The sequence below is a fragment of the Prunus mume genome, linkage group LG8 (assembly GCF_029339155.1).
Source record: "Prunus mume cultivar Tortuosa linkage group LG8, ASM2933915v1, whole genome shotgun sequence".
In the NCBI taxonomy this organism is placed as follows: Eukaryota; Viridiplantae; Streptophyta; class Magnoliopsida; order Rosales; family Rosaceae; genus Prunus; species Prunus mume.
The window spans coordinates 12,895,731-13,037,610 of record NC_142705.1 but is presented as its reverse complement, the minus strand read 5'-3'; the positions used below and the strand labels follow the sequence as shown (position 1 = coordinate 13,037,610).

Sequence of the window (141,880 nt, the reverse complement as noted above, 5' to 3'; positions counted from 1 at the left end):
CGGTTTTTGAAAAAACCGTTGTCTATTACATATAATAGACGACGGTTTTCCTGAAGAACCGTCTTCTATTAACTCTAAAAACGACAGTTTGTTAAGAAATCGTCTTCTATTAATTCTAAAGAGGATCGTATTGTTGAAAAAACCACCGTTTATCAATTGTAAAACTGGACGTAGTGATTTGACATTTTAGCTTCTTCTTTTTTTGTTTTCAATGGTTCTCAACAACGATTTTAACTAAAAAAAACAATCATAATGCTTTGTGAATAATAAATTTGGGTCCAAATTTGCTATTAACCACACCATACATGTATATATACTCAAAAATTGTTTATTTCATAAAACTTGAAGATTTAATAGTAATTACATAGTTTGCCAATCTTGATTCCTACTATATCCATACAAAATACCATATCCATAGTGTTTGTACAAATTTCCTCACGAGGATATTCGTCTAAGATTCCTTCGTCTTCTCCACTTCTCTTTCTCCCTGCAAAACAGATCGGGTAAAGGACCACACCCGGGGGGTGTTGGCCAAAGGCCCTCCGATGCCTAAGTTAGGTAGGGTATTTCAAGGAAAACCGGGTGGCCGGAGGCCGTGTGTGGTGGCCGGAGGGCTTGTGAGAGAGAAAGAAAGTGGTGGCTAGGGTTTGTGAGAAATAATTTCTGCAGAGTTTGGTAGGAATTTAGACGTACCTTGACCTTTGTGCGTAGCCAAGTATTTATAATGGTCTCGGAGATTAGGGTTTCAGAGGAATAATTCCATAGATGGAAGGGAATTATTCCTCCCCTATTTGGAATTGATTTGATTAATTAGGGATTTGATTTATTAGGGTAAATCAAATCCCTAATCGTGGTAGGTATCAGATCAAATCCTAATTTAATTAGATAACTCGTCATTTAATTGGGAATTGGGGTAGGAATCAAATCAATTCCCAACTTAATTAGGTAATTCTCAATTTAATTGGGTAACTCCCAATTAAATTGAGTAACTCCCAATTAGGTTGAGTAATTCCCAATTAGGTCAAATAATCCCCAAATGGAAGGAATTATTTGACTTATGGTATGATTTAATTCGGTTCCCACAAATGCCCCCTTAACCACATGCATGGCTACATGTAGGAGATGTGAATTATCTGTTGGGCTTGTCCATGGTATGGGCTTCCTTCTTTGATTTGGGCTCCTACGTGGAGGAGGCTTTTGACTTGGGGTCTTTGACTTGGGCTGTCCACCTATAATCGGTGGAGGCAAGCAGTGGCGTTTAGGGTCGGCTTATTTGTGGTTGATCCAAACTACTTCAATTCCTTCTTCTTTTTGTGTCACGAACTAGGAACAATATGAGTCAAGGCGATCATGTGTGGAGCACGGACATGTTAGAAGTCAACGGCAGATAGGTAGGGGAGGTTGGTGACGGTCCGCTCATTCCTCTCACCTACTGTGATGGTAAGTTGCATCCCTTTGATCACAGCTGCCATGGAATTCTTTGCTATGTGTTTGACTGACTTCTGTCTCATGCTTGTAGAAAATGACATCCACAAGAAGCTCGATCTTGGCCTAGACACGTCCAATGTTCATCAAGCTTTGAACGTCGTTGCTGGTTACGTGGATTGCGTTGGTTCTTGAGTGAACATCAAGGAGGCGATGGTCTGCGCTGACCAAGATATTGAAAGATGGGAGGTGTATGGCTCGGACCTAGATGATGGCTTGAGCAAAAGAAGTCCTCGACCAAGCTTCCTCATTCTTCCACGAGCAAGTGTTCCGTAAGTCTCGTTCTGGGAATGTCCCTATGGGAGTTGCTTCTTCATCTGCCAGGATCAAGCGCCTCGTCAAAGAAGAAGATCAATGGCATGCAGGAGGTCAGGGACATTCCCGCTCGTGTATCCGCCGAGCCTAAAACCCATGATCTACTCGTGAGGAGGCTGTTGAGAAACAGGGTTTGAGTACTTGTGCGATCTTGGGATCAAACCGAGAGGATTTGTACATCTGTCTAGCAATCACGACTCGTCTGCAAAGCCACGAACAGTCAAGCACGGAGTGACTCAATGTTGCGAAGTTTCGGCCAAGAGAGCTAAAGAGTCGCTCGCCGAGCAAAGAGTACTGCTCGAGCAAAGAGTCCTTAAGTTGCGCGAACTGCCGATCCAGAAGTTGGTGATAGCTCCACTGGTCAAGTTCGACACTCATGTTGAAGCCACGGAGGCATCCAAGCATGAGATCGTTGCTAATGCGTACAAGCTGGGATACTTGGATTGCAGGAATAGTGCTTCTCCTTGTTGCCCTCTCGAATATGAAGACGGTAAGTAGCTTTATCTTGACCTGCCCCTACTCAAAGTGAGCAGAGCAATGTTGTGGATGAAGAAGCAGTTGAAGAGCAGATAGCAGATGAAGCTGCAAATGGAGGAAGACAACTCTCAAGGTGGCGTAGCTGATAAGGCTAGACCATATGCGAATGAGTAGGCAGGTGAGGCCGTTGAGTAGATGGTGCTAGTTGGCTGCTTTGTTATGGAATTTTCAGTTGCCTTTCAAACTTCAATTCTCATCGTATCTTGTAAGTGTACGTCCGGAGACATAACACTTGAAAGAGATTCCATTGAGTTTGTACTCGTGAAGTAGCTTGCCCACAATGGAGGTAAGGCTCGTTGTATCGCGTATGTCAGGACATGAAAAGACTCCATGAAGTTTGTACTCGAGGAGTAGCTTGTCTTCAGTGGAGGTGAGGCTTGTCGCCTGCGAGTATATGTTGGGGACATAATACTCTAAAAAGACTCCATTGAGTTCGTGCTTCGTGGAGCAGCATGCAATGGAGATGAGGCTTGTCGCCTGCGAGCGTATGTCAAGGACACAATGCTCGAAAAAGACTCCATTGAGTTCGTGCTAGTGGAGCGGCTTGTCTGCAATGGAGATGAGGCTTGTCGCCTACGGCGTATGTCGGGACACAATACTCGAAAAAGACTCCATTGAGTTTGTGCTTAGGCGTGAAGCGCATGCAATGGAGATGAGGCTTGTCGCTGTATGTCAAGGACACAACGCTCGAAAAATACTCCATTGAGTTTGTGCTTCGTGGAGCGCTTATGCAATGGAGATTAGGCTTGTCGCTGAGCGTATGTCGGGACAAAATGCTCGAAAAGACTCCATTGAGTTTGTGCTTCGTGAAGCGGCTTATGCAATGGAGATGAGGCTTGTCGCCTGCGGCGTATGTCAGGACACAATGCTCGAAAAAGACTCCATTGAGTTTGTGCTTCGTGAAGCAGCTTGTCTGCAATGGAGATGAGGCTTGTCGCCTGTGAGCGTATGTCGGGACACAATGCTCGAAAAAGACTCCATTGAGTTTGTGCTTCGTGAAGCCCTGTCTGCAATGGAGATGGGGCTTGCTGCCGCCATGTGTATGTTCGTAAGACATAATGCTCAGAAAAGTACTTCATTGAAAAGCTTGCTCTTGTATTGATGTTGGTGTGAATACATCGCTTTATTGAATATAGGAAATTAACAACAAAGGTAACATCAAGAGTAGTTTGACTTTAATGGAAGTACAGGAGGCTCGTCGCCTGCTAGCAGCCAAGTTGGTAAGCGAAGAGTTTCATGGATAGTATCTTCGAAGGTGGTGGGCATTCCATTGTCTTGGAATTTCTTTTCCTTCTAGAGTATCAAGGGTGTAACTTCCTCTGCCCCCAGATCGGCTGATCACGTAGGGGCCTTCCCAGTTTGGCTTCATTTTCTTTGACCCTTGCCTTGGTGCTGTGATGAAAGTTTTTCTAAGCACAAGGTCTCCAAGAAAACTGTCTTATCTTAGCCTTCTTATTGTAGTAGGACGTCAACTGCTGCTGGTAGGCGGCAACTCGAACAATAGCCTTTTCTCGTTCTTCTTCAAGCAGATCAAGGTTGACTTTCATCCGCTTGCGCTTTTGGTCAAGGCTGCCCACCTCAATGCTCATGGAAGGGACTGTGATGTGTGGGAATAATTGCTTCATCCCATAGGCGGGAAAATGGTGTCTCTCCGGTCGATCTCCTTTTGGTCGTGCGATAAGCCCATAGGACTCCTGGCAGCTCGTCGACCCATTTTCCTTCTGCGCCTTCCAGTCTTTTCTTTAGGCAGTCAGCACTATCTTGTTGGATGCCTCTGCTTGGCCATTGCCTTGCGGGTATCGGGTGTTGACAGTGTTGTTTGATGCCATACTTCGCAAAGAATGCGGTGACTGCCTGTACCATTGTCGGTGACTATCGATTGCGGGCAACCGAATCTGCAAATAATGTTCTTCCAGATGAACCGTTCAACATCGGCCTCCTTGGTAGAAGATAAAGCCTCGGCCTCGATCCATTTGGTGAAGTAATCAGTGGCAACGATCATCATCTCTTTGTTGGCGGTGCCGTCGGCATAGGTCCCACCAAGTCAATGGCCCATCGCATGAATGGCCACGGACTGCTCGCGGATGGTATTCCTCGCCGGCGTGCCGGGACCGCTTGTAGCGTTGGCATCGATCACATCTTCGAGCATACTCCGTGGAGTCTTGGCGCATGGTAGGCCAAAATAGCGCTGAGAGCCTTCGAGCGCGATCCGCGTGATTTCCACATTCGCCGTCGTGTATCTTGCAGAGAACCTCGAGCGTTTGTGGGTACTTGATGCAAGTGAGATGAGGCCCGTAGTATGATCTGCGGATAAGCATGTCGCCTTTCATGTAGTATCTTGCAGCCTTCTGCTTGATTTTTACGGCCTCGGACTTGTCCTTGGGCAGGTTTTCATTCACTAGGTAGTCAATAATTGGGTCTTGCCAGCTCGGATCCTCATCGATCTGCATCGGTCCGGCTGCTCTGCCTCCTCTATGCTAGGGGTCAAGGTGCTCGACCGGGATGGAACGTCTGAACTGGGTATCCGATCCTAAGCTTGCTAATGCATCTGCGTCGCGCATTCTGCCTGGGAACTTCTTTGGATGGTGAAGGTGGGAAACGCCTTCAACAACTCTTGAACTTTGTCGGTACAATATCATCCTTGGGTGCTTCGCCATGTATTCTCTAGAGGCTTGACTTGTGATCAGCTGGGAATCGGTAGATGGCGCTTTTTGATTGATAGCTCCTTTGCCAAGCGCCGAGCAACGCCTCGACTCGTTTGAAGCCGAAGCCAAGCGTGATAGCTTGCTAACAGGTTCCATGGGTGATGATGACGACGCCTGCTCCTCCTTTGGTTCGACGCCCGTCACGTGCAATCGCCAGGGTTGGTCGTTAGAGAGTCTTGTCCGCTCTCGAACTTTCCTTCTTTCGACTTCTCTTCTTGGTGATGGTGTGAATTGCAACAAAGTCCTGCTAAGGCTTGAGCTTTTATTGCAGTCTTCGGCCGGTAGAGGAGGTCGTATTGGCTTAGCTCTATAGCCCACTTCATGAGTCGGAGAAGCATCAGGGCTGTGGAGGATTGATCTCAAAGGAAAGTCGGTCATGACGATGACTCGGTGAGCTTAGTAATAAGGTCGCAGCTTTCTCGCGAAACCACAAGGGCCAAAATGAGCTTCTCCAATTTCGGGTAACGAGTCTCTGCATCGAGGAGAGCTTTTGACGTGTAGAATATCGGATGTTGGGCCCCAAGTTCTTCTCGAATGAGAGGTGAGGTGACGGCCGAGTTGGACACTGCCAAGTACACGAACAAGTCTTCACCAGGAACTGGCTTTGAGAGCAAGGGAGGTGAAGTAAGGTAGGTCTTTAGATTCTGGAAAGCTACTTCGCACTCTTCGTCCCATTTGTCTTTTTGTCCTTTCTTCAAAGCTTTGAAGAATGGTCTGCACTTGTCGGTAGACTTTGAGAGGATCTGTTAAGGGCCGCTCTGCTCTGGCTTTGTATCTCCTTCACTGTAAGGCGACTTCATCTCGAGAATGGCTTTGATTTGGCGCGGGTGTGCCTCGATACCTCGTTGCGTCACCAAGTACCCTAGGAACCGGCCAGACGATACACCGAACGTGCATTTACTTGGATTCATGCGATATTGGCGGAGTAAACGCCTCGGTGAGGTTTTTGAGGTGGTCTGCCCATTTAACGATATCGTCCACGTACACCTCCATGGTTCTCGATATGCTCCTTGAAAATTTTATTCACGAGCCTTTGGTAGGTTGCTCGGCGCGCTCTTTAAAGGCATGACCTTGTAAAGAAGAGGTCCTCTTTCGATGATGAAAGAGGTCTTGCTTGTCATCATCGTACATCATAATTTGATTATAGAGTAAGCATCCATGAAGTGAGCTGGTTGGGAAGTTGAATCCAGCTGGTCGATTCTCGGGGGAAGTTGTCTTTAGGGCACGCTTTGTTGAGTCGGTGTAATCAACGCATACTCTCCATTTTCCCTTTTCTTGTTTTGCCGAACAACGTTAGCCCGACCATCTTAGAGTGAAGAGAACCTCTTCATAAACCTGAGCAGCAGCTAGGAGGCTTGTCGATCGCACATGACAATGATTGCCGGAACGCGTCGGGAGCAAATTCGTTCGCCTCTCTTCCGCATCACGGGCTTGCCAGCGGCGGTTGACATGGCGATGGCGATGGCGTATGATGATATTTGGGTCACGAGCGTATGTCGGATGGTGACCACGCGCCAATACATGTCTTTGTTGTTCGAAGAGGGAAGATGGTCAGCCATCTTCTTGAGGCTTAGGCGCGAGGCGAGACCGATCCGCTTTCTTTCTTGTCTGCCGTCGAGAGAGATCGGAGGTACTAACTTCGTTCTTCCTCGAGCCCAACCTTCTTCAAGGGAGCTTAGCGATTCCCTCATCTCGATCCTTCTTGGTTGGTGCGGGCAGAAGCGGTCTGCTCCTGGTGATCAGATCGGGGTACTAACTCAACGTCTTCCTCGGGCTTCCAACATTCTTCAAGGAGCCTTCCGGGCGGATTCCCTCGTCTCGATCCTTCTTGTTCGGATTCGGCACGAGCCGATCTGCGCCTCTTTGTCCGGCTGGTGGATCGGTACTAACTCAACGTCTTCCTCAGGCTTCAACCTTCTTCAAGGCCTTCCGCGGATTCCTCGTCGATCCGGTTCCCGCCCCGCTATTGTGAGGCAACTTCCTTCCCGGTTTGCTTGCGCTAAGGCGCTGCCTCTGTTGGCGGGTTGCATTACTAGTGTGAACTACTGGTGCGGTTGCTCTTCTTGAACCCTTGGGCGTGCATCTCCTTGCCATGGCTTGGTCATCGCGATCCGCCGAGGATGGGATAGCGGATCTTCGATGTAAGCGGATGACGGCCTCGATCTTGCCGATCCACGGTCGGCCCAAGATTTCGTTGGGAAACCTCGTCGATGACCATGAAGGTCCGTGAGCAGACGGGGTGAATGGACATCCAAGTCGATCGTTCCAATAGTGATTGATGTGGCCCCATTGAAGCCGGTGAGCGATCTGGCAAGTTTGCTAATCTTGGGCTCAACCCCATCTGTTGGATAACAGATAGTTGCAGGATGTTGGTCTGCGCTGCCCTCATCTACATGAACTCGCTCGATCACACCGACTTGTTCAATTTGGATGCAGATGACTAGGGCGTCATTATGTGGCAAGTCAAGCCCGATCAAGTCCTTCAGAAGCCGATGATAGGTGTATCCCAAATTGTACTCCGTTGTGACTTGGGAGACATAAGTTGCCTGCGCGATCTTTCTCTTGCGCTCCTTGGTGGTCGGACTCTTGGGAGTCGGCTAGAATGGTGTTGATTCGAATGACCTTTTGGGGAGGTTCCTTGGCAGCTACATCACGATCCTCGATCTGCTGGATAGCCTTCTTTGCAACGAACTCTGTGCAATGGCCCTCTCTGACCAGCTCCTCAAGGTGCCTTTTCCAAGCGTTAGTTGTTGGTGTAATGACCGTGCTCCCCGTGGAATGCGCAGTATTTGCTGGTGTCTCTTTTAGAGGGGTCTCCTTTCATGGGTGGTGGTCTCCTCACCCACGGCTTGTCCTTCACGAGCTAGGATCTGGTTGATTGGGATAGCGAATTGTGAAGGTCCTGTTTACGAGCTTTCCTCTTGGGGTCGCGATCTGCGCTTATCTCGGGCTTTTTGCTCGAACTTGTTGCTCTTTTGGCTTGCCTGCTTCGTCGGGTGGTCAACTTGCTTGCTAGCTTTCTTTGCGGCGATACGATCATCGTCCCAAAGCGCGTAGCGCTCTGCCGTCGCGAACACTTCGCCAAGGTTTGACTTGGAGTTATGGCCGACTCCAGGTATAGCTCGTGCTCGGTTGGCAAGCCCTTGAAAGCCGAGGATGCAACTTGGTCGTTGCATCCTATGATGTTGGCCTTCTCGGCCTAAACCGTCTTAGTCTCGTAGAGACTCGTCTAGCTTCTTGCGCAGGTTGATGTGCATGCACCGCTCTTGTAGGAGGTGTACTCCTTTGTGAAAATGATGGCGAACTCCTTGAAGTTGCCTATTGACGCGGACGGTAGAGTGTGGAACCAATCCCGAAATGAGCCCTCTCGCAAAGTCATCGCGAACACTTTGCACATCAGGGCGTCGCCGCTATGTACAGGATCATGGCGCTCTTGAAGTGCCTCAAATGGCTCTCGGGTCGAGTCCCCTGAATAGAGTGATGGATGGCGTTGTAAACCGCTTCGGGCGGAGCTCGTTCCACCTCGTAGGTAAAGGGCGAGCAGTCAACTCGATCAATTTCCTTGCATAGGGCCTCCTCCGCGCTTCCTTTGAGTCGGAGACCTCGGAGTTGGTCATTTACTAGCTTTGCGACATCCTCTGCTCGCAGGGTTGGAGTCTCGGGCCGACGTCTTCGGTGCCTCGAGCGCGACTAACTTCTTCCTCGGTTCCCAAGGGTCGATCCTGGGTGCTCTGCCGTGAGGCGATTAGGAGATTGAGTTTGTGAGGATTCCTCTGCGCTTGTCGCCGCGTTGGTCCTCGCGCGGGCTGGTGGCGTCGATCGTCACCCTCGCTCGCAAGGAAGGTCGTTGGTCGACGTCTTGGTGCCTCGGCGTGGTGGCTAACCTCTTCTCCAACTCCCAAGGGTCGATCCCCTTGGTTGCCACCGGTGGGGCGGGGAGAGAAGGTTGAGTTTAGGAGGACCCCTCCACCTTGTCGCCGCATGCCGGACCTCGAGCGGGCTAGTGAGCGTTGATCGTCATCCTCGCTTGCAAGGAAGGTCGTTCAGGTCGACGTCTTGGTGCCTCGAGCGTGATTGGCTAACTTCTTCTCCGGCTCCCAAGGGTCGATCCCCTTGGTTGCCCTGCCAATGGGGTGAGAAGGTTGAGTTTGGGAGGATCCTCCACAGCTTGTCGCCGCGACCGCTCACGAACTCGAGCTCCTTGTGGACCTAAGCGAGCACGAACATTGGATTGTGGGCCTAGCCTCTCGAGCACATTGGTCCTGGGTCCTAGCCTCGAACGGCTCAGAGTACGGCTCGCAGGTGTCTGTCTGCGTCTCGCACGATCTCGCTCTCTTCTGCTGGTTTGCCCTTGTCTGACTAGCCTGGGACCTCTCGAACTGCTCGCCAACATGCTCGTGTGCCCTCCTCTCCTCGTCATGGGGTCCAAGGTTGGGGCCTTGATTCAAGTTGATCTGCCTGAGTAGCTTGCCAATCAGGTTGTTTTGATCATCGACCTTCTGTGTGAGTTGATCAACCCGCGAGTTAAGGTCCACCGATTGCTCGGGTCAAGTAGAGTGGTGTGCATCGGGCCCAACGGCATGTGGGCTAGGGCTCCATTAGAAGCGTACACAGGTGCATATGTCAAGTGTGATCGCAGAGGAGGGAGAGAATGGATCTGCTCCAAGACCGGGGCGATGTCGAGTAGCCATGGGGCATGCGGCAAGTCCGTAGTTAAGTGGTGTGGCCGCGGCCGTGCTCGGACGGCAGGGGCGCGAGCGCTCCGTGTCGGCGGCAAGGCGTGGAGGTCGAGTCATGTGGCGGCCGCAATTCCAGCAATTGAAGGCGGCAAAGCACTAGAAACAATGCGGGGCGTTGGGCATGATTCCGCTGTTGCATGGACGCCACCACGAAACCATGAGATGGGCCCGTCGTGGTGGCGTTACTCTTCGTACGTCTTGTATCAACCATGGTTGTTTGAAAAAATGTGTGAAAGATGGATTTTGAGCACGCTCTTGAATATATCTCGTGCTCTCAACGAAAGCACCAATTTGTTTGTACAAATTTCCTCACGAGGATATTCGTCTAAGATTCCTTCGTCTTCTCCACTTCTCTTTCTCCCTGCAAAACAGATCGGGTAAAGGACCACACAGGTGTTGGCCAAAGGCCCTCCGATGCCTAAGTTAGGTAGGGTATTTCAAGGAAAACCGGGTGGCCGGAGCCATGTGTGGTGGCCGGAGCCTTGTGTCAGAGAGAGAAAGAAAGTGGTGGCTAGGGTTTGTGAGAAATAATTTCTGCAGAGTTGGTAGGAATTTAGACGTACCTTGACCTTTGTGCGTAGCCAAGTATTTATAATGGTTTCGGAGATTAGGGTTTCAGATGAATAATTCCATAGATGGAAGGGAATTATTCCTCCCCTATGTGGAATTGATTTGATTAATTAGGGATTTGATTTATTAGGGTAAATCAAATCCCTAATCGTGGTAGGTATCAGATCAAATCCTAATTTAATTAGATAACTCGTCATTTAATTGGGAATTGGGGTAGGAATCAAATCAATTCCCAACTTAATTAGGTAATTCTCAATTTAATTGGGTAACTCCCAATTAAATTGAGTAACTCCCAATTAGGTTGAGTAATTCCCAATTAGGTCAAATAATCCCCAAATGGAAGGAATTATTTGACCTATGGTATGATTTAATTCGGTTCCCACACATAGCATTAAACTATAATTAGAAATAGATGAGCTACATTTGATTGGTCGTAAACGCTGCCCATTCGATCCGAATTTCATCAATTTGTTCGTGTATGAGTTACTCTACTTTCTTGTACTGCAAAACCAAGATTTAAAAAAATAAGTTTTAGTAACAGATTATAGAACAGTAGACCAATTCTCTGCCCCTATACATTAAAGAACAGTAGACCAAGTTAAGAACCTGAGTTTCCATGTTGCTAGCACAAAACTTGCTTCAGAATTGATACCCTTTTTCATCTTCTCCTTCATTTTAATCTCCTCTTCACGTCCAAAGTCATGCATCAAAATGCGTCAGAGAAAAGAAACCATTAGCTGAATATTTTTAACACCCACTGCATCTAATTCTTCTTTATAAAAAAATAAAAAAACAAAAAAAAAACCATGGAACAGGACTGTGAACTATTAAGTTTCTGGAACTAAAATGCTCACCTTGTACAAATTACATAAAGTTGAGCACATAAAAAAGCAAACACCCCATGAGATCCTAAAAGGCCGCTTAACACACATGAGCTTTTCACTGAATATTCACCATTTATTCAAAGAAGATAGAGAGAGAGAGAGAGAGAACCTGCAAGTGCAATTTGCAAAGAAGATTGTACAGAATTTGCAAATGAAACCTCACCTTGCAAGTACAAAAGGCATAGAAGGGCAGACCTCAACCAATAGCCAAACAACAAACATCTCTTGAAGGGATTAACATAAATGTTCAAGCCCAAACACAAACACAAACACAAAGAAATTATAAGACCAAAATTCATGAAACCTAAACAACTGCTTGTTGGAATATTGATTTAAACTAAGCACTCAAATGAACAAGCACAAAATAAATATTGAAGGGAAACTAAGAAACAAAAAACAGAGGAGGGAGAGGTAGTTCTCGGCTATTCATCCTCCTCAAATCTCTCTTTTATTCTATTCTCCTGTTTCCTCCTCTCTCTTACATTACATTTCTAGGAGGTAGCTAACGAGTTAACATGAACATGCTAACGAGTTAAATTTGAGGTAGCTAACGTGGTTTAAGGATATTGTAGTAGTGTCAACTGACCTCAACCTCAATAATAGGAGCAACAATAGGATAAAAGAACTCAATAATAGGAAGAAAAAGAGGGAAGTCAGCCTCAACCTCGGAGAGAAGAGAAAACCTGAAAAAATGAAACAAAAAATTAGTGATTTTACAGCAAGAAAATAGTTAGGTCCTCGCTCTAAGTGAAAGCCAATAAAAGCAAAACATTAACCAATAACTAAACGAGGGCCTGTATAGCATAAAACATGTTTAAAATAAACAAGGCCAATCTTTAAAAACCTACAAGCCTCCTCGGCATCAAAATCACCATCCAATGATGTGTCCACCAGCCCAACAAGCTCCTTCCACTCGTAGACTTGCCATGTCTGCAACACAAGAATGCACTAGTCATTAATAGTGCCTACGCCTAAGGTAATAGATTGGTTATCATTGTAGAATATATAAACACACAAATCAAACACATTTTTGCGCGAAGTTTATATCGATATGATACTGAATCAATGACTCAAACAACTAGTTACTACAAGCATTTCAATAAAAATTCAGCCTTTTCCCTCATCACCATGCCTTGCACCTGCACTTTGGTAACACAAGCCAACATGGCTATGAAGGAAGTTGCTATAACACACAACTCACACACACACACACAAAAAATTTGTAAAAACATATGTACAAAATTGTCCAGCAACAAACGAATTGATGGGAAACAAGGTTGCAAACTTCAGAAGGCTTATCAATTTATGTGCACTATGTCAAAGACCAAATTTTTTTTTCTTTTAAATACCAACAGGAGTTTAGCGCAGTACCCAAATTACTGTGATCAGGAAATATGAAAGCAAAACTGCATCTACCAAAATCACATAACACATGCAATTGCCATCTTATAAGACATGAAGGTGATCAAAATTTATTTTGGGGTACTTCTTATAAACCTCTTGCACTTGTTAATTTCTTTTTCTTTTTCTTTTTTAAAAGATCCAAAAGACACCTTGTTTTGGCTCTAATCCAACCATCTCCTCTTTCTGATCTAGGTCCACTGACATCAGACTTACTTACATTATCAAAACAAACACATAAGGTATTTCTTACTTATAATTTGGGTGGGCATGGTTTAACCCTCTACTCATAATCAGCTATCTTCTACGTGACTATATGTCGTAAATTTCGAAATGGCAACCTAATTATGTACATAAATCGGTTTATTCCTCTATATATAGTGCTAACATTGTCTGTTGGTGTATGAATATTGGAAGTTCAAACCATAACACACAGCACGATGGAGAAAGGTCAGCAGGCATTTCCTGAAGGCTGAACCAAAGAGTATATAGGGGTCCTTCTTTCAAATCTCTTCCACTTGTTACTTCATTTTAAATAGTTTTCTCTTGGTTTCATTGCATTTGAGGACTTGGAACACAGCAGTAAAACAAAAATGGCTCTTGAGTTAACACCTCAAAGGTCACTGAATAAACTAGTACTGTAGGGATTTGAACACTATCATAATAAAAGTAGTTTTATTTTATTAGGAAGTTTTACTCTTTACTGGTACCTTACATATACAAATAGATTTTCCGCCCAATTAATGAGAGGAAGAAAGAAATGCAGAATAAAGTAGGTGAAGATGTTACAGTGGAGCAACTCCCAGAGGAAACTGAAGACGGTTCAAGAAAACTCCCCTTCCCCTGACCAGGCTCTTTTCCTTTCCGCAGTTATATAAAAAATTCAGGAGCGAAAGGGGATTTGAAGGGCTAATTTTTGTGTTCAAAACTCAACTAGATGCCAATGATCAACAACAACTGATTGGACAAGTGCTGGATCATTTTACAGTGGACAATATCCAGAATACCCCTGAGGAAACAGGAGATTTCATAATCTGAAGAACACTCACAGAGCTGGCTAGGGACCATGCTGACCATATTTATACACATCCAGCTTGGGAAGATATTAAAAGACGCAAAAAATACATACAAGGTGCAAAAAAAGTGTCAAACATCCTAACATTATTGCTACTCTAGCGCTTCCCTCAAGCCCCAGATGGACTGGCTTATTGCTAGTACGTACTCTAGTCCTTCTTCCCAGGTTTCGGCGGATGGGCATATCCATAAACTGCAAAGAACGCCTGAATTGCAGTGAGTAGTAGGAGTATAACAGCAGCTACAGCAGACAAGAAAGACCATGGAGTACCAAAATACTTGGATCTTAAACCTTCCCATCGCACATGCCACGTATTTCTATGGTACTCATTCACCTCTTTGAACGAATTCCGTAGATAACTCTTCTTAATATCAAACACCACACCTTTGCCAAGGTTTTTGAAGAAATGAACAACCTCCTCATCAGTTCCAAGATAATTCTCGACAATTTTCTTGTTACAGAGAAATGATACGTCTTCAGGCGTGCGGATCAGACAACTCATGAATGCAGCGTAACTAGTTACATGCTTTGAGCAATGAGAGTAGCATTGTTCAAATCCTACAAAATTCATCAATAAATCAGTCCGTAGATCGTCGATTACTATGTGTGGAATTTCCAGCACTCCATTGTAAAATCTTATGTCTAAGAAGCTCACTGCCTCCCTTGTCTTGAACTTAATTCCAGCTTGACGAAGCTTTTTGGCTGACTGGATAAATTCAATGGACGAAGGAGGATCTTCTTGAGGTGAATGATCATAGGGTTCAGGGATAAAACTCCGGCGGAGTAAATCCAGTAAATGTTTTCCTTCAACAGTAGTGAAGTCCTGATTTAACACTTGCTCAGGGATTTCTACTGCACAAGTAAAGAACTTTAAAGCAAGTTTGGCTAAGGATGAGTCACTATCTTCTCTTGAAGGTTTTGATTCATCAAATAGTTTTTGAAGAAGGAAGAAAGGAATTTGATTCTCGAAAGGAAGAAGATCTCGAAAGATATTAGCGAATACGCATGCCAAGTTAAAGATGGGATCGTCTGGATCACTTGGTGACAATCCTCCAACTTTGCCAAAGAGTTCAATAGTGAAGAGACCATCCAACACCATCATCTCAATTAGATCATGACTGCATAAACTGATGGTCTCCGAGTAGCACCGTCTTATATCTTCTTCCATTGCTGCTACCACCTGGCGATAGCGATCAAGTGTTGGGCCGGTTGAAGCTGTTCGAGCAAGTAGATCGTGAAGAAATCTCCGTTTGTGTTGCTGCATCATCTCCAAACGTTTATCTCCATAGTGATATGGACCGCTGGAGACAATATGGGGCTGGTAAGTCTTGTTGTTTATTTCCACAAGGCATTGACGTACCTTGAAAATGCAACAAGACTCGTTTCCTGCTGATGGATGCAGAAGCCATCTTGTTTCCGGGATTCTTTGGTCCAAATCCAATGGTGTCGTCTCGATATTGTCTGTCGCTACAATTGTGATGACAGCATCATATCTGGCTCCATTAGCTATTGGCGAGCTGGATTGTGAGTTCATTAGTATATATACTCTGTTGTAAATTGGCTCAATTTTTGGTTTGGATTAATTGTGTTTTGATTTGTGAGGGTGGGTTGAGTGGAAAGGGAAGAGAGAGAGAGAGAGAAGGTGAACAAATTTTCTGTCTTTCTACTATTGTAAGAGCATGTTCAGTTGCATGCTACAAAACGCGTGACAGGGGGCACACAACCCATTGCTTTTCTCTCCGCCGAGGATTAAAATAAAAATAAAATATTTCCATGTGCATGTGTATTGGATACAGTGGAGATAATTAATTGAGCAAACAACGGCCATATTTGAGAAGATTTCAAACCATGGTTCGAATTGAATGGTTCAGATTAGAGTGGAAGGGAGAGGGAGGGAGACTGACAAACAAACCATGGTTCCTTGCAATTTCGGAGAAGACTGAAGGAAGACTGACAAACCATGGTTCCTTGCAATTTCAAAGAAGACTGAAGGAAAACTGACAAACCATGGTTCCTTGCAATTTCGGAGAAGACTGAAGGAAGACTGACAAACCATGGTTCCTTGCAATTTCAAAGAAGACTGAAGGAAAACTGACAAACCATGGTTCCTTGCAATTTCGGAGAAGACTGAAGGAAGACTGACAAACCATGGTTCCTTGCAATTTAAGATTCCTTGCCATTTCAAAGAAGACTGAAGGAAAACTGACAAACCATGGTTCCTTGCAATTTCAGAGAAGATTGAAGGAAGGTGCTGAATTTGACGGACCGTCGTTATGATTAACCTGGGCTATACCCTAGGCAAATTTTTTTTTTTTTTTTCTAGTCTAAAATAGAAAACCCAACACACCTCCCCCAAGTTCCAATCTACCCATGTAAATGGATCCCAACTGCCGTGCATTGACTTGGTGGAGTTGCGTGTGAGGCACCTCCCCTTTTTAGTTCACCCCATGCTCCACCACACTTTCCTAATTTTATTAACATATTACACTTCACATAAATAAAACACTTTCCTAATTTTATTAACATATTACACTTCACATAAATAAAAACAAACAAAAAATCTTCACATACAGAAACAATTAACATTAAAAACTACACTTCCCCGTTAAATTTCTATTTAAATTAAAATCACACCCCATTTCTCAGCTTTAAAATTGTAATAATTTTTTGTTTAATATTGTAAAATTAACATCAACAAGAATTTTGAAAAATTATTTGAGTATGAGATATACATGAATTGTTCTATTTTAGAGGGGAAAATTCTGGGTTTAAGTTATCTAGCATTAGATATGGACAAACCATGGTTCTATGCATTTTCAGAGAAGACTGAAGGAAGGCGCTGAATTTTGTTGTGTGCCTCCAATCCTTCAACTCTTTCTATAAATTAAATAGATTACAGCTAGTCTACAGTACACACAATACATGAGAAAAGTATAACCTCTCTTATTCTACTCAACCTAACCTCCTCAAAACTCTAACCCCCCTTACCTCCTACGTCGCCATCGGAGTGTCGCCGCCATCCACCACCTAGTGCTCAGAACTTTTACACCACGATTACTTGAGGTAATAATCCTGGATCTGCCAGCACTAAAATTACACACCCATTTGTTTAGAGCATCATGCTAGATTCATGATTATGTATCTTTTTAACATACTGAAGATTATAGCTATTTGAGTTGCTAATTAATGACTCTCATCTGAGTTGTAGGCTACTCTATTTTAATAACGTTCAAAAACCTTTATCTGCGTCGATTAGCAATGCCCCAGCTCCGAATACCATCCCATGAGGCCAGCACCCGTTCTACTGATTTTGCCAGTCCTGCCGAATTACTCTCGAAGCTCTCGATTTTCTGGTTCAGCTTACTATCCCCCAAGGACCAGCAAGACAAGATTGACCAAATCTCCAACAAACTTGCTGCGGAAGATGTTAATGTCGGAAGCCCTGCAGCAGCAGCAGCAGGGGAAACCAAGGAAGATGTGAGAAGGAAGGCATTCGAGATGCTGTTTAATGAAGCTTCCGTCGTTACACGAGTCGATTTATTCAAGGAGATTACAAAAAAATTCTTCGATGAAAGACGCTTGTGTGAGGGGATTCCTTTGTCCAGGCAACTGGGTTCCAATGAGCAACAAGAAGAGATAGATGAAATCAAGCAGTCCCGCTATGCTGAATTTTACTTGGGGCTGTCAATCATTTGGTTCAAAGCACGATGTGCCAGTGATCCCAGAAACCTCATTCAAGTAGTTGTTGGTAAAGCCGGAGTAGATGATCATATATTTGAGAAACTCGTTAATGAGACTGAGGAGGATTTCAAGCTCAGGAGATTTACAGAGTCGTTTAAACAGCTTCAATTCAGTTCCCAGGAGGATATTGTGGAATTTATTCAAGATGCAGTATTTCGTGATCTAGTCGATGATGTGTCTGATACTTCCGAAACGAGGAAAGATGAGTCTGATACTTCCGAAACGAGGAAAGATGTGTCTAATACTTCTGAAATGAGCGATGTTGATGTGCCAGATGTGTCTAATAAATTTTTTTATCAAAGACATTCTTATAATAGTCGTCCCTTTTCGGAACCTTTGCCAGAATTCATTAAGATGAGTTTTCCAGGTCCAAGACGTCCAAGAGGAGCAACAGCCACTCAAGGAGGGGGACAGGCAGCAATTACACAAGGAGGGCAGGGGACGAGTGAGCAGTAGGATGATTTGTAGTCATGCACTGAGGAAATAAGCCTTCAATGCAGAAGATACGGTCAATTCATACATTTAGCAACACTACTCTTCTTTATGAGTTTGACCTGTCTTGTGCCAGTATGAGTTTGACCTAATGTTCTTTGGCTTCTTAATAAAGGGATTAATTTATACCTGAAGTTGTTCTTTTGCTTTTAAGTTTGGCTTAGGTTAGAGATTGTACTAATGTTTGGCTTGAGTTGAGGGGCCTTACTAGCTTCATCCTTGTTCTTTTTTTTTTCTTTTTTCTTTTTTTCTGAGAGAAGCTTCATCCTTGTTCTTAAAAAGGGATATGAGGTACTATTAGGCCCAAAAGCCATAGCATAAAAATTATACAAAACCTGCTAATTAAAGTAAATATATGACACCTAATACCAAATACAAGTAATATAATTGTTCCAATTGGATCTCTCTATCTATTTCCACTGGCCTGCAATCAAAGCTCATAGCTTAGTCATGAGTGGCACTCTAAGATCCAAATTGGATAGGCCTGCAATCTATTGAAGAAAATAATGTCCACAGTCCACACCATGCAGAACAATTACCTGCACATTTAATTTGATCAAATTTGATCAATGTTCTTTCTTCTAAAAGTAGGTGGAGACATATTTCTTCTAAAATAGTATGGCAGGGCAGCATTACTGGTTTTTTTTAAAATATTTAAATTGTCTTTAATAAATAGTATAGACGAACGTCTAGTCTTTTACATATAGATGCATATATATGCGTATTTTTCAACAATACATTCGTGTTTTATACATGTCTCACGTTTTCTTTAAAAAGCAAACATACAATAGTCGTATTGTACATGTACGTACATATTTCTAATCTTTCTTACACGTATTTTCTATAAAATTTTCAGTAAGACACACAAAATTCACCTATTATACAAATAATTCTCACATATTATTGAATAAGAATAACATATGTTATAAAAATTACATTAAAATATCATATAGTGGAAGATTAATATCTACTTCGGATATGTTGCAAGTTAATTCTATAAGGTACAAACTAATGCAACTAGGAGGGTCCTTTTTTATTATTAATCTTTTAATTAAATATTATAGCCGGGCGGCTATACGTATTTGGACACGTGGTTTTTATTGATACAAGTTCTTTATTAAAACAGGCATACAGCCGCACGGCTATACTCCATGTTTTTAATTTTTTTTAACAAGACATGTGTTGACACTTGGAGTCTAATGGCTGGGGCCCTCTTTATTGTATTTAAAAATAGTATAGCCCAACGGCTATACTATTTTCATACAGTGGGCTGCTCTGTTTTTCTTTAGAAAATGTTATAGCCGTGCGGCTATACTTGATTTTTTTCTAATTAAAAAAAAAGTATAGCAGAGCAGCGTTACTGAGTTTTTGTTTTTTTATTTTATAAATTGTCTTTAATAAATAGTATAGATGAGTGGCTTTAGTCTTTTACATATGTATGCATATATATATATGGATTTTTCAACCATACATTCTTATTCTATACACGTCTTACGTTTTCTTTAAAAAGCAAACATACAATAGTCTTATTGTACATATACGTATGTATTTCTAATGTATCATACACTTATTTTCTATAAAATTTTCAGCAAGAGACACAAAATTCACGTATTATACAAATAATTCTCACATATTATTGAAGAAGAATAACATATGTTCAAAATTATATTAAAATATCATATAGTGGAAGATTAATATCTACTTTGGATATGTTGCAAATTAATATCTATAAGGTACAAACTAATGCAACTAGGAGGGTTCCTTTTTGTTATTAATTTTTTAATTAAATAGCATACCCGAGCGGCTATACTTATTTTTGACACGTGGCTTTAATCGATAGAGGTTCTTCTTTATTAAAAAATAATAATAATAATAATAAAAAAGGAGTGCAGCCTCACGGCTATACTCCATGTTTTTAAATGTTTTTTACAAAATACATGTGTTAACACGTGGCGCCTAATGGTTGGGTGTCCTCTTTTTTATATTAAAAAATAGTATAGCCAGATGGCTATACTCAGTTTTTAAAAATTTTTAAAAAGGTATCGCTACCCGGCTATACTATTTTTGACACGTGACTTTGATCGGTAGAGGTTCTTCTTTATAATTTAAAAAAAAACAAAGGAGCACAGCCGGACGGCTATACTCCATGTTTTTAATTTTTTTAAAAATGTGTTGACATGTGGCTGCCTAATTGTTTGAGGTCAGTGGGGTCCTCTTTTATATTAAAAATAGTACGCGCTTAGCAGGACGGCTATACTCAATTTTAAATTTTAAAAAAACATATATCTAACCGGCCGGCTTTATACTATATTTAATTTAAAAAGAGATAGTATAGCGAGATAGTGGTCTTGATTTAATTGTCTTTAATAAATAGTATAGACAGTGGCTATGTGGCTATTTCTTTTATTATATATATATGTGTAGGTACGTATTTTTCAACAATGCATTTGTGTTCTATACATGTCTCACGTTTTCTTTTTAAAAAGCTTAGCATACAATATTTGTATTGTACATGTATGTATGTCTGTTGTGGCCCGACCATATAGGAGGCCCAAGAGGCAGGTGCACCTCCCATTGCCTGAAAATACCATAGAAAGTCTGTCATCTTGTGCTCTTGGGCAGCGGTGGGTGGCTGCGCTTAAGAATGCCACAACCTATTTTTGGAAAGGCTAGAGTGAAGAGCAACAACTGTAACTAACTGTAGTAAGAGCGCGCGATCTATTTTTCTTTTTAATGACCTGGCTGGCCAAAACGAATCATTTTGGACCAGATCAATTACTATGTTTTAAAATCTCTGTGTGCATTACAAGTGTTTAATTTTTGTTCTATTCAAGACCACATCATGCTGCAGCATTTACTAGCTTCATCCTAGTTCTTTTTCCTTTTTCTCTTTTAGAGAGAAGCTTCATCCTTGTTCTTAAAAAGGGATATGAGGTACTATTAGGCCCAAAATCCATAGCATAAAAATTATACAAAACCTAATACCAAATACAAGTAATATAATTGTTCCAATTGGATCTCTCTATCTATTTCCACTGGCCTGCAATCAAAGCTCATAGCTTAGTCATGAGTGGCACTCTAAGATCCAAATTGGATAGGCCTGCAATCTATTGAAGAAAATAATGTCCACAGTCCACACCATGCATAATAACAATTACCAGCACATTTAATTTGATCAAATTTTATCAGTGTTCTTTCTTCTAAAAGTAGGTGGAGACATATTCTTGTTCCATAATGCTATTCCAGTTCAATCTATTTTAGAGATGATCATCTGCATAGTTTTCCCGTGCGACCTACTTGTGAAACAACAAAGACTTATTATATGAGAATTGAACGTATATCAGCCTCGTACTCACAATATCTATCGAGACTCATCACATACGAAACTTCATCGATGTGAGACAAAATTGGTGTAACAATTAACGCACATAAAACCTTATTTGGGCTGCTCCGTTTTTTCTTTATAAAATAGTATAGCCGGGCAGCTATACTCAATTTTCTTCTAATTTTTTAAAAAATAGTATAGCAGGGCAGGGCAGCAGACATTACTGGTTTTTTTTTTTATTTATAATATTTAAATTGTCTTTAATAAATAGTATAGACGAACATGTAGTCTTTTACATATGGATGCATATATATACGTATTTTTCAACAATACATTCGTGTTCTATACATGTCTCACGTTTTCTTTAAAAAGCAAACATACAATAGTCGTATTGTACATGTACGTACATATTTCTAATCTTTCATACACGTATATTCCTATAAAATTTTTAGTAAGACACACAAACTTCACCTATTATACAAATAATTCTCACATATTATTGAATAAGAATAATATATGTTATAAAAATTATATTAAAATATCATATAGTGGAAGATTAATATCTACTTTGGATATGTTGCAAATTAAGATTTGTAAGGTAGAAACTAATGCCACTAGTAGGGTCCTTTTTTATTATTAATTTTTTTATTAAATAGTATAGCCGTGTGGCGGCTATATTTCTTTTGACACGTGGCTTTAATCGATAGATCTTCATTTAAAAGAAACAAAGGAGTCAAGCCGGTCGTCGGCTATACCCCATGTTTTAATAATTTTTTTTTTAAACGACATGTGTTGACACATGGCTGTTAATTAATGGGGGATCCTCTTTTTTTATATTAAAAAATATTATAGCCTTATTTTTGACATGTGGTTTTAATCGATAGAGGTTCTCCTTTATTAGTAAAGAAAAAACAGTAGTACAGCCGCAGGGCTATACCCCATGTTTTTTATTTTGTTCCCAAAAAGGAGTACCCGCACACTCTGACATGTGGTGGTTAATATAATAAAAAAAAAAGAATAGCCGTAGCCGCACGGCCATATCCCATGTTTTTAATGAGTACAGCCGCACGGCTATATGGGGGCGTGGCTATACTCTGTAAATAGACATTTTAAGACTAGCTAGTTATCAATGTACATCCATAGAATGAAATATATTAAGCAAAGAAAATCTGAGAATAGATGGCAAAGAAGATGGTTCCATGAAATTTGAAAGAAGGTTCAGGCCCCAAAAGGGTCACATTATATTATTTTTTGTTTCATTCTACTCTATCATTTGAATCTGCTGCTAATAATTAAGGTTGGTCCTTGTCTTCTTCTTGATAGTTAATTCTTATGTGGCAACATATTTTTGGCATTCAAATTTACTTCAGTATAAAGTAGAATGATTACCAAATCCTCTGCTCTTTAATTTATAGCTACAATGAACTCGCAATCAAGCTCACCAATGGAGGAAGAGATGCTTTCATTACAATTGCAGCGACAAACAATATTCAGACCACAATATCTTTGGAGCGAATAATCCAGGAAACGAAATGGCTGCTGCACCCCTCAGCTGGAAACAACTCTTGTTGCATCTTCAGAGTTCCCCAATACCTCTTGGAAATAAACAAGAAGGCCTACCAGCCTCATATAGTTTCCATCGTTCTTATCACTACGGTGACACACATTTGGACATGATGCAGCAGGACAAATGGAGATTTCTTCGCGATATGCTTGTTCGAACACCATCCCCTGGCCCGAATCTTGATGACTATCAGCGGGTTGTGGCATCAGTGGAAGAAGATATAAGACGGTGCTACTCAGAGACAATCAATTTATGCGGTCAAGATCTAGTTGAGGTGATGGTGCTGGATGGTCTTTTCACTATTGAACTATTCTGCAAAGTTGGAAGGCTGTCACCAAGTGATCCAGATGACCCCATCTTCAACTTGGTATGGATATTCCCTAACCTCATACGAGATCTTCTTCGGTTGGAGAATCAAATTCCTTTCGTTGTCCTTCAAACATTATTTGATAAATCAAAAGCTTCAAGAGAAGATAGTAACTCATCCCTTGCACAAATTTTCGGAATTCTTTAGTTTCGCGTGGTAGAAAGACCAGATGAAGTCTTAAAGCAACATTTTGAAGCAAAACATCTACTTAATTTACTTCACTTGGCTTGAGTTTTAGTTTTATTCCTGAACCACATCACCGCTCACCTCAAAATCAAAACCCAAAAGTCATTCTTCCAGTAGGTGGAGACATATTCTTGAATCTTGTTCCATAATGCTATTCCAGTTCAATCCATTTTAGAGATGGTCAGCTGCGTAGTTTTCCCGTGCGACCTACTTGTGAAACAACAAAGACTTATTCTATGAGAATTGAACGTATACAGCCTCGTACTCACAATATCTATCGAGACTCATCACATACGACTTACTGATGAGACAAAATTGGTGTAACAATTAACGCACATAAAACCTTATTTGGGCTGCTCTGTTTTTTCTTCAGAAAATAGTATAGCCGAGCAGCTATACTCGATTTTCTTCTAATTTTTTTAAAAATAGTATGGCAGGGCAGCATTACTGTTTTTTTTTTAAATATTTAAATTGTCTTTAATAAATAGTATAGACGAACATGTAGTCTTTTACATATGGATGCATATATATACGTATTTTTCAACAATACATTCGTGTTTTATACACATCTCACGTTTTCTTTAAAAAGCAAACATACAATAGTCGTATTGTACATGTACGTACATATTTCTAATCTTTCATACACGTATTTTCTATAAAATTTTCAGTAAGACACACAAAATTCACCTATTATACAAATAATTCTCACATATTATTGAATAAGAATAACATATGTTATAAAAATTATATTAAAATATCATATAGTGGAAGATTAATATCTACTTCGGATATGTTGCAACTTAATTCTATAAGGTACAAACTAATGCAACTAGGAGGGTCCTTTTTTATTACTAATTTTTTTAATTAAATAGTATAGCCCAACGGCTATACTATTTTCACACAATGGGCTCCTCTGTTTTGATGTTATAGCCGTGCGGCTATACTTGATTTTTTTTCTAATTAAAAAAAAAATATAGCAAGGCAGCGTCACTGAGTTTTTGTTTTTTTATAAATTGTCTTTAATAAATAGTATAGATGAGTGGCTTTAGTCTTTTACATATGTATGCATATATATATATATATGGATTTTTCAACAATACATTCTTATTCTATACACGTCTCACGTTTTCTTTAAAAAGCAAACATACAATAGTCTTATTGTACATATACGTACGTATTTCTAATGTTTCATACACTTATTTTCTATAAAATTTTCAGCAAGAGACACAAAATTCACGTATTATACAAATAATTCTCACATATTATTGAAGAAGAATAACATACGTTCAAAATTAAATTAAAATATCATATAGTGGAAGATTAATATCTACTTTGGATATGTTGCAAATTAATATCTATAAGGTACAAACTAATGCAACTAGGAGGTTTCCTTTTTGTTATTAATTTTTTAATTAAATAGCATACCCGAGCGGCTATACTTATTTTTGACACGTGGCTTTAATCGATAGAGGTTCTTCTTTATTTATAAATTTTTTTTAAAAAAAAAGGAGTGCAGTGAGAAAGGATGACGTACACTGGAAAACCAAACGGCTCTCTTCTTCCTCCAATGCTTGGAGACCTTTCACGCAGACCAAACGACCCAACGTGAAGAAGAAGACTCATAATCGTCAACTGAAGAAGAAGACCCACCATCGTCAGTTGAAGAAGAAGACCCACTATCTATGCGACAAATGTATGCTATCATTGGTTCTGATTCTTTCAATATCTGAGCCATGGTTCTTAGATTTGTAGTTCTGGGATGAGTTCTAATATGGTTTTAATGGGTTTGAAGATCACTCATCTAGATTTTTAATGGTTTTTTAAAATTTTGGAATATCATGTGTATGAAGTACAAAAAAACACAAATAAACGGGTATCCTGAGTTTTGATATGAAATTTAAGAACTCATCAACAATTCTACAACTTTTTTGTATTGAGTACTGTAGTTTTGTAGTTTTCCATCAAACTTGTGCTTTCAATGCTCCATTCAACGTGGTTTGTGTTTCTTGTGATTCTTGGCTACTTATTTTTGTCTTTTTATTTATTTATAAATATTTATTAATCTAGTCTTTTGGATTAAGGAAAATAGATTTGCTCACCTATTGTTCAATGGTTAAACAGATTTGCTCATTGGTTAATCTACTCTTGTGCATGTTCTATGGTTAAACAGATTTGCTCACCTGTTGTTCAACTATGGAAGCTAGTAATGGCATATTAGTTCACATGGAAACTGATTCGGAAACAAATCCTTCCGTATCAATTTTCTATCCTAAAGTAATTGGTGAGATCACTCCCTTCCAAGGTCAACAATTTGAAACATTAGAAGAAGTGTATGACTTTTACAATCAATATGCAAGGGAAGCTGGGTTTAGTGTTCGATCATACTCTAGTAAGAAGAGTAAAGACGAAGAGGTCATACGAAAAGAGGACGTTTGGCAGAAAGGAGTTGGCGAGATCATGTTAAAGCAAAAGGAAGTGGGAAAAGACTTAAGGGCATAAAGGAGTTGGCGAGAGAAAAATACAAAGGTCAGCATTGTAATGGGAGTGGAAAATATGGACAAACACACGACAAAAGGAACTGTCCTATGCTTCAAAAATCGTAAGAATGCAAACTTATTTGTAATTTTCCTTTTTTATTATTATGTATTAACGTCCTGTGTAACTTTGTGATGTTATCTTTGACCATGATAGATCTTCAAATGTTGACAAAGATGCTTCTAATGGCAAAGATAATAGTTCTTCATCACAGGTAATTATAGTTATACACAGAACTTATATGGAGAATTTTGTTGATGATATGGATAATAATTCTTCCACCTATATAACTTGCTTATTATTGAGAACGATGAATTTTTATTTCTTTTTTTATTTACTTTGTCTTGTCAGGATGATGAGTTTTTTAGATGATGTTTCGAACTCCAGTGATTCCACCTATTTCTTGGGTTGTAGAGTTGCACTTGAAGAAAGACTATGTTTGCCCAGTTAAGCTTCCTGCAGCTAGCCTCCTAATGAAAATATTGTGTTTGTATTTTTTGTTTTCATTAGAATGCCTTTTGATGCGCAGTGTATTGAACAAAGAAAACCATTCAAAAATCATTTCAATTAAAAGGAAACAAATTTGTTTTGCTACTATTATCTAATATCATAGTTAAGTTTTGGTGTTATATGAACGAATGTCTTGGATGAGTTTGCTAGTACTGAAAAAGTGAAACAAACTATCATATGCCATTAAAGTTCAGAACAGTGAAAGAGAAAACACGGAAAAACTGCCACACTATGAACTGAATAAAGTTTTCATTACTAAGATAAAATAAACTTGATAACATCGAGTATTCATTACAGAAGGGAAAAACAATTATGTACAACATCCATTATAGAAAGTGAGCTCACATCCCTATACAAATTACCAACCCGCATAAAAAAAAAACCATTCTTATTACAGAGAAGAGCTACAAAATCCTTATTGAGTTTAAACAAACAACAGCAAAGATTAGATCCAGAGTACATCAGATGTTGGACTTCAAGAGTGAACGAACAAGATTACTCCAGTACAAACCTGCAATGCAAGAAAAGTAAGACCACACTACAGTTATTAACAATAATATTGAGTTTGGGACAAAGAGGTTAGCCTTGTATTCACAAAGCCCTTCAACATAGAATTGCTTGAAAGCAAGGTGGTCCTTAAATTGATTATTAACTTCAATAAATTTCACAAGTTGGCATTCAGCAAGTATTCATCTAAACAGAAAGTAGTACAATCATTATCACTTTGAATGTTTCACATTAATAGAAAGCCACGAACATTATTATTGGGGTAGCACATTAGCAAAATGTTGTTCTTTTTTTCTTTTTTCTCCTGAAAGCAGCAAAATGTCTGATATAGTTCTATACATATCAAAACTATCTGTCAAGGACAAAAGTGTATGAAACATCTACATTTCATTTTCTTTTTACCTTCTACTCTATCTAATGTTCAGAAAACAGAGCCCTATGAGATTTAACTAAGATACTGAACTAGTATAGCAAAATCAACAATCATCTTTTACCAGTTTGTAACTGAGAAGTACTGTTGTGAATTACCGGACCCTCATCATGAATTGGGTTGACATCTTGTTCTAGCAGTACTTCATCCTTGAATAAATAAATTGGGGTTATCATTAAAAAAACTAACAATAATTAGCAAGAACCCCCAAATTAAGAATTACTCAATAGAACCCAAATCGAAACTCATCACACAGAAACCCAAAATCGAAATTCCATTAATTAAATTGTTGTTTTTTTTATACTTCATACACATGATATTCCAAAATTTTGGAGGAGTGATCTTCAAACCCATTAAAACCATATCAGAACTCATCCCAGAACTCCAAATCGAAGAACCATGGCTAAGATATTGAAAGAATCAGAACCAATGACAGCATACCTTTGTTGCATAGATGGTGGGTCTTCGTCTTCAACTGACGATGGTGGGTCTTCTTCTTCACGTGGGGTCGTTTGGTCTGCATGAAAGGTCTCCAAGCGTTGGAGGAAGAAGAGAGACGTTTGGTTTTCCAGCGTACATCGTTACCAAGCATAAGTGGAATTTGTGGTGGGTCAGGAGTGTGAAAACGGGTTAAAAGATGTAATTCAATCTCAACCACACAAGGTCATTAAAACAGATCCAACGGTTGAGCGCCCTATCCCTCAAATAATACTATTTGAGGAATCCATCAACTGAAAGAGACTATATGTATGTATGTATATATATATATATATATATACTTTCTATTGAGGATCCTCAAATAAGCTTATTTGAGGGACACCCTTTGTAAGGCCCACTCCAAATTATATTTCACTAATCCAAACGGTCTATTTTGTAGATACACATTCAAAGATCATCTCTACAAAAAAATCACTTGAATCTGATATTATTTGACCATTTAATTGAGTTATTGAAATTTTAGTACTCTCTTGAAGCACCGTGTTCATTGATTTGTAAGACACAATTGGATATCGAAACGGTTTCCGATTTGTCTAATTTTTTGTAAGGATGATCTATGAATGAAGACCTAAAAAATAGATTGTTTGGATCATTGGAAAAAAAATTATAGGGTACCCTAAAGGGCATCCCTCAAATAAAATTATTTGAGAGATCCTCAATAGAATGAGACTGTATATATATCTATTGAGGATCCTCAAATAATTTTACTCCAGATTTATGTTCTTTGCTAGTGGTGGAAAATGATATTTTTTATTTTTTGAAAAAAAGAGACTAACTAGTGGCGAACCACGGCAATCCACCCTTTCTAGGCAGTGAGAATCGAACCCCAGACGAGCCGGGAGCATAGCGGGCCTGAGGAACGCCTCAACCACCGGGCCAACATGATATTTAATTTTAGTTATTTTGTCTTGTGCTGTGTCATAGGTACGTTAGCATTTATACCTTTTGGGCTTTTATATACTTGTGGCACAGTTATGTAATATTTATTCTTTTGAATTTTTAACATATTTATGGTATAGGTACATAATGATATTAATAATATGTTATACGTTTTTCTACCTTTTGGTTAGATGTATTTGTACCTTTTGATTAATTGAGTTTATTTGTATATTAATTATGTGGTTTGAAGTTGCTAATTAATGACTCTCATCTGAGTTGTAGGCTACTCTATTTTAATAACGTTCAAAAACCTTTATCTGCGTCGATTAGCAATGCCCCAGCTCCGAATACCATCCCATGAGGCCAGCACCCGTTCTACTGATTTTGCCAGTCCTGCCGAATTACTCTCGAAGCTCTCGATTTTCTGGTTCAGCTTACTATCCCCCAAGGACCAGCAAGACAAGATTGAGCAAATCTCCAACAAACTTGCTGCGGAAGATGTTAATGTCGGAAGCGCTGCAGCAGCAGCAGCAGGGGAAACCAAGGAAGATGTGAGAAGGAAGGCATTCGAGATGCTGTTTAATGAAGTTCCCGTCGTTACACGAGTCGATTTATTCAAGGAGATTACAAAAATATTCTTCGATGAAAGACGCTTGTGTGAGGGGATTCCTTTGTCCAGGCAACTGGGTTCCAATGAGCAACAAGAAGAGATAGATGAAATCAAGCAGTCCCGCTATGCTGAATTTTACTTGGGGCTGTCAATCATTTGGTTCAAAGCACGATGCGCCAGTGATCCCAGAAACCTCATTCAAGTAGTTGTTGGTAAAGCCGGAGTAGAAGATGATATATTTGAGAAACTCGTTAACGAGACTGAGGAGGATTTCAAGCTCAGGAAATTTACAGAGTCGTTTAAACAACTTCAATTCAGTTCCCAGGAGGAAATTGTGGAATTTATTCAAGATGCAGTATTTCGTGATCTAGTCGATGATGTGTCTAATACTTTTGAAGGTGAGAACTCCAAATCTAAGAGGTGCAGGAGGAGCAACAGCAACTCAAGGAGGGAGGGGGGGACAGGGAGCAATTACACAAGGAGGGCAGGGGACGAGCCAGCAGTAGGATGATTTGCAGTCATGCACTGAGGAAATAAGCCTTCAATGCAGAAGATAAAGGTCAATTCATACATTTAGCAGCACTACTCTTGTTTATGAGTTTGACCTGTCTTGTGCCAGTATGTGCGTTTTATTTGTATGCAATATAGCATTACTCTTCTTGTTTTCTACTTATCATAATTACCTAATGTTGTTTGGCTTCTTAATCAAGGGATTAATTTATACCTGAAGTTGTTCTTTTGCTTTTAAGTTTGGCTTGTATTTGGTCTTAGGTTAGAGATTGTACTAATGTTTGGCTTGAGTTCAGGGGCCTTACTAGCTTCATCCTTGGTTCTTTTTCTTTTTTTGAAAGAAGCTTCATCCTTGGTCATCTGCATAGTTTTCCCGTGCGACCTACTTGTGAAACAACAAAAACTTATTATATGAGAATTGAACATATACAGCCTCGTACTCACAATATCTATCGAGACTCATCACATACGACTTACTGATGAGACAAAATTGGTGTAACAATTAACGCACATAAAACCTTATTTGTGCTGCTCCGTTTTTATTTAGAAAATAGTATCGCCAGGCAGCTATACTCGATTTTCTTCTAATTTTTTTTAAAATAGTATAGTAGGGCAGCATTACTGGTTTTTTTTAAAAAAAATATTTAAATTGTCTTTAATCAATAGTATAGACGAATGTCTAGTCTTTTACATATGGATGCATATATATATATATATATATATGTATTTTTCAACAATACATTTGTATTCTATACACGTCTCACGTTTTCTTTAAAAAGCAAACATACAATAGTCTTATTGTACATGTACGTACATATTTATAATGTTTCATACATCTATTTTCTATAAAATTTTCAGCAAGACACAAAATTCAAGTATTATACAAATAATTCTCACATATTATTGAAGAAGAATAACATATGTTATAAAAATTATATTAAAATATCATATAGTGGAAGATTAATATCTACTTTGGATATGTTGCAAATTAATATCTATTAGGTACAAACTAATGCAACTAGGAGGGTCCTTTTTTATTATTAATTTGTTAATTAAATAGTATCGCCGGGTGACTATGCTATGATTTTTTTATATATAAAATAGTATAGCCATGCGGCTATACTTATTTTTGACACGTGGCTATAATTGATAGAGGTCCTTCTTTATTTAAAAAAGAAGAAGAAAAAAAAAAAAGTATAGCTGCAAGACTATACTCCATGTTTTTAATGTTTTAAAAAAAGACATGTGTTGACACGAGGCTGGTTGGGGGTCCTCTTTTTTATATTATACCAAACATAGAATAAGTGTTATCCAACTTAGACCAAGCCAAGCCAAGTCCAAACAGTCCTTAAGAATTTTATGTAAAAGACTCTCTAGTCCTGGTCCAAGCATATACCAAACATATGATAAGTGTTATCCAACTTAGACCAAGCCAAGCCAAGTCTAGACCGTCCTTGAGAATTGTTCATGCCAAGACAGTCATGTGTAACAAACGTGACCTAAATATTTTAAAGTCCTTATCATTAAACTCATGGATCACACTAAGTGATTTAAATGTTTGAGGACTCAAACGATAACTTTTGAAAAATTAAGAGACCATTTATGATAAAAATACCAAAAAAAAGGTTATTGAGTCATTTGACACGAATTTGACATTACTATGCTGTGAAAATAATTGCTGTGAGAGAAAGCAATTTGATGTTTAGTAAATTTTTTGTTCAAAGTGTTGTTGGTATTGATTTCTACATAATCAGAAAATGATTGCTGCATAATCATTAAACTCATTACTCTTGATTCTTTCATGCAATCGAAAATGAAAGCACCTCATTAATTTTCTCTTATAGCTTTCTCTCACAATAGGTTTTACAATAAATGATTTTCTCACAGTTTACCAATGGGCTTTCCAAAATTTAAAAAAAAATCACTTATCACCCCAAATAAGCAATGTCAACCGGACACTAAATAGGTCGCGATTTTTTTTTAATAAATTGGTACACGTGTCACATTTAGGCTAAGCCCAACTTTTGTATGAGCATGGGTCCATCCCAGCCCAATCTCAGCCCGAACTCTGAGACAATCCGAGTCAGATAATGAAATGGCAACACCGCAATTACGCGGTCCTCCAAGGGCGGTTATCGCAGCACCACCGACTCAGTGGAGAGCGTTCGTTGGCAAAGAGGAAAGCTAAAGTTTTAAATACCAACGGAGGGACCCCACGAGCCTCCAAAACCAAGACCCAAAGACCAACCTCCCTTTATCTTCTTCTCTTTCCTTTTATTTTTTATGTATTTAAATTTTTTATTTTTTTCTGTACAATTATCTCGCAATAATCTCCTCGATTAGGGTATCCAAATAATCCCCTCTCTGCGTATTTGATTTTTGTTGTTCCTGTATATTTATTTGATTTTGCTTTCTGTAGAGGTTTTTAATTTATTGGTTTTTGAATTTTTGAATTTTTTTTTTCCACGAGAAACAGGAATCGCCTGGTTCGATTGTGTGACTCGAGATCGGCCAAACCAAGCAGGTGTGGAATTTATGTTCTGTATGAAATTTATTAATTATTTATTCGTTTTTGGGGGTTAATTTTTTGCACTTGAATAAGAAGCTGGTGAGTTGCATAAATTTGTTTTCATTTGTGTTGGTTGATTACGTGTATAGGGTTTCAATCATCGTGTTTGATAAAATTATGTAAGCGTTCCTCTGCTGTTGAAAACGTTTCCGGTTGAAAGTTCTGATTTTTCGTTGCATGACTGAGCTTGTTCAGATTTTATGGGATTTTTTTTCAAGATTTCGGTATTTATAGAGCAAACTTTGGAAGTTTTGTGTGTTACCTGCATTTGATAGAACTGAGCTTGTTCAGATTTTGTCCCATTTTTTTGAAGATTGCAGCCTTATAGGGAAAACTTTAGAAGTTTTGTGGGTTTTCTGCATTTGTTAGAGTTATGTGGTTGAAATCGTAATCTTTGGCCTGAATTAATCAACTGAGGGATTTCGATTTGCATAACAGAGCAAGTGAAATTGATGTTTTACCCAGGTTGAAAATCTCAAACTTTTCAGGAAGGAGATAAATATCTAGAATTGATGAGTTGAAGTGCATAAGAGTTGTTTTTTTCTCTTTTCTTTGGTTATGTAGTTGCTTTATTCTCTAGAATTGGTTATATGTGTTCACTATGCTGGGCATTTGGAGTTGCCTGAATTTTATAGCATGTGTGTATTTGTTGAAATTTGTCCTTAATTTGTATGTGTATAATGGTTTGATATTTTTGCAGTGGGTGAATGGAAACGATGAGGTGCTTTTTCTTGTTCTTTTTTCTCTTGCAGATAACTAATAAAGATGGAATCTCACGATGAAACTGGATGCCAAACTCCAGACCGCCCTATCCTTTGCGTTAACAACTGTGGATTCTTTGGAAGGGCCGCTACAATGAACATGTGTTCTAAATGTTACAAGGACACACTCCTAAAACAGGAGCAAGCCAATTTTGCTGCTTCATCCATTGACAGCATTGTGAATGGCAGCAGTAGCAGCATTGGCATTGGCCCAGTCGTTGCAGGTGTTGTTGATGTGCAAGCTGGACAAGTGGAGACAAGAGTTATTTCAACAGAACCATCCATTGACTCGTCTTCGAGCATGGTGTTTGAGGTGAAAGAAAAAGAGGGACCAAGCAGATGCACTACTTGCCAAAAGCGTGTTGGTTTAACTGGCTTCAATTGCAAATGTGGAAACACCTTCTGTGCAAGTCATCGTTATTCTGACAAACATGACTGTCCTTTTGATTATAGGACTGCTGGTCAAGATGCTATTGCAAAAGCCAATCCTGTCGTCAAGGCAGAGAAACTTGATAAGATCTAGTACTCATGGGCTGAACTGAAGATTTGTGTATTGAAAGATGATGGTACTCTTTCTTGGTTTCGTGTCTTGTTAGGTCTCCTAATGGTAAAAATGCTAAGTCATGATAATGAGGACATGATTTTATGGGAACTCTATTCCTAGTTGGTGAAGTATTCCTTTGCTGGCTCCAGTGTGTAAGTCTTTATTATTGTTGGTTTGATGGATGTCTTTGGAGCAATGTTTCAGTATGGTCTTCTGCTTGGTATGCATTTCTTTATTGCAGTACATGGAAATATGAAAATTTCAGCCTTCAGTACAATTATGTTGTGCAATTAAAACTTCCTTACGTTGTTTGTTTTGTATTTTCATTCTGTACATGTGTGCCCGGCTTGTTTTGAAATTTGAAATCATGTTGTTAAAACACTTTTGTTATGCTTGTATGAGTATTCCTTGGCAATCAATTGTATGTGGAAATTTCCGTGTGACATGGTTAGGGGCTTATTGGGTGGGTAAATGAATTCTCGCTTAGGTGTTTGGTTGCTTTTATATTCTTAATTTTGTTTATGGTAGTGTTTCTGTATATGTATGACGCGGTGCCTCTTATTGATGTGTGTGATTGCTAGGTGCAAGGTCCAGGTCAGGTTATTCTAGTCCTAGATAAGAGAATTTTGGGCTGTGATCTTATTGTGTGAGTATTAGATGCCACTGGGCTCCCCCAAAACATGACTAGTGGGGAGTGCTGGTTTGAAGTTATTTTCATTCTATTTTACCATTATACTTTTATCTTGTGTGAGAGTCCCTCACATGAACAGGGTGCATTCTTGAGATTTCGAACTTCTGGGATTAGAACTTGAGTGAATCAATGGAAGAGTGTGAGACAGAAATATAGTCATTGCTTTATACATATTAGTATAGATTTAGAAAAAGGAAAAAAAGAAGAAAGGTGTGCATAGATAATATTGGCAGGTACTGAATTTGATTTTTTTTCATTTAAGCTTTTTAATGATGGAATAAGGCTCCCACTTTTTCTTGTAGCTAAAGGGGGAAGGGAACAAAATACCACCCGAAATATCTGTGACTGCAATTCTTCATCTGGTGTTGGATGCTAATTTTCTTTCTGATGGTGGAATAAACAGTCATTAGGTAAGACCATGCTGTGCAAATAATACTCGGTGTTTTGGGTTGCATCAAGGGATGGTATGTGTATATATTATTCAGTAAGTAAAACAGTTGGTAATCCTATGAATCTAGTAAATGTGTTACTGGGTTAGCTGTGTGGGAACTCTGTCAGGGTTTTTAAGCTTGGTGGGAAGTTGGGTGCACCTTATGGCAAGAAGGTAAACGGATTGCACCTGGAAACAACTATTAGTAGCTGTTTCATATTTTTGTTTCATATTTATCGATGCCAGGTTCAGGGAACTTTTCTCTTCTTTTCTTTTCTTCAGCTGTTGTAGCTTAAACAGGTGGAGGTCTTGCTCATTTTCTTGAAGCAACCTGTTTGAGGTTCATAAGAGTGGATTAAGTTTATATTTGATCATTGGTATGCCTTCAAAACCGGCTTGAAGCATTTTAGCAGTGAGTGAGATATGACATTTGTTTGGACAATCAATTTATGATTAAGATGGTGTTATGGCATCAAAATTCAACAAAGTTCTGAAGGTTATTATAAGACCAATTAATTTATGGTATGAACTAAGCTTAAAATACGAAAAAAAACATTTATGCACGCATCTCAAACTGTTGCTCGTAGAAACTTACTCAGCTATGATGGAATGTATATTTCTTGACTTCTTATGTGTTTACTAGCATATTGGTATTAGAATGATTCCAATTCATGACTTCTGGTCTTCTCTTGCATCTACTAACACAAAAAGAATAAAGAAATTATGTGAATTCTACTTGAAAATCCGGAATAAATTTGACCATGAGAATCTAAAGATATGCGGGTTTTACATTAGAAATGGTAATCTAATACCTGAAAGACAAAAAATTAGATTGATGAGTAGTTAATGTCATACTCATTCCTCTTCCCAACTTTTGATATCTCCGAACTTTGACTTTCACTCATTCCAGATTAGTAAATCCAAGTATTTTCTAGCTCAGGTTATGTTCTTCCAAAACCAAGCAATCTCTGTGGAAGTCATAAAAGGATCACCAAAGGAGTGTCAAAACATGGCAAGCAACATGAACAACCAAGTGTCCCCACTCTCCACCGTCTGCTGAAAGCAATGTCATGTTGGTAGAGGCTATGGAGTGTGGTGCATTATTGCATACTGTGTTTACCCATTACCAGCACCATGGCTATTAGCTACCTTTCTTTATTGCAATAAGTGGGTATTTGATAACAGCAACTTTCGACTCCCCCACCACCCCCATGCTTGTTTTCTTCATCAAAGACAAAAAGGGGGCTCCCTTCAAATCCTTTTTTGGGGACTTGGAGACAAGTTTTCTAGGGAACACATTACATGCAAATACCCTCTCTCTCTCTCTCTCTCTCTCTCTCTCTCTCTCTCTCTGACATGTAGGTGATTAAACAAATGAAAAATTGCATATGATGTGCATTATTTTTATGTCATTGGTCTTTGGATGCTCTAATAAAAGCTAAGACTCCTTTGAGCTAGACCTTTTCTAGATGCTAGTCAATTCATAGGATTAGATTCACATGTTTATTTTAGGGTTGAAGACAGACATCTTTCTATTGGTTGACATTCTCAGCTCAGAGTCACAAACCAATTTTTTTTTTATAAATAATAATATGGTACAATTTTGGTGAGTAAAATATGTTATAAAATAAGATTTAATTTCGAGGCATGCATAGCTCGATGAGTTTGAACGCCATGATCGATGTATAGATTACAAAAATGCATGGTTGACTGGTGATACTCATGGTTTTGGGGAGGAAAGAAAGAGAGAATAAACAAAATGGTAACAAGCAAAGCAGTAGAGTTTACAGTTGTAGTTTGCTTTTAACTATTGTGGTTTTGGACTTGCAATTTCTAGGTATGATTATGGGTGGGGATTGTTTGGATTGGATCATTAGAAATAGCCACCACTTTTTGGGATCTCCTCGTGGCTTATATCATGGCATATTGACCTTTTAAATGGAGAATTATTGATAAAATCCACCTGATGATACTGTTGGTATGAGGTATGAACATTGTAGCTTTCTCCGTCCTTATTTTCATCATATTTTACAAATAACACGACTCAAAACTGACACCAACGTAACGAATTTAGACTTATCGTTATTTTAGACAAATACAAATAGTGTCAAACTTAGTAACCTAATTTTGACACAATAAACAAATTTACTATCTTATTAATTCAATAACTAAAATTATAGTGTTAACGTTGAAAAAACTATGTGTTCAAGTTACGAGTTGTCTTATTTAAACAAAATAGGAGAAAACTAGGCTTATTTTGCCTATGGGCCAAAATTTCTTGACTTGTGTTGATGTGATGAACAAGCTATTTACAAGATAAAATCAAATTAACCATGCAAACATCCCACTAATGGGAAACAAAAGGCCAATTGAACTTTAATGACTTGCTCCACCAAATCATTGACATAATGCACAATTTATGAGTATTGCATGAGCATTTTCTTTTCCTAGTCAGTGTCAAAAGACAACATCATGGAAATGGGGAACTTTATGCACATCGAAAGGCATCTTGTGATGATAGCATCCTCCTCTGTATTCAAATCTTTCCTTGAAACTTATCTTGCAAGCCGGCTATGTTTGTTTGTGAAGCTATGATGAGAAATGTGGCATTGCGTTACTATAGTTTTGGTCTTAACAGCTGTATCTGCTCAGTTTAATTGATTGGACATTGTTACTCATTAGTGTTGTTTGATTAGAAGGCAATATAGGGTGCCGAATAGAAAGAGCACCACAGAAAGGGATCGCGTAGGCCAGATGACGAATGATTATTTACCCGAATGAATTGATTATATTATGTTACGTCAATGTACTAATATCTTAATCTTCTATATAAACTCTTGCCAGAAATCAACTATCTTTCGGTCTAATGCTATTTCTCTTCTCAAGACAGTGAATGCAATTTCATCAAAACAAAAGTGAATGCAATTTCGTGTAAGGAGGAATATAAGTGAATGCAATTTCGTTAACTAACAATTTCTAATAGTAGTCTGATATGTGTTAAATTGTGATTAGTTTATAAGTAGGGGCGTATCATCGACTTTAAACCATATGAAATATGAGAAATTCAAATATGAAACATCTTTCAATATTAAAAAGAGAAGTATTATTACGAAGGAGTAAGAAAAAATGTACAAGGAACCAAGATTTGATTTCACCATTCTCCTCAGCATAACATCTGAAAAAGGTTCCATTTCTTTCTTTTATGTATTTCTACATGTCCTCTGCGAAAAATTCGTTAAGTAGAAAAGGTGTCATTTAAATCTGCAAAATGAGGCATCATTTTAACCATTGAATTGTTTTGAGCAGCCAGAAACAAGTCCTTGTTTTTTTCCTGGGATAACCAGTTGCCATATCAACGATGCAGAAAATCCTGTCATGGAATTAACTGGACCTTAAAGTTTGACAGAGGGACCATTTAATTTTTTATTATTCCTTGTTATGTTGTTATTCAAAACCTTCAAATATCAAATCAAATTAAGGAGCAGATATCATGTAACGTCACTTTTCTTCCTTTTGGTCTATCCGAAACCAGAAAAGAAAAGAAAACAGTTGGCAATGTCAACTGGGCTGGCCTGCCTTCGGCGAAGCCTATGGCTTTTAGGGTTTACTGGTACACACGCAGAGAAGCCTTCCCTGACACGACAATGAAATTTCTACTAGATTTTTTTGCCAGGTCACTGCAATTATAACACTTGTCCTTCAACCTTTCATTTTTTTTCACTTTCACTCTGAAAAGTCAAAACCCTTGGATAAATTGTCAACTTGAGCATCACCCTTTTGCACAGCAGCCAATTGAAATTTTCCAGGGACAGGACCCCTTTTGCTGTTGCTGCTGCTGTGTTTTACGCTTTTACCTAAACCTTCGTCTTTTCATCAACTTCTTTGAATTTCACACTTTCCCATCACCTAATTTGTTCATGTTTTTCTTTTTCCTAATACGTTTGAATTTCACTCTTGCGTAAATGGTATATTTGAACTTGAGACATTTTTTAAGATCGAGAAGAGAAGTATTATTAGATCAATAATTAGTCGATGATAACTTTACAATATTGATTAAAAAAGACTTCAGATGTAACGATAACTGCTCTTTATCATTTGAGTTTCAAATCCATTTTCTTTTTTTCTGTAATTATATTTTGTAGATAGATCGATCATAGAACTGTGTGCGTGTCCTGTGCTGTGCGGCATCAATGATCTAAGACCTCGGTTGTCACGTGAGAAGTGGACTTTTGTCTCATCTTCTCAGTCCCTATTTGTCGTCACTCCCATATTCCCTCTCTGCCTCTCACTGTCACTGACAGTCTTCCTTCACGAGGACACCAATCTCTCTCCGCTGACCGCTTCCCTTTCTTTGTTCAGTTCGGTCTGACTTAAACACCCTTTTACAGTTTGCAGTTTACAGTTTCTATTTTAATGTATTTTTCTTTCACCTACTTTTTTCTTGTCTCATTTTACCTTTTTACCATCTAAAATTTACAGCGACAGTGACCAAATGGACAGCGAGAGCTGCTTCACATGGAAATTTTTTGGCAGAAAAGGGTGAAATGCATGTGACAGTGAATGTAGATTTTCTTTCTAAACAAGGTTTTCTGTGTGGTTGGTAGAAGGTCAAATCCTGTCCTCATTCTGTAAATTTTATATTGTTTTTTTAAATTATACAGAATATTATATGTTTCTTTGGATTCTTTTTATCTAATGATAATATTCAAAAGTTTTTTTTTAAAAAAAAAAGTAAAAAAAAAACAACAAAGAGGAGTTTTGATGGGTTCATTTGAATTTTTGTTTTGGGTGGGGTGTGTGTTTCATTTCCTTGCTAAATCTCAACTTTACACCAAATTAAAAGGTTCTCACTTTTTGTGGCCTTTTGTGTAGAATATTACAAAAACAATTTTTGCTCTGTTGTGAAACAGTAATCAATTTAAAATATGTGTCAGTTCATGACTATGTTTGATGTGGTCATGATGAATCATGTTCTTTTATGAGCCTAATTTGGTAGCTGACTAACCAAATTAGGATATTATTAATTTGCTCTGTAGACTCGTGATGTTAATTTTTAATTTAACGTTTTTCTACTTCTATGAAACATGTTTACTTATTTGAAATAAGAAAATTTAAGAATGTAGGAAAGAAAAATTGCTTATAGGATTAACCATGATCTATTTCATATTTTCAAGTATAGCTTGCAGATTGTAACGTTGAATATCCATACTTTTTTATTCCGTTTGTGTTAATAAACACACGAAAAGTCTAGATTATAATACATACTCTAGGTAAGTAATAATAATGCACTAAAATGGATCGTTTGTTACATGTATTAGATTCTGGATATGAGTAAATAGTCCATATCAATTATTTAATATCAACTTATATTATTTAATTACCTGCACTATTTCACTCAATCTTTTGCATTTGTACAAAGCAGAATATGCAGTTTTCTTTTTTATGATTTTTTTAATTTCGTTTATGTATGCATAAAATTTTCAGTCGTTTGCATTACATATGTATGAAGTAATTTTTCAATCGTTCTTTTTTTTATTCTTTTTTTTAATTATATAAAATCTTTATTTTTTCTATTAAATATTAGTTTGGTGAAATTACTTTACATTAATGCATGCACTGTTTGTACTTGTACCTTTTGCAATAAATTTTGACAATCCTCAAAAGTTAGGATGACTTTTTTGCATCTTTGCTGATCTTTGCTGATATGCCCTTGAACCCACCAAACATCCAACAATTCTTAACTCTTTTGTTCTGACTCATTCACTCACACTTTCCCACTTCACTGATATATAGAAAAAATTGAGAGGAACACAACCAAGCTCTCTCTTTATCTCTCTCTCTCTCTCTCTCTCTCTCTGAGTCACCTCCTCCAATGGCTACGACCTGCACATTTCCTTTTTTTCTCTCTCTAATCTCCACATTCCTCATTCTCAGTTCATCATCTTCTGAGGCAGACATTCTTCTCACCTTCAAGGCTTCCATTAAAGACTCTAAAAACTCTCTCTCAAGCTGGTCCAACTCCTCTCTCACTCATTTTTGTGAATGGACTGGAATTACCTGCACAACCACAGCTCCACTCTCTGTGACTTCTCTCAACCTCCAAAGCTTGAACCTTTCAGGTGAAATTCCATCTTCAATATGCGAGCTTCCCAATCTGTCTCAGCTCAACCTTGCTGAAAATCTCTTCAGCCAGCCCATCCCTCTCCATCTCTCTCAGTGCACTTCTTTGGAGACTTTGAATCTCAGCAACAATCTCATCTGGGGTACAATCCTAAACCAGATTTCTCAGTTTGGTTCCTTGAAAGTGCTTGACTTGAGCAAGAACCATCTTGAAGGAAACATCCCACAAGGCATAGGCTCACTCAGCAACCTCCAAGTTCTCAATTTGGGAAGCAACTTGCTTTCAGGTAGTGTGCCTTCTATCTTTGGGAATTTAACTGAGCTAGCTGTTCTTGATCTGTCTCAAAATTCATACTTGGTGAGTGAGATTCCTACTGATATTGGTAAGCTTGTGAAGCTTGAGAAGTTATTCTTGCAAAGCTCTGGTTTTCATGGTGAGCTTCCTGAATCTTTGGTGGGTTTGCAAAGTTTGACTGTTTTAGACCTTTCCCAGAATAACTTAACAGGTAGGGTTCCTCAGACACTTGGCTCTTCTCTCCAGAACTTGGTGTCTTTTGATGTATCTGAGAACAGGCTTTCTGGGCCATTCCCAAATGGCATCTGTACTGGAAAAGGCCTTATAAACCTCAGCCTTCATACCAATGTCTTCAATGGTTCAGTACCCATCTCCATTAGTGAATGCTTAAAGCTAGAGAGGTTTGAAGTTCAGAACAATTTATTTTCTGGGGATTTCCCAGTGGGGTTATGGTCTTTACCCAAAATTAAGCTTTTGAGAGCTGAAAATAATAGATTTTCTGGAGAAATACCTGATTCAGTATCAATGGCTGCTCAATTGGAGCAGGTTCAAATAGATAATAACAGCTTCAGTAGCAAAATTCCTCAGGGTCTTGGGTTAGTCAAGAGCTTGTATAGATTCTCTGCTTCTCTGAATGGTTTATATGGTGAACTTCCTCCAAATTTCTGTGATTCCCCTGTTATGAGTATAGTAAATCTCTCCCATAATTCACTTTCGGGTCGAATTCCGGAAGTTAAAAAATGCAGAAAGCTAGTATCATTGTCTTTGGCTGGCAACAGTCATAATGGGCATATCCCATCATCTCTTGGTGAATTACCAGTGCTAACTTACCTTGATCTTTCTGATAATAAGCTTACCGGTCCAATCCCGCAGGCGCTTCAAAACTTGAAGCTTGCACTCTTCAATGTTTCTTCTAATCAGCTATCTGGTAGAGTCCCTTACTCTCTTATTTCAGGCCTGCCAGCTTCATTTCTTCAAGGAAACCCTGACCTTTGTGGTCCAGGATTACTCAATCCTTGTTCTGATGACCAACCAAAACACCGTTCTTTTGATCTCACAATCTTGACATGTGCCCTGATCTCTATAGCTTTTGCTGTTGGAACTTTCATTGTTGCTGGTGGGTTTATCGCGTATCATCGATATCGCAAGCAGAGAACCCAAGTTGGCATTTGGCGGTCGGTGTTCTTTTATCCTCTCAGAGTCACTGAGCATGATTTGGTGATGGGAATGGATGAGAAAAGTGCTGCAGGAAGTGCTGGAGTATTTGGTAGAGTTTATATTGTAAGTTTACCAAGTGGTGAACTTGTTGCTGTAAAGAAGCTTGTGAATTTTGGGGTCCAGTCTTCGAAAGCTTTGAAGGCTGAGATCAAGACCTTGGCCAAGATCAGGCACAAAAATGTTGTGAAAGTTCTGGGGTTCTGTCATTCCGATGATTCGATATTTCTGATATATGAGTTCTTACAGAAAGGGAGCTTGGGGGACTTGATCTCCAGACCTGATTTTAATTTGCAGTGGAATGTCAGATTGAGAATTGCCATTGGTGTTGCCCAAGGATTGGGATACCTCCACAAGGATTATGTTCCTCATTTACTGCATAGAAATGTCAAATCGAAAAATATCCTTCTGGATGCAGATTTTCAACCAAAGCTCACAGATTTTGCTCTTGACAGAATTGTGGGAGAAGCTGCCTTTCAGTCAACTATGGCTTCGGAATCTGCTTTATCCTGTTACAATGCGCCAGGTAAGAGAAGTGGAATTGCAATGAATTCTTAGATTTTTTTTTTTGTTCCACTACTAATATTCTTATATGTTCCAAAGCAGTCTTTCTTAGATAATTAAATTAACATCATATCTGTATCCTTAAAATGTTCTGTTGGTAATTGAAGAACAAATTTTTTATGACATTTATTTGTTGTTTGCAGAATACAAGTACAGTAAGAAAGCAACAGAGCAAATGGATGTTTACAGCTTTGGTGTTGTATTATTGGAGCTAGTTACAGGCAGGCAAGCTGAACCATCTGAGTCTCTCGACATTGTAAAGTGGGTGCGACGAAAGGTCAACATTACGAATGGCGCGGTCCAAGTTATCGATCCAAAGATCACGAATTCTTCCCAGCAAGAGGTACTTGGAGCTCTAGAAATTGCTCTCCGTTGCACTTCTGTGATGCCGGAGAAAAGACCACCCATGTCTGAAGTTGTGAGATCACTTCAGTCCCTTGACTCAAGGACTGACAGTGCGGTTATTGACTTCTCTACCTTTGAGGAACATTCTGCTTCAGTCTGAACATTGAATTACAAGTGACTGCATTTTTGGTTTCCTTGTATGTAAATTAAACTTGGTTTTACATATTTACTTCTGATGGAGGAAAACGGATAGGGTTGGGCATGGTTTTTTTTGTCTGTTGTTCAACAGAAAATGATTTGGGATTTGGTTAACAGTAATGAGAGTTTTACAGTATGATGTGAATGCCATTAATTATGCCCTTGTGAGAGGCTGAGCTTTGCTGCAAAATGCTAACCAAATCCAGCCCATTTAAAATAGTTTAGACTATCGCTTGTATTAAAAAATTAATAAAAATAATCGTCTTTGGTTTGACTTGTGGAAGCACAATCAGTTGATCAACCTATTAATAATGCAGAATCCAGATTGGTTGATGGGAGGGGAGGGGCGTGATGGTGGCTGGTGCAAAACCAAGTTTAAGAGATGGGATCTCATCTAAGAACCTTAGATAAGGCCTTCATTATAGAATTCTTGATTACTATGTGCGCGTTCTTGTAATGGAGCCACACTCTGCCTAGCCTGTACATGTTATAGGCCTGGCCTGAATTTAGCAATTGGGCGAGCTACTTGATAGTATAGAGATTCGAATTGGGCCACCAACTCCCGAATCTCCACTTCGCTGCATAAAACAACTTACATGAACATACACAAGAGACCAAATCCTTAGCTTCGGATTCAACAATGAACTAGTTTAAGACGACTAGTAGCCAAATTTTCAAATTGGAAGCATTGGAGATTTTCAAACTGAAATAATTATGATGAGAGGATGCAACAAAATTAAGGACATTTTCGTACTTCACTAAGATACCAAGTTAGTTTTTCCTCTTCTTTTTCTTAATGGAGAAGGAAGACAAAAGCTTTAAAATGCAGGGTGGAAAAATAGCTGCAGAACAAAAAATGGCAAGCAGTTTTGTATTTATTACCACAACTGCTTACGCAATATATAATATCGGTTCTTAAATGTCTCATTATCATTACATTTTTTCATGTCTAGAGCACTCCGGAAAATTTATAATTTCCTTGAATATTAGTGAATAATACAAATCTGATGGGGATAAGGAGCCTATTACTGATGCTCTTAGAGGGTAAATTCCGAACATTTTCAATCCAACGGTCACATTTCTTGCATGCATATTCTGACAATATAATCTCCTCGAAGCGAAACCAAGTTGCATCGGTAACTCTAAAACCAGTGATGATTTGCATACACATTTAAGCATGCACCAAAAAGAATCAAACATTTGTTGATATGAAAAGAGGGCAGTTTCTAAATCACCTCAAGACCAAATTAATTAATTTGCTATCAAACCAAAACCGGAAGAAAAACAGCACCAAAAGTTCAAATTGGAAGCAGTGGATTGGTGAGCTTGTACATATATATCTTGTTGACATTTGACCAGAAACGTTTCAGATAGCAAAAGGTTGAGATGCTTGAATGCATCAAGCTATCCACCTGTTAATATTGCCAAAAACGACATCAAATGAATAAAACCTGAAGAGGGATTGCAATTTACAGACCACCAAATGAATAAAACCTGTTGCGCATGCACAACAATTTGGCTTACACCTTGCACACACTGGGCTGGTAATGCCTTCAATTTTGCTTTACTTTCCTCTTTTCTCTTTCTTTTATTGGTTTCGCCTTCTCTTTTCCTTTCCTTTGTTCAAGCACACTACCGGTACCATGTAACACAATCGAAATTTCTAGACCAATTTCTCAATTTCAGTCTGTTTATTTATCTACTGTGTTTTGTGTTCTCATTTCTCAGTTTTATAGGATTGTGAAGGTTTAGTTTGCTTTGAAGAGAGAGGGAGAGAGCCACAAAAGAAGAAAGGCAGGTAATGCTCTATCAAGAATCAAGTCACATACAAAATACAAATAGTCTAATATTATGATGAGATTTATATTTTTTTTCCTTTTGATGATAAATTTCCTATATATATATATATATATTCATCTTCTTAATGTAAATCACTACCGATTAGGCAGAGGCTTATGAGTTGGCTCTTCTGCAGATAAACAAACTTGTTCAGCACTGAGATGATTTAATAGATCTAAGAATTTCCAAATCAATATGACTTGAAAGTAACCATTTCTTCAAAGAACCAAGGTGATAGAGTACTGTTTTCATGATTTGGTCATGGTGCCATTTCACCTTAATTATAACCAGATCTTGAACTTCCCATGTATTTTCTATTGCTCATCCCCACTTTCTCTCTATTTACAATGACTTCCGTAGTTAAGAGTTAATGATTTAGGAATTGAAAACAAATAGATATGAAAACACAGACTGAGAAATGAAATATTGTTTTTAATTTTAAGATGTTTCGCGCCAATCGAGTTCAAATTTGTTTTTCCATCTTATATAGGTAATTATAGAGTTTTGGCACGCAATATGTTTATTTTATATATCTAAAATGTGAAGTAAAAAAAAAGTAATAGTTAGCTTAAAGTGGTGTAAAATGAGAATTTTTATTTTTATTTTTATACGGTTATTTTAGTTTATTGTTATCTTACTTTTTGAAGTTAACGGTATGGTGATTAACCTAATCCCACATGTATATGTTATAATTTTCATTTGTTTAGGTACCAAATATTCAATACCCTTGCCTCATTGTGTCGAACTTTAATAAATAAATAAAATGTGATGAACCGTTATTTAGTGGCCAGATCTCCACTTGAATTTTATTAAAATCTAACGTTGTGTGTTAGACATATGTGAATTCCTCATGACCATTTTAGGATTGAATCGTTCAAAAGGCATGAATGAAAATTTCATTCAAAGGCTGCTTATATTGGTGTATGTATTATTTTTTATTATAATAAATGTTGTTATATATATAAAAAATGCTAATCATATCACATTTATTTATCACTTTGTGTATCCACCTCTCTAATAGAGGTGAGTCTCATTGTATTAGTGGGTTCCACCTCTATTAGAGTGGTGGTACACAAAGTTGGACGCAGATATGGTATGACTAGCAATGCTCATGTATATATACATGTTTAAACATATATGCATATATAGAAATTTTTATATAGTAATACTTTTCAATTCAATGTTTTCCCTAATTTGTTGCATATCTTTGGATATATTTCTATTCTTGTTCATTTCCTACCAACTGTTTGCTAAATTGGTTTTGTTGATTAATTATGTCACTTAATGACTATCCATTACTAGAGCTTCATGGCATTAGAGGTATAGAAATGTGAAAAATATATATTATCAATTATATCACTTAAAGTTAAGGTGTAGTAGAAAATACATAGGAAAACAAAAGGGAGAAGATTTCGCGTGTGTCACAGCCCTCGACGCCCACCATTAGTGCCATTTGACTACCACTGCAGTAACATTTTGGGTGTATCACTACAGTGCAGAGATAATTGTTGGTGTGCTCTTTCTTTTAGTTTTTGAAATTTTTTAGGTTCATAAAATCCTTGTGTACTAGGTATGGTTTAATATGTTTTAGGGGATTTATGAGTTTAAGATATAGATAGATATTATAAATTATGAGATTGAGGTGTATTACTTATTATATTGCAATATCGCAGTAACATTTAGGTGTTATTATAATGGAATAACACAATCATGAAATAGATAGAGATCGTTGTGTCGACCGATCCATTGTTTCAGGAACTCTTTTTCAATTTTTCAAAAGTGGTGGACTATTTGTTTTTGGATAGAAAAATAAGTTATAAATTATTTTTTATTACTCGAAAACTAAAACTTGTGACCATTGGGTCTAAGCGGTGCAAATTGAGACGCCTTTTGAGGGTGTGTTGTAGGTAGCCTTTCCTTTAGTTCATTTTATTGTCATATTGTCCTTAAAGTTAATAGCCATTGTAATTAATTTGGATTTGTACTTTCATGTTCATGTGTTAATGTGGATTCTAAGATTAATATATATATATATAGCATAATCCACTATTTTTTAATGGGTCTCATTCAAGGAAAAGGCCATTAAAAGATAATTTATAATTAGTGGCAGTGAAATCTCTTCACTTCTTTGGAGAAGATAAAATAACTTTAGCATTATGGTAATGCTATATGAACTCATGTACTATCATAATGCATTGTTTATTGTTCAATACTGTTTGGATATGCTAAGCTAATTCCCTAATTAATTCTTAATTTTTTCTTCTTCTTTTTCGTCTGCAGGAAGTATTTTAGCCCTTTCGACCATGAACTCGAGTGACACCGGCTATTTTCCTTCTCCTTTTTCGACTCATTCAATTAACTCTGAGTCTAGGAATTACTCTCCAATGTTCTTGAATGATTTTTTCATTCATCCAAACCAAAGTCATGGTCTTTCACTTCCGCTGCAATCGAAAAACTTTTATGCTAGTGAGCTGAATGATGGTTTTAATAATTTTCATAACAATACTTCAGAAGTGAGGCAAAGTCACCCTATGAAATTCTGTCCTCCATCCATGCTTGAAAGTTCCTTGTTAGAAGCACCCAATTACTACAATAATTTTCCCATTTCCAACCATCCATTTTCATCATCACTGCATGATAATGGTTTTACTGGTGGAAACTACCAAAACTGTAATTGTTTCAACATGTATGGGGAGCCGCTTATAAGGTAATCAAAGCTTTCTTTTTTATAAATTTCAATACTATATTTCAAAATTTTAATTAATTATGTTAACGTATTAATTTAAGTATTGTTCCACAATGATTAGTGACAGTTGCAGCGACGAAGAAGATAATGGTGGAAAAAAGAAATGTAAACGTCACCGTAAAAACACCAAGCACACATTTGGCCAGAGAAGCTCTAGTTTTCGCGGAGTTACAAAGTATGTTTATGTTTGTTTGTTTTGTATTGTTATAATCAATTACATCTCCATAAGGTAATTTAAATCATCATTAGCTATTGCACACACACTTCCACATGCTTGTCAAGGCACTTTTGCTACTACGCTTTTCATGAATAATTGACTTTCTATACACATTAGCCAACGGGGTTTAGCCTAATGAAAAAGGGTTTTGACTTGCACACCAGTGGTCTCAAGTTCGAACCCCCATGTCATCCTAGTAATATGTGTGAGAAACCCCCCTCCCCTTATAGTTTAGACACATTAACTTGCTATATGTACAGGTACGTAGGGGGACGTTTTGAAGCATTTCTATGGGATAACACTAAACCAGGAAAGAAAGGCAAGACAGGTACCAAAATTACTTAACTATCTATCTCCCATCTTTTGTTTACAAATCATGCATCATCCAAAATTATCCGCTAACATTTTTTTTTAATGTTTCTTCTTGGTGCCTTCCATTCACGATACGACAGTTTATATTGGTGAGTGAACTTCTTGCAAATCATGTCTTTAATTAGACACAAACCATAACTTAGAACCTTTGCAAGTTAACTTAATGCAATGAAAAAACAGAAGTTGAGTTTTCTTAAGAGTTTCTGCTTAATTTGGCAGGCGGATATGATACAGAAGAGGAGGCTGCCATAGCTTATGATATAGCTGCTCTAAAGTTATGGGGAAAGTCTGCTACATTAAATTTCCCTGTATGTTAATTACTACATTGGCATTAATATATATATTTGTGATTTGGTTATTGTTTATTTTGGATCATATTCCCCTTGTGACTCCTACATATATCTATTGCTGTAGTTGAGGAAATACAGGAAAGATTTGAAGAAGATGAAGCGTATGAGCAAAGAAGACTATTTTAACCACATTAGAAGGTAATAGTGTTAATTAAAAAGAAAAGAAGAATACTTGGTATTGCCCTAATTAATTCAGTTTTTGCTTGTTACCCTAGTTAATTATTCGTCATTGCATCTCGATTAGCTGTATCTTAAACTTGTCAAATTACAGAACAAGTGCTAGCTTTTCCAAGGGCTTATCTAGTTATCGTGGAGTTTCAAGGTATTATAACTACTAAATCCACCTCTCTCTCTCTCTCTCTCTCTCTCTCTCTCTCTCTCTCTAACATGCTTCAAACAGGAACTCGGACAACAAGAGATGGCAAGCTAAAGTAGGGAAAGGAAGAGGGTGCAAAGGCATTTATCTGGGCACATTTGGTAACTCTTATGACCCCTTATGCCTTTATCCAATGACTAATGATTTGATGATCAAGAATAGTAGACCGCATCCAAAGATATTAGAATTGAGCTAAAATTAAAGAATCTTATCAACAGTTCATTTCAACTATACTTGAACTTAATTAATTGTCTTACTTTGAATTAATGACAATTAGATACTGAAGAGGAAGCAGCCAGAGCCTATGATGTTGCTGTAATAAGGATGAAAGGCATAACATCGGTTACAAATTTTGACCAAAGTGAGTATGATGTCAAAGGCATTCTTGAGTGCGAAACGCTTCCAATCGGAAAGGGTGCTTCAAAGAGGGTACGGTGGTCTTCAGTTGATGATGTCCTTAAAAAGGAGAGAAACACTAAGAAGAAGAAACCCATGTTACAACTAAATAATGGTGATAGCTCAAGCATCTCTAAGCTAATCCCAAGAATTCCCCAATCTTGTTCATCATTTGAACCAACAACTCATCAAATCCTACCACCCCCCCATAATTCAAACCCCACTCAATATGTAGACCCCTTCCTCCGTTATGCTTTCCAAGATACGGATATCCAAAATAACCAATTCCTCCGGTACTCCAACGTTAACCCTAGCTCTCAAGTTCCTCTTCCTGGATACCAAAACCCTAACTTTCAAACAAACCCTAGTTTCAATAATTGGGCTGGTACTTTTGGTGGAGGTGATAATTCAGAGGCAAACTTTCAGACAACCCCTAATTTCAACAACTGGGTTGGTGCCTTTGGTGGAGGTGAGAATTCAGAGGGAAATGGAATCAATGTTGGAGGGTCTCAAATTTATGGAACCTTGGATCCAACAATGGCAAAAATTGGTGATGATAATTCAGGTTACAATTTGGGCAGGGGAATTGAGCACATGGAACCATTGAACCAGTTTGCACCCATCATACCACCACAAAACCAAGAGTTTGATCAGCTAGATCAGTATAGTAGTGATGCCTATGCCAATGCAACAATGAAAGCTCTAGCTCCTCCTACCTTCTTCAAGACTCACTGCAGATTCCTAATTATCCTCAAACAATTGACCCTACTTTTCTTCCTGGGATGACTAACCTTGATCCAGGCCCTAGCTATGTTGGAGAATCTTACGATAGTGTGGTTCCCGAGGTGATTTTGGCTGCGATGCTGGCGGAGACTAATGAGAGTTGCAGCCGTGACATCATGAATGAACCTCTTACAGTTTTTGATTATGAAGTAACTGATAATGTGGAGGGAAACTCAACAGTGCTACCAAGAAATGCAGAAAATGGAAATCTTGTTGAAGACTTTGGGGGGGACGAATCAGCTGCATTGGACACTTACTTTCCTTCTAGCTGGCTGGAGATGTTCTTGATGACCATGTAGACGGTTCTGATTGCAATGTCTGAAAGGTGCATTGCACTTCTCTGTTGCAGGAGAAAAAAAAACCCATCAATTTCTCAAGTTGCCAAACTACTTTACTCCCTTCACAGAAGGACCCACAGTTTCAGTTATAGACTTTTCTTAGATTTGAGGAACATTTATTTTCGGTCTCAAGTTTGAATTACAAATGACTACATTTTTGTTTGTCTTTTAAGCAAATTGAACTTGATTTTGCATATTCTCTTTTGACTAGGAAGAAAAAGATAGGGTTGTTGAAATCCACAATTTGGGTTTTAGCCAAAAAAATCTCCCCTAACATTGTATTTAAAGAGTGAAAATTTGGCTTAGCAATTGTTTGAGGCTATATTTCACTATAATTTTTGCCTGGATTGGAAGAGAAGTAGAGCCCAAACTGACAAAAAGTAGCCTACTAAGGCCATCTCCAGCAGTGGGCTAAACCCACAAACTTAGTCATTTCATACCTAAAAGTCATCTTCAGTAAATGGGCTAAATGTGCCTTGTCACTGGATCAAAACCCAATCAGCAAGCCAAAGAAACCAATGTAGTAGGGCCAAATTTGGCCTGATCCTTAGGTGGGCTCATCAGCTAGCCATTATTTTTTTTCTTCCAAAAAAAAAAACTAAAAATGGGTTTTTTTAGTATAATTTTTTTTATAAATACCAACCTCATTTCTACATAATTTCCCGCATTCTTTTCATCCTTCTATCTAATTTCCCACAATATTTTCATCATTCCTTTCACATACTATCCTTACTTTTTTCATCCTTATACATAATTTACCACAATTTTTACATCTTCTACATATTATATATCCTTCCTCTTTTCCATACAAAAATTACCCCCCTCATTGTAGGAAAAAAATGGATGCCACTTCGAAAAAAGGAGTAAATTGGACTCGAAAGGAAGATGAGCTCTTTGCAAGGCTTTCTTGAAAGTCATTGAAGATAATATACACGGTACTAGCCAAACCTCAGACGGTTTTTGGACTCGTGTTTCTTACAAATATATATTACGAGCTTTATGAAGGCACCATTGAAGCGACCCCGAGAAATCACGTAAGTTGTGCAAGTGTAGGTGGTAGAAGCACATATATCCAAGCTTGAACAAATGGAATCAAGCATTGAAAAAAGCAAGAGGAGACATGCTAGCCGAACATAACGCCTATAGGAGGCAGCAAAGAAGAAGAGGAGGCACGAAGATATGGTCCAACAAAGGCAAGCGGAGATGGACAAGAGGAACATATGGCTAGGGTCACCACAAACATGACTCCAATGAATAAGGAGTATTTCAACGAAAAAAGAGGGACATTTAGAGCCGTCGCCGCTTACATGAGTTGTTTCCGAATGCAATTTCAACATCCAATTATCATCCTAAAATGTCCGGAGACGATGATTATCTTTTTAATTTTTTAGTTGTTTCTAAATTAATGTATTGTTGTTTTAAATTCATGTTTTAGTTTAAAATTTTAAATTAATGTCAAAATCCTATCAGAAAATATTTTTATATTCTAAAATGAATTTTAAATAGGGTCTAAGTAGTACTTTAATTAAATTAATCAATAGATTTAAAGAATATACTAAAAAATAATAAAATATTGAGGGAGCTATGATTTAGCCTTGCACTATTGAAGACAGTAAAAATATAGCCCATCACTATTCCTTAGAAAACTATAAATGATGGGCTAAATTTATGGGCGGGCTATGTTTAACTCTCCACTGCTGAAGACGACCTAAAAGCATACATATCGATAATGTTATCTGTTCTAAGTGAAGCAAAATCAAGTGACATGCATTGTTCTGAACCCCCTAATAATTTGCATACATTTGTAAGATGGAATTTCTAAATCTTAAATAGGCAAAGATAAAGTCCTCATTATCTCTACTGACCAGATTAATTAACTTGCCATTTAACCAAAACCGTAATAATGAAGACCAGTACCTAAATTTCAAATTGGAAGCAGTGGATTGGTGGGCTTATGTCCTCTTATCATTTGACCATGGTAAAGTTGACAGGCTTTTGAATGCAGGTAGATTTTCCACCTGTTAAAGATGCCAAAACGACATAATTGTAGAATTTAATTCCGAAGGGCTAAATAAGGTAGCAAATATCACCCTCTATTCAGCATTTGCAATTTAGAGCACCTTCAAATGTGGCTCATTCTCACACATATCATTTAAACTTGTTGAGCATGCAAAACAATTTGGGCACAAATCGCTTACACTTGCTCACTGGTTTGCTTTACCTTTTCCTCTTTTCTTTATTTCTTGCTTCACTTCCCCTTTTCCATGTTGTTCCAGCCACTTCATTATCGTTCCCATATGTAACATCATCAAAATTCTACACCTTTTTTGGAATTGGGTTTACTTATCTACTGTTTTCTGCTCTCATTTCTCAATTTTGCAGGGTTGTGAAGGTTTAATTTGCTTTGAGGAGAGACAATCACAGCAGAAGAAAGGCAGGTACTATCCCATCAAATCTATATGCCCTACTGTTTTCTGAATTGGTCACGGACCTTATGACACACCTTAATTATGACCACATCTTGAACTTCTTTTTTGCTTTGGTTGGAGACCACATCTTGAACTACCCTTCGAGATTTCAGTGTTCATTGACAAACATTTTTGCACATATATTTAGGATTTAGGGACTGAAAACAAACATACATACCAAGAATTGAATGAGGTTTGTAATATAAGATGTTTGGCGCGAAACCTATGTATTCATATTTGTTTATTCCTATAGAGTTTTGGCGCGCAATATGTTTTTATAATCAATTTTCTATATGTACAATTTTAATGTCATCTTATTCTTTAAAGTTAACGGTAAGATTCTAGAATTCTTAACTTACTTCCATGTGTATAAGTTATCATTTTTATTTATTTTATCTATCATGTATTCAATGCACTTGACAACTTTGTCAAACTTATAAGAAAAAGTGTGATAAACTATTATTTTTGGTGCAACCCTACGTATATATTTTTTTAAAGTGCATATTTAACAATAATTTATATATATTATTCATGTTAAATGAATTTTTTCTGGTTGTTTATATTATTAAGGTTTTTTAGGTTTTACTAAAAAAAATTTCACTTAAAAAGCCAAAGCTTATTAAACACACACTCACTTTCAAATCAAAGACATAAATATTGATTAAAATCTAAAAATAAATGCATTTTTTCCATTTTTGCTTCTTTTAAAATATGTCCTTTTATATATATAGTCCCTTTTTATTATTAAACACAAGCACACATATATTGTTGCTAATGCATATATATATATATATATATACTTGTCAATTGTACTCTCTTATTTTTGGCATTCAATTCATTCCCTAATTTGTGGCATTCCCTTGGATATATTTATTCTTTCGTTTAAATCCTACCTACCTACTTTGTATGTGCATAATATGTCACCCATAATCTTCAAAGAGCTAAGGTGGTCGAATGTTTGCTAAATTTGTTTTAGTGCTTAATTATTTCACTTAATTACTATCTATGTCTAGATTTTCAACGTGCACTTGATACGCAAATGTGAATATAAAAGTATAATCAATCATTCCCTACCCCCTAACAACATCTCAAAATACTTAGAAAAATATTAATGTATCAAAGAAAGAAAAGGGAAAAAATCTCGAGTGTTACGTTGATGTGTTTTACTTAAGAAAGTTGAGGCTCCACCCTAAAATCAATTGGTAATTGGGGAAATAACTCAACTCCTTATAAACTCAGGCTATTTCCTTTAGGGCCCATTTCATAACTATTTCAATTTTAGTTTTTAGTTTTCATTTTTTGTGCTAGAGTATGGAGGAAAATAAGAGTGAGATATGGGAATGAAGGTGAGATTGAGAGAGAGACGATGAAAGGGGAGAATGGGAGGAGGAGTAATAAAAGTGAAAACAAAAACTTGAAAGTGAAAACAATTTCAAATAGATTTCAGTTTTTAGTTTTTGTTTTCACTTTTGTTACAATGTGGGACAAACACTCTCAACAAGCCCTCGCACGTGTGACAAACTTTCAAGCTTAATATGTGGACAACCCATATTGGGTGACATGGTAGCACGACCACAGACGCCTCCCCACGTGTGGTGATCTTTTAAACCTTACACTTAGACAACACATATTGAGTGATATGGGAGCACGTGTGGCTTTTGAACCTAACACATGAAGCCTTGCTTTGCTACCATGAAGGAAGTTGAGGTTCCACCCCATAACTAATTGACAATGGTGACTCAACTCCTAATAAACTTAAGTTAGGTTCTTTAACTTTTCAATGTGGGACGAACCCTCTTAACATTTACAAACACACTTAACTTTTCTGTAACAATTTGTGGGTTGAACTGCAGTGCAATGACAATTGTTGGTGTAGTACTTGTGCTTGATTTTTTAATTTGTAAGGGGATTCATGGGTTTAGACTATAGGCCTTATATGGGTTTAAGATACAAGGTTTATGGGTTTCAGTTATAGAATGTATATGAAAAAGTATAAAAATAGTACTGTAATAATAATGTGTCATTGGAGTGTACGTAATAACAACTCTATGAAGGAAAAGCGCACATTCGAAGACTATTTATAATTAGTGGCAAACGCTATTTCTACACTTCGTGTAGAAGAGCAAATAACTTTAGTATTATGGCAATGTTATTTGAACTCCTCAAGATTTGTCCTTTAAATGGTGATTAGTTTATACTTTTACTTGTATGTAATTGTCAGTCAACTTTTTTACCTATGATTTAGTATTGTTGGGATATCCTAAGCTAATTCCCTAATTAATTTTTAAGCTTTTTTTTTTTTTTTTTTTTAATTTTTTTGTGCAGGAGGTAGTCTTGGCCCTTTTTCCCATCAAGTGTGTACCATGAATTCAAGTGAGAACTTCTGTTTTCCTTCTCCTTTGTCGGGTAATTCAATTAACTTTGAGCCTAGGAGCTCTTCTCTAGGGTTCTTGAATGATTTTGTCATTGACCCTAACCAAATTCGTGTTCGGTCACTTCCCATACAATCACATGTTTTATTCTAATGAGTTATAAAATGAGGGTTTTACTAATTTTTCACAATAATAATACTTCAGAAGCAAGGGAAAGTAACCATATGCAACACAATTCTCCATGGATACTTGAAAGTTCCCCAGTTGAAGCGCCTTATTGCAATACTTTTCCTTCTGCGAACTACCCATTTTCATCATCAATTCATGTGGAAAGTGATCAGGATTTTATTGGTGAAAAGAACAGAAACGATAATATCAACATTTTAGGAGATCCATTTATGAGGTAATAATCAAAACTTACTTTTTAATTTACAATCCATATTTCAAAAGTTCAATTAGGTTAATTAATCTATTTATGTATTGTTCCACAATGGTTAGTTACAATTGCATCAATGAAGAAGATAATGGTAGAAGTGGAGAAAAACCGACGAAACGTAAACGTCACTGTAAAAATTCGAAGAAAAAAATTGTCCAAACGGGTTCTGCATTTTATGGAGTTTCAAGGTATGCTTATACTAGTTTTTTTGTTCTTTTTGTTTTGTTATAATCCATATGTAAATTTGGATAATTATATATATTTTCTACCACATATTCATTAAGAACATCTCATAACTAGATGCATTTAATATTTTCCAAAGAAAAATTGTTCATACGTACTATTTTTCTCAGTAATATTTATTGCCTCCGAAGATCTAGAGAGAGATTTTAATAATGATAAAGAGAACAATCATATCCCATTGCTCAACTACACCACTCAATATGCTAAGGGAAAACTACATCAATACTACATGAATTATAGGCCTTGAGACAATTTGTCGTCTAAACTTCGTTGTAACTTACTTCATCTATTGAACCGTATTTGGACATGGGAAAAATTGTTACTCACTGTTTCTAAACAGTCATATGCAAACCCCGTGAAATTTTATGGATGAAACTAAAGGACGGAGTTAGTTGCAGGTGGCACATTGCAACAAATTCTAATTGGGATGAAAAATTGACTCAATTATAACATAAGTGATTTTGCTTTTAAAAGCAAGAGATCACTTCGTTGAGAAGAGTGTGTGCCTTTAGATAAGTGAGTAGATAGCCTTCTTCATGTATTGAACGAATACCTTATAGTTGCTTAAATTTATATACATTATAGTGTGACGAAATGCACTCTTCAATGGATTTTGCAAATGTATATATACATAACAATGAACTTGCTATATATACAGGTACACAGGAGGTCGTTATGAAGCATTTCTGTGGGATAACACTGAACCACGACGTAAAGGCAAGACAGGTATACCAACATTATTTCATTATCCATTTCCATCTTTTGCTTGCTAATCAAGCAATAACATCCAAATTATCAACTAACCTTTTTTTTCTTCTTCTTGTTTCCTCCATCAACGACAGTTTATATTGGTGGGTGAATTTCTTGTATCTCTTTAGTTTTTAACTCGAAAAGTTGCTGGCTTGTCAATAGTTTCTTCTTAATTTGCCCTTTAATTTGGCAGGTGGATTTGAAACAGAAGTGGAGGCAGCTAGAGCTCATGATCTAGCTGCTCTAAAGTTATGGGGCGACTTTGCTACATTAAACTTCACTGTATGATAAATGCTACATTTGAAATTAATATGTTTTTCATTTGCTTATTGTTTATTTTGAATCATATTCCCCTTCTAATGATTTATCCTCCATATCTCTATATATATAACTGTTGTAGCTGACTGAATACAAAAACGAGTTGGAGGAGATGAAGGGGATGTCCAAACAAGACTATTTTCTCCACATTCGAAGGTAAACAGAATATGATCAGTAAGATCTAGGTCTGAATTTCTACAACTTAGTGCGGTACTTCACTCGTGCTCTACTTTCTCGCTCTAATTCGTCTTCATATGCCCGAAAATTGAATCCTTTTATAGGCGAAAGACATCCACATCTTCCTTCTTGTTAGTAATGGCCCCAATTACTTGAAACTGAACTGGTCTTCATACACCATTTATTCTTAATTGTACCTAGTATTATATGCTTTAAATGTTGCTTCTTCATCTTTCTCTACTAATTAGCTGTATCTTAATCTTGCCATATTTCAGAACAAGTGCTACTTTTGCCAAGGGTTTATCTACATATCGTGGAGTGTCAAGGTATTATGACTAATCCTCTCTCGCACTCTCTCTCTCTCTCTCTCTCTCTCTCTCTCTCTCTCTCTCTCTCTCTCTCTCTGTGTGACATAGTCAAGCCTTGAAACAGGAACTCGTACCATAAGAAATGGCAAGCCAGATTAGGCAAAGGGGGAGGGCTCAAAGGAGTTTACCTGGGTACATTTGGTAAGATCCTATATGACCCTTTATGCCTCATATTATCTAATGATTGATTTGATGATCAAGACCACAGCAAAAGATGTTACAACTTAGCTAGAAAAGAATATCCACAGTTGGCTTTAACTACTTGAGCTGAATTAATTAATCATTTTGCCAACCAACCAGCAACTGAAGAGGAAGCAGCAAGAGCTTATGATGTTGCCGCGATAAGGATGAAGGGCACAAAAGCAGTCACAAACTTTGATCTAAGTCAATATGATCTCAACAGCATTTTTAACAGCGCAAAGCTTCCAATTGGAACGGGTGCTTCAAAGAAGTTAAGGTGGTCTTCAGTTGATGATGTCCTAGAAAACAGAAGAAGCAGTGGTGCTAATCAGAAAATTCCCATTTTGCAACTAGATGAGGATTATAGCACAGGCATCTCTAGGCTGAGCTCAACAACTCAACCATCATCCTCATTTGAGCCAACAATTCATCAAATCCTACCAACCCCCAACAATTCAAACCTCAATCAATATGTAAGCCCTTTCTCCCATCATGCCCTCCAAATCACTGATATCCAATATAACCAACTTTCCCAGGACTTCACTGTTAACCCTAGCTCTCAAGTTCATGATGTTCCTGGATGCGAAAACCTTAACTTTCAGAGAAGCCCTAGTTTAAATCAGTGGGTTGGTACTTATGGAGGAGGTGATAATTCAGAGGGGAGTGGTTTCAGTGTTGGAGGGTCTCAAATTTATGGGAGTTTGGATGGTGATCCAACAATGAGACAGTTTGTTGATGGAAATTCATCAGGTTTCAGTTTTGGCAGAGATATTGAGAATCATGAGTTTGATCAGTTACATCAGTATAACAGTGATTCCTACAGCCAATATCTCAACCAAAACCTTAGCTTCTCCTCCCTTCTTCAAGACTCCATGCAGGTTCCTAATAATCCTCAAACATTTTACCCCACTTTTCTTCCTGGGTTGACTAACCTTGATCCAGGCCCCAGTTATATCGGAGAATCTTCCCGTAGTGTTAGTCAGGTTCCGGAGGTGAGTTTGGAGGCCATGTTGGCGGAGAATAATCAGAGTTGTGGCAATGGCATCATCAATGAAGTGTTTTCTCTTGATCATGAAGTACCTGTTAATATTATGGAGGGAAACTCAACAGTACAACCAGGATATGCTGAAAATGGAAATTTTGTTGGAGACTTTGGGGTGGAGAAATCGGCTGGATTGGACCTTGATGATGACTTTCCTGCTAGCTGGGTGGAGATGTTCTTGATGACCTTAGAAGGTTCTGATTGTCATGTGTGAAAGGTAGCTTGGTAGGCAAGAGTAGATGGTGTGACTTCAACAGGGAAGATAAGTGGAAAGAGTATAAGAAACCCATTGATGATTGAACAACCCGTTGATATTTTTAATTTGATCAAGACTTAACTTTGTTTGAATTTATCTTTCATAGTGGACCCGCTATTTTGCAATGTTTGAACTTTGATGTTTTACTTTGGCTGCTCTTTTTTTATCCTATTGTAAAGCTCCCATAATTGTTTGGGCTAACGAGAGTTCCTGAGAATGATAGTGAATTTGCATGGTGTTATAATATTGGTCTATATTCTAAGATGATTTCTTTTCAGAAGATGAAGTCCATAGCCATTCGTCATGATAAAAGATGAAGTCCATAGCCGTCATGATAGCTATTCAAATATCGTACACGGTTATGGACTTCATCTTTATATAGTGTTTCAAAGCATTCAGGATGATGTAAAAACTAAAAGAAAGAGTCCTAATGCAAATCAAATTCTCTGTGTTGGGCCAAACATAGTTTGTTGCAAGCTTCAACCAGGTTTTAGTGATCACGTGTTACATCCCTTTTGTAATTGAAAACCTGATATTAGGAGAATTTTCTGGGAGTGGGTTGCAAAGTTTTTTTTTAGGATTTTACAATATTATAATTTAGAAAACCAATATTATAACATTATGCAAATTCACTATCATTCTCAGGAACTCTCGTTAGTCCAAACAATTATGGGAGCTTTATATTGAATTTTGAATTTATCCTTGCAATTTCTCTAGTTTTCTCCTTTTTTGGGCATGAATTTTTGTTTGTTCGGGTTTAGGCATTTCTTTTGGGCCTCTGCTTTCAACAATATCTGTTGGATGCAAGAATTCTATAGTGACTCATGTTAGAAGTTGAATTGCATTCTTCTTTTTCGGAAGGATTCTATAATGAGGGCCTATGTGTGTTGAGAGGTTCAATCTAACTGGATAATTCATCTGATGGCTAGTAAGAACCCATCAACTTTCCCTTGGGGAAGCAAACTGGTTGCTGAGACTATTGTCCTGCAATTAGCTCCCCTGCTTCGTTTTCAATAACAGCAACCATCCCCCTCTTAGTTACTTTGTCACCACAAGCTCCATCGAAATTCAACTGGAAGAAAGAAGCCAGTTTTGCAATGTGATAGTCTCCATAGAATATAATGCCAATATCTGAACTTGAAGAAACAGACTCCATCAAAATACAAGAAGAAAAGGTAGATATTCTTACTGCTCTTGTTCATTTCATTTCCCTTCACAAAATTCTTCCTTAAAAACCAAATCTGCATAGCCAACCACGGCTTAAAAAAAGATCTCTGTAGCTGGAATGAAGCCTCCAATTTCAATGCAATTGGGTTGAGAAAACTAAACACTTGTGGCATTTGACAAGTCTTGAGTGTCCTGAAGCCCTGAAGCTGAAGATAGTTTTTAAAGAAAAACATAGGGTGTGCTTCCTGTATGAGTCCACAAGAAGATTCTGAACCTAGAGTTTGATCTCCAATCTTGGTACAGGTAATAAACATGGAATCTATTTGCACAATCCACATTTGAAAAATCAGGGCCACTAACATGCATTATGACTATTATTAATCTTTGAGATCGGATAAATTTACTGGCTCGCCAGTAACATGTACAACATGAAAAACTGTACTCATAAACTTGATTGCAGTTTCTTTATTACATACACTTATTGATTTATATAATTACCAACACAATCTATATATGATTTAGGCATCTCTCTTGCTAGAGGCATACAAATTCTACGGTTGAAGGAACCTTTTCTATAAGCTGCTGCCTAGCAAGATTTCTTGCATTTTCTTCCCTCTCCACTTCTTCAATAGTCTTCTTTATTCTGTGCTTAGGAAAACAATAATGTGGTTCGATAGGATCAGCAGGATCAATAACAATTTTCTCCAGTTGAACAGCATTCTCTATCAAGTACTTGACAATTTCAAAATCACTTGCGCGACCATCATACCCTCCAATTTCCACTACCCTAAGGTACTCATGGGAGCATTTGGATGCCTTCTTAAATCTCGTTTCTCTTCTCTCGCATAACGGGTACAACTGCACCAAGGAAACAATACAACAAGAACCAAAAGTTCCAGGAAGTCTATAGCCACCGAATAGAACTATCATTAAACTCAAAAGTCTTTAGAGTAAAAGTGCACAACTTGGGAACTGGAAGCTACATTACCATAATTAGCTACCAAATAGAATTACCATTAAGACAAGCTTGTAAGTCTTTAGAGACTCTAATTCAAAACATATTTAGGGTTCTTTCATCTAGGGATCCCAATTTTACGAAAGGAAATGGATTGCAAGTGCACCCACTCCTCAATACAATTACAAAAAAGGGAACATAACACATAATAGTAAAACATGACTATGACCATAAGTAACTACTTCATAAATCTTCCAAAATTCAGTTTCATACTCGATATCATATAACAGCAAGGCCTATATCTTAAAAAATTTACACCCAGAAATCCCCTAAACTGGCCTTTGTGGACTTGGATTCTTAACTGCTCTGACTACTTGACCAATACCTCATAAACAAAATCACCAAAGTGCATATACTAATACTAAGTTTTACTGGTACAGGAAATAGAACTAAATAAAAATATGTACCTCCAACACAAGTCTGTGCAAGTACGGAGATGCCTTAATGAAAGAAGCCAACTGAAGAAGGATGAAGCAATCATTTGCTTGAAATTTTAGTTCCAATTGCTTGAGATTTGCTAGTACAGGAAATACATGATTCCTTTCTTGGAACTGAAAACCAAACAAACAAGGGCTAAGACACTAACAGAATCCAACAAGAAGAAAGTAAAACCAACACTTAAAACTTAGATATACTAACCAGAAGTCCGTTCAGTTTGAGAATCTCTAGCTGAGAAAGACAGCATGAAAGTTGAGTGAAGGCATCCCCTATGCTCTTATAGGAAAAATCACATACCTCAACAAGATGTGGTAGATTCCTAAGAAGCATGTTTATCTCACATCCAACATAAATAAACGAGACTAGGTTTGTGTCACATATCTCAATGCTTATGAAGCTGGAACATTGCTCTATCACTAAGTACTTCAATGAAACTGATGGACCAACAACTCTTAGATTGCGCAAATTTGGTGAATCATCCACTAATAATCGTTCAAGAACAGGACAGTTGGACAAGAAGTACTCAAGAACTTCTTCCTCCACATCAACACTTTTGAAATTAAGAACTGTGAGGGACTTAAAGCCAATGCATGCACAACGGTGGAGACTTGGAATATCAGAACACAAGTGCTTCAAAGTGGACTCTTTTTTTATACCTAAAAGTTCATGGGGAAAAATGTAGCATGGGAAGAACTTCCGAGGAAAAACACCGTATGATAACAAGTCCAACTCAAGCATTTGAACTCCCTTTTCCATTGCAAATTGAATCCATTTATCGAGGGAACTTGAAAACTTAGGATCAAGATCGAAACAAATCCTGAATGTTTCAACCATTGGGCCTCGATGATGTTCCACCACATTATTCACCCAATCAACGTACCTACAGATTAACAAGTCTCGTGCTCCTGCTCTGAGGTTAGACAATCTGCATAAAGTTTTCTCAGCATCAAAGTCGAGAGTCCTAGTAGATGCTAACACATGCCGCCACAGATGCTGCCATCGCCTAGAAAGGACACTGGTGGCTTGTGCTTCCTTTAGTGACAAGAGAGACAGTATACTAACAAGTACTTCATTTGGCAAACTACTAATTCTGTCCAAGCCCAAATTGTTGTTGCATTCATGCTTATTTTTCTTTCTATCTCTCAAGTTGTAACCCCCCTATGAAATGAACGGAACCACACAAAAAATTAAAAAAGTCAATTAAGATTAAGGAGAGTAACCAGGTACTCTTCTCTCTTTGAAAATTCCCTTAAATTATGAAATCTATTTTACAAAAGAGACCCAATTAATAATCAAAACAATCAGAAAAACAAAAGCCAAGCCAACCGGAGGAAATGATGCACTCTTTGATAGAAATTAAGGAGAGAATTTAAACAAAAAGCTTCATTTTTGTACTAGTTAGATATATGGGAAGAAAAAAGATGCAAACTTCATAGTATTTTTACCTGTTCTTGGGCAAATTGAGAAGTTGGTCGACGCACCCTTTTCTTCATTGAATCTGACAGTGGTTTTTTCCTCTTTGAAATCTTAACCTGAAAAGGGTCTTCTAACTCATTGCTACAGCGGGCAAGCGAGTCAGAGAGTGGAAGACGAGTTAGTGATTTTGGGAAGAGGTAGGTATTGGATTTAGGTCTTACTGTACTGAGTCGTCTTCATCTCTCTCTCTCTCTCTTTCGCTCTCTCTCGATGCTATCAGCTCCGACACTCATTTTTCGGCTTTCAATTATAGCCAAGTCTTGTTGGACTTTCTCTATGCTTTGTCTGGTTTGGAGGGAGGGCCCTGTTGGGCCCTTTTGTTTCCTTTATTTTTTATTTTTTGACAATTCTTGTTTCCTTATATTAATTGTTGTTGAGCATAGTTTATTAAATTTAATTGGAAAGAAAATACAGATTTTTTTTTTGCCTTTAGGAAAGGAAAAAAAAAAAACTTGGCTCTGGAGCTCCTCTTTACCATATGGTTTTGACAATTGTCAAATTTATTTAACTTTTTTTTTTCTTGGAAAGTTTTTCAATTTTACTAGAATTTGACAAGACGATTGCTGATTTGGGACGTCAAACACCTAATTTGTGGCCATATAAACACTGGATGGATCCCACCAATTCTTCCATTAAATTTTTGTGAAATAGACCTAACATGGGAGTAGAATTAATATGCTTCAAAGTTGCATTTTTTATAAACGAAACACATTATCGTTTTTCTTCTTATGAGTTAATACGACACCAATTACTTTTTATCGAATTACATCTTTTTATAGGAGAAACACATTATCCTCTTTCGTCTTATATATATATATATATATATATATTCTTATAGAAAAAGAAAAGATGTCAAACCAAAAGGAGTAGTATGACTATAGACAGGAGAAACAATGAGAGATGTTTTAGTACCCAGCAACTATATTATGTGTACAAGACTAACATATTAGCCCGACAGTTTATCAAAACAACTCCTAATATATTCACATGAGTTAAATGGGTACCTTGGCATGCATGTTCTTGGTTAGCTGCTCTCGAGAATCAACACCCAAATTCTAACAACTCCAGCTCAAATATATAGCATTTGAACTCTTCTTTTCTATCATTGAAAATTTAATCCATTTATTAAGGGAACTTGAAACTTATCATCTAGGTGTAAAAAAAACCCTAAATTGTTCCATGACTGGGCCTCTTCAAGCTCTTCTGCTCCTGGTTCTAGGTCAAGCAAACTGCACAAAGCTTTCTCAGCCTCAAATTTGAGAATCATAGTAGACGCCCAAACATACCGCCATCGCCTCGAAAGGACGCTAGTAGCCTGTGCTTCCTTCAGCGGCAAGAGAGACAGTATACTAACTAAAATTGCATCTGGCAACTCACTGATTCTGTCCAACAACTTGTTGCGGCCATGCTTACTTCTCTTTCTCTTTCTCAAGTTATTGTAACCACCCTATGAATATGAATTGAACCACAGACAAAAAGAAAAAAAGAAAAAAAATGGTTATGTAATCTTTGTTTCTTTCATGATAAATAACGAGAGAAAAAAAAAATTAAAATACAGTTTAATTTTTTGTTACCTGGTCTTGGAGAAACTGAGAAGTTGGTCGAGGCCTCTTTTTTCCATTAAATCTGAGAGTGGTCCTTCTTCAAGGTCTCACGGATATAGCGATGGTGGTGAGTAACAAGCATATAGTTAGAGATTTTGGAACTTGTTTATTTTATTTCCTTTTCTTTTTGGGTTTTCTCAAAATTATTAGCATAACTGATTGAGGAAACTATAAATTGAGTTGAGCGTGATCATTAATTTGATTCGATATTGATAATTGAAGTCCCAAATGGGAAACACTATTAAGCACTTGTAGGGAAGGAAGGCTAGTTTGCAGCTTAAAAAAAATCAGAATGTTTCGACCAAAAATTTAAAAAAAAAAAAAAAAAATGATGCTGATGTTTTTTACTAATCTTTATATAAATATGTATGCATTGGAAGATGAACATGTTATAGCAAATAATGTTTTTACTAAAAACATACATAGTGCCTAAGTAATTACCTATAGGAAAACTTGGGCAAAACTACATACATCAAAAGCAATACACCAAGTCGTACAAGATGACAATGATTCAAACACACTCCTATATATTTTTCCCTTATTTTTTGGGTTTGCAGTTTTGATATTTATTCACAAAACAGAAGCTTTACAAAAGATTAATGAAAGTCAAAGAAAAACTATACATATATCACTTATGGAAAATAAAAATAAAGAGCAAATTTTTATTTCTTTTATTTAATCAAGCTCTCCTAAAAAATAAAAATAATAAACAGTAAGAATAATACATATAATAGTTATGGAATAAGAATAATACATATATCAGTTATGGAATAAAATTCTATGAATTCATGAGCTTTGTTATAACTATTTTTGTGTTTTTGTTTTCTTCTTAATAATTGCTTATCACAGCTAACCTACAGCACGCACAAATTCATTCTCTATCTGCTCACAACAACAAATTTGAATGATTCTAAAAGCACACAATGATGACATCATCAATGGGGCTTCCATTCAACCCTGTGGCTGCAGCAAGGTCACTGGGTGTCCAGCCTCAACTTGTGCATAAGCCAAGCATATCAGATGGGTCTTCAATGGTGGCTATATTTAGTGACCCATCAAATTTCGAGAGATTGAAGAGATTGAAGAATAAATATATCCCAGAAAATTATAATCAAAACTTTGAAGAGATTGATAATCTACCTTGTGAAAGAGATTGAGAGAGATTGAGCCTTGAGAGGCTACGTGAAGATGAACTTTGGTGTCTGCAGATTTGAGAGATATACGTGAGGATAATTACCTAACCTATAAGGGTATTTGTGGAATTGCGACTTCGGGATTGTGGGAGACCAATTTTGAATGTTAATTAATAGAAGGTGTCGTTTCAATTTTATCCCATTTTTCAAGGACATTGTGATTTTCTGTCAAATTCTTTTAACGCCCGTGTGCCCACCTAAAGTGCCCTCTCTCCTTTCATCTTCATATGCGACTTCGTGAAATGAGAATTTTGCAATGGTGAGCAATTTCAAAGATTGATAGGAGTCGTGTAAGACGATTCTGAAGTGCAATACATCATATGTAATGTCAAATTATTATTATTATTATTATTATTATTATTGGGTGATTTTTTGGATATAAATGGAGTATGTGTGTTTCAGTGTGTTGTTTTTGCATGTTTGAACAGGGAACACTTTACTACGTTGGATTAGGATGATGAGATCAACAATCACCTTTTGATGAAAGAGAATGAACCAATTAGAGGAGCTGAAGAAGATGAAGTGAAAAAGCCAAAGCCCAAACAACTTGGAATATTGAAGCCCCAAAACAATTGAATAAATGTTTGGTGACCTAAAATCAAGCTGAATTGAATAATGTCTAATTTTACTATGGCCAAATATAGTTGGATTATAAATCTTGCCAATATGCCATAAGAGTTCAAACCTAAACCACTAGTCTACAAGTCAATGCAATTTTTCACTACGGTAGACCCCTTTGACTCCTACAAGTCGAGATTAAGTTAGGATTGGATTATGTCTAATTGCTAGGACATGTAATAACATATTTCAGTTAGGGGTGAAACACAATTTTGGTCATTGTGTTTAGTTAATCCACTCCTTAATTGTGTGAAAACCAAACATATTATTGGATTTGTCATCTCCAATTCAGTCCAATTCGACTTCATGATACAATCCAATTCTAAACCACCAACACATGCCCTTCGATAGGGGTGGGCTCAATTTCAGTCAATCTGACCAAACTGCCCAACTCGATTATAAGAAGATTAGGTTGGTTTGGGTTGGTCTAATAATGAACGGTCTTGAGTCCAAAAAATCATAAATCACTATTTGCAGGTTGGGATATGTGTTGAAACCAAAACTTAAGAGTAATCATAATTTTGAATTAATCCGACCAAACCGCCTAACTCAATCACAAAAGAGTTTGGTTGGATTGACCTAAATGAGCATGTCTTGAGTCCAGAAAATCATGAACTGCTATATATGAATTGTATTGAAAATTAGGACCAAAACCGACCCACCCCTACCCTTCGATTATATTTTTACCAACTCTCAGGCAAGCCAGGTATGGTAAGAGCCCAATAGATGGGAGAGTACCGGGCCTTAAAAAGCACAACCACCCCCCACCCAAAAAACACGTACTTAAGTGAAGAACAAAACCAGAAACTGAAGAGCAAAGCAGGCGAACAGTTGCCAACGTTGGACTGGACGAGGTTATCATCACTCAGCAAAATCCCAATGAGGATGGGCACCTGTGAGCCGCTGTTTTTGTTGGCTCCTCGAAATAGATCAAAACTGGGCAGAACCTTCGAAACATCAGCCATTCTTCCTCAAAGCCTCGTTCTTTGGCCGGGAGATATCTCTTGTTCAGCAAATTAACCACAACTTTTGAATCAAGTTCACGCATCAATTTTATTCAAAGCCTCAATCTTTAGCCAGATACCAACAAGGGTAGCTTTAGCTTCCTCCTGAAGAGATCAATGAGCCATAAAGCTGAGATTTTTCCCTGCTGATAAAGCTCGCTGGTGAGTTATGGTCACAACCCAGAAGAAAAGGAAAAAAAAGAAAGCAATGCAGGTAAGCAATTCTTGCCCTTGAATGAATTACTTGTTGAAGATTTTTTTTTTTTTTTTTTAACAAGACACAATAGAACTAAGTGTTCCTCAGATTGAGGATGGGTCTGGCGTATAGGAAACAGAGGATTTTTAACATTTATTCTTTTTAAAATATGAACTTTATTTTTTTAAAGAAGATAATTTCCTCATTTTTAGCAGTGACTTCCACTCCCCATCTAATCTAATCTTCCATGACCTTTTGTCAATCTGGGGGGAAGATGGATGGTTCTCCATGGAAGCACCTTCAGACTTGTCCATGCCCAAGAAGCTTTTGTTAACCTGCCACGTTGCCCCATCAGTAAAACGTTTTCTGCCTGCAAGGCTTGTCCATGCCCAAGAAGCTCTAGAACCCTGTGTTTAGAGTTGGGGTCTCTTTATCAGCCTTTCGTATTCTTTAGAATTCTATCTCTGACATGGCAGAAAAGCCTCTTTCTTAGAGCTATCCCACATAGTGCGAAGCCCTACATGTTTTCCTGGATTCACTGTCACATTGATCTTGAGTACGCAGACATTTGTTGGAAGTTAGGAGGAGTACTAGGCTGAAAAATGGACTTGACTTATTATAGTTCACCCAACAAGCTTGTACATTACAAGATAGACCCAGGATCCTGGCCATTGCCTTGCTATTTTCAACAGCCGCGTTCACAAAAATAGAGAATCATCTACAAGTAGCAGATGACCCAACATTGGGCCATTCTTGTAAAGTGTCACCCTTTGAGACCTGTTAGCTTGAAAGGACTTTTGTACCATTTGAGATAAAGTTTCACCAACAAAAAGAAATAGATAGAAGGTAAGGGATCCCCTTGTCTTATGCCTCTATTTGATGTAAATTTCCTGCTTGGACTCCCATTTCCCAACACTGAGCTGATGCATTTCAGTTTCACAATAAACCCCATTTTGTGCATTTTTTTATAAATATATTCTATACTTCATAATTTATGAGAATCAAGAAAAAGAGAAGATCACTTGTGACACTCATACTTTTTTTATTTTTGTTTTTGGCTCGGTTCATAGGGTGATTACATCTTGAGAAAGAGTAACAAAAGTAAGTATGATTACCACCTGGCAGACCGAATCAGTGAGTTGGCAGATGAAGTTCTTGTTAGTATACTGACTCTCCTGCCGCTAAATGAAGCAGCAACTATTAGTATCCTTTCTAAGCGATGGCGGTATCTGTGTCGGTATGTGTTGGCATCTACTATGACTCTCAAATTTGATGCTGAGAAAACTTTATACAGTTTGATTGACCTCAATCGAGAAGAACGAGAACAGAAAATCCGTAGGTATGTTGATTGGGTGAATAGTGTGGTGGAACAGCATACATGGCCAAACATTGAACAATTCAGGATTGCTTTTGATTTGGATAATAGCTTTTCAAGTTCCATTAATAAATGGATTCAATTTGCACTGAAAAAAAGAGTTCAAATTCTTGAGTTGGACTTCTCAGAAGATGGCATTCATCGTAGACAGAAATCCTGCTATAATTTTCCCCATGAACTTTTAAGTATCAACAGAGGGTCTACTTCTACAGCTGTGTGTTGTGAAATTCCAAGTCTAAACCCTTGTGTATACCTTGGCTTAAAGTCAATCAGAGTTCTTCATTTCAATTTTGTTGATGTGGCTGAAGAAGTTCTTGAGTGCTTCTTGTCTAATTGCCCAGTTCTTGAACGGTTATCAGTGTTTCACTCCCCAAATTTGGTAAATTTAAGGGTTGTTGGTCCATTGATTGCATTGAAGTATCTAGTAATTCGACGATGTAACAGCCTTGAAAGCATTGAGATTTGTGATGCAAACCTGGTTTCGCTCAGTTATGTTGGAAATGAGATAAGCTTGCTTCTTAGGAATGTACCGCTGCTTGTTGAGGTATCCATTTCTGAGGACTGTATCTGCAATAATTTCATAGAGGTTGCCTTCACTCAACTTTCGTGCTGTCTTTCTCAGCTAGAGGTTCTCAAACTGACTGATCAAATAGTGGTTAGTACTTGGTATATGTAATTATCATGTATTAGTTTTCCTTCTCTTTGTTGGATTATATTAGTCCCTTACTCCTTGTTTCTTTTTCAGCCCTACAAGAGGGATCGTATATTTCCTATATTAGCAAATCTAAAGCATTTGGAAATAATATTTGAAGAAGACAATGTTTGTGGCCTTCTTCAGTTAACTTCCTTCTTTAGGGCATCTCCGTGCCTGCACAGAGTTGTGTTGTACTTGCAGGTATGCATATTCTCACTTGGTAGATTATTTTCTCAGTAAAACTTGGTAGTTGTATGTGTACTTTGGGTGATTTTGTTTCTGAGATTCACTGGATGGTTTTGAACTTTTACCATCCTGTTATGTGATGCATCTTTTACTTTCATTGTGAAACATGCATTTTCTTCATATAGAATTGCAAAATCATGTTAACACTGTAATAAATGAGGTAAAAGGTTATATGTTCCTAGAACCTAATTGAAATTTCATCAATTGAGATCTGTTATATTGTTCACTTGATATTGGACGCCAGCACACACACATCCCAATTGTTTCTTTCTATTGCCATGATTTTTTATTCAATACATGTTTCATGGCTTACACATATAATGTCTTTATTTAAGTTGAGTGTCCCTTTGAAATGTTAGTCTCTTTAGTTTAAACTTCTGTGTTAACATTATTTCTTCAACCTATTCCATATATATATTCACAGTTGATGAATTTAATTTTATGTTTGTTGAAATGAATTTTATTTCAGAGAGGCTGTGTTTTTATAATGAACGTTTGGATTAGTGTGGTAGATTCTGGTTTAGTTTATTTATTTGAATATGTCCCATTAACGAAGTATCTGTGCTTCCCTTTTGGTCAGAAAATGGTCTCAATTAGGTAGATATTTGTGTCAGGAATGAATATTCGATTTATTGGATGAATATTCAGAGGTAAATGGATGTCAAATATAAATATTTGAAATCCATAGGTAGACTGTTCTGCCACTGTTTCATATTCTGGAATATATTTTCACTTCTGCTTCTGAAGAGTTGTGAGCTTAATGGTAATACTATTTGGTAGCTATTGACTCAATGCAAAAGTTGTTTCCTGCTCACAAAGTTTTCTTCTTGCTGCAGATGGACTACACAAAATCCATGAGAAGGAAAATAAAATATAAGAAGGCCAAATGCTCCCATAATTACCTGAAGATAGTGGAATTGGTAGGGTATGATGGTCACACAAGTGATTTTGAACTTGTCAAGTACTTGGCAAAGACTGCTGTGAAACTGGAGAAAATTGTGATAAAAGGAGAAGAGGAGGGCCCATGGAGAAAAATGGCAAGAGATGTTGCTATGCATAAGCTTAAAGAAAAAGTTCCTTCAGCTATAGAATTTGTATACCGGTAGGCAGTAGGAGTGCAGTGCTTAAATTATCTAGAGAATTTGTTGGTAATTGGTGGTTAAATTAACAAACATTTTTAAGGTTTGTTTTATTGATTTTAGGAAATAAGTTAAGAATGAGGTTCAACGGATATGGAATGGACTGAGAGGTTGAGGACTTATTGATCAAATCCAAAATAAGTTGATTTTCCTTTCAATATATGTTATCAAACCATCCCTAAAAACTACCAAGGCTAAGAGGACTTGCTTGTTTCTTTAACCGAAAAAAGCTTGGATTCTTAAAACTGAGGAGGTGAACCTTTTGGGAAGGCCTGCAAGTAACAAAATCAAACAAAAATAATCACACGAACACTAAATTTGTTCACCAAATAATGTGTTGGTTTGTGTGTCAATATCTAACTTGTTAGAAATTTTACCCATTTATGCATATTAAATTAAACTTAGCAGAACATAGGACATTAAGGTTAAGCCTTGTTGCTGAAGTTACAACTCTAGTACCAAACTTCGAACATGATTCCAATAATGAGACCGCTAAGTTAGGAGATGGTTAAAAATCCACCAGTTCAAGTAGAACCGACAATTTGAAGTCCATGCATCCTTGCATTTCGTAAGCATGCAAGTGCAGGTACGGACTCAACATATGCACAAATCATAAGGCCAATTTGTTTCAAAAGTGACCAATGCAAGTTGCATTTCCTGCTTCAGATTCTACTCAAGAACCAACAGCCACACAACGAATCAGAACAGAAACACCAGATTGTTTCCTATTGTTTGAAAGCAACCATCACTTTCCTCTTGCAACGAAAGTCTGCTCTCAAGATATTCAAAGTGAGAAAGACTGGGAAAAAAGCTCTGCAAGTATTTCTTGCATACATTTTGCAAGCAGAAAAGGATGAAGAAGAAAAGATAATTGAGTTCGTATCATACTCCTAAACTAAAAATCATTTTGTTCAATCCATGTGTTTCCTCTTGCCTATGCTACACCAAAAATTATAGACAATAGCTGAAAAAACTTCAATTCATCTTTTAGCATCTTCAGAAGCTGTGGTCTTGCCCTCCTTATCCTGCAAGTGAGCATTAGGAACCGGGTGCTGACCTACTACCCGCTCTTTGCTGAGGGCTGGTCCTGGTTCTACAGAATCCTGTTTACTGAGAGGATCTTTCTCAACCGGCTTGCTAGATTCTGAACTACTACGGCTACTTGCTTCTGTTACAATATCTTTCTTCTCCTTTCCTCCTTCATGCTCTTTTGTTTGGCCACTATTCATTTGCTTCTTTGATTCAACCACAATTTCCTTCAGAGTTTCTTCAAGTTTATCTAGTCTCACTCTTACCTCCAAAAGTTCAGGATTAGAGGCTTCTTTTTCTTCAGCAGCCTTTAGTTCTATTTCTTTTTCTTTTGCTTTCGCTTCTTCTTCTTTCTTCTTTTTCTGCTCCAGTTCCTGAGATGGTGATTTTGGTGAGGAGAGGAAAGAAAGGAAACCCAGTGCCCCGTGTGTGTGTACGTTGCAAATAAACAGCCAGATGAGTGAATCAGTAAAAAAATTCATTGCAGCCTGTTTCTGAAAAGGTTGTTTAGAAAACTAGACAGATTCTTAAGGAGTATCCTTGGATTGTAAAGGTGAATCCAAACAATGGAAGAAGTATCATAGATTTAGAGCAAAGCAGAAGAAAAAAGGAAAAAGATAGATGATGGTCTATGATGGAAGAAACACAAAATGGCATACAATCCAATAAAGAGCAATTAATATTTATGCACTCTTTAGCCTAAAGATATCAGCACAAAAGCATAAAAGTTCAGTTACCGCTTCCATTCTTCTGATTTCGTAGCGAGCATATTGAGCCACCAGATACACAGCTGTTACACAAAATAAGTTCTTACATAGCAGTGTGAAACCATGAGAAAACCAAATATGAAACATCATACGTACCCAAGGAAGGCATGCAAACAAAGAACAGTTGTACCAAATGGAAATCGAGCCTGGCCATGAAAAGGGGAAAGGCAAGAACATGTCTCAGCAACAAAGATGAATATACCAACAGGATATTCAAAGTACAGATAATCTCGTTCAGTAAATATTTCTTTGGCAAATAATCTGGAGCACGCAGTTACAAATTAGGTCATTCTAGCCTAGATGGGATGAAAATTAAGTGGCTTGCTGCAAAACTGATGATGGTGCATTAAGTTCCTTTCCCAGTACTTATGTATTACCAAAGACCTAATCATTAAATTTGTTTCCTTTTAACTCCAAATATGAAATTCTAACAATTAAAGACTCAAAAAATGGGAATGATTTATTTGGGTTACTAAAATGCATTCCATCAAGTTTTACATATACACCAACATCTGCTTGAACATTTTCCTATCCTTAAACAACTTCTAATAAATCCAGACCACCCTAAACAGGTGCTTTAGTAACTGGCTTCAAATTCAATATTTTCCACACAACCTTTGTTAGCACTCGTTCATTTGAACCTTAAAACACCCACCATGCTGCTTCCAATTTCAATAAATTTTTCATTTTAATATTCTCCCGGCTACAAAGTGTCTAGTGTCTACATACATGTAAATTTGTTTAATACAATGCCAATGAGAACCAAAAACAACCCACAAGATTTAAGAATAACAAAAGCAAAACCAACACATAGAACAAATGAAAGAAGCAGAAAATGCAAAGCAAAGCAATACCCAAACTTCCTTTTGGAAGGTGGACCAGTGAAGAGGATTTTTGCAGCTTTCATGAAGTCGAGCTTGTCCAGTTGTTTAAGCGAGTCCTGGTATCTACTCAGACTTGTCTCCTCAGCATTGCCACCGCTCTGGTTATAGCTTGTGGTGGTGTTCGTATTCGGAGCCTTGGAGCAAAATGGTCTCCTTGGTTGTAATATCGTGGGTTTGAAGCGTTTCGGGAGTCTGACCAAGGTGTCTCTGGCCAAAAAGTTAAGTCAAACTCATGTTTTAGCTTGTTTCTGGCTTGGTCTAAATTAATGAAAAAATTCTTATTACATTGCATAAACTTTTATCAGAACACCAATCGAATGGACTCAACGCAACTTTCAGTATCTATCTAGTAAACCTATTCGAAAGAAAATCATATAGGCTTTCTAGTAATACTTCATTTGTTTTCTTTCTCTTTTCTATTTTTTCTTTTTCTTTCTGGAGTTTATGATTTTACCCCACAAGTAACGAATCACCCCCAAAACAAAGAACTGATTTTAAACTTTCCAGGTTGAATCCCCATCAAATGTGACCCAAAAAAAAAAAGGTTTCCAAGTACCCAATTCTCGAACCAAACGTTAAGCTTCATACACACTTCCAAATTCATTTCTTTTCCCTCAGATTCTCAGCAACCAAACAGAGACTAGTGACTAATGTCCAACTTCTAGATCATAAGTTAAAAATAAATAAAAATTTAAAAACGAAAAATAAGCAAAAGACGGAGGAGGAGCAGGGAGAGGATTAAGTGGACACCTGATTAGGAGGAGAGCGATCGAATTCGTATTGTATCTCATTGCGTAACAGTCTGAGAATGTTTGCTTGGAAGGCCGATTGAAGAAGCATTTCAGAGATGTAAGTGCTTAGGCATTGTGTTGGTAGGAGCCTGGGGTTTAAGAGGGAGACTTGTTTTTCAGGGGCAAAATGCAAAGTGGGTTTTTGCTGAACTACGATTTTGGAGGAAGGAGGAGGAAAAACCACGGATTTTCGTAAGGGTCGGATTAGGAGTGCCATGGAGTTGGGAATACTTTCCGCGTTTCATGTTTTAGGGTTTTAGGGCTTAAGACCATTTTTGGTAGAACCTGGGAAGAACGGTGAAGAGTGCTGATTGTGAATGGTAAAAAGCCTAGGCCCCTTTTGGAAAAGTCCAGCCCAATTATCAGTCATATCGCTTGCTTGGCAATTTGGGCAAAGGCTCCCACAGCACATACGCACAGCACATACGCACATACGCACAGCACATACGCACAGCACAGCACATACGCACAGCACCCACTCTCACCCCACACCAACTTATTACCCGCCAAGCCTCACCCGCTCTCCCGACGCACCTCCCCCACCCCTAGTTTGAAGTGATGGAAGCCAAACGGAGAGTGAAAAACACTACCTTCAGTATTCTGTTACTATACATGGATATCAGAATCATTCCAATTCATGCTTCTCATGTGTTTACTAACACATTGGTATTTGAATGATTCCAATTTTTCACTTCTCATGCGTTACTAACACATAAGAAATCAAATATTATGTTAATTTCGAAGACGATGACAGAAGCGTCATTTCTGCTGCACTTGGATAGATTATTCTTTTTCTTTTTGGTCGAAACTTGGATAGATTATTCAAGACTGAGTTCGCGAGTTCGCTGAGCATGAAGCAATCTCTATCATTTGATATATGATAACGAAGCTCACTATAAATATACAAAAAACAAAGATTACACAAAACTAATGGCTTTAGCCATATTTTGAGAATAGCCTAAAGACTTCAAATCCTCTTGATATTTGCCTTCATTATTCACAGTTCTGTTTAAGTTTCTCCATAACTTTGTTGATACAGAAACAACAGGTATACATAGAGTCCGGAGTCTGCTCCTTCAACATTTACCCAGACCACACCTCACGAAGCAGTTCGTACCTCGCATTCATGCAGGCATGACCCGTGTGCTCATGTTTTCCATTTCCATTTGCTACGATAGTTGGAGATGACGGTAATTTGTCAATGATGGATGTTAGAGGAGAATCCAGCTCCTCCAGCTCCTCATCACTGGTATATCCCTTTCTCTGTACAGCTGAGACGTTCCTTTCCAGTTGAGATCTTCCTCCTGCTTCTGAAACTTTTTCTGCCACATCAGCTGAGGAAGGTGGGCTGTACATAACTGGTGCCGCTGTATAGGGGAAGCTTCTAGCAGATTCTCCCGACAATCGGCGGTCCACAATGCTCTGAACAAATGAAGAAACAGTACATCAAACTTTTTCTATGCAATTACAGAAGCACTTCTTAACATTAACATTTAACGGCAGTTGATTCAAACTTTTTCAACTGTTTCAAAACCATCGAGCCGTAATTGCAGAGACACGGGTGGTCATGGAACTTGAAAACTGAATAAAAGCTTTATATGATAATATATAGATGTAGGGAAAGGTAAATCATACCTCAGCATTCAGTGCCTCCAATACAGCTCCTGGGACAGCATCTGGGCAGAACTCATCTGGAGTGAAGTTACAAAGTATCCGCTTAACTAATGGGAGACTAATTGAAGGGCACACCTAGTATACATGAAAGCAAAAAGTTTAATCAGTCCAATAAGAGACGGGAAAAGAATGGGAACATAAATTATGAACACCAACCTCCTTTCTGATTGATCGATCGATAAGCATGTCTTTGGGAAGCATTAAAAGATCACTCAAGGCATTGAGAAGAAGGAAGGATTTAGATTCACCATCCCCACTCTGCCTGTCATCATCCTGACTGCCGGGCTGATCTTCTTGCAGGGAATCATCAGCATCCATGTCAAACATATCACTTAGCCATCTAGACCAATTTCCAACCTGCATGACATGCAACCTCCACATGTTTTAAATCTAGCAATCACAATTTTGAGGCCTATCCTTCCAAAAGATGAACTGCCAATTTCCTTACCAAAGTGGTTTTATAGTTTATGACAGCTCTGTAAAGGTGAATATTTCTGGTTCAAAAAGAAGATAAAGGGGATGAATAACATGAGTATGATACGTACAGAATTTTTGAGTTGTGCACCAGACCCAAAACTCAAATCGCCAGCGGGAATAGGTAGAACCCTGGGATCAACAATGGGATCTGACACTGGATCAGTAGGGATCTCATGGGCTGACTCACGCAGAATAGCATTAAACATTGCCACATCTAGCCTTGCAACACAATGTTCCATAACCTAAAAGGTAAATCATGTCTAATTAATTAGAACTCTGAAGAAAAAATAATTAATGAAGATGAGAAAGTTCTGTAGTTTGAGGTTAAAATCCAATGCCTGTGACGAAGAAAATTTAAACTGCAGAGGAAGCTTAGATAGGTATTTGAGGATTCCATACCATTCTCGCCAACACAGGCAAGCAGCCACACTTGTGCCCTCCTGCCCGAACAGGACAGAGTCGTTGAGAAGCATCCTGGAAAGCATTTTTCCAAAGGTTCACAGAAAAGCTGCCTTGCTTCTGATCACCCAGTGCAGGTCCCAACAACCTTACAATTGTGTTATTATTAGACGAATACTCAGCTGGAGATTGCATATTTGGAGTCAAAGCCTGAAAAAATAAGATTCTGGTCAGTAAAACATAAAAGCCCATCAAACCCACTGTCAAGAATATATATTAAATGATAATTAAGTCTACATAAGTTCATGAATATATTAATTCATGGAAAAAATGGCCTTGGGCATGCAACTTAGCCATTAAAACAACATGATTGTTGTGAAGTAGGGACTCAAGCCACCTTTAATGTGTTAAAAGCAAGAATGCGAGGTTATTTGGTTGTTTCATCGAACGATCACAATGGTTCAATTGTAGAATCAGATACACACATCTATACACACTCTGTTTGAGTAGATATATTTATATCATACTCTGCTTGAGTAGATATATTTATATCATACTCTGTTTGAGTAGATGTATTTATATCATACTCTGTTTGAGTAGATGTACCTGCCACCATACGGACTCAACTATCCGAGAGAAAATCCAAGATTCAATTTTTTCTAATGCAGCTGTGAAGTTTCCTGTCTCTTGCCAGTCATCAGCAAACTGCATAAAACCGTTCATTTGTTTACCACCAGAACCACCCCTCCATTTCAGTGTTGGAGACTTCACTCCATTTCTTTTGCTAGTCCCATTTATATCAGCAAACTTTGTTAAAGAACTTGACTGGTGTGAAATTCCAAATGCTTGAGATATGATCTCCCTTAGCACAACAGTGTTTGATAACCAGAAGGTTAACCTTAAAATACAAAAGGAAAAGAGAAAATATTAGTTTCGGAAGGTGACAGTGTTTTAACACTAGGTTTTATGACATGATAATTTTTACCTCGGAACATCATTGCCACAGGACTTTGCAATCAAAACAAGCCCTGATACCGTGTTCTTAGCAATTGTGGCTCGCTTGTCCTGAGTCCAAAGCTTGCAAGCATGAATATAAAGTCTAGAAATGCGCCGAGCCGGTGTGTGCACTTTATGTGCTGAGCTCCCATGCTCTGGTACTACAGAATAGAGGGAAATTTCAAGAGCAGCAACTTCTCGGAGCTCTTCTTCAAGTTTCTCAATTCTCATTTCCATTTCTTCAACCTTTCGTTCCAAAGCAGTTACATCCTCTTGCTCACCATTTTCTTCAGCATGTACTGTTTCATCGTCACTTTCAACACTCTGGGCACCATTTGAAGCCCCATCTAGGATATGACTTCCTTTTACCTCTATAATAAGATTATCATCAATTTCTTCAGATGATTCTGACAAAGGTTTAGAGGGAACTTCTGTATTGCTAGAACTGTTCCTAGATGAAGTTCTGGTGTTACCCAAAGCTCCTTCATTAGAATTAGTGGATTTTTTCTCTGGAGGATGTAGCGCCTTCGATTTTGAGTTAGATTCACTAGGAGACCTCTCCCTGGATCCATGAGAGCTCTCTGAGAGATTCTTTTTTGCAATGATTTTGGGAACCCTTGAAGCTCGTTCTACATTCTCATCCTCAAGGGAAGGTGAATCCCCTTGAGATGATACAGAATCCTTTATTGTCTCACAATCTGACACCTCTTCCTTCCCATGCTTTGTTTCTCTTTCAAAATCACTGGAATGATCATCTGAAGCGTCATCAATGTTCCCTTTGGAAATCATTGGATTGGCTTTAAGATCTTGAGGCACCTCCTCAAACCTGTTCACATCATCCACATAATGTATAACCAAGTTTTCATTAACTTCAGAGAGCTCGGTGCCCGTGTTTGAATCACTTACTAAAGTACTGGGGTCTGGTATAGCATAAGAGTCTTTAGATTCAGTTTCTTTTCCATTCAATCTCTTGCCAGGGTTCCCTTGATTCAGTTTATTGTCTCTCCTTTCAGTTCTTCCAGAGCGCTTGGTGTTTTTAGTATTTGGGGTTTTCCTTTTCTCAACCTCCTTCATGCCTTGATTGGTTTAGTTCCTCCAACTACAACAATCAATTAACAAGACTGACATAGAAGAAAACAAAACAATCAACAACCAGCAAAGCTCTTCTTCTTATTACTTTCAGAGTGAAAAGTAGAGTGGGGAAAAACAAAGGAAAGAAATAGATAGAGCCAAGCCAACACTAAACGCACAAAAGGAAGGGATTTCAACTACCTCTTATGCAGTGACTTCTCCAAATTAAAAATGCATAAACCAGAAAACTTCTGCTGGGCCTTTCCTTAGTTATTCCAAACTTATTTCCGGTAGGCCTGCAAATAAGACATCATTCTGGGTCATCAACTTAGAGAATTTTACGAGTCCTTTGACATAAAACAAAATCAAACTAGCACTCGATTAGCAAACTGAGTACACCAAAAAAAAAACACAAGAGGTTGATTTTTCATAACAGTAGAACCCAATGAACGCAAGCTCATGACAACTCTATTTAAAGCTTGCCTCCGTCATGAAGCCTCGCATTCATATCTCAATTCAAAGGATAGACAGAAAATCAAGGCCCAAAGACCAAAAAACGTTTGTTCACTCATTCACCTCAGAAGGGTCAGTTCCCATCTGCCCAATATTGCAAATAATGCTGCTATAACACTAATTCCATCATCAAATTGCATTGCAGCTGTTATTTTCCACTGTCATTTTAGACACGGGTATCTTCCATTAATTTCAACCAGACGGGTCAAAATCATATACAGCATGGAAGCGCTACATTTCTCTCTTTTTTCTTTTTTCTTTTTTGTTATAAAGGGAGGGCTACGTTTCAAAACAATGACATTGAAACAGCTCAAACTTGCCCAAAAGGCTCTGGGATCAAAACGTAAAATGGCTCGGAGGGTCCAGCCCAATGAATCTATCATATTCTACGTCCCCATCAACGTGGAATAAATTTGACACAATGAACATAAATCTCAATTTGGCAACTGGCAACAGCTAAACCACGTACAGTCCAACAAAGAGGATCGCTAATACTTATAGATTAATTCACTTTTTTCTCTTTTTAGCATGGCCAACCAATAGAACTAAGTCAAATCCATGAAATTATAGAAAAAAGGAAAAAAGTGAAAAAGTTAGCTGAATTTAATCATAATTAACAAAAACGGTAATTATTCTTTTCGGAAATTTTTTCAACAGCAAACTGAGATCGAATCAGAATTCACAAATAATGGGCATCATCACAACAGTGTTTCGTTCATTCCTAAAGAGTGCAATCTACAGCGTCGGTACTGCTGACGTGGCAAGATCAACACCGTAAATATTAAATAACGTCAAGTTTAAGTGGAGAAGGGAAGAGAGAAAGAAAACGTTCTGCAACTTACCGCGTCGAAATAACTGAACCAGAACGCGACCGAAGATCCAATCGCAATGTCACAATCCAAGCCAAAACGACGCCGAATTGGAGGCAAAATCGACACGAAAGAGTGAGGAAATGGCAGACTTGAAGAGCTCGAACCTGAAAATGGCACTCAAACAAGTGAGTTTACAGAGCCAAAACCACGTCGAAAGCCAAGCGCAGGAAAAAAAAATACAAGATCTAGCTACGCCATGAAAAAGCTTCGAGAGTTCAGACCAGAGCAGACCAAAACGACGACGGGTTTTCCTGCTCGTGTTGTCTCTTTCCGCCCCAAAAAAACAACTTCGAGCAGTCAAAAAAGCTGTGAAACTGACAGTAAAAGGTTGAGCACTTACCGAAGTTTTTTTTTTTTTGGCTCTGTGTGCCTTGGGATTGTCAATAACTCACGCCAATAATCGCATGGAGAAATGTGGGCTCTTTAATTTGGGGAGTGGCTGTAGTGTTTGTTGAATAATGAGGAAGGAGGGAAGGTGGCATTTAAAAAGGAGATCTTCTTCAGTGGCAGAGATGTACGGATATGGGGAGGGGTAGTGGGGTGACCGGGAGTGAAGTTGTCGGTGGGCGTTGGGAGACCGGGTATTGCCGGTTACGGAGTTACATTACGCGTCGTGTGGCATAAGTTTTTTACTGCTATTATTACCAAAACTGCCATCATTGGCTTTGTTGAATTACAGTTACCCCACTGTCAAGTGAGTCAATGTGTTTGGAATTTAAAACAATTATTAATTACCGTTGATGGGCCAAGAGTGATTGGATTGGATGTGATCTGCTTCTTTATGGAATCGATGGAAGATGTTGATGTACCATTTTGTATTTGCATTTTCAATTTTTTCTAGGTTCAATTCTATTTGTACACAAGGGATATTTGAGAAAGAGGAATTGAAGAAAAAATATCTAGTGCATACATTGGTGGATTTAGAAAAGATTTTCCGAAGGATCGATTGGTAAGAGCATTTTCATCCATCCTCTTTTGTCATAGATCAACTTGTAAGAGCACTTTCACTCATTCTTTTTTGTCATGGCAAAAGGGAGTCTAGGCTCAAAAACAACCCCACCAAGGAAAAATGAGGACAAATCCCAGCCATTGGATAAAATTAGACAGCTGGATTAAAAGAGCAACTTAAGTTGCAGTCGGGTTGTCTTCAACTCGAAACAAAAACCCAAAGCTTGACAAATCCCGATGAAACACAACTCATTTAACTTATAATACACCACTAATTTGACTGAGAAAACACTCAGCTGGCTCTTTGTTGAGCTTGGACGAGATTTGAGGGCAAACTCATCCAAAAGTGTCTTATACTTCAGTGCAGATAGCTATAATTTTGTTCATAATATTACTCAATTGTTAATATGTTGGTGATGAAATATAATTAAATACTGAATAGGTATGAGAAACTGCTATAATGAATATATGTCTTATTAGTATGATTAAGAAATAGGTAATTGTTGTATTAAAAATAATTATTCTATATAACAACTATTAATTGCACCATAATTTATATGAAAGATTGCATTAAAATTGCACCATACATACTGAGAGCTTTTGGAAATAATGTGATTTTAATTGTGTTGTTGCAACTTTTAGAAAAATGGACGTGAACACAAAGGTAGAAAACTGTTTGAGCCTAGTCGAAGTCTGACCATGCGTCTTGGAAAGCCAATAGGCCAAAATACAAATTGGCTGCTCAAGGTGCCTAATGGCCAAATTGAAACAAGAAGGTCGGACTTGAGGATCATCATGCAACCTATGTCGTTTAATCTTCAATAAAGTCTATAACTTAAGATGCACGATGTTCCACCATAATTCAGACAAAGAACTTAGAAGTCGAAACCCAACTTCTAACAACATATTGAAAACATCTGACTTCCAAAGTTGGAACATCTAGAACTTTTGAAGTGGATCAAGGTTAAGTCCTTTGATCAGCCAAGGTCAAGGTCTCCAATCAGCCAAGATCAAGTCCTCTGATAAACCAAGTCAAGTTCTTTGATCAACCAAGATCAAGTCTTCTAATCAGCCAAGGCCAAGTCCTCTGATCAGCCAAGGTCAAGTCTTCTGACTAGCCAAGGTCAAGTCATCTAATTAGCCAAGGTCAAGTCTATTGACCAACCAAGATCAAGTCCTCTGATAATCAAGGTTAAGTCATCTAATCAGCCAAGATCTTGGCCTTCGATCAGCCAAGATCAAGGCCTTCTATCAACCGGATCAAACCCAACTCCAAGTTTAGGTCGAGCAACTCTAAGTCAATGTCGAGTAACCCCAAGTCGGGGTGGAACCTAACTTCAAGTTGAGGTGCGAACCCAACTCCAAGTTCGATCAAGCAATTCCAAGTCATGAACATTAGTGGGTGTTTTAACCAAGATCAAAATTCCATAAGTTACAATGTCTCACCAAATGTCAAGCTAAAGTCTCTGAGTTCTAAGCCCAAGCCGCATATTAGAACCCAAGATTTTTAGAGGATCACATGCACGTGATGGAGGCTTCATAAGGAAGGAAATCAAGGAGATTGACGACAATCCGGAGTATTCCAAAAGAAGAGAGAATCAAGCAATCAGAAGGTCTCCATCATTGTGATCCCACAGATTTGAAGGCTTCACAAGGAAATTTTTTGAATGAAGTTGACCATTGGCCATTTAATGGCCAACTCATGGGCTAACGGATGCCTCTATATAAAACTCATCTGATGAAGGGAGAAACACACATCATCAGACACACAAACCTATTTTTCGTCTCGCACTTTTTTTTTCCTAGTCTTAGGATTTTACTTTTCATGCACTTAGTGTAGCAAGTTCTTTCTTTTCTTAGTGTAAGTTTACTTTCTTGAAATTTACATTTTCTTGTCTTTTAAATTCAAGTTTATCTCCATTGAAATTCAAGTTTATCTCCATTGTTTTACTTTCATTGTTATTGAAATTTTATTAAGTTCAATTTAGTTTATCGTTCTTATTTCGTTCTCCGTTTAATTTACGTTCGTTTATCGCTTTCATCTATTTAATCACACTTTAATTCTTGTCTTTAAGTTTAATCGCATCTTTAATTTAATTGCATCATTTTCACTTAGAACCCATAAGAATCGCAAAAATATCCATACGACACTTAACCATCCTCTAGTCCGAGGAAGTGAAAGAACCTAGGCCAGTAGGAGGTCTCTTGCTTAGCCGATCAATCACTTGATCAGAAGTAAAAAGCGCAAACACAACAATCCAAATTTTTCCATTCAAGCCAATCAGTGACTTGGTGGTAGCACGCCTACGCAAATCCAAAAGAAGAAGGACCAAAAGTTCATTCCATCACCACCTTGGCCGAAAAGAGGGAAACACAAACTAAGTTGATGGGGGCAGAGGTGCATAACCAAGTTAAGGGGGCAGAGAAAGATTGTAGTCAAATAAATGATGAAGTGAGAGTGATACCGGTAGTAAGTATGAATTTGAAACCATAAGTAGGGAAATAATTTAACTCACTTAATGATGTGTGTGAGTTCTACAAGACTTACGCAAGAAACTCTGGGTTTGGTATTTGAAAACATTTAAGTAGAAGGACAAGATTTACAAATGAGATAATAATAAAAGAGTTCGTGAATAGTAACTGCTCTTATATTTCCTTGCTTTTTGTCATGACAAATGGGTGAAAGTGCTTTAAAAGTTCCAAACATTTTTTAGATAAAAAATTACCCTTAAAAAAACGATATTGACGGATGACGAAATCAAATGTAAGGATTCAAATATAACAATGAAATCTTTTAACCACTTGAGCTACTAACTCCAAGTAACATGTTCTATTTGTAGCTATATATGTAAGAATTCAGCTGGAACTACTTGGGTAGGACTTTCCTTTAAGGGAACATGTGGAGCATACAATAATTTATCTGAAATGCGAAAGAACCTCCTATGGTACCTTTATTTATTGATATTTTCGATATGGAATGTAGGTGATATTAATTAACATATTCTTTTTTCTTTCCTTTCATTTTACTTGCCTTTCAGACCTTCCTAGGTTAGTTCCCATGCACGTGACCATGTGCTTAAGTAATGTGATCACTACTATAATGAGCTAGTTCTATCCATGGTTCCTTTTTATATCTAATTTTTTAAGATACTAGAAAAACTAAAAAGTCAAATCTAACGTAATGTTGAAGATGTCTTGTTTCTCAAGTTTATTATATGATAATACCATAGTAACAGAAGAACTCGCATGTAACGGATTTCATATAATCTCTATTTTCTGTACGATTATGTGATTATGAGAAAATAAGATACGAAACTTGATGCAATTAATGTTATGTGCACGCTTAGAATTTTACCATTTCAAAACTCACCTGTTAAATTAAGACCTCGTGTGCGGGCCGGGACAGATAGAGGGTTTTTTCTTGGTAAAATTCTTTTATTTAGTAAATTGATAAACATCACAATATTGAGAAAATTATAATACAAGAGCCAAGCAGTAAGTCGTAATTAGCTTGGAAATTGAGGATGAGCCAAGAAGCACCGTCACAAGCTGGTCGATTTGGTCCACCCTCCCACCGACAATGACGTTCTTCTAAATCACTTTCCCAGAAAGACAGACTATGAAATCCCCACCTTATTTTTTTGTCTCCTACCATGACATAAATTTATTCCGACAAAAAACATTAAAATACAAAACCCACCACCATTTTCTTGTCACCTTATCATCTTGTGCGCAAAAAGAGAACGGTTCCTTTCCCAGCTTATTATAGCATTGAATGGTAGGGCAGGACCAGGAGAGCACTTTCCAGTCCATGGAGCACGCAAAAGAAAAGAAAAGAAAAGAAAAAGAGAGAGGAAAAATTAGGGTTTCATTGAAAAATGAATTAACATTATAATATATATATTATTATCTATAAATTAACATAAGGTCTCATTTGGTTCACGAAACGAATTTAAAGGGAGATGACTTTCCATATCATTTCAAGGGATAGGAAATGGAGATTCTTTTCCCGTGTTTAGTAATCGTGGGAAAGTAACCAAGAAATACCACTTTATTTCATTTCACATGTTTAATTTGTGTAAGAATATAAAATAAAATTTGTTTAATTTTCCAATTATACCCATATGAAATCAAATAAAAAAAAATAATACATTTGATGCTATATTGCAATTCTAAGCAGTTGTTGGGTTGAGGTCTAGTCAATTTGGGTGCATTATAAGGTACTTCAAAATGGAGCAATGCATGTTGACTATAGCAGTATGGGATCCTTTATCTTTACCCAAATCTGAATACCATTTCCATATCTTAGAATTATTTTGAAAATTAGATTTTTTTTAAAAGAAAAATTCCAAAGAGGTATTTTGTTTTCCCTAAATAATCAGTGTGGGGTTGAGATAGTGATTTATATTAAACATGTTTATTTACCTCGCCTCAATTATCGGGTGGAAGTGTTCGGAAACTCCAACTAATCCTTAATCGCCTCACAAGTCTTGCTTAGATCATAGGATTAAATTTTGTCATTGTTGTTGTTTGTTATATATGTTTGGTTCATAAATCATCGTCACCACCAAGGTTTTCAATTATTCTTATTATTTTCAAATAACTTAGTGAAATCTGTCGTCACTAAAGTTGGATGTGGTGACTAGAATCTTCCACAAGATAATTTTCCTAAGTTACCCTTGTAAAAGAGCAACAAATCCAACATCAATGGAGCACGAGTATGTAGGGGCAGAGCTATGTATTGGCCTAGAATAATTGTGACCTCTTGAAGCATCATACAAAAGCATACGGCTCTAAAGTATATGAGTAGAAATATGACCATATAAACTTGAAACTATGGTACCCCCAAAGAAAAGCTATTAGCTCCGCCACTGTCGGTGCGGTGCTTAACACACGTATGTTACGATCCATAAAAAAATTGATTACCAGTATATTTATCCTTCTTCTTTTTTGGTGAATAAAAGTTTAGGAAGAGGGAAGGCTACCCCATCTCAAGGCCGGGACATACTAAGGCCTCTTTGAGGACTTATAGAGCAATTTGACATGACTTGGAAACTGTTTTAAGATAAAAAAATTTAAGACCCGAGACCTCTTTTACTGTACAAGTGGATTTGTAAATTGTCATGCCCTAATTTACAAGTCAATATAGTAGACTGCTATGGTCCATCAATATAGTCTTGAACAAAATAAGCATCAAGCTTCCATTATGCATGCATCATGATCTGCTGGCAATGACATTAATTTACTTTCAAAAGACAATATGCATATGCTTACGTCTTTTGGGGGTCACAAATGCTTGGAGTTACAGATCAAAAAGTGCTACGACAACTGGCACGTATCTTTGAATATATTCTAATACAAGAATTAATTCTGAGATGTAGTAAAAAATTAAAAAAAATAAAAGTTACAAGGAATTGGTTTAATACACGCGTAAAACGAAATCATTCTTCATCTCTTGCTGAATAAATTTCTGCATAAAATTAAACATGTGTTTGAGTACCCTAAAACTTCTTAGAGCATTTCCAGCAAGCAGGCTGGGGGGAGGGCTGGGGGGGGGCTGGGGAAAAATGCTGTTTCCAGCAACACAAGGCTGCCAGGGCAAGGTGTGGGCCCCAGAAAAAAAAAATTGCCTGGGCTAGCCCTCGGGCAGGTCCGCCCGAGGAGCAAAACGAGTTTTGGGCCTGCGTCAGTGCGTGACGTCATGACGACGTCAGGCTGCTATTAAAATTTTTTTAAAGCTGGCGCGTGCAATGCACGCGCCGGTTTAAAAAATTTGACGCGCGCTACAGATAGCCGCCGCGGCATGATTCCACGTGTCGCATGTCTGGGCCATCCGATTTGCTTTTTAAAATTATCCAGCGGCAGCCATTTTTTTGCGAATAAAAAAATCCAAAAAGCAACCCCCAACAACTCTATGCCACGTGGAAGCTCCTGGGCTCTCCGATTAGTTTTTTCCAGCAATCCAACGGCAGACAATTTTTTGCCCAATAAAAAAATGAAAAAAAATCGGAAAAAATTTAAAAAATTACGAAAAAAATACTGAATTTTTTTTTCTATAAATACCAACCAATACTGACTTTTAACCCAAAAATCTTATCCGAAAATATTATCCAAATTAATTGTTTAAGTAAACAAAGTTGTGAAAAAAACAAAAAAATGAATAGTATTTGCCATGGCAAGCCTTGCATTGCTGGAAACACAATTTTTTTTTTTGTCTAGGGCAGCCACTATTCAGTGAATAGTACCCGCCCTAGGGCTCCCTTGCCATGGCAAGGGGCTAACTGGTGGAAGTGCTCTTATACCAGGTCATTTCGGAGCATCTAGGCTTTTTTTTATATAAAAAATTCAGCAGTTGGTGATTGCTTGTGATTCGAGATGAGGAACCAACTCAGAGTCTGGTTGCTAAATGACTTAAAAAGTACACATTGTCCTTTACATGTCTTGGATTTTTGTACACCAACTCTTCCTAATTCTTTTTCTTTTTATGCCAAAATTACAAAGGAGATCGGAAAACTCTCACACACACAATTACTACGAGGATTTTGACAGAACAGCCACTTGAGAGCATACCAAAGACCTGAACTAATCCAACTAACACCCCATCGGTCCAAACTATTTGTATTTTGACAGACAATATTGTTTAGGGATCCAACCAACTCCATTATTAGCATAGCCTCAACTCTCCCTAGTGTCAAATAATGGTGTTTGAGAACTTTTCTTATTGTCCTTGTGGAGGCAAATATGTAAAATTACAGTGTGTAGGCTCTGACAGCTGCATCAATACAATTGTACAGGTTAATAACTGTTCGCTTCTCAGCTAAACAAACCCAGGAAAAGCGAAATTAGAAAGAAAAAGGGACCGTACGTTGAGGGACTAAAGGGGAAAAGAAAAGGAACCAACAGCCAACATCACTCTTTTGTTAAAAAAAAGGGTTAACAGTTAGTTTGCGAGATCATAATCTCTCACTCCATCAAGTACAGGCCATGCTTCTTGTCCCCCAATCACTTCTGCTTTAAACTCCCTATCATTCCTTAACTGCAGTATATTTAACCATGTACTTCTCTTGAACGATAGAAAATCTTACCTGAATTGTTGCCATTTTCTAAGAAAGCAGAAACTGAAAGAAATCATTCATTGATATTCCCGGTCAATAACACAATGACATGTGAGATAACTTTATCACTTATCATTGTGTTATTAATCGGAGATAGCAAAACAATGTTATCCCCGTCACAAGAAAGTTTTTTTCGTATACAAGAAAAAACTTATTAATAAAGTTTTAAAAAAAACATTCCATAGCGACCTACATGTCAAGATTAGAATTTGAAAACAAAAATGCTAGTCATACATACCACCTCTCTAATAGAGATGTGATACACAAGGTAGCCGATCATCACCAACAAGTGGGGGTGGGGGCAGTGGGGGTGTGGGAGTTAATAATTCCGTTGAGTTGTACAACTATGGGGGTGGGGTGGGGGGTGGTGTGTGGGAGTTAATAATTCCGTTGAGTTGTACAACTATCCTGTGAACAAGTGGGGTCTAAACTATTGAAGCTTTAATTTCTCAGAAAAAGGAAATTAATCCACAGGTTAATTTGGTACAGGTTAAAGAGCTCCCCAATGGAATTCTGTACTTGGGGACTTCATTGGGCTTATCATTGACTGCGCAAATAAAGGCCCAAGTGCCTCACATTAAAAACGAAGGAAGCTTTATCCCACATCGGAGGATTTTCTGTTCTGCAAGTTCTTTATATACTTGCGCTTAAGAGGTGAGTTCGTCCCTTCGGGGACATCCGATAAAATTGGAACGATACAGAGAAGATTAGCATGGCCCCTGCGCAAGGATGACACGCATAAATCGAGAAATGGTCCAAATTTTTTTGCTCTTTTTTCTGCCAAATTAAATTTTTTTTTGCCCTTTGAATTCTTCGATGGTTCGGTGGCTTCGTCTTTGATCTTCCAGGTGTGAGTAAAAGTTTGAATTCAATATACTTTGATCTTCCAGTATTTGATGCTTCAGTGACTGAATTTTTTTAGTATGGAATGTTTTGTCTTGCACTTTAATCCATGTAAAAAGCTCGCCTACTAGCTGTTTGATAAAATGACTCTGTTACCATGACCCTTACCTTTATACCATAATGCGTGAGTGTTGGTTTGGAAGCTTCAATCTTGGTTGTTTGAGAAATTCTAATATCATACTGCTAGCAATTTAGGTTTAGGATTATAGACTGCAAGGGTAGAAACACACGGCAGTGCTGCTACTTTTAAGCACTGCGAGAAACGTAGTTTCTAATGCCTTGCAGAAGAGTTGCGGTTTTCCACATTCGTGGTGGCGCGTCTCGCTAGGGTTTGTTCTGCCATCTAAATAGGTGCTACTGCATTTGAGTATTTTTGTTACTTGGTTCATTGATAGCAAATCAACATAAATTTGATTGTTAGCTTGCTGTAACTTCCTAGCTGTTTGTTCACAATTAGTAATTAGGTAAGACTATTAGAGGGATGAACATGAATATATTGTGTTGCTAGCAAGTATGTGAATTGAATGTGAATAATTTCTAAAGACCTGCCTAGATCAGTTTTAGAACATTTGTGGTAGCGCGTCTCGTGTTATGGCAGTAGTTGTTTCATAAAATGGGGGGCTTGATTTGAATAAGATGCTATCTGCTGTCTAGCAGTACGTTGTCGATTGTACTTCTGTAATAGAAGTTGCAGGTCCCAATGGTTTCCTTTGAATTTTGAGGCAAGACGAGCCTTTGGTTCTAAGGAAGACATAGGCATAAGACGAGGCAAGCAATTAAAGCAGTAAGATTGAATTCCAAGCAAAAACTTAAATGTAAAATCAGTAAGACTGAAGAAGACATAGGCATAAGAGGTGGCAGTAGTTTTTCACTTTCATAGCAGAACAGATGGTAGAGGATGTTGCTATCTAGCCTAGCCATAGAGGAAATAATTCAAAGTAAGTTAAAACAGATGATGATCATAAGCAAATTAAATTAAACGGTTATTCCAATCCAAATTCAACAGATTTATTTGATATTCTTCATCACCAGCACATCCACACCACCACTTCAAGTTGAGTCTCAATCAGTCGACTACCTCGAGAGTTTGATAATCTTGAGTGATGGCTGCTTCCATGAGATGGTGAAGCCTGGATGTTGTGTACAAATCCAGGGATCTTGGTGCTCGTTGAAATACAGAATGTGTGGCCCCGTATCCTTTGTCCCTAAACTTGTTGCGGATTGCCTCAAAATTGCTCCGTAGTGCGTCATACTGAATGCCCCAGATGTGGCTATCAGGACGTTCTAGAAAGTTGGTGAACATAATCACCTTCTTGATCATCTGCTCTGACTTCAAGTACTCATTCACAGCCACTTCCAGAATCAAATCAAACACCCGAAATCCTACATTCCTCATTAAGTTGCACACGGGAGGTCCTTGCGGATCTCATAAATTCGAACTTGGACATAAGATCATGTCCTTCTATCAAGTCTAGCGGGCATTTTCCACCACCAGTGTATTTTATCATCTTTCCCTTCCATGGCTCTTCACTCACTTTAGACACCAGAATTTCCAACCCACCTCTGGATAGCTCCACTCTTTATAGCCCAGGCCACCATAGCCCACCACCAAGCAGTTTTTGAATTTGCCCAAATCCTCCCCCTGCTTTATCTCCTCCACCATTGCCTTCCACTGAAGCTCGGCCTCTTCCTGGAAATCCTCCTTTCTTACAAGTCCATCTCCTTTGCTGCTGCTTTAGGTACAAGTCCTCCACCATTGCCTTCCACTGAAGCTAAGCCGCTTCCCTGACATCCTCATCTTGTATATATTTTATGATCTCATTTGGAAGCAAAGCATTCGGCTTTATTATGCTAATGCTGCCTCTTAAATTGTCTCCTCCTCCTACTGCTACTGCTTTCACCTTCTTCATATACTTCTTAACCACATAGGGCTCTCAGCATTGTAGTAATTGGTCAAGGGCCCCAAAAACTCATTCCATAGCCATTTCAACTTCCACTCTTGTGATTGATCTGATTCTGGCGGGGCAAGCCTTTTGGAGATGCTTTCAAGCAGAAAAATGGTGCCGGTCCAGTGCTCGTGCCCGACTTGCGCAGCAGCGTCGTCATCTTGGTCGTCGTCTGATTTCGGAACAAGAACCTTGTAGAGAATTTGGACAAGGTTGTACCACCAACCCCCATGGTGGGGATAGCGGACAAGAGGCAAGTTGGCAATAGAGTGGAGGTTGCGTAACAGAGTCTTGGGATGGTTGTGGTGGAGCCAAAGCACGGCCGTGTTGAACTTTATGTCAGAAAAATCGATTGAATCGAAGGTGAAGATGAGCTTAAGGGTGGTGAGGGGATTGTGGGACGGGCCAAGGGGAGCAGTTGCTCCAGATATGTAAGGCAGGGGTTAGCATCTCTCCATTCTGGTCTGAGGGCGTTGAAGAAGAGATCAAGGCAGGGGTCACCATAGGAGGAGGGAATACTAGGCCAGAGGCTGTTGTTGTTGGCAATGTCAGCATTGGCGTTGGAAGTAGCCATTAATCTCCTTCTTTCTGTTGGTGTGGTTGGAGCTACTACTAGTTGTGAGGGTGAAGAAATGAAAATATTGCCGCCTAATTTGCGCTTGCCAACGACATTGACAAGGTTTCGGTTTCGGAGGCATCCTCCTGGTGATCCTCCTGCTGCTGCTGCTTTGTACCGATTCACACTCGTCAAACACACTTGCCCCGGCTCCACTGCTTTATTCATCTGAATCATCATCTCTGTGTGGTTGGTTGCTGGTTGAGCCTTGAGCCAGGATTAATTATAGATTTTATTATAGATTTGATGCCTGCTTGCTTGGACACCAAGGATGTTTCAGTGAGTCAGTTGTATTGTATTGATGTTTATAAAACATGTACAAGAGTCCTATGAAAATAGGAGATAAGAGTGAGTGATATGTAAGCGATAAAATATAAGCAGACAGGCTCCCTCTCTCTCTCTCTCTCTCTCTCTCTCTCTCTCTCTCTGTGTTTGGTTGGAGGACTGATTGAAAATTAATTTCAAGTTTCAACAAAGTAGATGCAGTACAAGCTTCACCTCCTAATATTCACTCCGTTACCTATTGTGAAGAAGAAGAAAAAGTATAAAAGGAGAGAGAGAGAGAGAGAGAGTGTGGGCTACAATGAAAAATCAAATAGGAAGGATTATAATTGAAAGATTGGTGACCCAACAGGAAAATTGGACTCCCCTATCGATCGAGCAGAGTGTAGGACTAAAAGAGCATCTTAAAATGACTATTCCAATGTATTCAAATTAATAAATGGTAATTCTATTTGCAGCTAGCTATGATTTTAATGAATTTTTTGGGCCACACTGCATGTACAAAATAAGTTGTTTCCATGGTCTGTTGGAATGTTTGTCAAGTGGAAATGGGAGAGTTTGATAATCGCAAAAGTAAATTTGAAATTGACAATTACTTGACAGAGACTGCAGTTTGAAGACAGACGGATAGGCAAGAAATCATGGCAGGAAGGAGATTTCCGGGGGAATCATAGGAAGGTGGCCGGCAGCACTGGGTGGAGGTGTCGGGTATGTGCCGGTTTGTGCAAGACCATTGCGGTGAAACAAACTTACCTGGTTCTGTACAAGTATATCCAATAAATACAAGGAAGTAAAATTCCCCTTAACTGCGTATTTCTATCACAAAGAGGTATTGCTGTAGACTGGAAAATGTGCTTTATTTTTATTTTTTTATCAGGAACAAAAACAAAATTTAGACTTCAATTTCTTACCACTAGACAGACAAGTCAGCGGAAATAACCACTAAGCAAGTTTTCAAGAATAATTTAAAACTCGTCAAAATCAGAAAAGTTCCCATAAAACACACAATAATCACAATCGGGCAAACTCTGCTTTTCTAAAAAATACAGATGCAAAGATCAGTCATCTCTCCAGGAACCATTTCGATGAAAACAAGTAGAAGCAAGTGACTTTTAATGATAAAGGCAATGCCTAAAAAATCAGGAAAAATAATATAACTCTGACCCATTTAACGCCTGGTAGATAATCATATCCCTGATTTCTATGACTGGACAGAACAAAGAGTGTACCGTGTATTAAAATCTTATAATGGAGAATACAATGACCCTTAAACTACAGAATTTCAAAGGATACGTAAAATCTATTTGCTGACATGTAGAAGAAACAGAAGTCTTAATCAGGTTTCAGATGCTACACGGACAAGTAACGCATTTCTGAATATAAGCAGCATCCCACCAGAAGGGTTTCTAATAACACAATTTCAGTACAACGCTAGCATTGAGCCTGAAAGCCCCCACACACACTACTTCCTGACGAAAATAGAGACTTACTACCAATAAATTGAGCACCACAAGATATATAAGAGTGACTACTATAAACTCAAACTCATGGGTTTGAGATGATCTCACAAAGGATTAAAGCCAATAAAACTCACAAGGTTAGGCAAAAAGCTTCCTCAATGACATCTCATGCTGAAGAAAAAGAAATGCCTAGTGTATAAAGAATGAACAAATAGAATCTTGGTACTCAGTTCCTTCCACATGAGGTCCATGGCTCTCCTAAGTATTTTCAAAAACATACTTGAACCCTCCTTGGTCCAGGGTAAAGTAGAAAACCATCCAACATTAAAGGTTCAACACATACTTGAACCATGCAGAACAACTTAAATTCCTTTTCCAGATGACAGATTTGATTAAAATAAATCCAATAAGAAACCCAAGCCAAACCAAGTATATGAATTCAATTGAAAAAGGATGAAATATGTATAGCTACTGCATCCCTTTTTAAAATCCAATCTACGTAATAACACTTATTCATCACACCATGACCTTTGTCAGGGTTACAACATTGGCTTTATGGCTGAAAAGCTCAAACATAAAAACACAGAGACAAGAAAGTGTAAATTCTAACAATTCATCAACTCCACGTCTCAACCCTTGATTTTCTAACACAAAAAATAGGCGCTAAAATTGAGCAAAAGTAATGGAGTGACAAAATAGCGAAAACTTCACTTTCATGATACCAACGAAATTTATGCATGTAAAAACATCTATCACATGTCACTGATAGGTAGCAAAAATAAATGCTTGATTATATCAAATTGGCATTCACATTCTTTTGCATCTCTCAAGGGTATTCACTTGAAGCGTAACTAACTCTTAATGGAAAACATGCCAAACATGTTAAAGAGCCAGTGCTGATATACAAAAGACATGTGGTGAAACCTAAAGATCCCCAAAGTATCAAACAAGTTTTAGAATATGAGACTACAACATAATCCAAGAAAGTAAACCAAATGAATAGTCATTTAAAAGGGTCAACCAACCTCCTTAATTTTATTATGTCACCGAGACTGTGTTCTTAATACAGTATTAATAAAAACCTTTGAATACAGTGTTATTTAGCAACCCAAATACTTCCAAAATTTCAGAGAAATTTTTCAACCGTTGTCCTCCACACATTTGTATTCTTAAGGTGATTTGTAGAAACTCATGGCAATCACAACTCCTGGCTCCAATGCCATGATTCAGCACTTTAACCATCCCCGCTTATGCTCTATACAACACAATTATATGAAAAAGAAAAATACTAATGCACTCAATAGTTCGAGAATGTTTAGTTTAGGAACTGACACTAGAGCTTATACGCAATAACAAGCACATTACACAGCCCCACCCTAAAGCATACCACCAGTAGCCATCCATGTAAATCGTCACATCATTTAATAAAACTTTTTTTACACATCGAGCATCATTCTAACCAAAACTTACAACAAATTTGTACTATTTATGGTCTTCAACACAGACCAATAGTCAACACCGTAAATCTGTAAGCATAACAAAATGGTTCCAGTCCAGGTGCCCATTTATGCATATAGATAACATCCAAGTCATAGAATTGCCACAAATATATCTATCCCATTCCTACCATTTAGCTACTGAAACCACTAGACAATTGAAATTATAAACACAAAAACTGTAATTAGAGGCAAGAAAAAAGATAACTATTTGAAAACATTAATCAGTTAAACATTCAAACAGCTAAATTATGAAGTGATCAAGCTTCACATGAAAAGCCCAATAAAACATCCCCAAACCCTTATTTCAACTACATATCATATCAACAACCGAAAACCCATTTCAACTCAAAAAAGAAGGATCGATCTGAGAACGAACGAACCGGCATACCCAGATCGAATTTCAGTCAGATTCAGACGACCCAGCAACAGAAAGGCCGGCCTGCTCGATCTCGAGCCGTTCGAGGGCTTTCTGGTGGGCCCAGGTCTCGATGGTGAGATCGGGCTTAGCGTTGAGGCCGACGCCAAGGATAACGATGGTGAGGAAGCTGGTGACGTAGCAAGGGAGCTCCCAGTCCTCCCATTTTCGAGTCTGGCCTGGGGGCAGCGGGGTCCGGTTGAAAAGGTAACCTTTAGGTTGCTCCTCGTGGCCCGGGCTGGTCCACCGGCTCGGACCTGTGGCTGAACCGCCGCGAGTTCGGAGAGTCTGGATAAGGCGCTGGCGGAGCATTGTGGAGGCGGGTACGGTAAGACTTTCCTCCCAGCTAGAGAGAGAGAGAGAGAAGAGGAGTAGAGTGAGCTTGGTTTGCTGTCGTATTGCCTGCCTTATTGGATGGGCCTTGCAAGTATCTAAAAATAAGGGCCAGGACCAACCCAACTCCACCCACCTGGCTTGATCTCTTGGTTCTTTGGAAATAAAAATAAATAAATAATCTCCTTTTTTTTCTTTTTTCTTTTTTTGGGATTTTTTGTTAGCTTAACGCCGGTTTGATAATTATTTCGTCTTCAATTTTCTATTTTTCTTTTTCATTTTTTGAAAACTGATAACATGTTTAATAATAGTATTTTCGTTTTTCGTTTGAGGAAAAATTTAAATCAGTTTTCAAATTTTTTTCATTTTTCATTTTCTTTTTCTCCTTTCTCATTCATCAATTATACATCACTAGAAATGTGTTGCACTTAAATTCCAAAATTCGGTGTATATGGGACCTCCAAACTTTGACTTGGCAGCTCGACTCTTGCATTCGGCCACCACTCAATCGTAGCCCCAGGTAAGGACCCTCGAACCGGCCTTGAGACCTTTAAACTAAAAACTCACAAAATTCATTGTAACTTTGAATAATTCATAGCAAAATATTACAAACTTTTTCTAATATGTACTTTCATTCTATAGACTCAAATTCATAATTTCACTCCAAGTAAAATTCCATTTTCAAGTTCAATCTTAACTTAACTAAGTCAAAATTGAAATTATAAACTCGAACTAGCCACCCAACTAGTACCGGATTGGCACCGCCAGTTGTACACCTCTACTTTCTTGTTCCTTACTTTAGTTTTTGCCTCTTCTCTCCCTGAATTCAAAGCTGGGCGCCCAAGCTTTGTTGATCAATAGTAACTTTAATCACTCATCAAATTGTCCAACAGCAGTAAATTACTATTTGGAAAGACAGGGAGTGAGAAGAAAAAAAGACAAATGATGTGAAAACGCATCAAAGAAGCTATATTCATGATGTAATACATAATTAGAACAAACAAAACAAGTTGAATCATGATATAGAAAATCATTGGGATTCTTTTCTGACAAGAAAAATAACTTATGCCTCTTTAAACAGAGAGGAATTCAAGCCTTGAAAAGGCCTGCATCATTATATCTCATATATTCACAAGCTTCAGAACAAGTTCTAGCAGGAAAAACTTGTACCCCTGAGAATTCGTTCTTTCAAAATAAGGCGTTAACGACGCCTTGGTGAAATCATGTATAGGCATGAAGTGTGTATCGGCTAGACAGCTATTTGCCTTTCTGTTTCAGTGCTGAACAAAAATATGAACTCCTCGAATGCCCCCGGTTCAATAATAGATAGTCTTCAAAAGAACTCAGAGAGTATGAAAGAGGGAATCATGTACTTCAAATGATCTTCAACCGTTCAACCCATATGGCCAAGATACTCCATTTTCTTTCATGCCAGAAACCAAAGCATTCTCCTTTATGCCAATACTGAAGTATGGTTTTTCATTTTTCTACATGTCACTCCATGTTTTTGGCCTATAGTTTCCATTTCATGTCATTGTTCCACGATGACCAAAGCTTCTGTTTCATTGTTAAATCAGATATTTATATCTGTAAGAGGCAGTGCAAGAGTCTTCAAAACTCACCAGTAATCTCCACAAGAACAGGTTCCCCCGACAATGTGATGAAACCGGTTTTTATCTCTCAAAGACACTTCTCTTCCATAAATCTTTGAGACAAATTTTGCAAAATTATGGCAATCGACACAAATTCGAAGGTTTTTTATCACACGTACAGGCACTCCTTCAGGTGTAGCAATCAGCCCAAAAGCCAAAGCCATCTTTTCACTGTGGCCTAGGAGTACTTTTTCCTTCTGCTCCTCATCCACATCATATAAAACGCAACCCAAGTCAGGAACATAACCAGCTTCCTTTAATTTGACTGACAATTCTTTCACCTTTGCAGACACCTCTTCCCTTCTTGGATGGGAGCGATCACTTGCATGAAAAGTATGAAGGATTTGGTCAAGCTCAATCCAACTTCTTCCTGGCTCCTTTATCACGGCCTTCTCTACCATCAATTCCCTTACATTTCTTACATCTTCCCATCTCCCCGCAGAAGCATATAAATTAGAAAGAATTACGTAATTCCCAGCATTTTCAGGTTCAATATGTAAAAGCCGAAAACCCACAAATTCACCAATCTCAACATTTGAGTGAACCCTACAAGCACCTAAAAGTGAACCCCATATAGCAGCAGTTGGTTCAAAACGCATCTTTTTGATAAACTCAAATGCCTCTTCAACTCGACCAGCACGCCCAAGAAGATCAACAACACACCCATAGTGCTCAAGCTCTGGCTCAATACCATTTTCCCCTTCTGCCATCGCATAAAAATATTCTAGCCCTCTATCTTCCATTCCTCCGTGACTGCAACCAGATAAAACAGCCAAAAAAGTGACACTGTCTGGTCTGACTTTATTTTCTTCTTTCATTAGTTTGAAAAGCTTCACCACCTCTTTTCCCATTCCATGCTTACTATACCCTACAAGCATTGCATTCCATGATATAACAGTTCTCTCTGGCATGCTATCAAAGATCCTCCTTGAGTAGCTTAGGTTTCCACATTTAGAGTACATATCAATCAGCGAGTTCTGAAGAACCACATATGAGGGCAATTCACGACGAAGGACGTGGTTGTGAACTTGCCTGCCGAGGTCCAACGCAGCAAGCCCTGATAATGCTGTTAACACACTGGCATAAGTGACATAGTTCGAAGTCATTCCTTCCCTCTGCAACAGACGGAACAGCTCCAAAGCCTCTTCATCAAGACCCAGCTGGGCATAGCCAGAGATTATAGCAGTACATGAAACAACATCCCTTTCTGGCAAGCAGTCGAAAACTCCTCGGGCTTCATAGATTCTACCAGCTTTGGCATACATGTCGAGAAGTGAGCTTCCAACAAATATATGTGATTCAAACTTTGTTTTTATTATGAGAGAGTGGATTTGCCTTCCTAAGTCAAACCCCCACGCACCACTACATGAAGTAAGTACGGTTGCAAAAGTGAACTCATTAGGCTCCGTACCTGCCAAGTTTACAGATAATTATCAATACAGGAAGACCCTGTTAAACAAGAGAAAAAAGAAATCACCATGACCAAATTTTATTCTTTCTGAGGGACCAGGACCAAATTTAATTAAGCAAGAAAAACTGACAATTTACTCACGGCCATGTCTCAATGACCCACTTTTATAAACTAGAACTAAAACCAATAATACCTGATCTTAACATCTGTAGAAAAAGATTCAAAGCTTCGGAGGCATACCCCCTCTTAGAATAAGCCGAAATCATTGCCGTCCATGACACCACATTTCGTACAGGCATTTCATCGAGCACACGCTGTGCATCATTCAAACATTCACAGTTATTATAGAAGACGATCAACCGGGTCCTGAGGTGCATAGGCGGAAGGTAACAGGTTTTGGTCATGTGGGCATGGACTCTTTGGCCTTCCCTGAAGGCCCTTCGGTTTACACACTCGTTTAACAGCGTGTAGTAGCCTTCAAACTTCATCTCAAGGCCTTGAACGGCCATTTCCACCAAAGCTTCTCTCAGTTGACCGTTGGAGCATAGAGAATTTAAATTCTGTGAATTTGGAGGGAATGAGGTAAGGGAGAGTTGGCGGGCAAATTGGTTGGACATGGAGGAAATTACTTGATTAGCATCATAAAATAAGCTTAATTTTCGGATCATATCAATTTTAAGAGACCAGCACCTCTATTATTAACCTTCAAAATTGTTTGGACTGCTTGAAGAACTTCAAGGTCCAAATTGAAGAGGTTTTTGGTTCTTCTATTTATGTGTTAGGCCTGAGAGGAGCATAATCGTCTTTTTAGCTTTTATATTTACCAAAGAAATAAAAAGAAAAATTTAAGATTTGCCACAACTCATAGAGTGGGCCCACCTAGTACTACTACTCGATATGTCCATCCTCTTACCCATGAGTTGGATCTAGCTCCTCATACATTAGATACATTAGAGTAGTTTAGAATATCGCATTCTAAAAAAAATAAGATGGGTTTTGACAATGTTAAATTGCCAAAAGAAGGGGCTTTTTTGGAGTGCAAGGAATGAAGCTATACTCTCAGGAGAGCAGTAATTACAACAAATTTCATGCCTTAAATCTCATAAAACTTTGAACCATACTGTATTCTTTATTCACAATGACCTGCATTCTTACAAACGGGGATACACATACACTAGAAATGAAAACATGTGGCCGGCCTTGCGTCACAAAAGTTCGAATCCATCCCAAATGTACAATCAAAAGAATGACATTATTCTGTGGCTCTTCCTAATCTCTCTCTCTCTCTCCCTCTTTCACCGGCTGTACAAACAAGCTTGAATGGAAATTAAGCAGAGATATGTTATTTACAGTTGACGACCTGAAATCCAGGGGATCATTCCACTGCCTTAACGGGTCATCAGACCATCTCATGTTAACGTTGTCAATCACTAAGCCATCAATGTGTTCCATGATGATGCCGGCTGTGATGTGATTAACCAGTCCCTGGCATCCTGGTCTGTAGTCTACCAACCCACCAGCGTCATTGGTCCATCTTCTGTAAGTCAGATTCAAGTTAATGAATCTCAAATCACTAAGAAGCCCCCCTTTAGAGCCTGATAAGAATACACCATTCTCAGAAGTTGAAGTGATGTTGACAAAGAGTAGGTTAGAGATTGAACCCTCCTTTGAATTTGAGTTTCGCGGACAAGTAGTCACGTAGATAGGCTCTGCTCTGCCCCACCAGGACAGGTCATAGTATCTTGTGCTGATGTTTATGTTTGAGAAGGTAATGTCACTCACATTTCCTGCACAAGGTGAATCATCGGTAATCTCGTGACACAGAGATTTATGAGAGCTAGCGAGCAATGAAAATTTCTAATGTTCGACGTCACCAAGTCCAGCTGCTACTTAGTTGAACCAATTTCTTAGTCATTTTCAACTTTTTAACCTGTAAATCTTTAGTCTGAACTCTGAAGACAGACATCATACAAGCCACAGAAAGAAGAGGTTTGCTAAACAGAAGCCAGTCCCAAGTGATTAGTCTGGAACTTTTACATTCAAATTTCTAGCTTGGTTTCAAGCTATCTCATCTGTAACTTTGATAAGCAGTTTATCATATAATAATGGGATGTCATTTTTTTTTTTCTTCTGCACAAATAATGGACATAAATATAACACAAGAAAAGCTAAACAAAATTATTACCTCCGTCACGGATTTGGAATCCCAGGCCTCTATGAGAATCTACAATAGTGATGTTGTCGAACACAAGACCCTTGAAATCGAACCAACTAGCACTACCAAGTTTGATTGCAGAAGACTTTGTTCGAATCCAAGAATTTGTTACGGTTAAGTTATAGAGGGGGCCAGTGTTTGTCTTTGGACAGATAGCATCATCTCCAGTATCAATATGGCATCTGGTAATGACTGTGTTATTCGAATCCTCAATATCTATTCCATCATTATTGGGTGTGTTGAAGTCTCCATAAATCGAAACATCTTGAATGAGTACGTTCTCACACCGCACAATGTGCAAGCTGCAATTATGCAATGTTTCCATCAGATGCATGGCTAGAGTTGAAAGTTAAGTTAAAGAAATACAATAGTCAAATTATATAACTTAAATAAGAGAAAAATAATACCAGTTAAATTTAGCTATACTATACTGAATTGTACTTGTAACCAAACCAATTGTGGGCAATATAATTTTTTAATTTGTTTCTTTGAGATCGGTTACAATTATAATGTTTGGAAGAGGAGAAAGAGGAAGTCAAGTGATGTGGTAGAAGCATATTTCAAAGGAAAATGCGAGGAAGCCCACATTTATACACTACCTTGTGTACCACCTCTCTCTCCACTTCTATTACAGAGGTGCTATACAAGGTAATCTATGAATGTGGTCTTCCTAGCATTACTTTGTTTCAAAACTAGCAACCGTTGGGGTCATTTAAAGTAGGAACCAAATGCAATATAATTTGTAAAAAGAAAAAGAAAAGAAAAAGAAATGCACAATATAATTTGTATTAAAAAAAATGCACACAAAAATGCTATGGGATACTAACAATATCTAGAGTAGTTCGAACAAAACCAAAAAAAAAAAAACAATATCTAGAGTATTTAACAGAATTTTCTCGCAGACAATGTTGACTAATCTTCATTAATCAAATGAAAGCAACAATTTGGCAGAGTTGTTAGTCAAGGGTATTGGTGAAGTATTGGAGAGTATGCCCACGTGTTATAATATAAGCGGATATTTTTATGGTTCATAAACCTAATCCATTTGTAAATTCATTTTTCAGTGAAATTAGATGTTGCGGATAAGCTTAAAAAAGTCAGTGAACCCAACTCACAATAATTGAACCGTAAAGTAATGGCAATTTATCCATACCTATATGTCGAGTATTGTCATTTTTTAAACACAAAATATAGGATGAAAATGAAAATATATTATATTATATTATATTGGGAAAATTAGAATGCGCACCACCAGTAAGCCGGCTGACGCAACCTGAGATTGGAGATGTTGACATTTCGGCAGTTGATGAAGCCGACGAGCCTGGGCCGGCACTCGTCGCCCAAGCAAGCGCCGGTCCAGTTCCAGCTCACCATCACATTCTTCCTCTCATCGAACCGCGTCACGAACTTCAAGCCCTGACCGTCCACCACTCCACCGCCGCTGATTCCGACGTCGCTCGCGTTCTCCGCCAACACCACGTACCACTTGTTCTGCTCTTTCGGGTAGTCCTCGAGTCTCGGGCCGCCCATGAGCGTCGCTCCTTCTTGGATGTCCAAAACGACGCCGGATTTGAGGCGGATCGTGGCGGTCAGGTAGGTGCGCCCAGGAGGGAAGGTGACGTGGCAGGGGGAGAAGGTGGGACAGCTGTCGATGGCAGATTGGATGGCGTAGGTGTCGTAGTGGACGCCGTCTCCGGTGGCGCCGAAGTCGACAACGGAGATGGTGGTGGCGGAGAGGGTGTGAGGGAGTTCGATGGTGGGTGACGTGGCGGGATTGGATTGGAGGGGAGGAAGTAGGAAGAGGAAGAAGAGGAGTGGGACTGTGATTGATTGGATGAGGGATGAAGGAGGAGGAGATGGAGCAGCCATTTGGAATTCGCCTGCCTTTATGGGTCTCTGGAGTCAAAATTCAGTTACTCTGTTTGATTTTATACTGCAATGCAAAGAAACAAATGGAAATTTTGGGAAACTCCCCCTTCTATAATTCTCCTTGGATTCACTTTAGGTAATAGGGTTTAGTACGGATTTATCAACTCTTTTTTTTACATGACATATATACTCTAACTGAAGGGGGATCGAGTTGGGCACATGGATTATGTTAGCGTTAGTCGCCCAAGGCGTGCGGCCTTAGCACAGCTGTTGATGATTGCCAATCCTATAGCGAAGATCCAGAGGCTGTGATAGCATCATCGCATGCCCATGCGTTACTTAAGCTAGCACAGCTCATTCCACATTCTGTAATCGGTACAGGAATTATGAAAGAGTAAGGAAGCACTTTCAGAACCATATTAAGCTTTGTTTCAGCCCTTGTTATGTTTTAAAAAGAAAAAAAGTGCAGAGAAGTTGATGGTGCACACACTGAGACTGAACAAAGAAGTCTTCCAATAACAGTTGTTAAGTAATGGTTCATTCAATGATTTTACAATAGGAACCAATCAAAGAGTTCAAAAAATAAGTATTAGATTGAATGACCCTCAAAGTTAGTATATATATATATATTTCATAAGGATAACATACCAAACCTATTTCCCTCCCTCTCTAGACAGAGGGAAATCAGGATTCATAACTGACCATGAAAAATAGAGACCAAAGAAACGCGCCATGAATACCAAGGCATTTCCTCTACTTCCTGCTAACTGCTAAAATACTATACTTGATATATACACTTCTACCAGTAGAACTTAATTACGTCGTCTTCACATCTCCATCTTCAAATGACTTCTCTGCAGAGTTGCTGCACAACAATAATGAAATGAAGAAGTTAAATCTCATTATTCCATGTTACTTTTCTGCTAAGAAAAGAAACAAATTGCACCTCATGTATATTTTTCATCAACAATATGACTGCATCGAGTGTGAGGATAGCACACTATATCAAATTCTTGAATCAATTGAAAAGTTGGCCTGAAATGAGATATGAAAAGCACTCTGCCAATGGCAAAGGGTTTTGGAGACACATAAGGAGATGCGTGAACAATAAGACTCATATCGGTCTACCTGAATTTGCTGAAGAGTCGCAACTGATAAGGGAGGTCTCTGGAGTAATGAAAGTATGAGTTTCTTCTTCCCTTCCCCCAACCAGGCTGATTAGTATCAAAGTGCCATTGCTGATGATACGGTTGTCTGTTTCCATTGATTGGGACTTCTGGCCACATCAGAGGTGTAACCATATTGGCGAAGTTAGCTTCCATTAGAGATCCGCTCTGAAAGTTGTGGAGGATAGCCAAATATATCAGTAATATGCAATCAATATGACACTAACTTAAGGGTAGAACTTGCTCCATGAAGTAGTGAAGCCTATCAATTACCACAATTCTACTTCAAACAAAGAGAAAAAGAAGAAGAAAAAAAAACTCATTCATGGACCCCCAATTGCAGTGGTCCCACTAAATGTAAACAACCTATAGATTGCCTGGTTACTGATGGTAACTGACAATTATCTATCATAATCTAAAAACCATTCCAAATAAATAAATAAAAGTAGCCAGGTAGTAGACAGAAACAGGGGCCTCCAAAGCTCATCCACTGGCCTGACATTTGATCGCTGAATAGCGTCATTTAATATTTGGCTAGCAGTATTTAATGACGCAAACCCAAAAACAGCATAAAACTGTTAGCTAATCTACACTGCCATTGTTAAGTATATAATTAATGGTCAAACCATGAAGCGACTAACAAGTCTAATATTTTTGCATAACTTGCAAATGATGGCAACAGGCCCCTAAGCAGCCAGGTATGCATCCACACCCCCGAAAATAATACTGAACCACTGATAAACACGAGGACGCCTCATTAGCTTCTCAATTTCAAAATAGAATAGTATTTAAAGGAGCTGCATGATACTTACTTCAGCAGCCAATATACTATCAAGGTTGAAATCAATTCTTGGGTTGACTGCCGCAAGTCTCATTGATAAGAACTGAAACAAATGAAATTTTACCAGAATCAGAACATGGCAGTAAAAGATAGTTAGAAATAACCAGTATGATAACTTCATTCCCTAGGATTGCTTGACTTCTCTCTGGCATTGTAACTAAAAGAAGGGAATAACTTAAGCATCTAAAAGTAGCTAAAACCAAAATGGATGTATGCATGGACATGATGAAGAGTCTATATCCATACTGATGGATAACTACTTGGCAAATAATTTCAGACTTTCAGGGGGTAAAACTTTCTTAGACCTTTGGCAAATGGAAATGCTATACTGGGAAAAAAGCACTGAAACAAATCAGATAGTCCCAATTTTACATGAATGTTTTTAAGCTAGGGATTTTAGAGGACATATCCAACTGTTAAATCACATATCCCTGGATACCATTCCACTAGCCTGCATACGGTGAAGAAGAACCCATCAGTTAGTTGAAGCTTTATTCAAAGGAACAAAGGAATAAAGGATTCTCCAACCAAATTCTTAAAGTCAAGCCCTTTCATTTCAGTGCTAAAACTATTACTTGAGATGTATGAGATGTGCAGCAGGTCTGACCTCAACTTGACGTTGTAGGGACTGCACGTGATTGATGATTTCATCCAGAACCAGTGCGGTGCCTGAAATCTGCAAAGCAAAATTGTGTTAGGTAGTGATTCTGGAAATGGGAAGAGTAATCTATTTATAAGAAGATGCACACAAATATTCAAATGATTCAAGGTAATCGTTAAAGAACATTTAACAGAAAAAGTTTGCTCAACATATTCAACCCAACAAGATGGAACGAATTCTGTAAATGGGAGAGCCCTCTCATGATTGAAATATCAACTCCTCATGTAAAATTTAAACCCATAAAGAAAAGTTGGATATCTATTATTTTCTTTGTTATATTCATTGTAAAGAGCATTTACAGATCAGACCACACTTAGATAGTACATAACAAGAGTAAATAGTTTTTTATAATTAAAAAAATGTCAAATATCTAAGAAACGGTACAATCAGAATCTCAAACCAAAATCCAGTGATGGATTCACATTTCCCATTTTTCAAAAGCATTGTCATCGTGTCAGTTTGAACTACCAAAGAATTTGCATGAACAATGGGATGAAGTGAAATAGTCAACTTCCCTGGACAATAATAGAGTGATTTGATTTTTGAAGAGTGCAATTCCATGAGGATTGACATTTGAAACATGAATATTTTGATAGCAAGATGCAGACGCAATTGACGGTCATAAATATGGATGCATGTCAAGAACAATCAATCAAAAATACACTCTTTATAAGCAAGATTTGACCTTTCCCCAAAGTAAATATCAAGATGGGGTTAACTATACTGATCTCTTAGGAAATTTTATCACTATCCCTCAGCTTCCAGCAGAGTACAGCTCACTGGATCCATTGCAAAGTGATTTTCTTTTAAGTCCAGTTTTTTTTTTTAATATTCATTCAACCTACATCCCAAGAAAGGGTAATTTGCAGATTTTTCTTCTAACAATTTTCTCCTGGACACTCTGAGGTCATTTCACAAACTATCCCAGAAAGTCCCAAAAACTTGCCATCAGCATGAAGGAATCTTGGGAAGCTTAGATCTCTGGTTGAGCTCAATCAAGTGAAATTGCTAGTGGACTCTCACATCAATACACATACATCATACATCATGCTCCACGCAGTTAGGCGAGGGCAGTTTGTTAAAGGAGGTTTTCTTTTGTCTTCCTTTTTCCGTCATCCAAGCAAGGATGGATGCCAAACTCGTTAGAGATTGATAGTACTATGCGCCCTCAGAAGAGGGTTTAACATTTAACTTGTGCCTGGTCCACCATGGCTGATGGGAGATGCCGATGGGATGGGACCCACAAATATCTAAATCTGTAATTCCATTCTACACGCCCACTATCTTATGTGGGTCTCTCTCCCCCCAAGCACCACAACCTTGGTCCAGCTAGCATTACCCCATGACAACGTCTTTCTCTATGAGGGTATATCCGCCATTCAAAACAATACTCGGCTATTTTATAGTTAATATCTCCTTAGTCTAATTTGGAAATACAGCAAATATGGCCATGGCAGTGAGCCCGCCGCGATGACCCAAGTTCGAATCTCGTTCCATGTAAATTAGTTTGAATCTCGTTTCCCGTAAATTAGATTAATTTAGAGTAAATTTTGCTTATATAAACCTTAAAATACAAAATTTGGAAATACAATTGTCATTTGACCAAAAAAAAGTACAAATTATTTCTAAAAGAAATTCTTTTTGTGAAGAAATTAAATAAATTTATGTGACAAAATTAACCTTTAAAAAGGACTCCTCACCAAACCCAGTACAACCCCCACCACTACAACCTTTCCTTTTTCCCAATTGTCCTCCAACTTATTGAAGAAGAAAAAAAAAAGTGTTATTCATTAAAAAAAATTAAACTGCAGTGAAATTACGGAAATACCACCGGCACAAGCCAGCGAGCTGCGAGCCCTTTTCTTGGTCGAAAAGCAAAGCACTTTTGTGAAAAAGTTGACGAGGACAAAACCGTTATTAAAGAACATAATCTGAAGACATAATTGCACTTTTTCAAGAGACAATAGAGACATAAATTCAATTATATAATCCCCAAAATCTAAATCAACCAATTAATCCAAAGATTAAGATCTCACAAACGTTAATCAAACCTTATTGCATCCTGGGACCAGCTCCTGCAGCAGCTTCATCCTCGCATTAATCTTCTCTCTCCTCGCCTGCAAAATCCCAATAAAAAATAATTAAAAAAAGTACAAGTGATGTTGAATTTCTTAATTAGCAGAAAATATTTACTTAGTGCAAATTTAATTATGGGTTTAAGTTTAATCAAAGACATTACTCGCTCTGCTAAGCTATGGTTGTCTGTGGCTTGACCACGCCGAGCACGAACATGAACATAGGGAACCTTGTCGGCGTCTTCTTTGATTTCGCTCTTGCTCTTCTTCGTCGAGAGCTTAACCTGAATTTCACAGAGTGAGGCATTGAATTAAGTTCGTGATTGACTTTGAAAATTCAGCAAAATCACGAAAAAGGGGAAAAGTAAACCCTAGAAACCCTAATTGATCGGACTAGTACCTTCTTCTCTCGCTCCTTTCTCTTCGCCGAGGACCTCTGGTTGTTCTTGGTCGCGTCAAGCGTTAGCTGGGATGAGTTCGGGTTCGAATCGGTCTCGACCGGCTCGGTCTTCACCTTCTCCAAATCCGCGCCGGAGTTGGACGGCATGGAGCTTGTCTCCGGCGAGCCCTCTCCGGCAAAGATCGAGAACTTGGCGGCGCGTTCGATTAAGGCGGGGTTTGTAGGGAAGGTGAGGCTGGAATTGAAAGGGTGTTGGACGCGCGCCTCGCCGGACATGGCGGCCGGAGTCGGAGTAGAGTTGGCCTCCGGCGAGAGGTGGAGGAGCTCCATGGCTTGGGTCGGCGGAAGTTCTAGAAGCGCCGTGAAGGAGCTGGCGTTCTCCGGTGGCACGGCCATGAGTCGGTGGATTTCTTCTCGGAATTGGAGGGACTCGAACTCGGGTCCTGGTAAAATGGATCCGGGCACGGTTGTTCCGGTTGGGTCCATGGGTTGCTGGGAAATTGGGCGGCAAATTGAACCAAAACAGAGCTCAATTCTGATCTAATTTCTCAAAATTCTGAGCTCAAACAAAGAGTAGTGGTGTTAATTAAGCAAAACCCAGTAACTGGATTAAGGTTTTGAAACGAACTGTGCAATTTCGAGAGAGAAATGAGTGAGAAAGAGAGAGAGGAGGGAACAGGAAGCAAATGTGGGCAAAATGGCCAAATGGGTAGAAATATATTGAGAGAGAGAGAGAGAGATAGCTATGGCGGTCAAGATGTTTCTGTGTTTGTCTCTGAGAGAGAGAGAGAGTGTATGTTGGTTTTGTGAAGAGAGATTACTTCTCAACCATTTGAAGTATAGAAAAAGGAACTTTGCTTGTTTTGGGCGTCCTGTTTAATTATACGGGTATTTGTTACCTCCATTTGTACAGTTCGTTGAGAGCTGAGTTGAGGTGAGAGAGAGAGGTGAAAGGAGGAAATGAACAATGGGGACCACCACCCTTTGGCAAACGCTGCCTCCATTTTTTTCCTTTTTCGTTTTTTAAAGTTTTACCTTTCAACTATTTTTTTCTCTCTTTTGCACTTTTAATTGATATTGTACATGCATTTCATTTTCATCTAACATCTTCTTGTTAATAACAAGGTCTTGCTGGTCACGGACACCAGTGAGGATTCACTTGATTCACAGTGTGTTTGGTGTTTAGAATTGAATTAGGTTGAAAGAATAAATGGAGACCAACTTTGCGGACAAAATTTTGAAGTTGGCATCCAAATTTGAAAACTTATCATTCTTTCATGACTAAGTCATCATCTACTTTTAATTTGGACAGAATTTGGAAGTTGCCATTCTTCATTTCTTACTTCAGTATACTTTGAATCTAGTAAGTCATCCAACGTATATCTCATGATTATTCATATTCCTATCGAATATAATATTTGAAAGAATACAGTGTGTTAGTCACCTAATTTAGTAAATGGAGGTTAATACCTTACGCATATTACAACGAAAACGAAGAAAATTACACCAATAATGATACTTAAGTCCTCACTTGTTAAGACATTCTCATCCTTGCAACTTTTTATGAGAAAAAGTAACATAAACATTACAATCAAACGACAACGACACCCTATGTAATTTAGACTATCGCTTATACAAAAAAAAAGTCAACGACACTCCCAATAACTAGAGAAAGATGTATGTCCAAATTTAAGTAAGAACGTATAATTTTGAGTCCAAGAAAGAAGCATGAAAATGTCCCGTATTCATAGTCGCATCCGCAACAAAATCAGCCTCCTTGATGATACATGTTCATAACATTGATTGATTGGCCTATCTTTTAATCACATGAAAAAAAAAAAAAAAATTGTTTAGAATGAATTCTCTTGGTTTCCGTTGGGCCGTAAAGTTGATATTTAGAATCTATCCATAGGGCGGGCACGGCGGGGACCGCCCGCGAAGCAAAGGCCCGACAGAGTTAGTAACAGCAAGAAGATGACCCGTCATTTTCTTGCATTTATAATTATTTAGACCCAATAATAATAATAATAATAATAATTCTTTTAATTATTATGCCTCAATTGTCCATCCACACACAATTTATTTACACAACTAGCAAAGCAGTAGCCTTCCTCCCAACTAGTCAACGTAGAGGGGGCGAGTCAAACTGACTCACTCAGTAAATTATTTGCTGCTTGCTTGGTTTTTTTTGTTTTTTTTCATTTTACGTACGAGTAATATTGAGATAGGGAAATCGAACATAATATTTTCGGATGTATGAATAAATGCTCTTAACTGCTTAAAATACAATCCCCTTTTTAGTTGATTTTTTTGGTGCAAAAACATTAGGCCTGACATTTGTGTCTGCTTAGGGCCGTAGGCTACTCAGCTTTCCAACATCATCTCCCTTTTGCTGCTCTAAGAAGTTAAAGTGCTCTTGGAATATCATATGAGATTATGTTTAACTTGCTTTATTGCCTCCTAATTTTGATATGTTTGGGAGAAATCTATAATATGTCACAATCTAGTGATAATGATGTAATTATTGTGTTTTGTTTTACTGATATTGTGATTACATTCAAATAACAATGTTATATTTTCTGAGTAACATGATATTGTTGTGTTAAATTTTTTATCATGGTTGGTTTCTAATGTAATTATACGTTGTGCACATCAAGTGTGACATAAGTTCGGAAATAAAAGTTGAAACTTTAAGTAGTTTTACTCATCGCTAAAAAGAACAAAAGTTTGGGAAATAAAAGGACCATGTTACACATAAAAATATGCCATAAACATGACTTATGTTGAAAACACAATAGCATAACTTTGATTCTTCGCATTCACATTTCATATTCTATCTTTAATAAATGTGATATTCACTTAATTTGATGATTCACACTTCTATTCAAGATGTGATCTATCAATAGATGAGTCAAATTTCTGAATTGGAAGAGCTAAATTTAAAAAATGGGTTGAAAATTTGACTATAATGTGATCATAAATATTGTACATAATAGTCTTTTTCGTATAAGGAAAAAAAGGGATATTGTTTATTTTTTCAAGACATTTTCTATTATGGGTAGGCATCTTAAACCGAAATACCAAAATCGTACCCTAACCGAACCGTACTATACCGATTTCATCTGTTTCATTTTGTATGAGGAGATATTTGATGCATCGCACTCATACCAATAAAGTATGGTATGGTAGCGGTATCAAGATTTTAGTACCGGTCAATACCGTACATCGTACACTGAATAGTATAACTTTATGTTTTTGTCATTTATGTTTGAATTGTGTTTGTATTTTTGTAAGCCATAATTTTAACTATTTTGGTTTGTAAACCATAAGACATGAGTTTTAACCATTTGGATTTGATGAATCTGTTGATGGATAAATATTGATTTTGTTGATTTGGATATTGAATACGTTGATTAGGATTTGAATATTGAATATGTTGAACCTTCGAATTTGTAACTTAGGCATCACTTATTTGGTGTTGAATATTGAATTGGTTCATTTTTTAGTTGTATCATTTTGGTACCGAAATGGTACCGATACCGCTTTGGCATGGTACGATACCAATTTTGATAACCATAATCCTCACCGTATCATACCGATTTTAAATTTCCGATATTGATATGCAGGGCTCAATACCGTGTGCCCACCCTACTTTCTATTGAAAGGAGTATATTAAACTCACACACACTACACGGATACTAGAACTCGAACCCAAGATCTTACATAAGGAAGTAATTACCTCAAACCACTACACTAGTATGTCCTTTGCTGAATATTGTTTTTTAATTGTTTTACTTTGTGCCTCCATTCACATGGAAAGAGTTTTTTCTTTATACAATTGGATTAAGCAATGGAAAGCAATCTAACACCAACAATGAGTGGTTGTGATCAGATCAACGGCTAATCTTATCTTTATGTCTTGCAAGAGATCTAAGTGGTGGGGTTCATTGGCCGTGGATAATACAACATTAGAACACAGAAGCGACTTCATAGCCGTTGATCAAATTTACAGCATATATAGGCAGGCCCAACCCAGGCATCATTATGTGTTTTGGTCCATAAGTTCAAAATTTTAGTTTGGGCCCATACTAGCTTTCTTAGTCTCTCTCTCATTCAGACTTTTCTGAACCCCTACCCAAATTAAATTAATGAAGAAAAGGTTTTCTGAATTATCACTGTCAAGTCAGGCCTAGCCTGAATGAAAACGCAAATAATTTTTAGGAGATTCCCTATTATACTTAATATAGAAATCTAAATTATATAAAAATCTTATATGAAATAGATTTTAGAAACATACTCAAAATATATTTATAATATAACAAAAAGGCTTCAAACTTCCTATAAATTACAAAACTACCATCAATTTTTTTTTTTCTTATCAAAAGAGGAATTTCATTAGCAACTGAAAACAGACATACAACCCAAGTAATCAACATGGGAAGGAGCTATATGTGGCTTCATTTAAATCTTGCTATAAAACCGCAAAGGGAAAAATCCAGTAAAAAAAATAGAGTACCACATCGCTTGCCGTAAAACAAAAAAAAAATTCAAATCTCAACCCAATCCAAAGCTAATGCAGACGCCAACCAAGGTTGAGCAGCGTCTACCCCGACAAACCTAAGGCCTTCTCTCAACCCATACTATGCCAAATGATGAGCCGCATTGTTCCCTTTCCGCGGCTGGTAGATCACTTCCAACACCTCACAAGTCACCGACAAAAACGCTGTACATCTTCCACAAGATTCCCTAGATTGGTCCACCACCCTCTCGCCCCTACAATTTCTTAAAACAATCACAACCTCAAAATCTCATTAAAAAAACGAAAAACACTCGATAGGGCATTAAAATAATTTAATAATTAAAATTAAATTCAAATCAGATAAAAAATTGTCGCATTATTGGTCTTAAAAATTTGATGTTTCTAGTATTATTGAATAGTTTTTGTCCATTGGTCGGCGTCTAGGTCTGCAAAACACTTAAAGACTCTATGTTGGTCATGTCATCAGCCACAATTGTACAAATAATTCATTTGATTCATGTAGTAACTTATAGTTAATGACAATCATTTAATATATGAAGCGTTAATGGTTTCGTAGGAGCTTATTGTAAGTCAGTTGAGAAATACTTGACCAGTACCCCAGTTGCTTAGGCCATGGCAGGGCTTGACTCGAGCCATGCCTTTTTTCAGTGCCTCCAAAGGAAATTAATTGCTTTTAAGCTTAGTGCAGGTTGACTTGAACACAGAGCCTACGGCTGTTGGACTGTGGTCCATATTTTCATATTCAATGCCCTTCAAAACTTTTTAATTTCAACTGGTGGTTCCATTCTACCTCAACTGAATTTGTTTTTAAGCATAGAAAGGTCAAAATGTCATTTTTTTAATCCTTGTAGTTTGTCTCTGTTTTATTTTTGGTCTTTGGGATATTTCCGTCCATTTTTGACATTTATTTCACTCTTAGGTTGTCCTCAATTCAAGCCCTCGACAAATTTCCCCAAATCTTACAACATGAACCCAAGTTTTGGAAAAGTCCTAAATCGAAATTCTCATTTTCGCACCTTAACATGAAATAGGGAGTTTTACTTGGCCATGACGTTTAAATGACATAAATGGACGAATATACCTCTGATCCCGTGAAAGAAGTTGACGGAATTCATGACTTGTCCTTAAATTGCTACAATTGTGAAACTATAAGGGCACAATTGACCGAAATGAAACTAAATGGACCAAAAGTGAAAAAAAAGGCAAAATACAGACACCAAAGTGACTTTTGACCAAGAATATGGTCACACACTACAATGGCCTAATAGACCAAATCAATTGTGGTTTTTATCTCAAAATGTCTCGGAGTAAATAGTACTTCTCCAAAATGGGATCATAGGATCATATGGCTACTCTCGCATCCATGACATCAAGCCACACAACTCCAGCCATTTGAGATTACTTGTCCATTTGTGTGATTATCGCATCCATACAAATAATGAAGGTGAATCTGTTTTTAACCCATGACTGAGCCCTAGAGGAAGTGAGATGGGGAACAACAAAACATAGAGACCAGAAAAATGTCAGTTTGATTATGGCGTTATGTATGTACTTGAACTTCCATAGGTTTTTGTGTCCTCAACAATCATGCAACATTGTAAAAAACAGTCTCAACAACAGGCCTACCATATTTAATGTATGTGGGCTTGTTTTTCAACAGAGTCTGTGTTCTCACGGTATCCCCCCCTTTCTTTCTTTTTTCTTTTTTTTCAAGATGAGCTTAAGACTCAAATTACATGAACTGTTCATCTTTGCAAGTAATGATTGATGTTCTAACAATGGTCAGGATAAGATGTTGTACGACAAACATAAATTAACATGTGAAGCACCATGATTGCCATTATGATTTGTGTTTGGTCATTCATATATGCAATTTGAAAATGACTAATTTTTTAAGAGTATTGCGCTTTCTATTTGTAATTTTGTTCTTAACTTGATCATGAATTGGTCATGATTTGTTGGGGAAATATTTTGACCAAATAACTTAATAATAAATTTGATTCAAACTTAGGTTTATTTATTATTAACCACTAAGAAATAAGGTATTGACATGTACGCATAATTTGATGAACATACTCAAACTCTACTGTTTGTGCAAAAGTTTTGTTTTTTAAATTGTGTAGATTTATAGACAAATTATTGTCCGGTTCTAGAATATTGACAAATGATTCTACTAATTCATGCATTATAATATGAGTGAATAACAAGTTTTTGTAGTTTATGATATAATATTAACAAAATCATATGTATTATAATGTGTGTGATCCGATAACACCATATAATGATGTTAAGTTCACCATTTAGTGATTTGCATAATTGGTGAACTTAGCTTAATTCACGGACAGAACATATAGTCCAGTAGCTCACCCAGCTCACAAATACTGATATTTCTATCCAATGATTCGTCCAGTAATCATATAGTCCAGTAATCATTCACAAATTAAAAAATAATAATAAAATAATGAATTTTTGCAACGTATATGTCAAATATCTTTTCATACAACATTGCGCGGCTTGTCATGTCTATTTGTATGGAACAATATTGTCACATGCACAACAATCTTCCACATGCATTTGTCATGTCTATTTGTATGGAACAATATTGTCACATCTTATATCTAATGCACAACAATCTTCCACATGCATTTGGATCTATTTATATGTCCCGAATGGAGATATTGGCTTTTCAGAAACACAAATTTGCAATTTGAGAAGCTTTATAGTGACTATCAGATTCCCTTTCCCTTTTTAGTTGATAACATTCTCAATTCTAATTTGATATCTCTAGGTATTGTTTATCATTATGCTTTGTCTCGACCAGAAAACAAAAGAAAATGTTGAACTAGAAAAGTTAGACGATATCAACTATATTAACCAATGGAGTTTTGACATTTATCAAATTCCAATGGAGTTTTCACACTTGTCAAATTCTAGCAATATTGACAAAGTTTCAACAAAAAGGAAAAAAAACAAAACAAAACAAATTGATATGCATCAAAAACACATTGGTTGTAAGGAGGAGCTCCTCCTCAATTTTAACGAGCCAAGCTTTTTTCATATCGATGTAACATGACTATTTGTTACATTATAGTTTTAAGAAACATACTTCTCTCCTTACAATGTAAATAGGAGCTTCTACATTCCTGTTAATAATAATGTGACATACGCATAAGTTTTCCTTTTTATATTTTTGATGAATTATTTTTACATATGTGTCAAACTGTGATTCACATGAAAAAAAGAGTGTCTCCTTACGGAAAGGGGCAAGCAATATCCTAGTTTTATTTGAAACCTTTACTACGTTTATAGCAAGTAATGTACTTTCAGGGCCGGTCATGAGATTTTGAGGCCCATGTGCGAAACTTTAACTGGAACTCTCACATAATCTAATATGAAAATGCTGAAAAAAAATTGACATTACTTAATGTCATAAAACAATTTTTTATAACTAAAATTCATCATCAATTAGCATGTAATAACAATCACAAATCAAATTCATAATTTTTTTTAAAAAAATATTTTCATTTGATAAATTCATAAATGTTCGGTAAAAAAAAAAAATAAAGAGTTCAAGAGAAAGAAGAAAGCATGAATTTTTGTTTTGGTTTTGTTTTGAGTGGAAGAAAGTACTTTTTTTCAGAAAAAATCATATGGATGTGATATATACTGTTGTTAGTTTAGTTGGATCTTTCCTTTTCATTTTTGGGAGTTTCACTAAAACACCCAAAATAGGGGCTGAAATTATAAAAATACCCAACACCCAAAACACTTTATAAACACACTCAAAACCCATCATTACACACACTCAAAATCCATTTATAAACACACCCAAAAAATATACAATTATTGATTTTGGGTGTGTTTCTATGTTTAAATAGTGTTTGAATTTTTTTATAAATACATGTATAGGATTTTTATTTATAAATTTGTATTCATTTTTCACATGCTTCTGTTTTTTTTTTAAAGCTATTTAATTTTTTTTTTGTTATAATGAAAAAATAATAAAAATACAAATAGAATAACATTACTAAGACTAAAATCTGGGCCTTGTACTAAGGGATATGCATTAGAAATCATCTTCACAAAATACATTTTTATGTCAATGTGTTGCATGCTTGAGTATATATAAAGTTTTTATAATATTAATATATATAATATAAAGTAAAAAAAATTTAAAGCCCTTAAAAATCAAGAGCCTGTGCAATGGTGCCACTTACACCATGTCAGCACTGCCCCTAGATATGTGATTCACAAATGCTTTGTCAGTTTCTATGTTTGCCATGCAGTCCCTTGTTTTTCACAAATGCTTCTTCGTGGTAAGGCCCACAGGCTACAGCAGATCTTGCAATTAATAATGAGAAAAACTTAGCTGTAATTGGATATCACTGTTTTCTTATTTCCAACAAATAATATTATATTATGTGAAAGTATTATCACACATGTCATAACGTTATTGATATTTTCATGGGTCTTTCTCATTAACAATGTTCGATGCAAGGGATTGATTAATTGATTAAGATGTGCTTGAATGTGACCCTTCATTCTTTTATTAACGAATCTCAAAAGTATTTGTTTTGATATAATTCAATAAATTAAAAATTATAAAATCTGGCATACATCTCTAACAAGATGAAACCAAAGTTATAATTGTGACCTAAACAGAATAGAGTTACAAGTTTGGAATACCATCCCATGCTCAGAACCGTTTAATTTTCAGGCCTCTTTTTTTTTTTGTTTTTTTTTTTTTTTCTTTCAAGGAATATCAATGTAAAAAAATGGGGCAAAGTGAAATAGTTTACTAATTTGGTTATTAGCATTTTCTTTTCAATTGACCATTAAAGGAAAACCCAAAATATAGATATTTCCAATTGTTGAACTACGTTGTAGAGTAGAGCCCTAGAAAAGATGTGTGCATTTTTACTTTTATTTTTCAAATAAGGGCAGACATACTAGAGGACTTACTCAACATATACAAATGTACAAAATGTAAACTTATATTACACGTAAATATTATGGGCTCGTTTGGAAGAGATTTTAAAAGGCCAAAAAACACTTCTATGGAGAATCAATTGAAGTGGTTTCAAGTGATTTTATGGAGAAACGCATGAGATGCTTATACCCAGAATCATTTAAAATCACTTAAAGTGATTATATGGAGAAGCACATAAGAGATGTTTATCCCTATAAGTTATAGATTCATAACAACCACTAGTTTGTACTACACCACAACACTAATAAAACTTTCTTCGTCTTAATACTTGCAACATTCAAAAAGAAAAAGAAAAATTGTTTCTGGCACTCTAGGCACGGTCTTCACATGAGTATGTATATTTTTCACCCATAATGATAAACTGCTCAGTTGACTCAATATCTATGGTCACTTCCACACCCCAGAGACAATTGGGAAAGAACAACTCATTAAGAAACAAAATGAAAAGGGGGACAATTGGCATTTGGAATTAGATAGATTGTTGACATTGATTTGCAGATGGCGTGGAAAAGTTGACCAAATTTGACAAAAAGGTTTGCATTTGGAATTTTGGGGTTTGGACCACAAGATTTTGAAAGCAACCACATATGAAAGATGGAAAAATGATGCTAAAAGGCACGAGAATGTCCACCTCACTGGGCATTCCTCTGTGTGAAGTCCACGTGAAGATGGCCCTTAGAAGGCCTATTTAGAGCAGCATTTATTTGACAATTTAGAATGTCCTTTCTGACTTAAATTAGAGGAAGATTGCCTGCATCATTCACACTTGGTAGGAACACAAGTTTTCTTTGTGCTAGTTCTAAAACATGTCTGCCAACGGGTCCATAGCTCAGTGATAAGAGCATTTACCTGCATATCAATGGTCTCAGGTTCGAACCCTAACGACACCTCCCCTCCCTTCCCCTTCCAAACTTTGACAAAAAAAAAATAAACGTTGTAAATCAGGTCTACAACATTTCCTATAGAAACCATATAAGATACTGGGTCTAAACCCTACTGTAGGCTGTGAATTGCAAGCACAAATTCAAAGATATAACTTGTCTCATCACTGATTCAAAAAACAGCCTGACAACATAACATGTCTACCAAAAAATGAATTGCTCTAACTCTACCATCCAATTACAAAACACCGTCTGCCACAAAAACGTACAAGTGCCTAATTCAAGTGGGGGCTGCCCCCCGGGTGGTTGGGGGCCCACCTGAGAGGCCATTTTCCAAACCAAGTTCTTGAATGAAATAACTCACAACCACAATCCAAAAGGCATGTAAGTCTAAGAGCACTTGTAAAAATGTCTCCATCATAAGCATACCACAGAATAAGGTGAATCATAAACTGCTCTGCTGCAGTAAATTCAAATTTTACTAATGGAAATAACATAAATGCAACATTGAAAGTGATTTTCAAAGAGCAAAGAAACAGGCCTACACAATGAAAGGTGCAATGCACGAGCTGCACAAAATCTAAAGGCCATACTGAAGGTGATAGCAAGCAACAACCAAGACATGACCATTAAATACTTGGATAACATAACCCTAGATGGTGTGGATATTATGACGTTGTTGATGGATGGAATACTATAGTCCAGAACCATCTCACATAAATCATAAATGCTAAATAAATTGGGAAAATTCCATGATCCGTAATTCTCAATATGCTAGTTGGCTAAAGCAGATGCGCTCTCATGCCCCTCCCCGTAGTTTAGATTAGTTTAAAATTGAATATCGCTTGTATAAAAAAAAAGATATTCACAACTACAAATGCAAAATCAATCTAACATGCACAAATGCGCTCTGCATTGGTTTGGAAAGAGAGGAAAAAGAGAAAAGGGCTGAGAATTGTTTCTGAAGAATTTCTAAGACAATTCAAATTACTTTTCATCCCTTTACCTTGGAAATTTTGCGATCACGAAAAACAATGAACCAAACAAATCTTCAAGTGCAGCTTGTGAATCTAAAAGTGAGTTCATTTTATGTCAGAGGTCAGCGTTGAAGCCCATATCTCAACACATGGAAGCATGTAAGCAAAAGCTTGTGGAAATATTTTTCCCCAACAGCTAGAAGACAGCACATGACTTTGGCTCCACATAATTTTCTTTCAGTTACCCAAACAGTCCTTTTGGGTAAATTAGCAAGAACACAGGGCTGGTACATCGGACGGTCAGATGTTGTCCAGCTGACGGGCCCACTTGATGGTGACCACTGACCATCCTGATTAAGACCTGCTTTTCTGTAGCTCAAAATAGGCCTTAATGATGCTGGGCCCAGTTCAAAAACAGGAAGACAACTCTAGGGCCCGAAAAGGACCCAACATGCTAAAAGTCACGGACCAATGGGGTGTAGGGTACTATATAATCCGCGGTTAAAAATTTCCCATCAGGGTGGAGCCCACTGAGAATAAGGAGCCCACTGGACTTGATGATGTTTTTAGGTGGGCCTAATCAATACATTATTAGTATCTTTTGATTGTACAAAGAAAGGCAGGCTGTTGTCAAGCTGCCTACACTATGTCTGGTCTGTCAAGCTGGTGAGTAGAGGACATGGGGCCCATTTTGATGCGTTTGTCATTTCAGAGCTCAGTTTGGTATGGAGCCTTCCAACTTTGCCAATTTCAGCTGGCCTGGACGCTCTAGAAATATCTAGCAATCTCTGAAAGCCCTAATACATCAAAGTTTGGGTCTAACAACTAAAGCCCAAATCATTAATCATGGTAGCCCTCTAAAATATCACATAGGCTATTTCAACCTAGAACCTAGAATTACAAGCACAGAGTTTTCTCTGCATTACATGAGAAAATCTTAGGTGCAACCGGTGATAGAGAAATTTTTCTCGCATTACAGGGCCTAGAGTTGTAGGGTGGTTAAAAGAGGAAGAAAGATGCATTTACAATAGATATAAGTTCAACATTTAGATGAACACAAAACTTAAAAGTTCAAACATTCACTAATATGGCAGCAAGGATAGCAATGGTGCATGATTTGACACTAGGGTGTCCTATGAACTAGGAGTGTCGGAAGCCAGGTTCTGCGGTCATTTTCTTCACACACAGAAATGTGTTGTGTACCATTTTTCAGATGCAAAGACTGACCATAAAAGATTCTACATCTGTGACTACACCTTAGCATGAAGCATTTCGTATAGAACACTCACTCTATTAGGGTAGATAATGAATGGATGAACATGGATATACTTTTAAAGCCATTAAACATTAAATGACATATCTGAACCTGGGTCATGATTAAAGTACTCGAGACAATTGAATTAACAACTATACTCCCGAATATAAAGGTTCAATCTACTTTGATCGGAAAAAAAAAAGGGTACAATCTACAAGGATTTCTCATATCTATCAGTCACGAGGAATACTTCAGATATCAAAACAACAAAGGGGAATGGCTGTTCACTGAATCATTCTACCGTTTGAGCTCTAGATTGACTATTCCCCTGAGCTAGAATTCATCTTTTAGTAATACAGATAACAAACATGGAAAACGAACTTACAATGAATGGCTTTTATATAACTGTCAGGCAGTGAGCAATCAAAATATATTCACAGCATGTTCCTCACTAGTCAAAGAGTTGAAAGCAGCTATTGTAATCCTGCAAATTAGGATTTGTTATCAGCATTCGATAACGATAAGTCACTGAGGGAGGCAAGAGAAGCAACTACCGACCACAAATGTTGCCTCCAGATAAACTGATGAAGAAAGAAAATAGAAGGCTTAACAAAATCAATTTCAAGATGTTGAGTATCTTTTGGTGCTTATGGCACAAACAAAACAGTAGAGCTTTTTGAAGGGGTAGAACATTCCTAAAGGAGCACCAATTTTTAGATGGCGCTTTTGAGTGGACAAAGAAAACTCTCTCTCTCTCTCTCTCTCTCTCTCTCTCTCTCTTTTAAGAGCATAGCTGTGTGTGATGTCCTCATTGACATTATTTAAGAAAACCCTTCTTATCTTTGAAAAATAAATTCCTCCCATGAACAATGAAATATAAATAATTTCACCAAGAGAAGAAAGTTAGATGCAAAATGAAAGGAATGAAAGCAAGCGTGCATCGAGTTTTCAGTGAACTTTGCATACTGCTCATACAAAATTATCCACAATTTCATCAAAAGCAAGTATTCTCCTTTATTTGATGTAAATCAGATTATTAAAATATTTTATTCAGGCTCTTGAAAGACAACCTATTGTAAAGAGGTGTTTATTACAATTTGATTGATAACAAGGAATCCTGTGTGTTGAATAAGACACATTTACTAATGGGTGGATATCACATTTCAGAAGCTTAATGTCCTTTCTTTTTTGTCCAGGGAGATGATCAAGTTCTTGGTAGAAGTCAATACATTCAAGTAAAAGATAATGAAACTAGATACCATGTTTGCGGGGTCATCAAGAAATCTTAAACACATCACCACTATATATAGAGCAACTTGTAAAAGTAATCAATATCATGATAAAAGAAATAGAGAAAACTCAGTTGAGACATTTTTGCAAGCTAATATAAACAGAGGAATAAGTTCATCCTTCATGTTATCAGGTGCTAAACTATCTCAAATAAGTGAAAGATATGGGGTTTAGGAATATTATTCAAACTAGATTACAAAGCGTTGGTTCTAGAATTCTAGAAAAGAGGCACGAAGGTCAAATTCTTCAGATCCGGACCTCGGAAATAATATTCCAGAGATGGCAAGTCTATACCCAAACAGCAAGAAACACTTAATTAGAAATAATGAAATAATAGATCAAGCAAAGAGCAAAATTCATTCCACTACAGATGATAACAAAAACCTGTCTATTTATACAGTAAAGAACAAACCTGACGATGATAATAGCGAGGAGAGAAAAGTAAAAACCAAGTTTGACAAGCCGGCACTTCTTCTCAGTATTAAGAACCCTGAAGACTTCAGTGACATCAATAAGATGCTGCTGTTTTACAAACCTGAATTATAGGAACAGGATGGTTATGCAGTCAGGAATGCAAGTTCAACCCAGCCCCAACACAAACGTACCAACACTCCAAGACATGCATATGGGCACACATGTAATATGATGAACTATAAGCCAAAACGAAAGCGAATTTGTAGTGGGTCAATCAATTATTTCCATTCTTTCATGTTTGACCACTCATTTTAACTACAACAGCAGATCAAAAGTTATAATCATCACAAGACCAAAAACCAAAAACCGTCCCAAGTTGTCACTGCTAATAGCATGTAGCAGAAGAGATGTTTCCCAAATATATTTTAGTGTGTATATGCGAATACACATACAAAAATTCCTACTATTAGGACAGGAAATCAGTGGAGAGGAACAATGATAATGGCTTTGGATTTTTTGTTATCATTTTGTGAAATTAAATACATCAATCCAATCAAAATTTCCAGATATGAGATCAATGAATTTTAAGGGAAAGAGCAAAGGCTATAGAGTTTCATTCATTCTTCTAAATGGTCATCCACAGATCACATCATGCCGATGTGAAGAGGGCAGATAATGAAAATAAATAGGCAAGTTAAAAGTAACAGAAGTCCTTCTGGTCACCATCCCCGTGCTCTTTCCAAAAGAACTTTAAAATATAACAGTGACTTTATTGATGGTAAATAGTGTCAAATAAAGTATGTCAAATCAGCTGATTATTGAATTCAAAAGGAAAAGCAATGCAGTTCAACCACATTCTCAAAGGCATAATATTGCAATGGTTGGTTACTAATACTATAGGATAGAAGTTGTTACCTTAATTCGATCATAGAAGTAATCTATGTTTTAGTCTATAGTTACACGCTACTTCTAGTTTTAAACACCTTAGCTTCTCATAAGCAAGATAGGCTTAGTGAATGGATCCTCATAAGCCTAGTAAGGCTATTTGTCACAATTTCAAAATGGAAGAATTCCAATCATGTTCAAAAAGTTAACTAGATCTTGATTATCATTCCCATGTGCATTCATATGAGTTAACCAAATTGTATCAGAAGCATTATATTGAGAAATAGCATTGCATAATTTTAACAATCTATTGCAATCATTTGCATATTTAAATGACAAGTAACACTTACAACATCACAATATAGCAAGTAATGGGGACTGTAATCAGGAACATGAACCAATGCTGTGTCAAGAGGAAAAGCGCACAGAAGACTATATGCACTACAAACTCAGGGACAACCAATTGATTGATGCGAGATGATAATTCGTAAGGGTTGATATAGTCAGCCTCCAAGTCCGTTAGCATCACATACTACAAAATACATATGAGAAGAAAAATTAAAGTTAGTGGTGTTTCACTTCAACATAAATATGAATTACATTAATGCTGCCAAGTACAAGCAACTATGCTACGGAAAATTCAGGCTATGAGAACGAAACTAGCAACATTAGAACAACATATCCTTATGAGCTCATTGTAGAAAAAGAGAACTAGTTCAACATAATCATCAACATTTTTTTTACAATAGGCAGCATAAATTAAATTCACACAACCCCAGTGCTCCAACCCACAAATACAGAAAAGAATTTCTTCTACTGTATCATAAATTTTCCACTGATTTTGTCTGTATTTATTCATATTAATAACTAGTAATGTGAGGCAGTCTCCTTATGCAATATGGTCAAGTTGTCTAAACTCTAGCTCTAAAACTAAAAAGAAAAACAGAGCCATTGATTAGCAAAACAGAGAAACCAGTAGGAAACTAAGACGGAAAGTTTCAAAACCCTCAAAAATGTCCATTTGCCCATGAAAATTCAGCGCAAGTACCTTACAGATCTCAGTAAAGCTCTTCATTCCAGCGTTAACAAAACGAAGCCAAAAGGCCCAAGAAAAGAAAAATTAAGAAAAAGGAGAAGCAACGGTGCTAGGGTTTAAAAGTGGCGACATTATTAAGGTTTTAGAGATTAATGATAAAATACCTGGTAAAGGCTTGAGGCGAAGAGGGCAAGGTCGATGCAGAAGCAGATAAGCCAATAGATCAAATCCCAAGCCATACTCGACGAGTCGACGACACCACGGAGACGGAGGTTTGGCGAGTATTGAGTAGGGGATTCTAGTCTCTCTATGGTACTGTTCTCAAGTTATGCACCATTTTCAACTGGCCTTGTTCAAATTACTCTTAAAAATATTTTGACAAAAAAGAAATACTATACGAGCCTGTTTGGTTCACGAAACAAATTTGAGGGGCGAAATAGAAGATTCACGTTTGGTAATGTCGGGAGATATTACTATATTTTCTTTCCCATATTTATTTTTAATAGGAATGGAAAACAAAGTTTGTATAATTTTCCAAATCTCATAATCAAATAAAAAAAATACATTTAATGATATATTGTAATTCTAAATCATTAATGGGGACAAAATGATTATAAAAATGTGCATTTAATGTTGGCTCATTTTTCCAAACTTTCCCATGAGAAGGAAAAACAAAACCCAAGTTGGGAGGAGAGTTTCACTTTCCCTTTACTTTCCTATATGCCAAGCAACCATTTCTCATGCATGGACTTATCAAATGCAGACTTTGGACTTTGTTTTGTTCCTTCGTTTTGGTTCTTTATTTTCAATTGTTTTAGTTGTTTGGGTTCTTCTCTGGTGTCTTTTATTACTTCTGGGCTTTTGGCATGGTTTGCCATTTTAAGCTGTAACATGTACTGCTATTAAATCTATATAGTTGAGTTGTGTTCTAATCAGTGTCCAATACCCACAATGACTAAATTTTTTGTATTTGATATGATATATTCTTCCTAGTTAAGTAATGAGAGTGCTTCTCTTTTGGAAAGCTAAATGGAGGCACCTTTGCACACCCTCATTCACTTTACAATTGCGTATGTGTAAGGACATGTTATCTAGTTGCAAGTGTCTTTGTAAAAAGACTGCAATGTATTTGGTTTAATTTTCTTGTCAGGTTTGATATCATAGAATTGTGTGGATCATGTAATCCCTAGGGTTAATTTGGTCATTCATTTGTATTTATTTAATTAGTCTTCAGTCTAATTTAGTCTTAACTCTTTATGCACGGGGATATGAGGATGCTGACGGGTTTGGTTCCTTTTTAGTATCTTGCTGGCCTCTTTTTTTACATGTGTTGATGCTGAGTCATTTTTTTTTCAGGTGAAGTAGATTACTTACATAATAAAATTATACACATATAAACAGGCATGGTTAGTGATGATGTAGATAACTTTTTGACCCATTTAAGTTGCAAGCATGCTAGAGATGAAGAAGAAAATAAGAAAAAAAATGACAATTATTCTTAGTACCATTACATGTATCATTGCCATTGTTGGAGCATGGTATAATGAAAATTATTTGGTTAAAGAGCCTTCACGTGATTGGGATGAAGAAAGGCGATGTCGCTTGAATCGTTTGTATAATGGGAAGGAAGTTGATTGTATTGAACAACTATGAGTTAGCAAGAAAGCATTTCAAAGTTTGTGTACTATTTTGCATGAAAAGGGTGGATTGGTTCGGACAAGAAATGTTTCAATTGAAGAATCCGTTGCTACCTTTTTAAATATACTTGCTCATAACTTGAAGTATAGGGTAATTAGTTTTGACTATTATGGTTCTAAGGAAACCATTAGTTGGCAATTTAATAGTGTGTTGCGTGCAATGATGAGAATTAGTCAAGAATATTTGAAAGTTCAGCCATGTGATATTGGTGGTTCAGAAAGAGACAAGTGGAAGTGGTTTGAGGTAATCTTATGACTTTAGGAAAACTATATTCTTGTTATAATGTTACCACTTATCTTAAAATTATTTTTGTTTTTTCTTCTTCTATGTCATTAAAATTGTATTGGGGCACTTGATGGAACTCACATTCTAGTAACGGTGTCTACTGAGGATAGACCAAGATATCAAAATAGAAAGGGCGATATTTCCATCAATGTTTTAGGAGTTTGTGATCCAGATCTAAAATTCATTTGTGTACTATTTGGATAGGTGGGTTCTGCTTCTGATTCTCGTGTTCTGCAAGATGCTTTGGCCAAGGATAATTCGTTTCAAGTTCCAAGTGGTAATTTTTTTATACTAGTTGTTAAATAATCAAAAACTTAGGTATAAATAACTAACTTTTCTTTTAAACTTTTTATATTGTAGATAAGTACTATCTTGTGGATGCCGGATATGCTAATGGACCTGGTTTTTTAACACCTTATTGAGGAACTAGATATCACTTAAATGAATGGACTGGAAACAATCATCCTGAAAATAACAAAGAGTTATTTAACTTGCGCCATTCAATTGCAAGGAACGTAATTGAAAGGTCATTTGGGTTGTTAAAAAAGCGATGGAGTATACTACGTACACCTTCATTTTCAACATAGAAACACAAACTAGTATTATAAATGCATGCTTTGTGTTGCATAATTTCATTCGAATTGAGCAACACAATGACCATGTGTTACAAGATCAAGATCTGGAGTTTTTAGCTTTTGTGGATCATGAGATATATCAAATCATTCTACAGTAAAGGGTAACGCAAATAGGATTACAAGTGTTCAAGTAACTAATCAATGGACTACTTTTCATGACACATTAACAATGCAGATGTTTCTTGATTATCAAGGCACGAGGCACCACTAATTCATGATTTTCACTCATTATATATTAATTCATGATTTTCACTCATTATATATTAATTGAGTTGGAACTGTCTCAAGTTAAATTTATGTATGGAATTGTAAACATTTGAATCATGTTTTTATTTTATTTTATATATCAGTTTTAATAAATGTGTACTCTTCTTTATTGATCGTTTTTTTCTTATTATTCAGCTTTATGTGTCTATTTTGTTATATATGTTGATTAATTTTTTATACAAATATATGTTGATCATATTTATTAGGGAGTTTCACTAAAACACCAAAAATGGAGGTTGAAATTATAAAAAAACCCAACACCCAAAACACTTTATAAACACACCCAAAACCCATCATTACACACACTCAAAACCCATTTATAAACACACCCAAAAAGTTGACTTTGGGGTTGATTTTGGGTGTGTTTCTATGTTTAAATAGTATAAATACATGTTTAGGATTGAGTTTATTTATAAATTTGTATATTTATTAATATTGTTGTTATAATTATTTTAAATACATAAGATGGCAGAAAAAGTAAACAAAATAAAGCAGAGGAGAAGAAAAGACAAACAAATTAATGACAATGAAGGAGATGACAAAGCCTATTTTCGATGGAATATACAAATGGAGCGTTCATTAGCGGATATACTTAGAGAAGAACGTCAGATCGGTCACAAAGGAGATGGTGATTGGAAAGCAGTTGCTTATAACACAGATTTCTGCCATATTATCTGCACAATTTGATATTAAAGTAAGTGCTGATAATATAAGAAATCGTGTTAAAACCTGGAAAAGGTTTTATGGTATAGTAAGTGATATATTAAGTCAGAGTGGATTCAATTGGGATGCAACAAAGAAGATGATCTGTCACGCCCCGGACTCGGGGGTTGGTGGAAACCCCGCGCCTGGTGCGTGAAAAAATTAAATTAAATAAAATAAAAAGAAGATGAAACAGGGTAAAATAAACTTCTCTGATAAAAATATCTCCAAAATCTTACAACTTTACATGATCAATGTAGATGAAGACAATGTTTGGGATGAGTACGTGAAGGTAATTTATAATGCAATTATATTTTTTTGTGCAACTATAATTGTGGTAAATAAATGGTTAACTTTGATTTTTTGCTTGATAGTCTCATGAAGATGTTAGAACTTTTCAATTTAAAGTGATTGCAAACTGGGATGATATAGTGGATTTATGTGGCAAAGATAGAGCTACTAGAGAGGGTGCTGAAATATGTGCAGAAGCTGCTGAGATTATGACTCCTGAGAGTGATCCCAATAATATTGTTGATTTGGAAAGTGATACTCAAGGTTTTGAGAGTTGTTAGGTTGATGATGTTTCACCCGGCTCTAGTTGTCCAAAGAGAAGAAATCAAAATCCTTCTGATATTCCCCCACCAAAAAAAAGAGGTACAACTAATATTCTTACTGATTTAGTGGCTAAGATGGCTTCATCTTTGGAACACTTTATCAATTCTACTACAAAAAAGCTTGATCCAACAGAAATATATAATGAAGTTATTGCAATTCTAGATCTTAGTCTAGATGAACAATTGAAGGCATACTCTTGGTTGATAGAAAATGAGAAACAGTTTCTCATGTTAAAGACAATTCCAACCGAAAGAAAGAAGGGAATTGTGTTGATGTTTATTTCACCGAGAGCGTAGACACATTTTATATTCAGTTGACATCTTTAATTTTTGCTATTTGTTGAAACATTGGTTGAGATGATTAGCTTCATTTTTTTAATTACGTGATTTATGCTTTTTTAAAATTAGACAAGCTACAATTGCAATTATTTACATTAGTAACAATTGAGGTATGTGCTGTTAGACAATTTTCATATTGCACAAGTTTTTCTAATTATATATATATATATATATATATAATGTGTTCAACTATGCCAGTTATTCCTATCCAAATTTTATATACAAGATTGTTGTAAAAAAAAAATGTTGTTACTTCTAAGTAAATTCTAATTCTGTGATGACTATCCAAACATGTGAAATTGTAATTTCTGTAATTTCTTAAATTCAGCATATATGACATCCAAACGCTGAAATTTGAAACTGATAGAATTTTTAAATGATGTAATTGGAAATTCTGTCATTTACAATTTCCATGAAAATTAGAATTACTTCATCCAAACACACCATTTACGCTTTGGATAACGGAATGAGTAAATTGTAGGATTTTCGGGAGTTTGAGTATGTACTCGTAAATGTCTCTAAAGTTGGGTATGAACATGAAAATGACCCTATAGTTTAGGGGGTTTTATGTAGTTTTTCCTTAAAAATATTAAAAATAAAATAAAAGGGAGTGTAAGTATTAAAAAAATTATTTGAAAAAGTTTCATTTCCTTCTTGTATTCCTTTCCCCTCCTTATTGGAAAGGTGTTAATCCTTTTTTTTTGGTTTGAAATCAAGTTTCATTAACATAGCAAGTTGAAGCCGGTTATATCAAAATGACTAAAAAAAAATGAGCTCAAACAAATGCAACACAAAAGTTGTAAAATCCACAACAGTCGTAACACCCACAAAATACATAGAAATACCTCAAGGAGCGTGAAGAAATCCCCTAATAATGTGTGGTAAGAGATATGTAGAGAAGAAGAGAGTTACCTTGTGTCGGAGGTGGTCGGAGATGGTAGTGGCGCTCTTTGTAGGGAAAATTCGAAGAGATATGGAGGTGGCAGTTGTTTGTAGTCAAAATTTTAATACAGCATCAAAATTGTATGAAATTAAAATGTTATTTAAAATATAATTATTCTTTTTCTTTGTTTGGAAAAATCTAATTATTTAAAAATGTGAAGACATCAAATAATGGATTATGGTAATGTATAGGTAATTTTTTACGACGGGGTCCACCTCTCTGTAGGATCGAACCCTAGAAGTATAAACTCACTATATATTTGATGGATGTTCAATCACTACATTTTTTGTCAAAGACTTGTAGATGCTGCTAGAGAATAATCAATAATACTCCTAATGACACCCTCACCCATTTATTCCTAGCAACCAACAACAAGCATGATGAGCTTTAGGCTCTTTCAACAAACATCAATTGGTTTAAACTTTGCCTCCAACTAGAGCAACAACAATACTAAATTGAAGACAAATAGTGCATAAGTCAAATATTAGAATCACTAATAGTGCAACAACAATAGTGCATAATCATATCCATATGATATCCAATTACTGAATTACTAAATATTTGTTGAATACTTCAAAACAAAAACTCAAAATACGATGACAATTAAACCCTTGTAATTCAAATAAAGAAATGAATGAGTAGTTGAATCAAATTGTATACTCAAAATCAATGTTGTTGGCATGAGTTGGGTGTGCTTAAATAGATAAGTTAAACACATATATGAAGTTTCAGTTTCACATTTCATCAAATCATTGAGTTAGAATGCGGACTAATTTTAATCTCGAATGTAGCCTAGATGCCTCAGATAATTGAGTTAGAATGCGGGGTAAGTATAATACCGATAGAGTCACAAAATATACAGCAAAATTGCTTTAAAGAATAATATTGGGAATATCCATTGAACAAAAGCTAGAACAGGACTACCTACTAATCTGTCTAAATTGTACAAGTAGTGTTACAAGCACACACAATAAGACTATATCAAAATAAATTAACACACACACACACACACACACACACACACACACACATATACGTATACACATACATGCATATTTTCAATAACTTGTCAATATAAATCCAGAAATTTGAAAAGGAAAAAAAAAACATTCTCCCTAAAAGTGGAGTGTGGCCCTAATATATAGATATATGCATGTAGTTTCATGAGAGGGATCCGCCCGGTATGCATTTTATGGTATAATGATACAACTTGAATGGTATAATGATACAACTTTCTACTTTTGGGGTCTTCATTATTTAAAGGTCATCTTTGTAAAGATCAAACCAAAACCAATCATATTGAAATTTCAATGTTTTTTTTAATTATAAGTATTGCATTCTATTCATCTAATCACAATTAAATGGCTCGATAATTTATGATTTGAGTAATTTTGAGCTCCGAATGTAGCCTACATGCCTCAGATCATTGAGTTAGAATGCGGAGTAAGACTGTAAAAGTGAATTGCATACATGTAGCAAAAAGTAGTAATCATTTTAGCATTAGATACAAAAGGTAATATCCTACATACATGGGGCAATTTGGAATACTGCCGATGCAGAACTAGTGATGAAACGACCCGACCCAAATTCCACTTTGAAATCCGAATCCCAAAGTGGCTTAAATGGCTGAGAAACCTAGCTCGTAAATCAAGCTTCTACGCTGAAATTTCTGAAATCCTACCCAATCAGCAGCTAGAGCACGAAAAATAGCTAGAAAACCATACCTAAAACGATCACTAAAAATTCCAGCCCAAACCACCCTGCGTGGCGGTTTCCGGCTACCACGACCGAGGACGAGACTAGATGCTGGGACTGGAAGAGCAAAGTGTGGTGGTTCAACGTGACCGGTCTTGCCTGAATCGGTGACCGGAGGTGGGATCGCCCCGGCTAGCTGGTGGTCCAAACCCATTTCTGGGTTTACTGAGTTTGAAATATTTACGGTTATGCCACTAACTGTATCCTTCGTTATCCGATCCCGTTACATGTCTATGAACTCGTTTCGTCGCGCTCTACGCAACGGTATAACTAAAATCTTCCTTCCCGGTCAAAAAGTTAACTTTTAAACTAATAAAATATTCTAGGGGTATTTTTGTCTTTTTCTCAAATAAATTAATAATTAAATATTACTTTAGGTTTGGGTTATTACAAGTGAAGCTTTCAAATTGAAAACAAATAGTGCATATGTAAAATACTAAAATCACTAATAGTGCAACAACAATAGTGCACAACCATGTACATACCAACCATACTAGTTTATATCCATATGTATCCATCATGAAGTTCAACAATTCTGTCATCTTTTTAAGGGAGAAGTAGATAGAGATCTACGTCTTGTATCAGCTACAATAATTTTAGAATAACTATATTAATATTTAAAAAAATCCACAACAAAATTTAATTGTTGCGTTACATGTCAAGGTCGCATTCCAGACAATAATATAAACTTCATAAATCCAATTGTAGACTCTCGAGAGTTTAGATTTATGTGGTCCTGAAGTTTTTTGCATGCTAGAATTGCGTGCTTGATTTGTACTTTTAGTTATTCTGGTACGATTCTCCATGATGGATATAGTTTCATCATTCACGTATCCATATATGATTGCTTCTTCCTCTATATCCATATATAATGAAACTATATCCATCATGGAAGAGGTGATCATATCCATCATAGACAATCATGCCACAATAACTAAAAGAACGGATCAATCACATCATAATCTTCAATGTTTTAGAGAGATCTTGAGTAATCTAGCATGCAACAAAATTTATGCACTAAAACATGAATTTTGTTTGCATTGGATGCATCTTTTACCCATTTGATAGTCGAAACTCATTGCTTGAATGCGGTCCAGATGATTAATTATGAGGGGGAGTGTATGGTAGCTGAAGGGGGTTTGGTGGAGGAGATCTACCGCTACGACACCAACGTTTCCATTTTAGTGTGAAATATATTCCTCAGTGTGCTAATACAGTGGCTCATTGGATTTCTCAGTATAGTATGTGGGAACAAGATCTTGCTTATTTGGGTTAAGTCAGACTGTTGTGGCTAAAAGAGTGTATCCAACATGATAGCTCTACTTTTTAGTTCCATGTTATTTGTATTTTGCATGTGTGGTACTTTTTCCTACTTCATTTTTACCTCGTGGTTTTCTTCGAGAAGGTTTTAACGAGGCCATATTTATTCATGATGTATGTTACCCATTTGATTTGAGTTAATGAAATAGCTCTTTCCTAAAAAAAGAAAAAGAAAAAAGGTAACTAATTTTTTGTGTGGATTTTTTAAATACTTATATATTCAAAGGAATACTCTAAAATCGTATTAGCTGATTCATAACGTAGATCAATATCTCAACAACTTCTTTCCCAAAGCAATGACAGAGTTGTTCAACTTCATTATGGATAAGATTGTTGACATGAACTTCATGCATGAAGTTAATTTTGTTGTGGATATTTTTTTTAATATGAATATATTTATTTAAAATCATTGTAGCTGATGCAGAACGTAGATCTCTATCTCAACGACTTCTCCCTGAAAGCAATGATGAAGTGGTTGAACTTCATGATGGATATCATATGGTTATTCACTAGTATGGTTAGATATCATATGGATATCGTTGCAACTAGCGGTAAACTCTAGGAGTAATGTATTGCCATTTTGTGTATCAAATTTTTTTTTTATGATAGAAGGACCAAACCCTATGTGTTGGAGGTGAGTAATTGTCATTTAAATTTGTTCGTTATTTATTTACCTCAATCAAGAGAAATTGAAACATCACGCATGGAGTTCATGTCAATACTCTTATCCATAGTAAAATTTAACAACTCCTTCATTGGTTTTGGGAAGAAGTCGTTGCGAAAGGGATCTACATTCTGCATCAATTACAGTGATTTTAGAACAATCCTTGAAATATATTAATATTAAAAAAAATCCATAACAAAATTTAGTTGTTACCTTACTTGTCAAGGTCGCATTCCAAGCAAGAATAGAAACTCCATGACTCCAATTGTAAACCCTATGAGTTTAGATTCATGTGATCCTGAAGTTTGTTGCGTGCTAGATTACTCAGTTGCTCTATGAAGCGTGGATGATTGGGATGTTCTTGATCCTTAATTATTTTGGCACGATTGCCCATGATGGATATAGTTTCATCAGTCATGGAGCTGATAAGATAGGACATGTTGGGGTGGATTCGAACGTGAGACATAGATATGTGCTTCTTGGGGTAGATTAGAATGTGGTTTTATTATACTAAAATATCTCCAGAATTGGATGCAACTGGCGGTAAACTCTATGAGTAATGTATTGTCATTTTATGTATCAAAAACAAATTTTATGATAGGAAGACCAAACCCTAAGTTTTTGAGGTAATTAATTGACATTTAAAAGTGTTCGTTATATATTTATCTCAACCAAAAGAAATTGAATTTCATGCATGAAGTTCATGTCAACGCTCTTATCCATAATAAAGTTTAACAACTCAATCATCGCTTTCGGGAAGAAGTTGTTGCGATGGGGATATGCATTCTGCATAAACAACAATGATTTTAGAATAATGCTTTAAATATGTTGTTTGAGCAACCATGGTTGGGAGCAAGCGCACAAGACCAAGATCCAAAAGCGTCCTCAAGGAGACGCACGACAATTACAAATGAAGCGTTCTTTAGGAGATGCAGGTTAAACAAACCATTGTGCAAAAAAGTCCCTAGTGAGACGCATGACGATTACAAATCAAGCCTCCGAGACGCAGGTCAAGCAGACCACATCTGTCCAAAACGTCTCAAGGAAGGCGTTGAAAACTACAAATGAAGCGCTTTCAAGAAACACAGGCCAATCAGGGCCACATCTAAAGGCAACCAAAGTGTCAGCAGGTCATTTAGGTAGTTCAAAAGACCCAATGCAAATTGAAGTTAAAGAAATAACTGAAGTTTAATAACAAAAGTGACCAACTAGCCAGAGTTCAACAAAAGAAAATGGTCAATCGAGACTAATTATTGCAAAAACAAAAGCAAGTTACAAAGCTTGAATATATAATAGAGTCTTCATCTACTGCGAAATTCCGACAGGTGACCTTGATTAGCGACCTCCTTAGCCTTAGCCTGATCAACTACGCTCTTTCGCGCTCCACCCTCCTCAACTACATGCTCATTAAATGCAATCATCTGCTCAGTAGCTCTAGTTGCATGCTCCCAACCTCTGTCACTAATTCATCAATTGCGCCTACTTGGCATCATCATCCTCTGTGTCAAGCTCATCAGTTGTAGTCTCATTAGCTACTTGTTCTGTGGTTGTTTTTATGTCCACAACATTGATCTGCTCACCTTGAGCAAGAGGCATGTCAGGGTTTATAACTCGACATCTTCATCTTCAATGGAACAAAGAATGACCCCGCTCTTGCAATCCAAGTACCCAAGCTTGTATGCTTCGATGACGGTCTTAGACTTGGATTGTTCAGTAGCTTTGTGGTAGATGTCGAACTTAACCAATAGCTTATCATAACTTTAGGTTATGTCGATGTTCTTATGTTTGAGATGGAAGTAGGCCCCCTTGCGATCATGCAGGGTATCAACAAAAGAGTTGAGTTCACTATCTTTTTTATCAACTTTTTAGCCCAACCAAATTCTTCATTTCAGACATCCTTGTTTCATGGTAGATTTGCTCGACCGAGAGCTTGCTAGTTAGATCAACATTTTTCTTCTCCAACTCATCAATCTGAGTGGAAGATAAGGCAACAATAAATGAGCTCTGGATGTCCTCACCAACAAAAACTACCTTTTTTCTAAAGAAAAATTATAGACGTTTTCTTTTGCTTATCCAATAAAAACTTAAGAACGTGCCAAGATCGCTAGCTTGATGTATATGATTAACCAACTTGGCGAAAGCAAACAAACATGAAAGAAAGTTCATCTTGAGCAAATTAGACACACATGAATTCCCTACAGAGCTAGGCTTGTCCACCTTTGGACCATTGTTCGCACATTCGAAAGACCCTTCGCCGAGCAGACAACTCTTTAACCTTTTTAGCTACAACCCTTATCACCTCCAAAGAAGTCAACGATACTGGATCAGTCCCCACTCTTGATTGCTTTTGGCTCAGCAGATAGTCAGCAATTGCCAAATGAAGGAGCAATCCTCCTAGTTCCACCCTCATCCCTTGATTAGTGCAAGCAACTTGAACTTTGGTGAGGAATGTCAGCATACCTTTGCATCTCGGCAAGCGAACTAGGTTGGGAATAAACTTCTTTGCAAGGCAGATAATAGGTTTTGAGCTTGTCAGTTGGAAACTTGAGCAGAATGTCTTAAACATTTTACATGTCACCAATTTTCTTGCTATTTGCATCGATGCAGTGCTTGACCTTGGCAGACGCCAAAGAGTAGCTCCCACTTTAGCCTTCTCAACATACAGAACTTATTTTGAAGAAAACTTTATCACAATATAAGGAAGTCTCAGTTTCTTTCTTAGGAGAGACACATCTCTTGCTCACGAGGTTGCAGCTTTATCTTTGGAGGACTTGAAAGTAGCCTTCTTCTTTTCAGGGAGTTCGGTCGAGGACTCCTATTCGACAGATTGATCATCCGAGTCTGGGCCATATTGCTTCCACTTCTCAACATCCTTGGTAAGGGGCAGACCACCAACCTCCTTTCGATACTCGCTAAACAGCCAACGCCATTCGCGCAACCTAGTAGGGATTTTCGAGGCCCGACAGACCTTAGCCATGTCCTGCTTGAGATCCAACATATTGTTGATATCTTTTCTACAAGCAGAAGGCAGAGTCAATCAGTCACGCATCAAAGAATTCAAATAAAATTGAGGTAAATCGACAGAGAATGGCATACTACCACAGTAGGTGAGGGGAATAAGTGGATCGTCGCCTACTTTGCCTTCCCACCTTTCATTGACCTCCAACATATCATCATGCCACACGTGATCTCCTTGAGTGAAATTTTCAAACAGATTCTCATTGCATACACGAACTTGGACATACTTCTCGTAGCACCTCACTCGAAGAAGTAAAATAACTCCAACACAAATAGCCCGACTTGAAGAAGCGAGAGTTCTCAAACAGATGATCGCTAATATTAATTTGTAGTACATTGGCCGGGGGCACACTTTACGCAAAACACCTTTATGAAGAACTTCGACAATGGAGAATGTGAAGCCCAATGAGAAATAAAAGGGACAAAATGTGATAATCCCGCATTCGATCGCAGTCCACGCGAGCACGCCATCAATTAAAGGTTTTGCCAACCTGACATTTATGTCATCAAATATGGCAAAAGCATAGGTGGTGTGCCGCTTCTAGGAGTGAGCCTCAGTCGTGACACGATGTAGATTACCCATAAATATTTTCTTGTATACCTTGGAACCACCCCATAAATATAAGAGCCCTTGTGAACTCGGTGATTAACTACCTTTGTTGGAACTTGGAAGACATGATTGCTAAATAGCTGCAAAAAGAAAAGAAAATCACAAGTCAAATAACATGTTAAAACCCAAAGTTGTAGAAGAAAAAAAAATAAAAAAGCCAACTAACATGGCAGTAGCTGATAGGTGCATGGCCTGCAGACAATGCCAACTCTTGCCACCCAACACATGTTGCCACACCCCACTAGCACCTAGTGTACATAGCCACCAATGGGCATGGCACGACGTAGGCACATCGAGTAGAAAAAAAAAATTCATAGCAATAGCTACTAGAGACCACTGTCGTAGCTGGTCACGCCAACCACTCAACGCAGTTACGATGACAACCAGCCGAGCCCACCCAACTGGTCTTCGCTGCGAAGAAAATCAAAAGAAAAAAAAATAAGTTTGACCTACCTTGGTGTGCGCGGTAACTCCTCTATTTGACAAGCAATATAATCCTCCAAGATCTCTCTCTCTCACAAGCTAGAAAATAGAGGAAACAACTTTGCAATTTGAAGAAGAGTGAAGAGAAGCCTTGTATTTATAAAGATTGGGCATCCTAAGTTAAGAAGGAATTACAAGCCTATTCCAATTGGGAGTCTATCTCGAAGAAGAAGTCAAAAACATACTCCAATTAGGAGCCCGACTCGCAAAAGGTGCATAACTCAAAGAAGGAAGTCCAGATGCAGTTGGAAAGCCCAATGAATATTTCTCATCTCCTCCATGCCTCACAAGCGCCATGCAGAAGCTAAGGAAGCATTTGTGGAATCAAATATTTCATCGGTCAATAAAAAGAGGACACGTGGAAAAGGAATTTTCCTTAGGTCAACTAATTATCCTAATTAAATTCTATTTAATTAGAAAAATTATGTAGAGGAATATCTCTCTAAATCAAGGAACCAATTTCCACCAAATCTCTTGGATTATTTCATATCATCTTTTTAGGAAAGAATAATCCTAATAAAATACAGATTATTCTCCCAAAACCATAGCATACAAGGAGTACTACAAATACTTGGTTACACAAGACACTTAAGATAACTCGAAAAACCCTATCTAATCGCTGCCAAAATTCTCCCTCTTTCTGTCTTTGCAGCACCCTTTCTTTCTCTTTTACATGGTTCTGGCCAAATATACACAAAGCTCCTACCACCCAGCTCTCCTCGTGAGAGAAAACTCCAACCACTTTAGTTATTGTCATATCTTTTTCAAGGTCCAATCTAACTTTGGCATTGAAGGGCTTTCGGAAAACATCCCTCGAGTGTGGTTTATTTACTCCAATTTATTTTGCAGGATCGAGAAAAAAGATAGAGAAAAAAGATCGAAGATTGAGAAATCAACTCGTGAATATTCTCCATACGAAATTTTGCTCAAATAGTAGGTGCATCATGGAGCTGATAAGATGAGATATGATGTGGCAGATTTAGAGGTAAGACATAGATATGTGCTTCTTGGGGCAGATTAGGATGAGGTTTTATTCTACCAAAATAGCTCCAAATTTGTATGCAAGTGGCGATAACCACCTCCTTAGGAGCTGATCTATAAGAAAATTTACTTTGTATACAATCCACAATGGACTCCCTAAACCACCTCATTAGACAAATTTTAGAGAGGAATTGAATGAAGACAACAACAACTATGCTCCATACCATATCCACTATTGATGTTGGCTCACCTAAAAGATGGGGAAGGAACTGAAGGAATAGATCAATAAAAGGTTGCAAACCACGTGATTGTACTCTGAGCTCAAGCGAAAAAAAAAGGCAATTGAGTGGACTAAAGGCTGTCGCGCTATGCATGCGAATCCTACTCATTTTTGGATGCTTTTTCCTCGGGTTTTGGGGAGTTTTAGTTTCCTATTCCTTGTATGATTGTACTAAAGTCTTATACACTATAAATGGGCGTATTCGTGCTTGAGTTTTCTGTAAGAGCGAAAAAGAGTGAAAACAAGAGCATCAAATTAGGTTTGAGCAAGGGTGAGAAACAATAGAGTTAGAGTTTGTGAGAGACTAAGAGAGTTCTTCATTTTAACCAAAGGTGTTTTGTAATATTAGTGATCGAGCTGATTTGCAACGGTTCGCTTTTCTATAAATTCTTGTATTCTCTGTGTGTGCTTTACATTTATTGTGCTTTGTTCTTGTTCGGCTTGTATGTGTGTGTCGGTTGCGTAGTTGTGTTTTATTATTTTTAAATATTAATATATTTATTCTAAAATCATTGTAGCTGATGCAGGACGTAGATCCCTATCTCAACAACTTCTCCCTAAAAACGATGATGAAGTTGTAAAACTTTATAATGGATAAGAATATTGACATGAACTTCATGCATGAAGTTCCAATTTCTCTTGGTTGAGGTATGACGAACACTTTTAAACGACAATTAATCACATCCAAAACATAGGGTTTCTTCCTGTCATAAAATTTGTTTTGGTATATAAAATGGCAAAACGTTACTTATGGAGTTTTCCACCACTTGCATCCAATTTAGGTTCTATTTCGATAAAATGAAACCACATCCTAATCCGACCCAAGAAGCATATATATATATATATATATATATGTCCCAACTCCTAAATCGGCGCATCATATCACATCTTATCAGCTTCATGACTCACCTATGTTGCAGACAAATTGTGTGGGAGAAGAATTATCTAGCATGTGGCTACCAAACGCTATTCATGTTAATTTTATATGGATACCTCAAAATCTGCTAAGTCTTCATATGCCTCAAATGTTAAAAATGAATTAGCTCAAGCTAAGAAGTTGATAATTGAGTGGTGTCATAGCCCTTCAATGTGATTAGGGGTTCAAATCCTCGAAGGTGCGTATTTTTGTAAAATTTCTCTAACTCACAAATTGATCGGTTTGGTTTGGAAAACTGATGATTTAGGGATATATCAAATCGTGATCGAGCTGATTTCAATGGTTCGCTTCAATTTATGAACCAAAAACTAAAAATTGAATTACAAATGATGAACTGACTGTTCAGTTCGATTTGGTCGGTTTGGCGGTTGAAAGTTCATGCCTAATATTTATGCCCTCTTATGTATTTATTTATTTATTACATGAATAAACATTCTTAATCATTTGAGCTAAGGGTCATCATTAGGCCCGCAAGCCCATGAGCCAATGGGGCCCACCTGGTTCATTGAGAAAAAGTCCCTTGCCACCGTTGTTGAGTGGGTCGGGCTGGGCTTGGGTGTCTAAAGCTGCCTCGGCCCGTTGAGCCAAGAAAGCCCGGCTTGGCTCGCCCATAAAAGCTCGGCTCACATACATATAAATAAATATATATAAAAACTCAAGTTAAATGAAATATGGAGAAAATCATTATCTATTATCATTGTAAGAACTAAAAAAATGAAGTATGAGATAAAATATGATTTTATTAATATGGGGTTGTATAACTATATCTTTATATTTATGGAAGAAAAAAAAAACTATGAAGTTATGAACAAAGAAAAAAATGGAGACATAAACATATAGACAAATGTAAATAGAGAACAATGAAAAAAAGAGGAAATATAGAAACGCACCAAAACATAAAAAAAATAATAAAAGAATTGACAAAAAAACATATTAAAAAAAAAAGACAAAATAAAGTGGCCCCATTTAGGCTTGGCCTGATGGGCTTTTTCAAGCCCGGCCATAAGCTAGG

The 141,880-nt window shown here is 37.3% G+C and overlaps 15 protein-coding genes, 1 long non-coding RNA gene, 1 other non-coding gene and 2 pseudogenes across 29 annotated transcripts; 9 read left to right on the top strand and 10 right to left on the bottom strand.

The window, feature by feature from the left end:
• Positions 1–1,937, top strand: part of LOC148914755 (UPF0481 protein At3g47200-like) — a 3,875-nt pseudogene extending 1,938 nt beyond the window's left edge.
• Positions 1,938–4,322: 2,385 nt separating this feature from the next.
• On the bottom strand, positions 4,323–4,787 carry LOC148914754 (uncharacterized). Its single transcript, XM_089043293.1, has one exon. The coding sequence runs from the start codon at positions 4,785–4,787 to the stop codon at positions 4,323–4,325; it is 465 nt and encodes a 154-aa protein (XP_088899419.1).
• An 8,507-nt stretch (positions 4,788–13,294) lies between these two features.
• Positions 13,295–16,200, bottom strand: LOC103340262 (UPF0481 protein At3g47200-like). The gene has a single exon (XM_008243656.2). The coding sequence runs from the start codon at positions 15,243–15,245 to the stop codon at positions 13,860–13,862; it is 1,386 nt and encodes a 461-aa protein (XP_008241878.2). The 5' UTR covers positions 15,246–16,200; the 3' UTR covers positions 13,295–13,859.
• A 336-nt stretch (positions 16,201–16,536) lies between these two features.
• Positions 16,537–18,078, top strand: LOC148914753 (uncharacterized). Its single transcript, XM_089042812.1, has 2 exons — positions 16,537–16,774; positions 16,920–18,078. The coding sequence occupies exon 2, from the start codon at positions 16,970–16,972 to the stop codon at positions 17,906–17,908; it is 939 nt and encodes a 312-aa protein (XP_088898938.1). The 5' UTR covers positions 16,537–16,774; positions 16,920–16,969; the 3' UTR covers positions 17,909–18,078.
• A 10,864-nt stretch (positions 18,079–28,942) lies between these two features.
• Positions 28,943–30,174, top strand: LOC148914752 (uncharacterized). The gene has a single exon (XM_089042813.1). The coding sequence runs from the start codon at positions 29,078–29,080 to the stop codon at positions 29,864–29,866; it is 789 nt and encodes a 262-aa protein (XP_088898939.1). The 5' UTR covers positions 28,943–29,077; the 3' UTR covers positions 29,867–30,174.
• A 1,893-nt stretch (positions 30,175–32,067) lies between these two features.
• Positions 32,068–34,016, top strand: LOC103339344 (zinc finger A20 and AN1 domain-containing stress-associated protein 8-like). Its single transcript, XM_008242620.3, has 3 exons — positions 32,068–32,209; positions 32,342–32,389; positions 33,187–34,016. The coding sequence occupies exon 3, from the start codon at positions 33,200–33,202 to the stop codon at positions 33,716–33,718; it is 519 nt and encodes a 172-aa protein (XP_008240842.1). The 5' UTR covers positions 32,068–32,209; positions 32,342–32,389; positions 33,187–33,199; the 3' UTR covers positions 33,719–34,016.
• Positions 34,017–40,625: 6,609 nt separating this feature from the next.
• On the top strand, positions 40,626–43,733 carry LOC103339343 (Leucine-rich repeat receptor-like protein kinase family protein). The gene is made up of 2 exons (XM_008242619.2): positions 40,626–43,016; positions 43,198–43,733. The coding sequence occupies exons 1-2, from the start codon at positions 40,733–40,735 to the stop codon at positions 43,557–43,559; spliced, it is 2,646 nt and encodes an 881-aa protein (XP_008240841.1). The 5' UTR covers positions 40,626–40,732; the 3' UTR covers positions 43,560–43,733.
• A 17,395-nt stretch (positions 43,734–61,128) lies between these two features.
• LOC103339341 (F-box protein At4g09920-like) lies at positions 61,129–64,002 on the bottom strand. Its single transcript, XM_008242618.3, has 4 exons — positions 63,690–64,002; positions 62,446–63,402; positions 62,214–62,357; positions 61,129–61,649 (listed from the first exon to the last, which is right to left on the bottom strand). Exons 1-4 carry the CDS (start codon positions 63,735–63,737, stop codon positions 61,326–61,328), a joined length of 1,473 nt encoding a protein of 490 aa, XP_008240840.3. The 5' UTR covers positions 63,738–64,002; the 3' UTR covers positions 61,129–61,325.
• Positions 64,003–67,863: 3,861 nt separating this feature from the next.
• LOC103339454 (F-box/LRR-repeat protein At3g26922-like) lies at positions 67,864–71,947 on the top strand. Of its 3 annotated transcripts, none has more exons than XM_089042811.1 (5): positions 67,869–68,353; positions 68,610–69,181; positions 69,406–70,365; positions 70,456–70,605; positions 71,487–71,947. In XM_089042811.1, the coding sequence occupies exons 3-5, from the start codon at positions 69,592–69,594 to the stop codon at positions 71,754–71,756; spliced, it is 1,194 nt and encodes a 397-aa protein (XP_088898937.1). In that variant the 5' UTR covers positions 67,869–68,353; positions 68,610–69,181; positions 69,406–69,591; the 3' UTR covers positions 71,757–71,947. The 3 variants fall into 3 exon arrangements, with proteins under 3 accessions (XP_016651676.2, XP_088898937.1, XP_088898935.1); XM_089042809.1 differs by having other exon boundaries at positions 68,551–69,181; XM_016796190.2 differs by lacking the exon at positions 68,610–69,181 and having other exon boundaries at positions 67,864–68,353.
• A 642-nt stretch (positions 71,948–72,589) lies between these two features.
• LOC103339340 (uncharacterized) lies at positions 72,590–75,591 on the bottom strand. The gene is made up of 5 exons (XM_008242617.3): positions 75,220–75,591; positions 74,440–74,676; positions 73,682–73,731; positions 73,556–73,608; positions 72,590–73,192 (listed from the first exon to the last, which is right to left on the bottom strand). The coding sequence occupies exons 1-5, from the start codon at positions 75,258–75,260 to the stop codon at positions 72,770–72,772; spliced, it is 804 nt and encodes a 267-aa protein (XP_008240839.2). The 5' UTR covers positions 75,261–75,591; the 3' UTR covers positions 72,590–72,769.
• A 515-nt stretch (positions 75,592–76,106) lies between these two features.
• LOC103339339 (uncharacterized) lies at positions 76,107–81,738 on the bottom strand. 10 transcript variants are annotated; one of them, XM_089042807.1, is made up of 11 exons: positions 81,603–81,738; positions 81,233–81,366; positions 80,079–80,173; positions 79,713–79,927; positions 78,796–79,632; positions 78,417–78,708; positions 77,811–78,020; positions 77,480–77,653; positions 77,091–77,291; positions 76,896–77,009; positions 76,107–76,682 (listed from the first exon to the last, which is right to left on the bottom strand). In XM_089042807.1, the coding sequence occupies exons 5-11, from the start codon at positions 79,593–79,595 to the stop codon at positions 76,344–76,346; spliced, it is 2,130 nt and encodes a 709-aa protein (XP_088898933.1). In that variant the 5' UTR covers positions 79,596–79,632; positions 79,713–79,927; positions 80,079–80,173; positions 81,233–81,366; positions 81,603–81,738; the 3' UTR covers positions 76,107–76,343. The 10 variants fall into 10 exon arrangements, with proteins under 10 accessions (XP_088898933.1, XP_008240833.2, XP_008240837.2 ...); XM_008242611.2 differs by having other exon boundaries at positions 78,796–79,927; XM_008242615.3 differs by having other exon boundaries at positions 78,796–79,905.
• Positions 81,739–89,731: 7,993 nt separating this feature from the next.
• Positions 89,732–93,187, top strand: LOC148914750 (uncharacterized). Its single transcript, XR_016122560.1, has 2 exons — positions 89,732–90,173; positions 91,235–93,187. It is a non-coding gene; the product is annotated as an uncharacterized LOC148914750 (long non-coding RNA).
• LOC148914751 (U6 spliceosomal RNA) lies at positions 89,988–90,090 on the top strand. Its single transcript, XR_016123024.1, has one exon. It is a non-coding gene; the product is annotated as a U6 spliceosomal RNA (small nuclear RNA).
• A 3,026-nt stretch (positions 93,188–96,213) lies between the features above and the next one.
• LOC103339451 (ESSS subunit of NADH:ubiquinone oxidoreductase (complex I) protein) lies at positions 96,214–96,855 on the bottom strand. The gene has a single exon (XM_016796028.2). It carries the CDS (start codon positions 96,756–96,758, stop codon positions 96,432–96,434), a length of 327 nt encoding a protein of 108 aa, XP_016651514.2. The 5' UTR covers positions 96,759–96,855; the 3' UTR covers positions 96,214–96,431.
• Positions 96,856–97,728: 873 nt separating this feature from the next.
• LOC103339338 (Pentatricopeptide repeat (PPR) superfamily protein) lies at positions 97,729–100,711 on the bottom strand. The gene is made up of 2 exons (XM_008242610.3): positions 100,036–100,711; positions 97,729–99,842 (listed from the first exon to the last, which is right to left on the bottom strand). Exons 1-2 carry the CDS (start codon positions 100,508–100,510, stop codon positions 98,398–98,400), a joined length of 1,920 nt encoding a protein of 639 aa, XP_008240832.2. The 5' UTR covers positions 100,511–100,711; the 3' UTR covers positions 97,729–98,397.
• A 205-nt stretch (positions 100,712–100,916) lies between these two features.
• Positions 100,917–104,219, bottom strand: LOC103339337 (Pectin lyase-like superfamily protein). The gene is made up of 3 exons (XM_008242608.3): positions 103,307–104,219; positions 102,028–102,359; positions 100,917–101,629 (listed from the first exon to the last, which is right to left on the bottom strand). The coding sequence occupies exons 1-3, from the start codon at positions 103,924–103,926 to the stop codon at positions 101,112–101,114; spliced, it is 1,470 nt and encodes a 489-aa protein (XP_008240830.2). The 5' UTR covers positions 103,927–104,219; the 3' UTR covers positions 100,917–101,111.
• A 203-nt stretch (positions 104,220–104,422) lies between these two features.
• On the bottom strand, positions 104,423–109,947 carry LOC103339336 (transcription factor bHLH48-like). The gene is given in 8 exon segments (XM_008242607.3): positions 104,423–104,791; positions 105,055–105,130; positions 105,132–105,260; positions 105,905–105,976; positions 106,541–106,609; positions 108,646–108,711; positions 108,834–108,953; positions 109,070–109,947. Coding segments are annotated over 8 exon segments (1,056 nt in total). The 5' UTR covers positions 109,556–109,947; the 3' UTR covers positions 104,423–104,753.
• An 11,932-nt stretch (positions 109,948–121,879) lies between these two features.
• Positions 121,880–125,706, bottom strand: LOC103339334 (Cornichon family protein). 2 transcript variants are annotated; one of them, XM_008242606.2, is made up of 4 exons: positions 125,502–125,705; positions 124,652–124,833; positions 123,415–123,537; positions 121,880–122,196 (listed from the first exon to the last, which is right to left on the bottom strand). In XM_008242606.2, the coding sequence occupies exons 1-4, from the start codon at positions 125,574–125,576 to the stop codon at positions 122,136–122,138; spliced, it is 441 nt and encodes a 146-aa protein (XP_008240828.1). In that variant the 5' UTR covers positions 125,577–125,705; the 3' UTR covers positions 121,880–122,135. The 2 variants fall into 2 exon arrangements, with proteins under 2 accessions (XP_008240828.1, XP_008240827.1); XM_008242605.2 differs by lacking the exon at positions 121,880–122,196 and adding an exon at positions 123,029–123,290 and having other exon boundaries at positions 125,502–125,706.
• A 3,055-nt stretch (positions 125,707–128,761) lies between these two features.
• Positions 128,762–135,052, top strand: LOC148914749 (uncharacterized; annotated as a pseudogene).
• Positions 135,053–141,880: the final 6,828 nt, after the last annotated feature.

What these genes read in the sequence shown, in the direction of transcription:
- LOC148914754 (XM_089043293.1), bottom strand. Translation starts at nt 4,787, where the DNA reads ATGCAGATCGATGAGGATCCGAGCTGGCAAGACCCAATTATTGACTAC.
- LOC103340262 (XM_008243656.2), bottom strand. Translation starts at nt 15,245, where the DNA reads ATGAACTCACAATCCAGCTCGCCAATAGCTAATGGAGCCAGATATGAT.
- LOC148914753 (XM_089042812.1), top strand. Translation starts at nt 16,970, where the DNA reads ATGCCCCAGCTCCGAATACCATCCCATGAGGCCAGCACCCGTTCTACT.
- LOC148914752 (XM_089042813.1), top strand. Translation starts at nt 29,078, where the DNA reads ATGCCCCAGCTCCGAATACCATCCCATGAGGCCAGCACCCGTTCTACT.
- LOC103339344 (XM_008242620.3), top strand. Translation starts at nt 33,200, where the DNA reads ATGGAATCTCACGATGAAACTGGATGCCAAACTCCAGACCGCCCTATC.
- LOC103339343 (XM_008242619.2), top strand. Translation starts at nt 40,733, where the DNA reads ATGGCTACGACCTGCACATTTCCTTTTTTTCTCTCTCTAATCTCCACA. An exon ending in ATCCTGTTACAATGCGCCAG is followed by an intron (nt 43,017 to 43,197) that starts GTAAGAGAAGTG and finishes TGTTGTTTGCAG; the next exon opens with AATACAAGTACAGTAAGAAA.
- LOC103339341 (XM_008242618.3), bottom strand. Translation starts at nt 63,737, where the DNA reads ATGAAGAAAAGGGTGCGTCGACCAACTTCTCAATTTGCCCAAGAACAG. An exon ending in TCAAACTGAACGGACTTCTG is followed by an intron (nt 62,358 to 62,445) that starts GTTAGTATATCT and finishes TTTGGTTTTCAG; the next exon opens with TTCCAAGAAAGGAATCATGT. An exon ending in TGCACAGACTTGTGTTGGAG is followed by an intron (nt 61,650 to 62,213) that starts GTACATATTTTT and finishes TCCTTGGTGCAG; the next exon opens with TTGTACCCGTTATGCGAGAG.
- LOC103339454 (XM_016796190.2), top strand. Translation starts at nt 68,309, where the DNA reads ATGGTCACAACCCAGAAGAAAAGGAAAAAAAAGAAAGCAATGCAG. An exon ending in AACTGACTGATCAAATAGTG is followed by an intron (nt 70,366 to 70,455) that starts GTTAGTACTTGG and finishes TTTCTTTTTCAG; the next exon opens with CCCTACAAGAGGGATCGTAT. An exon ending in GAGTTGTGTTGTACTTGCAG is followed by an intron (nt 70,606 to 71,486) that starts GTATGCATATTC and finishes TTCTTGCTGCAG; the next exon opens with ATGGACTACACAAAATCCAT.
- LOC103339340 (XM_008242617.3), bottom strand. Translation starts at nt 75,260, where the DNA reads ATGAGATACAATACGAATTCGATCGCTCTCCTCCTAATCAG. An exon ending in ATCGCTCTCCTCCTAATCAG is followed by an intron (nt 74,677 to 75,219) that starts GTGTCCACTTAA and finishes CTTTTTGGCCAG; the next exon opens with AGACACCTTGGTCAGACTCC. An exon ending in CCTTCCAAAAGGAAGTTTGG is followed by an intron (nt 73,732 to 74,439) that starts GTATTGCTTTGC and finishes TTTCATGGCCAG; the next exon opens with GCTCGATTTCCATTTGGTAC.
- LOC103339339 (XM_008242611.2), bottom strand. Translation starts at nt 79,880, where the DNA reads ATGAAGGAGGTTGAGAAAAGGAAAACCCCAAATACTAAAAACACCAAG. An exon ending in TGTGGCAATGATGTTCCGAG is followed by an intron (nt 78,709 to 78,795) that starts GTAAAAATTATC and finishes TTGTATTTTAAG; the next exon opens with GTTAACCTTCTGGTTATCAA. An exon ending in ATCGATCAATCAGAAAGGAG is followed by an intron (nt 77,010 to 77,090) that starts GTTGGTGTTCAT and finishes CATGTATACTAG; the next exon opens with GTGTGCCCTTCAATTAGTCT.
- LOC103339451 (XM_016796028.2), bottom strand. Translation starts at nt 96,758, where the DNA reads ATGCTCCGCCAGCGCCTTATCCAGACTCTCCGAACTCGCGGCGGTTCA.
- LOC103339338 (XM_008242610.3), bottom strand. Translation starts at nt 100,510, where the DNA reads ATGATCCGAAAATTAAGCTTATTTTATGATGCTAATCAAGTAATTTCC. An exon ending in TCTACAGATGTTAAGATCAG is followed by an intron (nt 99,843 to 100,035) that starts GTATTATTGGTT and finishes TAAACTTGGCAG; the next exon opens with GTACGGAGCCTAATGAGTTC.
- LOC103339337 (XM_008242608.3), bottom strand. Translation starts at nt 103,926, where the DNA reads ATGGCTGCTCCATCTCCTCCTCCTTCATCCCTCATCCAATCAATCACA. An exon ending in CGTCAGCCGGCTTACTGGTG is followed by an intron (nt 102,360 to 103,306) that starts GTGCGCATTCTA and finishes GCATAATTGCAG; the next exon opens with CTTGCACATTGTGCGGTGTG. An exon ending in ATTCCAAATCCGTGACGGAG is followed by an intron (nt 101,630 to 102,027) that starts GTAATAATTTTG and finishes CACCTTGTGCAG; the next exon opens with GAAATGTGAGTGACATTACC.
- LOC103339334 (XM_008242605.2), bottom strand. Translation starts at nt 125,576, where the DNA reads ATGGCTTGGGATTTGATCTATTGGCTTATCTGCTTCTGCATCGACCTT. An exon ending in TCGCCTCAAGCCTTTACCAG is followed by an intron (nt 124,834 to 125,501) that starts GTATTTTATCAT and finishes TGTATTTTGTAG; the next exon opens with TATGTGATGCTAACGGACTT. An exon ending in ACTTGCTATATTGTGATGTT is followed by an intron (nt 123,538 to 124,651) that starts GTAAGTGTTACT and finishes CCTATAATTCAG; the next exon opens with GTTTGTAAAACAGCAGCATC.